Source organism: Phodopus roborovskii, unplaced genomic scaffold (genome assembly GCF_943737965.1).
Source record: "Phodopus roborovskii unplaced genomic scaffold, PHOROB, whole genome shotgun sequence".
In the NCBI taxonomy this organism is placed as follows: domain Eukaryota; kingdom Metazoa; phylum Chordata; class Mammalia; order Rodentia; family Cricetidae; genus Phodopus; species Phodopus roborovskii.
The window spans coordinates 20,515,405-20,659,583 of record NW_026125444.1 but is presented as its reverse complement, the minus strand read 5'-3'; the positions used below and the strand labels follow the sequence as shown (position 1 = coordinate 20,659,583).

Genomic DNA, 144,179 nt, shown 5'->3' with positions numbered 1-144,179 from the left:
GGTGGGTGACTTCTGACGATCACTACACCAGCCTCGCTTGCCTTTTGTCTGCCAGATGGGTCAGGGTATTAGGAGGCAAGGGGTGGAAGGTGAAGGGCCTAGAGAGTGACAGCAAGAGAATAGCAAGACCTAAGGTGGCCCAGCCTCAGAGCAGGGCAGAAAACATCCAGGGATGTTTGCAGATTTACAAAACAAAGTTCTATGAGAAATCAGGGGACCAGAAGCCAGCAAGTATCAGAGCCAGGAGGATTAACTTCTTGAGATGCAATCATGTGATGGGCTAGCTCGCACAAGGTACCCAAGAGCCCACTGTTAGTGTTTCAGAACCTTGCATGCTGCTTTTTAAACCATTTGGTAACTTCGGGTCAGCCTTGGTGGGAGTATTTTCACCAAGAAATAGGCAAGCAAATTAGGGCTTTTTCCCACTACCTGAGAGCTGGCTTACCAATCATACCACTTAAGGGTTCTCAAAACAAAAGGCTGTGAGACAGGCTAGAGGATTAATTTTGCAAGCAGAATCCTATGGCTCAGGCTGAAACCCCAGCTCTCCAACAGGTGATCCTAAGCAGATTCCTCGACCCGTCTGAGCCTGTCTTCAGGGGTACATGGTACCTATGCACTGAATGCTTAGCCCGTAGCAGGCTTTGGTCTCGGCGCTTACATACATTAGTTCATCAATTCCTAAGAACAATCCCTGGAAATCTCACTGTGACTGGCAGTGTAACAGGAGCAAACAGCCTGGCCTGAGACCCTGGCCTGGCTTCCAGCTCTACACTGTCTGATACGGCAGTCGCCAGCCACTTCACACTGCAAAGGACTTCAGTTTGGTAAATTGAAATTGAAGTATGTGATGTGAGACACATGTAAGACATTTCAGAGATTTTTGTTGTGTGTGTGTGTGTGTGTGTGATATGCCTTGTTAATGCTATATTGATTATATGCGGAAATGATACTTTGGTACATTAAATAAGTGGAATTAGATTTAACTACCCCTGTTTCTTTGTCTTTAGAGGGGCTGATGGAGTTTGTAATGACATCTGTGACTCGGATGTCTATGAGGAGTGCTGCCCCAGACTGATCTCATCTCCTGTTGCAAGCACTGAGTCTGGCATGGAACCCCAAACACACTAAACACCTGGGGGCCATTATTCATCTTAGTGACATCAGTGGCATTCACTGTGTAGCTCTAGAAGAAGTAAGGGAGAGCTCATGGTGTCCTCTCTGGCCGCCCACTTATCCTGGTCACTATCTCCACAGGCTAGAAAGCCTGAGGTAGAAGATCCTTCACAGTTCTTCAAGCTTTGGTATTCTCCTCGGGAGGTCAGAGAAGGTGGAGAAATGGTATGTAATTAAAGACATCATTAAGGCATGTCTACAACAGTACTCCCATGTTGGTGAGCCTGTACATGTTTGGGGGGCAAGTGAGCATGCACATGTACATACATGTGCGATCAATGTTAGCTATCTTCCTCAATCACTGTCAGCCTTATTCGTTGAGATATCAAGCCTGGAGCTCACCAATTCAGGTAGACTGGCTGGTGAGTGAGCCCTGGGCATCTCCTGTCCCTGCCTCCACAGCACTGAGGTTATAAACCTGCACTGCTGTTCCTGTTTACTTCGTGAGTTTTGGGGGGACATGTTAAACTCAGGCTTCATGCTTTCATGGCAAGCCCTTTGTCTGCTGAGCGCTGAGCAAAATCCCCAATACTTTTTAAATGGCCATGGGAAAAGCGCTCCTGTTTTGAGAGAAGTGACTTGGTCCCTGATCTGGGTACAACACAGAGAGGTTCAGTGGCCCCAAGGGTCATGTTATAAGCTTGGTCCCCAGTGTAATGGGGTTACAATATAGTAGAACCTTCAAGATGGAGGGAAGGCTTGATGTAAAGTAACTACGTCATTGGGGCATTGCCCTTGGAATGGATTAATGTAGCTCTTTGGGGAGCCTGGTTAGTTACCTTGAAAGGTTTGTGCAAAACAGACAAAGCCTGACCCTGAAGCCCTCTGGCTCCTGGATCACCATGAAATGTCTTCCATTCCCCACTGGGGTGTCTTCTGCCATCAGATCCTAACCAGAACTATGTAGAAGCCAGTGTAATGCTCTTGGCCCTCCAAAGGAATAAGCTAAATGGACTTCTTTTCTTTACTAATTATCTAGCCTTGGGTATTTTTGTCATAGCTATGGAAAGCACCTAACACACGCGTCATGGGTGTGAAACGGGCACTCATCCTTCCTTAGCCTCCTGTGTTATCAACTGTGGAGGCTCGTAAAGCAAGACCTATTTTCCATGGCACCTGTCCATTTATGCTCCTCACAATCTGCCAGCTCCCCACCTACCCAGAACCTAGGAAAGGTGCCAGACCCCAAGATCCACAAGTCTAGCCCCAGGGAAGCCTAGCACAGACACTCCACCCCAGCACTACAATGACCACGCTGTCCTACAGGCAACTCTGAGCTCCACCAGTCCTGCTGTCTGCCAGGCAACCTCCCAGCTCTTCTTCCAGCCCTCAGTCCTGGCTCTGAAATAGTACTGGGCGGGGTGGGGGGGGCTGGGGTGGTGGTGGAGGGATGGACAGCCAACTTCTCGCCGGGCTCTCTAACAAGTTCCGCTGGTCTGTTTGTTAAAGAAAAATTCCAGTGGGCGCATCCAACACATGGAACTCAAGTACAAAAATTATATTTATCCAGCCCACTGCCAGAGAGATCACATGCCCCGTGAGTCACTCCAGATGTGCTTAAAAACAGAGCCTCTGTGTGGAAGCCCAGTCCCCCAATCCCAGAGAGACTTAGGTTAGGAGAGGTACCAACTTCTGTCCCACCCAGGAGGCAGCATCCGCCTCCACCCTGTGGAGCCAGGGAGGGGCCCTTGCTGCCCTTCTAGAAAAAAAAAAAAAAAAAGCAGTGAGAACTCCGTTATCCCACAGAAAAGAACTCAGGGCCCACCTGTAGCTCCCAGGGTCTCACAGGGATAGAAGGTCAGTTTTCCTCCCTTCTGGAAGATGCTCTGGAAGGTCCTGATGCTGCTGTCGCTGTTCTCCAGCACCCAGGCTACCGAGTCCCGCAGATGGAACAGGGGTGAGTTGTTTCTATTCACGTGTTTCTCTGCCGCTCATTCATCTTTCCAGAATAGGATTGTGGCTGAGGAGTGGTGTCAGGGGTTGGGGGGAGGATCAGAAGAAGCCCTGTTGCTGCTTTGTAAACCAACTTTGCCAGTGCTCTCTGCTTGCTGGCATGCTCCTTTTTGGTAAAAGGTGATGGGAAACTGACCCTGGAAAAACATCAAAGCAGATGATTTGGGAGCCCGACGCAGGGCAGGTTGAGAACCCGTAGGATTGCCCCTGCTGGGGAGCTGGAATGCTCTTGACTGCTTCAGAGAATGGGGACAGTGTCTGTGCAGATCCATGCGGGGACTGCTTGGACCCCTGGGAGACAGTCAAGTTCTGTGTGACGCAAGGGTGGCCACTGGGATGCAGGCAGCTGCTACCTGAGGGACTAAACAGAGATGCTTGGCTACACTGGCCAAGAATGAGGCTTCCACACTGCTGTGGATGAGTTTTTGCAGCCAGGTAGAGCTGCTGTAAGAATAAAAGAAGGTGTGTGGGCATCCGTCCAGTGTGTTTAGCTCCTGCCTGCCTGCCTCTTCCATCAACCCATCATGTGCAAAACGCTTTCCTTTCCTGCTGATGTCCCCTCCCTCCCCTCGGGATGTCCAGGGTGGCACCTCCACTCCACTCTGTGCCCTGGCGCTGACTGTGCTTGGCAGGTGATGGGAGCCTATCAAGTCAGCTAGCTTATCGCCATCAGGAAGTGAGTGCTTCCCACCCCATGCCAGCCTGAAGGGAAATCTTTCCACTGCCTCAAGTCAGCTGAGTTCACAGTCTCAGAAAGATCTGGAAAAACCGTGTTCCTCAAGTCAATCCACAAGCTCTTTATAGAGACCCCAACTGGCGTGAGGATTGGCATGGTGACATGGATGTGCCCCTCCTTCTCAGAGACAATGTCAGGGAAGGAAAGAGTGGCCTGTGCTGCAGCTCTGCATGGCAGAGAGGAGGCAAAGGCACCTATCTTTTATGTTGTAATCCTTGTGACTAACCCTGATTATTAAGGACTAGCCATGCCTCTGAATAGAGCTAGGGAGTGAGTGTTGCTGAGATGTAAATAACAGACTTTTCTCTCTCACACACACATACATACATACACACACATACACAGACATACACACATATACATACATACACACATACACAGACATACACACATATAATACACACATATACAAACACACACACACACACACACACACCTGTTCATCGTGTGCACAGTCACACTTGGGGGTGGAAAGCAGAGAGATCTTAGAATTGGATTCTGTCACTTACTCTGGTCACACCAGGAGCACAAATTAATTTGCCTATTCAGAGGAGACAACGGCATATACTCTTCTGAAGGCATAGACTGTCTGGAAGCCAAGAGACGACTGGACATGTGACAAGGCTGATAAACATGGCAGCTGCTTCGGGAGCTGGACTAGGAGAGTTCAGCTCTGCCTCTAACGAGCCAGCTGCTCCATCTCTGGAAGACTCCTAGTTTCCCTGGCTGTTCTTAGCAGGTAGCGTCTTAACAGCTGCAAAACTTTGAAGGCCATATTCAAAGATAATGCTTTGAAAATGATGAAACACTATATAAATGTCAGTGGCTATATCACTTAAAATTATTCATTAATTAAAAGGTTGAGGCTCTCAACAGAGGTTTGATAGCCACACCTGAGGCTCTTTGGGGAAGGCTTTCCCAACAGCCCTCGGGTTCTAGGAAGGATCAAGGCCAACACAAATGACCAAGAGGCCATTATTATGTGAAGGGCTAAATTTATGGTTTTTAAGGCTGTGTTCAGAGGCAACAGATGATATGGAGTCCTTCCAAGTTTCATCAAAACTCTTCTGTGTATCTGTTTTTTATTTTTCCTTTGTCTTAAACATTTTTTGCCAAAGAACACAATTCTTGTGACTTTCAGGTGGGCTCAGTTAATAGAGCTTTCCCATGCAAGCATGAGGCTCTGAGTGACCCCAGAATCTGTATAGAAATGCTGGGTGTGGCTGTCTGTGATTGTAATCCTAGCGTACTGCACTGCGGAGGCTGAGGTAGAAGAATCCCGGAGTTCACCGCCCACCAGCCTAGGCCAATGGTGAGCTCCAGGCCAATGAGACATATTCTGTCTCAAGGAAGATGGGCAGCTCCTGAGGGTGACATTCTCAAGGCTGTCCACACACACAGACACACACACACACACACACACACACACACACATACACACACACACATATACACACACACACACACACTAAAAGGAATAAGGGTTTCTCACAGGTATTGTCCCTTCTATCTTATCTTACTCCACCCTGCTTTCAATGAATTCCCTAAAATGAGTTTGAGGGAATAAGGCTGTCTACCTCCATCTTCCCCCCACATTCCGCAAACCCGACTCCTCTAAATAGAAAGAAACCCAAAAGGAGTCCACCCACCGTCAGGACACCTCTCCCCCCTTCTCCCACCCTCTCCCTAAGAAGTGCTCTCCAGGGCTCCCCCCAGCATAGGAAACTCCACAGCAAGATCCAGGGTGGCCATCCCCACCCTCCCAGCATGATGAAATCCCAATGACACGCCTGTGGCTACTGTGGTTAGCAGGGCCAGCCCGAGGACACTGACCTACACACACGGCCCACATCCTAGCATCTCAGAGCAATATTTGAAGGGAGAAGACTTGCCTGACTTTAAAAAGCTAAATAATAATAATAATAACCAATAAGCAGAGCCATATTGTTAGTAGATGCATATAATTTATTTCTATTTCCTTACATTGATTTACATATGTATACATACATACATACATACATACATACATACATACATACATACATATCCATGTGTATGTGTACCACCTTGTACTTGCAGAGGTCAGAGGACAGCCTGTGGGAACCAGTTCTCTCCATCCACTCAAGGTGTCAGGCTCAATGGCAGACACGGTACCTCAGCCGTCATACCACCCCCTAAATTGTTTATTTGGGAAGCAGTGAGGTAAAGAAGCTAACCCTGAGGGCTAGTGGAATCTCACTTTCAGATGTGTGTCCTTGCTCCTGGATGCTCTGCCAGGGAAGGGCAATGGCCAGCAAGAGTTACCGCTGTCACGCAAGTGTCCCCTAGCCTCCATGCAGATAACCATTTGTAGGCAAGAAAAGTAGAGAGTCAGGCAAGAAGGGACACGCCCAAATCACCCTGCTAGAGGGCCGAGTGGATGTGACCCATGTCCACCTGAGATCAGCCCTGCTAACCCCGCTCATTTGGCATCATTTAATCCCCCTGTTGTGGAGCTTTTTAGTCAACATAGCTCCTCTAACACTGTCCCGTGAGGACCTGGCACAGAGAGTATGATCCAAACAGCACCAGCTTTCCAAAAGGCTGGCCCAGGAGCCAAAGTGAGCGACATCAGAGTCTGGCAGAAGACCTTTCATAAGCAAGGGCATTTCCCTCCCACACCCAGAGTTTCTTCAGGGATTCATTCACAGCGGGGCTGTTCTTTGGCTCAGTGTGGTCTGCAGCCTGAAGCCTTTCTAACAGGTTCTTTGGTGCAAGTGCTGTGCACGGCTGAATGGACTTCAAGGGAGTGCTCCAGGAAGGACAGCAGGAAGGCAGCGAGATTCCTGAACCAGGAGCATGACAAGTCAGAGGTCAGACTGTGACTTGAGCCAGCTTCCTCCTCAGGCGCCTTCTGGCTGAACTCTTATGTCACAAAGTCCACACAGGATAAAGCGTGGGGAGATAGCAACTGCCTTAAACAAAGACAAATGCAAAGCTGTTGCTTCTGAGCTGGAGCAGGGACTCCAAAGAAGAGATAAGAGTGTGCAGACCAAAGCCAACCCTTCTTAGCTAAGACCAGACCCGAAACTCCAGATGATGGTAGAGTCACTCTCTTGCAAAGAGGAAGGGTTTTGTTTGGTTTTACTTTTATTTGTTTGTTTGTTTTTGTCTCTTTTTAAATTAATTTAATTTTCACATTTCAATCCCAGTTCCCCTTCCCTCCTCTCCTCCTGCTCCCCACCCCCCCTGTCTCCCCCAACCCCACCTCCCATCTGAGAGGGTAAGGCCTCCCCTAGGAAGTCAACTAAGTCTGTCCCATCATCTTGTTGAGGCAGGAACAAGAGGAAGATTTTGTAAAGCAGTCTGAAAAGAACCAGCTCAGTGGCAGAGTGCAAAGTGAGCCTCTATGGTATCATTTACCCAGTAAACAAACAGTGATGGGCACAACGCTAACTACCAGGAATACAATGATAAACAACACAGACAGGTTCCATTCCGTCACGGAGCTGGCAGCCTGAATAAAGAAAACATGACTTGCTGGATTTGTTAGCAATAAAGTAAGGACAGAGGTTAGAGTGTGTGCAAGCGCTTATAGTTTTAAATATGAGAATCAGAGAAGGCCCCATTGGGGGGGGGGATCTCTGATGTTGGAGCACTTGGTGCTGTGTGAAGGTTTTTGCTTGTCCTCTGGAAGAAGTAAAACCAGAGATGGCTCTGGGGTGGAGTGACATCTGCAGGCCCTTGTTTCCAGACTTACTGCTCAGAACAGATTAAGGATGAAACCAGGGGGGCTGAGCTAAAGGCATCATTAGCGGAGATGCTCAGGGTTAGAAGACCAGTAGGCTGCTGGGATGTGGCAAGATGTAGGCAAGCATCCTGATGAATCTGGAAAGGACCATCACCAAAATTTGATGATATGGGATGTTAAAGAAAGAGAAAGCTAAAGATGGCGGCTGAGCCACTGAGGGAACAGGGAAAGGCTGGGGATGCTGCAGGAGATGTGTGTGAGTACACATGTGTGAGCATGTGTGAGTGTGCATGTGGTAGTTGAATAATAATGGCCCTGTAGGCTCATAGAGATCGGCACTATTGGATGATGTGGCCTTGTTGGTGTAGGTGTAGCTTTGCTGGAGAAAGTGTGTTGATAGGGGGTGGGCTCTGAGGTCTCAGAAGCTCAAGGTTGGCCTATGTCTTCCTGCTGCCTGATGACCTGGATGTAGAATTCTCAGCTCCTTCTCCAGCACCATGTCTGTCTGCCATCCTTCCCAATATGATGACAATGGACTAAACCTCTGAACTGTAAGCCAGCCCTAATTAAATGTTTTCTTATGTAAGAGCTATTGTGGTCGCCGGGTAGTTACGGTACATTGCTTTAATCCCAGCACTTGGGAGGCAGAGGCAGGTGGGATCTCTGTGAGTTCAAGGCCAGCCTGGTCTACAAATCAAGTTCTAGAATGTGCTCCAAAGCTACACAGAGACATCCTGTCTCAAAAACTAAATAAATAAATAAAATTAAAAGAAATAGTTGCTGTGGTCACGGTGTCTCTTCACAGCAATAGAAACCCTGTGACGGTGTGTGGAGAGTGCATGTGAGAGAGAGTGTGTGGCTGGGAGTGTATGCATGGGTTGGGACTGGAGGGATGTAAGTGGAAAACAGGACATTAGTCCCAAGCTGGAGTTAAGGGAAAAGAGCAATTACAAATCCCCAAAGGAAGCTCCAGGAGGAAAGCCTGGAAACCTAAAAGTTGCAACATCAGTCCAGCACTCAGCGTGGCCAGGAGAAGGCTGAAAACACAAGGCTGAGATCAGCGTATAACTTTGCAAGCAGGCAGGGGAGAAGAATGCATACCCATGTCAAGGGGAAGGTAGAAACACATGGAAGACACAGCCATGTGTTTACGGATCCCGATAAGATCCAGTGCAGAGGAGAAAGTGAATGGTGGAGGAAAGAAAAGCTTGAATCGCTAGATCTGCATCTTCATAGAGGCTTCATGTACGCATGGAGAATGTGGCTCTCAAGACCATAGAAAGTGGTGTGTGTGTGTGTGTGTTCATGTGTGTGTGCTCTCGAGTGCATGTATGTGTGCTTGTGTGTGTGAGTTCATGCGTGTGTGTTTGTGCATGTGTGCATGCGTGTGTGTGCGTGCGTGCATGTGTGTGTGCTTGTGCATGTATGTTCATGTGTGTGCATGTGCCTGTGCATGTGTGCATGCATGCATGCATGCATGCGTGCACGTGTGCCTGTGTGTGTGTTCATGTGTGTGCATGTGCTTGTGTGTGTGTGTGTGTGTGTGTGTGTGTGTGTGTGTGTGTGTGTACCCGTAGCAGGTGACTGGCATGAGAGAGGAGCTGAAGGTGGGAAGAAGTTTTCTGAGAGAGTGTGGACAGCAGTTAAGGGTCTATGTGAGGGGATGACTGAGGCTTTAAAATACAGCTACTTGAAGAGGTAACATTTCCTCCAAACACGGGCAGGTGTGCCCATGACAAGACGGCATGAGTTGAGAGACAGTTCCATGGGTGAAGGTGCTTGCTACTGAGCCTCATGACCTGAGTTCCATCCCTGGGACCCACATGATGGAGAGAGAGAATTGACTCCCAAAACTTGTCTCCTGACCTGCACACATGTGTGATTCATTTAAGGGCATATTGTATATCAAACACATATCTCCCATGATTCTTGAGAAATGAAGACCAACCAGTCATGGAGCGAAAGAGTGTTCGCTGTCTACCTGTATCTGTGAGGTCGGGCTTTGGAGCCTGCAGGATGGTTATCATGCTCTCTGTCCTATCTCAAGCCAATTGGGTGGTCCAGGGCAAGGCCCTTAACTTCTACACAACTTCATCTCTAAAATGGGAAGTGGAGACTTACTTCTCTGTGGATGCATGGAAAAACACAGCCTGGTGGCAGGTACACAGTGAATACTCCAGGGTTATTGTAAATATATGAGTGCCATGCTTTAAAAGCTTCTGTTCGAAGTTCAACCATGTGTCTCAGCAGAAGACACGGACAGGACTTGCTGTGACACATGAATCACGAATTTCTGGATCCAGTTTCTAAAGTAGCTTGATCCACCAGGCATGATCATGGCTGGTGAATCATATGTTCTGTACGGATAGGTACAGATACTCATTTGCCTGTCAAGAAGGGGACAATGCCTGCCCTCATCCCCAAGGCCAGCCTGTCCTGCAGACTTACAAGCCAGAAGACCAGTGAATCCCAGGTGTCCCTGAAACAAGAACACAGAGACCATGAGGATATTCACACCCCAGAGAGATGCTCAGTGCCTGCTCTGGGTGTATAATACTAGGGAGAAAAGCAAGCAAGCAAGTAGGCCAGGTTTACACCCCACAAAATATACACAAAGTCTGTGAGTGTGAGCAAAGCCCTCCAGCAATCCTTTTGTCTGAGACCCAGTGGTCCAGCGGATACGGGGACATTCTCTAGCACTCTTTGCTGTTCCCAAATTCTCTCCCTTGTCTCTCTTCCCTCTGGTGGGAGGAGGATGCAAAGTCTGATAGTGGTCCAGGATCACGTCCTTGACAAGCTAATGCTGCCACACAGTTCATGGATGGCTCACAGTGAACAAGGAGCTAAACGTACAGTAGCATACATACATATATACATACATACATACATACATACATACATACATACATACATACATACATATATATCCCAACCCCTTCACCTAAGGCTCAAGGGACATCTCAGAAGAGGGGATGGAACGGTTCTAAGAGCCAGAGAACCAAGACAGGATACCTGCCGCAAGACACAGTCTTTTTTATGTGATAGGGAAACTGCACCCAGGAAACCCCAACAATATGGTTGCCTAAATATGACCTTAAAAATGACAACACAGGGGCTGGAGAGATGGCTGTGCGGTTAAGAGCACTGGCAGCTCTTCCAGAGGACCCAGGTTCAATTCCCAGCACCCACATAGCAGCTCATAACTGACTGTAACTCCAGTTCCAAGGAATCTGGCATCCTCACACAAACAAATGTGCAGGCAAAACACCAATGCACACGAAATAAAAGTAAATTCTTTTTAATAAAATCAACAAGGCCTTTGTTAAAAAAAATAATAACACCACTGACATGTCAACATGGGTGGGGGAAGCCTCACAAGGCCACACCAGCAGAAGAAGAGCTACACGCAATTGATGGTTGGGGGGAGAGGGAGAATCGGCCTTCTCTAGGGATGAGGCCCCACACTCAGGAGGTTAGCAGACCCCAGGAGGTCAACCCTACAACTTATGAACAACACTAATGAACCCAGCAGCTTGTCTTTACAGATATGTATGTGTGTGTATGTGTGTGTGTGTATGTGTGTGTGTGTCACATGCATATATACATATAAAACTTATAATTAAAGAATAAGAGACCATGAGTTTGAGAAGGAGTCAAGAAGAACATAGGAAGAGTTGGACAGAGGAGGGTAAGAGGTGCTAATGTATATAAGGTGCTCATATGAAATTCTCAAAAACTAAATTAAAAAAAAAAAAACAAAGATGTTCTGGGGGAGTTAGGAGTGAAGTTTCTCTCAGATCCTAGCTTGAGTCAGTCCATCTTTTCACACAGGTATAAAAGAAAGGCTCAGAAAAAGGACAGAGGGAAGATGGTCAGGGGTAAGGTGTTTGTTGTGCAAGCAGGAGGACCTGAGTTCAAATTCTCAGCACCCACGTAAAAGCCAGGCATGGCAAAGCCAGAGCTGTGGTATGAGGACAGTGGGTCCCTGTGGCTCCCTGACCAGCCCATCTAGCTAAAACAGAAGCCCCAGGTGAAGGAGTGAGATATCTGGATGTCAGCCTCTGGTCTCCACCTCACGACCGTACAAGCAAGTCCACCATCACACATATGTGTACACACACGTGCACACACAAACACAGAAACAGCTCACTCCTTGATCTATCCCAGATATCCAAGTTTCAAGAACACAAATCCTGCTGGGCCCCTCCCTTGCTACTTCCAAGCAACAGGCGCATAGAAGGACAAAACTACGTCCACCCCAGGCCTGAGGGACTTGTGACAACGGCCGCAAACGGGCTAAGGCCACCTCAGCAAAGCTGCATTCAGCCACTAAATTTATGTGGGGAGCAGGAGATTTCAAAGGCAGTTTCAGGAGAGCATCTTTTATCATTTCTGATTGACATCATTCTGGAGCTCTTTACAATGCTCCTGCCCTCTTTAGCAAATTTAGCAGAACACAATCTGACACCCATGGCTCGGGGACACCGCCACCATGCAGCAGAGTGACCATCGATGGCTGTGAGAGTATAGCTGCACAATTTCAGAGGGCCACCCACACAGTCTCTGGTTTCCTAAAGGTCACAATCCTTTTGTCAGTCATGTGTGACTGGTGTCTGCTGCATGAAGGGGCTGAGCAGGTGGCAGGGGCTGTTTGACCCAGTCCTGAAAAACTGTGGTTTCCCATAGTCGTCTGTGACAACAGTGTCCTGCTTTTTCCTTCACTCGTGCATCCCACCAGGAACCCACCCATCTCCCCTCAGCTTCCAAATGTGTCCCTGGCCTTGCCTGTGCCAGAAACGCACTGTTAGATAAGCCAGCCCTTGCTGGAGCTCAGCCCCCTGGCCCCGTGCAGCCCAGTGTCAAGGTTCTCCCGGCAGCATGCTTCCTTTCCTTTGTCTTCTGGGTGAAGACCCTTGGCATTTCTACCTCAGATGTCTGGCTTAGCCGAAGTCTCTGCTCACAAGGCCCCAACGCAGCGCTTAGACACTAATTGCTTTAAGCACTCGGGTGTGCAGTGTGTCAGGCAAAGGCTTTAGGGACTCCCTTGTGGGGTTAGGGAACTCTTATTTGCTTGTTTTTGTGTGTTTGTTTGTTTTGTTTTGTTTTTCCATTTTGCCTCGTCTGCTTTGTTTTACCCTAAATTTCACAGTACAAACGTAGCCCAGGCTGATAAATGTTTCCCAGGTTTTTTGGATGCTTTTGATAGCCTGACATGCCTGGGAGCTCTCCCAGACACATGAAGAGAGAGAGCCTGTCGCCTCCCCTCTCCTATGTCCACCCGCTTTCAAGATGCGCTTGAGTGCTTCCCACGAGGTTATGTCTCAAGAGGTGGCCAATGCATGTGCCAATCCCAAAAATCACTGTCTTGCCTCTTCCAGCTGCATTGTTCCCTACAGCCCACCGGCCAAAGAGGTCCTTGTCATTGCCATTGAATCCGGTCCTGCAGACCTCCCTGGAGGATGTGGAACTCCTCTATGAGGTAAGCAGAGGGAAAGCCATCGATCTAAGCCACCCAATGATAGCACCTTCTCTCTTTTTCTGAGGAGTGGTCTGCCTGGGCCCATGGATTTGAATGGTCTCGCTGTAGCAGGAAATAGCCTAGACTCATTGCTGGAGGTGATGAAATCTGACCTATGCCAAAGTAGGGATTCCTGGGACCACCTCATCGTTCCCATGTGTCCTGACAGAAATGGCAGTTCTGTCCAGGCATAAGGAAAGGTGGGATTTGTCCCATAGGGGCCACTACCACACACAGGCATGGAGTGGAAGGTCCCAAGCAAAATCTTCAGACATCACTCATCAGTAGTGTCCTGGCAAAGCCACACTGGGACCCAGGCATTGTCATGTCTCTGAGGCTTTGCCTGTTATAGAGATGGGGTCTGGCTTCCCCACTAACTCCACCCAAGTTTCTAGAAGCCTGTACCACCAGACAGGCTTCCTTCTGCTTACACCTGCTTGCCTGAGAATGCACTCCTCTGAACCATCAGGCTAGTTTCTTGAGATCACTTGGTTCAGGTCAGTGCTAGAAGCTTTAACCTCAAAGTCTGAGCATCTGTCTGTTTGCCAAGAGTTTCTGAGCCTGAGTCTTAACTGCTATGTGGAGTTAAAGTGTGATACCCAAAAGTCCCTTCTGGCTTTGACACCTAGGGCACAGTGAATCCAGGGAGGAGATTTCAAACGCTGTCCTGGCCAGCAAACTGCCATGCACAGCCTCTACCAAGCCTCAGAAAATGGGAGTCACAAATCAATGGTCCAGAAAAACAATAGTGTTGTAGAAGGCAGAGGAGAGCAGAGGGACAGGAAGACACTTAAGATGTGGAGTCTTTCCATTCTTGGAGTATTTACTCGATTCCTCATGGAACAGGGCAGGGATGAGGATGATAGACATCGCCCCTATTCTTGCAAGCCAGTGAGATAGGACATCTCTGTATCCCAATGCCCCCAGCACAACCCTCTGAAGTCTTGAAATTCCCAACTTCTTGTTACAGTTTTATCTGTGATGGTCAGTTTATACTTCAGAAGGTCTTTGGTGGGTGAGAGGGAAAAGAGAAGATGGCATAATTAACTAACTGATGACATTGTAGCTGACGACACCAGACACCATGTCACATGTGCCCATATTTGTCTTGTATGATCCTCATGCTTTCCCAAATGGAGTAGATACTGTATCAGATCGTTTTACAGAAAAGAAAGGTGAGGCTCAGAGATGTCAATGAGGAAGATCAGGGCTGGGGCCCAGTCCCTCAGAGTCTAAGCTCTATGTATGGCTGCCTGCCTCCTTACATGTGGATAGTGACGCTTACTCTGTCCTCAACAATACTTGGCTTTGTGTTTTTCCTTATCCCATCTTTCTCCACAGCTCTTGCTGGCTGAAATCGAGATCAGCCCAGACCTGAAGATCTCCATCAAGGATGAGGAGCTAGCTTCACTGAGGAAGGCTTTGAACTTCCATTCAATCTGCAATAATATAATCCCCAAGCGCATCCCAGATATCCGCAGACTGAGCACCAGCCTGGCCAACTACCCTGGAATCCTCAAGAAAGAAGACTTTGAAAGGACGGCACTGACCCTGGCTTATTCGGCCTACAGAACAGCCTTGTCTGAAGGGCATCAGAAGGACATCTGGGCCCAGTCCCTCATTAGCCTTTTTCAGGCCCTGAGACATGACTTGATGCGGTCCTCAGGCCCTAGAGTGTCTTCCTGAGAGATTGGCCCATGCCAAGACCATGAAGCAGGGACAAGCACACAGTCTTCCAGAGCATTCATTCTCTACTCTGCTTACAGGGACCAAGAAGAAAATATGTACTGCCCGCATAGAATAGCAAAGATAAATGAGTCATCCCCAAAACTCCTTCATTTCTTGTTGTTTTCTGACATACATCTCTGAACTATGATAAAATGTTACCTAAGCAAAAAGAAAGGGCTGGATTGGGTTTTCAAGATATGTCCAGAGGCCAACTGGTCTACCTGGTAATGAGCAGAAGTCTAAGATATACTTACACACACACACACACACACACACACACACACACACACACACACTTAAACACACAAGAGTATGGACTGAGGGTGGAGTCTGGGCATGGCAGGAAGATGGTGAACAGATTCCTTTGGTTCTAAGAGGCATGTGTTGAATGAACATTTTCTGGCAGGTTCTATGATCAATATTAGAAAGGCAGAAATAAATATACTGTTAGCCAAGAAAGATATACGTTATTTTCCTCAAAGCCGTGGAGAAAAATAAGTCAAAAAAAGAAAGAAAGAAAGAAAGAAAGAAAGAAAGAAAGAAAGAAAGAAAGAAAGGGAATTAATGTGGGGATGAAATGACTTGACTCATCTTTTCTGAAGTTACTCTGAGAGAGAAGAACTAGGAAGGGCCATGGAAGTGCTAGCAATCCATCCACACCCTGTCATTTGAACATGGAAGCCAAGCTAAAGCACATGAAAGAGGCACCGCCATGCTTGTCTGTCCTAAAATGCTATAGTATTGTCAGAGATTTTGGTGCTCCTGATAAAAATCGCTTTCAGATGATTTACGGTTTACTTTCAAATGCTGAACATTTCACTTTCAAACTGCTGGTTTGATATCCGTTATTTATATTAAGTAATTACTGGTTGATATTTAAATGGTATGTATGCGATGTCTCCCACCCTTGCTTGATATCTAAATCATTTAGGACAGTCTAATAAAGGAGGCAGACAACTCTCGGGCTTTTTTCTACTCATGAAATGACTGCAGTCATCGAGTAACCATGAGGCTCTACAGGGAGGGCCCTGTGTCTGTGGAGTCCCTGCCCCCTCCAGCTCAAGCACAAGATCCAAGCAAGTCCTGTCCGTCCTGTGTGGGGTCCTGGGTTAACCGCTGTCCCCTCACATCCGGGTCATTAAAGTACACTTTTCACTGTTAACCCTGGCAGCTTATCCTCCTTGTGTGGCCTGGCCCAAAATAAGCCAGGCTTCCTAATATCCTGTGCTGAGGACCTGTGTGGGGACCTGTGTAGGGAGTGAGGCACACGGGTTCTGGAAGGCTCTGCCCCAGCACAAAGATCTAGCTTCTTTCTCCTTCTGGGCTGTATTCTGGGACCTATACTCCAGAGAGTCTGATATTTGAGTGAGGGCATTTGCTGGGCAATATTCTGGAAAATGTATTTTACAATCTCTTCTTAAGCATGATGAGTTTGGACTTCCCCAAAAATCTCCCAGGTGGGCTTTGCCTGCTTGTTCTTGCTGCATGATCTCTCTGCAGAAGGGCTGGGGGTGCAGGAAAAAGGTACCTCACAAGAAGCATGGTGTTTTCAAATTCTCCTGCTCAGAACAGTAACCCAAACCATTTCTAACGCTGCCTTTCTCCATCTCGCCCTCACCCTTTCTCACTTTTGCTCTGTGTGTGTGTGTGGTGTGTGTGGTGTGTGTGTGTGTGTGGTGTGTGTGTGTGTGTGAATGTGTGTGTGTCGTGTGTGTGTGAATGTGTGTGTGTATGTGTGTGTGTGAATGTGTGCGTGGTGTGTGTGTATGTGTGTCGTGTGTGAATGTGTGTCATGTGTGAATGTGTGTGTCATGTGTGTGTGAATGTGTGTGTCATGTGTGTGTGAATGTGTGTGTGTCGCGTGCGTGTGTCGCGTGTGTGTGTCACGTGTGTGTGCAGTGTATGTATGTGCGTGTCAGAGGCCCTGCTTCTCTCACTGTCTGCTTTATTCCCTTGGGACTAAGTCTGTCACTGAACTTAGACTAGGTTGGCTACCAGAAGTGCAAGCGATCCTCCAATATCTGCAACCCTCAGTGCTGGGTTTACTGCTTACATCTCCATTTTCACATAGAGCGTTGGGGATTTGAACTCAGGTCTTCACGCTTGCCCAGCAAATGTTCTTACCCACTGAGCTATCCCCCAGCCCTGATGCTGCTTTTGCTAAATTTCTCGTTTGCTCATTCCATGTTCGAGGACTGTTTGTCGCTCTGCTTGCCTCTTTTTCTATCATAGTTGGGCCCAGCAATGAATATTTTGGGGGGTTTTATGTGTCTCTGGCCTCTTATAATGTCCCCCTCTCCTCCCCTCTCAATATCTCACCCTCCCCATACTTTTCCTTTGCTTGCTTCAGCTGTAACAAAGGTCAGCATGCAGACATGCTTGGGATTTGCAGAAATGAACCCATAGTTCATGGCTGACCTTGTAGTTTCCTGGATGTGAAGTGGGCAGGGGACCAGCAATACCTCAGTTCCTAAATGCTGAGCAAAACCCTCAGAGCAGCTTTGCCCCCACCCAGAGACTACACCAGATCCATTCTTGTACTCAGGTGTCTAATGGAAGACCCACCTTTGGGCTGGCTGCTTACCATGATGTAAGAGCAGCAACTTATGACGAAGGGGAGATGTATAAGGAGGGAAACTACTCCAGAGAACACTGGGATCAATGGTAATTCATTCGCCCAACACACACACACACACACACACACACACACACACAAATTAAAAGCACTTTATATTCATAAATTAGAGCCTGAATTTATGTGCAATCAGCTGTTGAAAAAAAATGCAAAAAGGACATGCCCTTTTCAAGATAAATGAAGACTGCATTTCAAAGTAACTAGATTCTTTTTAATCATTTTATTAAGTTAATTTATTATTTCCAACTTGATCATTGTTCTCCTCCCTCCTCTTCCCCCAGTCCCTCCCCCTAACCTCCACTACCCACCCCCCATTCCTCCTCATTTCTCTTCAGAAAAGGGCGGGCTTCCCTTGTAAATCAGCCAGTCATGACATGTCAAGTTTCAGTAAGACTAGGTACCTCCTCTCCTATTAAGGCTGGACTGCACAAGTGAGCTGGTAGGAGAAGCTGACCCCAAAAGCAGGTGACAGAGTTAGAGACAGCCCCTGCTCCCACTGTTAGGAGTCCCACAAGAAGACCAAACTACATAACTGTAACATGCGTGCAGAGGGACTAGGTCCGTCCAATGGAATCTCTCTGGTTGCAGGGTCAGTCTCTGTGAGCTCCTATAAGCCCAGGTTAGTTGATTCTGTGGGTTTTCTTGTGGTATCCTTGAGCCCTCTGGTTCCTATGATCCTTTCTCCCCCTCTTCAGCAGGATGGTCTGAACTCTGCCTAATGTTTGGATGTGGGTCTCTGTATCGTTCCCATCAGTTACTGGATGAAGCCTCTCTGATGACAAGTGGGCTATGCACCAACCCATGAGTACAGCAGAATATCATTAGGAATCATTTCATCGACTTTGTTCTTGCCAGTCATGTTTGGTTCTATCCTAGGTCTCTGGGCTATCCAGCTTCTGGGTCCTGGCCTTCCAGACAGTGTCATGGTATGGGTCTCAAGTCATCGGTTGGCTACTGCCATAATTCCTATGCCCCCTTCACTCCTGCACATCTTGTAGGCAGGACAAATGGTAGGTCAACAGTTACATGGCTGGGTCAGGGTCCCAACTGCTCCAGCGGAAGTCTTACCTGGAGTAACTAGTTTCTTAAATACCACTCTAGTCTGAATGGAGACAGGCTAATTTTATACACAAAACATATATAACGTTGACTTCATTGATATATAAAATAAAACATTATGTCCCACAAAGTAACCCCTCTCCCAAAATAATAATCCCACACTTGGCTCAGTGAATGACAGAGGAGACAGGTTAGAAACACACCGTCCTGTTTTGCCTCCTTAGTGCCCATCCTACACATGACAATCATATTTGCTCACAGAGTTCTGCGGGGTAAAATTTGCTGGGGAGACTTGCCTATCGTTTCCACACTGTCTGGAAGCTCCCTGTGCAGTTGGGATGCTCACAGCCATCTGCATCTCTGGTGTTACAATGACAAACCTATCACAGCTGATGCTGAAGTCACATCTGGAATCGCTCCATCAAAGGCATGTCACCAGGTGAACTAGTATGAAGCATAATGCCAGCTAAGTGACTTTGTAATGTCCCCTACTTTCCTAGCCTGTCTTAATATATTGCATACCCTCCTTTCTTTGTGGTTAGAGAGACACACAACATGAACTTGCCATCAGAGCTGTGTTGACATCATTAGAGCTGTGTTGACATATCCTAAGTCTCATGTGCACAGTGCTCTTAGTCTTTTTTTTTTTTCTTTTGTTTTGTTTTTTTGGTGGGGGTTGGGTGGAAGGAGGGTGCAAGGCTCAAACCCAGGACCAAGTGCTCTGCCACTGAGCCAGGTTAGCAGCCCTCACATTGATGTGTGACTGCCAAACTCTGAAAGGTGTCATCTTGATGAACTGTGTCTCTGCGACCTTTGAGCAACTCTCTTCTCGTTTCTCCCCACATCTTGGCAACTGTTCTACTTTTCATGAGAGTTTAACTACTTTAGCTGGGGGTGGGGGTTCACACCTGTATTCTCAGCCCTCAGGAGGCTGCTACAGAAGTATCCCTGTCGTGACTTGGAGATCAGCCTGGGCTACATGGTGAGTTCCAAGCCATCCTGGCCTAGAGAGTGAGGCTCTGTCTCAAAAGTACAAAATAAATATTTTGAGAGTTTGGCTACTTTGGATACCTTCTTCATGTGGAATCCACGCTGTACTCCATAGCACTATATTCTGGGAAGTGTTTTCTTCGTGTGGAAACTGATAGGGCCAGCAGAATTGCTGGTCCTCATGTGCAACTGGTCTTGCTTCATTTAATTCAACAAACTTCACCTATGGTGTAATACAAATGGCCCAATCGCGTTACTAAGCTCACTGGGACCTTCGTCACCTCACATTATCTCATGGAAGAATTTGAAGCAGCTCCTGGGTTTGACAGATGCTGATTTCTACAGCTGTTTATCATTATCCAGTCCCTCTCATCTCTGTAAGCAAAACATCACAAGCATGTGGCCTTGTTTATTCTGCATTTCCAAACTTTCACAAAAATGCCGCAAGGGTGGAGTAGATGAACTAGCCTGTATTTGACATGCAGGTAGAGATGACTCATCTCATCTGACATCATACAATAGCTCGATGACTTCAAAGATCTGTCGGTAGTTTCCCTGGCCCTGAAAATCAAGGAGAACTGGTTCTGTGGGGCCATTTCTCTGGGCACTCTACTTTTAGTCCAGGGATCACTTCAACGGGCTTAGGCTACAGAGGTTACAAGGTTCTCAAACCCTATGAATGTTCACAAGCCCCCTGCTCTGCAATCTCCCAGATCAAGGGGATCTGGCCAAGAACCATCTCATAGAAGAGGTTAAGGTCTTTTCTTTCTCTTTCTCTTTTTCATCTTGTTCCAAATCTACAAGTCCTTTCTAAACAATAAAGAAAAAGAAGGAGAAGGAGGAGAAGGAGGAGGAGAAGCTAATCATCTGACCAAATCTGTAAGCAGGAGGAATTCCGGGTCTATTGATGAGCCTTGTCCAATCAACAGATTGGTCCTGCATTCTGTCTCTGTGTTTCCATCAAGAAAGGCTGCCACACCCACTCAGACTGGCATCTGGACTCTCCAGAACAGAGGGGAGCCTCCTCTTGTCCCATGCATGCCAGGGACTTCCTTCCAGGCTCGTTCATCCTGCTGGCTCTGACCTTTCTAACCCCCAAGTGTCCAATAAGCAGACTTTGCCCGAGGGGAAGTCTTAATACTGTTCAGTGCAGAATGAGTGTCCATATTCTCCTGCCACCAAGTGTGTCTTTCTTGCACCCCCCCCCCCGGGTGGTGAGCGAGTGCTTCTCCCGGGAAAGCTGGGTCCTAGGCTTGGAAACAGCACAGCGGGGTTGGGGGAGGTGGGATTATGCTCAGGGTGCTGACCAACATCCAGCCCCTGGGATGTTTGAGACATGGAAAAACAAGCTTCGACAGCCGCCTGGGTTCTGCCAAATCAGCAGGCCCCTGCTGTGACCAATCAAGGGCTGCCGTCAGATGCGACTTTGGCTCATTCTTTTCAACTTGCTGATAGGCTTTGAGGAATGGGCGGAGCCACTGCCCTGCGCCTGCTTTCCATTGGTGCAGGAAAGTTAAAGGTGGTCCTCGGGCAGGTTTTAGTCCTGTAACAAAAAAGGAATGTCCTGGAGATTCTTCACGCCTGCTTTGGAAGTCCAGGCTCCAGAAAAACCCTAAGTAGGAGCCCAATTTGAAGGAAAGAACTCTAAACAGAGTTAAGGTGTGAGGTCCTGGGAGACAACCCCTCCCCCCCCCCAGTCTGAGGTCTACATGTGCCTCAGACTGACACAGGTCCTTGCTTTAAGGGAAGGGGCTACCAGATTTCTACCAACAGTCAGCCAGGTCCCAGGTAAAACAGCAGCTGCCCCCAAACAGGTCACCAGAAAGAAGAAAAGCAACTGTTTTTATTTTTTAAGCCTCCAATGGTTCTTCGAGGCTGACCAGCAGCCGCAAGCACACTGCTTGTGAGGGCTTCTGCTGACACCTAGAATGAAGCCACCCTCTTGTTAACCACGGAGCAAGAGCCCGCCACCCCGGCATATCACCCTTCTCCAGCTCCTTTTCCATGGCCATAACACCTAAGGCGGAAGGCCAGAAGCCCAGCTTTCCGTGGAAACTGGGTACAGCCGCCTTGCTTTGCTGCTCCACAGACCAAAGAGGTTTGACTTCTGGAAGCCAAGGAAGGTGCGAGAAGTCTTCCTGGACTGAGAGCGGAGCATAGCGTGGTGCGTGGAGTGGAGGGAGAACGCCATCGAGGACTCAACCCAGACAAGTCCACCATGGGCTTGCTGCAGGGTCTTCTCCAAGCAAGAAAGCTGCTACTGGTCATCTGTGTGCCGCTGCTGCTGCTGCCCCTGCCAACCATCTACCCCACCAGCGTAAGTAGCAACCTGCCTACCCCTATCAGGGCATCAGAGGGAGTCAGGGAGCAAAGGAGGGAGGTCTGGAGGGATGGGGTGTTTGTGGGGAACCCCAAAACGACTTCACCGTGACTTGGATGAAATTGTCACCGTTTTTCTAGCAGAGACCAAAGTGCTTTCTTTCTTCCTTGAAACTATCGTTTTTATCCCTCTGTCTCAAGAAAGGTCCCCCAGTTCTGCCCTCCACAGAGTGGGAGACCACAGCTGAAATGACTGTTGGAAAAGGGAGGTGCTGTGGTTGACCCCATAGAAAGGACAGGTTGGGGAGGGAGCCCCCACTTCTCAACCCGTGGCTATCATTGTGTAATAGCAATTAGACACACAAAAAAGCCCTTCACTGTCGATCTAGAAGGGGTGGGGCTGGGAAGGAGTCTGTCCAGAGATCATAGTGGCCTCAGACAATCAGAATATGAACCTTCTATACAATCCTCAACCTTCTATACAAACTTTTGGGAAAGGGTTATTGAAGTTGAAAGCACAGGTTAGCCTGTTTCTCTGGTCCTCAGACTCTCTGAATCTTCTATGTTTTCTGCTCAAACAAACAAACAAACAAAAAAAGCAGACCTAAAGCAACAAGAAAATAGAAATGCAAGCTCCAGAACTCTAGGCCATGGCCTGATTTTAAAGCAGGAGTTCCAGAACAAAGGAGCTGAAGCTTCATTCCCGTTCAGGTGGCATCTCGTACCTTCATGGTTTTCCTTCCCCCCCACCCCACGTGTCTGGGGCAGGGGATAGACCCGTCCCAAGCTGGCACTGTCCTTGAGACTTCAGCTAAGGCAGGTAAACTACAGGAATATCCTCCAGCACTGTTCCCCGAGGGACTGGGTAACCAAGATTAAATTTAACAGTTAAACAGAAGGGATTATCATGGTCTTGTTAAACACAAGCTGACTTAAATCTCCAGCAAAATAAACACTTCAGTGTTCCAAGGAGGCACCAACTAACTCTGGTCTGGGATTAGCAGACTGTAATTGCCAATGACATTTTTTTTCCTGGCCTGTATAACAGTTAATTTTCTGCTTTGTCTAAGTAGACCTGATTGCTTTGAGTTTTCTTTACATGGTATTTTTTCTCCCAATGTCAGGTCAGTTTAAGGAAGTTCCCATGACAGACACATTACCCTCTTCTACTGAGCAGTATTAGGAAGCCCAGCCTGCCCACCCCGTTACCCCCCACACTGTCAGCCTTCATCTGCAGGGACCCTAACTAGTGTCCACAGGAGGCACAAACTGGGTGCCCAGTGCTGGTTATGTCTCTCGGCTACCTTCCACCCCTTCATCCAACTCTGAGTTCTCATAGTAAAATCCTTAGAATTCCTAAACAGAATTGCTTGTTCTAGGCTACCCTCAAGAGAGGCAGCTGAGCATCTGGGCAGGAGCACTTGGCTAGCAGTCTGACGATTCTTCCAATTGATGAGCCACAGCCGCACCTTGAGAGGTGTCAAAATGACTTTTCCTCTCTCCTTGCCCAATCTGTAAACCATGATGTTACAGAAGAAGAAGGTAGGGGTGGGAATGTGGCTGTGTGATGCAGCAATTGCTTAGCATACAGAAGAGAATTACCAAAGAGGGCATTTATCTGAACACTTCAGTGTCCCTACTGGAAGCTGCACCCCAGTCTTCCAGAAGAGATTTATCAAAGTGCCCCTCAGTCACGGCAGAGGAACAGACTTCAGGCCCCCTCTAGTAAGGTTTGAGTGAGGTTTGACTCTGAAGGAGGTTGAAGGGTGGAACTCCTAGAAAGGGAACCTAAGTGAAGGCAGGAAACCGTCTCCACAGGGAAAAGCCACCTTGAACACCCCCCCCCCTTTATAGATTGATTGTCCTGTTTTCTTTGCTGGGTTTTAGTTCTGTTCCGTTGTCAGGGTCTTTCCGTGTAGCCCAGGCTGGCCCCAAATTCACAACCTTGCGTTCTAATTCTAGGAAATTCTAGTGAAAAGAAATAATCACTGCCCATTAAAGGCTTTCCTGACCTGGGTGTTCCAGAGCACCCAACACACCCAGTGAGAAGAGAGACCTGTTAGTCAACATACATTTATCCGTGTGCCAGACTCAGGTCGGACACAAGGGACTCTATGGAGTCCCAGGGGTATCTGACACCACAGCCGCCTGAAGGCTTTTGGAAAGGAATGGAAAATGGAAGAAGGAAGCCGGTGTGGGTTCTGTGGGCAAACTAAGTGAGAAACAGACAAAAGATCCTCTAAAGATGTCTTTCTTCCTTCTACTCTAAAGGAAGCTAGACAAAAATGGCGGTGGGTTGCTCTCAATACTGCAAGAGACAGGTGACCACTTACGTTTCGTTATGCTATTTACAGCAGGAAAGGTCACCCCTACCTACCTACCTCTGCCCGACTCCAAGCAAATAGTGGCTAGTAGAACGAAACTCAGCCTGTTATTCTCTCTCTCTCTCTCTCCTCTTTCTCTCTCTTTCTCTCTCTCTCCTCTCTCTCTCCCTCTCTCTCTCTCTCTCTCTCTCTCTCTCTCTCTCTCTGTGTGTGTCCGTCTGTCCTTACCTCACCTAAATTGGGGCCCTGTAAAGTAACCAGGACAAAGGTCTCCCAGCAAGGGACAGGCAACATTGTGCCCCGTTATCCTAACCTGGAATTAAAACTTCCTCTTGTCTCTTTGCCATCAAGGAGGCCATCTCTCAAAGGTATCACTTCTGTTATCAGAGATTCCAAAAGGTTTATCTCTTATCTGATCCTTTGTCCTTGGAGGGAGTTTCACTGGGAGCTATCGTCAACAGTGGGGCTCACTTCCAATTTCCTGACCCATCTGGAGGGAGCAAGGTCCCTTCCAGCAAAGCCCATCACTGGTCCAGGAACGGAGCAAGGTTTGTCATCAGATTCCTTGTTGGGCAAGCATACTGGGCCAGGTCACACTTGCACGATATGTGAACCCTGAAAGAGACACAGCCTGCTTGGGTTCTCTGTGTTAATTGTCCTCTGTGTGCAGCTTGGAGTGCTGTGATTATTAAGATCTTGGACAGCGACTTCCCCCTAGAATAAACTTCCTAACCTTCCTCGGGACCACTTCCTAGCACCATTCACACAATCAACTCTGCTGGCAGCCAAGGCTAGGAAGGGCAGGATTTTTATAACGTTGCATTTATTTACCCTCTGCACGCTTTGGTCGCACAGTGTGACTTTTGATGAGCTGAGGAAAATACTAGTAAATTTCCAGATTTCCCACCCTGCCGTCTCCTGCAGATGGATAACATTCTAACCCCTCTGTAGAAGGAGGTCTCTGTGGCATCAGGCCATGGATGTGGCCTCCAAGGACAACGAGTAGTTTTTGGTATTGCTATAACTGGGAATATAGCTATACCCATAGCTAAGTGGGAAGAGGCAAGTGATGCTACCAGGCAGAGTGCACTACATGGAAAGACCCAAGAGCAAAGAAGGAGCCCGTCCCAAGGGTCCTTCTCAAGGCTGAGAAGCGATGAGTCTGTTCTCCCCCCTCCAAAATGAGCCTCTCAGCCTGGGAGTGTCCCCCCACAGTCAGCATCAGACCTCCCCAGGGAAGAGGTCCCCTCTCACTGCTAGTACATGGCACAAACTCAAGCTGACAACCAAAGGGGAAAACAGCCAGCAATTCCTGCCTAGGAATTCCTTGGAATGCCATCTAAGCCAGATGTGTGGCAAGCCTAAGTCCCAGCTTCTCCAGAGGTTGACTAAAGAAAATCTCTTGAGCTCGGGAGCCTGAAAACCAGCCTGGGAACAAGAAATTACAAGGATAACAACAGTATGTGAATTCAATAAGGCTAGAGACAGGGGTGGATTCAGGCTTTGCTCATGTCCCTAGAAGAGTCCTGAGAGAGGAGCTCTCCCTAGAGGCTATGAGAACACAGTATGGAAGCCACCTTGTGGGTTCTTTTTAACCCTCGCTTCTTACCAAACCACTTCCTTTCAGTGGGTACATACCAGATGCCCCAAATCTTCTTACACTGTAGACCTGGGTTGAAGTTTAGGATGGCTGACCACAGACCCCACATGTGAACCAGTCATACACACACCAATCTATCTTCCACTACCCCTGAGAGCCTCCAGTAGCCAAACAGCTTGACCAAATGCGCACCAATTAAAGCTTTGAATTCCACCTTTACAGTTTGTGAACTTGGCCCAAATCACTTATCACCCTCTACAGCTTTAAGACTCATCAGAGCTGGGACTCTATCAAAGTCCAGGGCCCACGGGGATGCATGAGTCAACCACGTGCACAACGTGAGTTCTTCAAGTGAGCAGCCATACTTTCACCCACAAAGGATGGCTGCCACAGTCATCAGCCAGTGTCAGCACGGCATCTCCCAGCACTGTATCCTGGCATCCTCACAGGCTCTATGTGCCTTGACCCAGGGTCTCATTTGGAGTCTCCATGGCAACCACTGTCCCAGTGACTAAATACCTCTTCGCTCCCCTTCCAGGAGGCAGCGTGTGCTTACGTGTTGCTGGTGACCGCTGTGTACTGGGTGTCCGAGGCGGTGCCTCTTGGAGCTGCAGCCCTCGTTCCTGCCTTCCTCTACCCGTTCTTCGGAGTTCTTCGATCCAGTGAGGTTAGACCACTTATGACTCAACCCTGGGCTCGGGTCTGCTGGACCAGTAAAGAAGGTCTTCAGATGACAGACAGGCACTTGATGGGAGGGGCTGTCCTCACCCACAGGAAGAATTCCTGAGCACTAGGCTTTACACCTGCCTATCCAGACACAGAATCCTTCCCCTTCTACCCTTCCCCTTCAGCTCCTTCAGAGTGCTCAAAACTTGCCACTTTGAAGCCTTCCCTGACCAAACACAGCCAACTGTTCCTTAGAGTTGAAAATTTTTGGTTTTGGGTTTTTTGTTTGTTTGTTTGTTTGTATTTAAGACAAGGGTCTCATTATATAGCCCTGGTTGGCTTGGAACCCATTCTGTAGACCAGTCTGACCTTGAACTCATAGAGCTCCATCTGCTTCTGGCTCATAAGTACTGGAATTAAAGGCATGTGCCACCATGGCTTTTAGGAACTGTGTGATCTGTGCCTATAGGAGATGGTGGTTGGTCTTTTTTCAGTGTCTTGTATGTCCCTCAGAGTGCAGTCACACAAACAGGAAGCAGGACCCCCATCTGCTGGGCTTTCCCTCTTACCGCTTAGCTCACAGGATGGAGGGACTCAGTCGCCAGGGATTTACTATGTGTCCCTGCTCCTGGCTTCTTCCTTCTCCCCTTCTTAGACAAAGCCATCCATTTCTGACCCTTCATCCCCTAACCCCAGATCACAGTGTGTCCTCTTCACCCGTAGCCGGCCCTCTCTGTTCACGTCACAGTATTTGGCAAAGCTCAAATCAAAACTGCTGGTAACAACCCCAGGTTGTGACCAAATTTCAGGACAAAGCCTACTTTTAAAAAAATTTTAAAGTAACCTGCAGGATGAGAGCCAGATGAATAGTGTGCCTCCTTTGTTTTCGCCTGCCTCTATCACCACCCCTTTGGAGGTGGAATGGCCTTCCAGAGGGGTCACATGTCAGATATCCTGTATGTCGGATATTTACATTGCAATTCGTAACAGTAGCAAAATTACGCTTCTGAAGTAGCAATGAAAATAATTTGGTGTTTGGGAGGTCACCACAACATGAGTAACTTTATTTTTTTTTCCTTTCATTTTTTTTATTTTATATAACCAAGTCCATTTAAATGAAAACAAACATTTATAGACAATATTTGGGAATTTGGGCGTTGTTCTTTCCAAACTACTTCCTGCTGGCAAGGGGCACTGTCATGGGGAATTCGAAGAAGATGCAGAAATCCTGGCTGTAGTCTGTCAGGCTGCTTTGTCTAGCTGTTTTGAATGTAGGATCACCTGGTACTCTGTTTCACGTGGTCTGGCTTGATCAAGCCCATGAGGAACTTTACTAAAGGGTTGCAGCATTAGGAAGGCTGAGAACCACTAGTCTGGGCTATCTGATGAGGAAAGTGACAAGCAGAGTTAGGCAAGGTAGATGCACAGAAGGAAGCAGGAAGGAGGTGTCTGAGTCTGCCAAGAGTCAGTCACCACGCTAGAAGTCCAAGTTTGTCCTTTAATGGAGAACTCTCACAAACTCTAGGAAAGGGGTGTCAGTGTGGATGACTCCAGTCTACACAGCAGAAAGAGGCTGAAAGAGTAAAACTGACCCCAGTCACTACAGTCGAAATTGGCAGACTGTACCTATTAGATTTCAGAGCCTGTACTCTTGTTCACGCTATCATACAAAGAAAATTCCTAACGTATATGGGCCTTCACAGTGTTATCAATTGCTGGGAACTGTGGAGATCCCTGTCTCTGTGCTGTGAGGAAGAATGACGCTGGCCTACGGGCTGCCTTAACTTTGAACAACAGAACATTCTTGAAAGTTCCCTTGTTGCTTGTACGTGGTCGCCAGTGAACAACTCTTTCCACTGGATGAATTTGACCTTGATGGTTGTATATGTGGTCAACAGCGAACAGCTCTTTCTATGGGAAGAACTCAACTGACCAATTTCTGTTAGTTTGCCTTGGATTTCTCGTACATTTTTTTCTGTGAGTAGTCAGCCGGAGGATAGAATCTTCAAACAGTGAGCGAGCTTTTGTCCCTACAGATATGATGTGTGTAACGTGGGTGTAAGAGGAGGGTACACACAAAAACAAGTCTGTGGGCCACCTGCTCCATCTCCTCCTCCAGCCCTGTCCTTGTTTTGAGGGTGACGAGACAGATATGGATTTCCATGCATGCCTAAAAGCGCGATCGACCGCAAAGACAACTTTTCTCATGAAAGGTGTACACTTGTTCTGCCCATTTCTCCTCAAAATTGTGGAACAAGAACTTCATTAGGGGGTGGGGGTGGCTGGAGGGTAAGCGGGAATCCTCCAGGTGAGTCCAACAGCCCAATATACTATAGAGGTGTTGCTAGGCAACGGCTATCCAAGTCCTTCCCATTATTATAGCCAGGAAGGCCAACCTAATAGAGGGACACTCTTTGGAGGCAACAGTTTGGAGAGGGGTCTTTTAACTTGAAAGGAATGGCCTTCGTGTGTGATTAGGAATTGCTGTTTCTGGGTGGGTGGAACCAAGAAGATGTATTTTATCATTTGAGGAAAAGCAAATCTTAATCCATCTGCGTCTTTAGGTGGTTTTGACAGGTGGTTATAGTTAGCAATTGGGCTACAATGAGCAGGTTAATCCAAATACAGTCTGTTCAGCTGACCTTAGTTCAGATTAAAGAAAAATGCCAGCAGGGTAAAGGACATGGGTGATAGACAGCTCCTTGTGGGCCAGAAGCAGAGCCCATTGCACCCTCTCTAAGTGCTCCCTCACACCAGGCTCCCTGGGGAAAGCTAGGCAGCACTCTCCCGGGGCCTCCAAGTCATCCATGCATTCTGTTCCAAACCCAGCTCCTGCTCTTCCGTCCCCTTGCTGAGACTTAGGCAACCCTCTCTGCTTTGGAAGATTCTTTGAAATGTCTTTACCTTTAAAAATTCTACTACCCGATTATGCTCTGGCGAAACGTTTCTGAAGACCTCGCCTAAGAATAGTTCCCTTCCCTCTGAGCCAACTCGGTGTTTTGGCCTTTTAAGCGGTACGTGCCGAAGGTGACATTCTCTAGGACTTGTGCTGTCTTGTGGCCTGCGTGTGCCCTCAGGGTGTGGTTCTTGGTTTCTGTGCTTTGGGGAGCTCAAAGGACACAACCTCCGTGTGAGGAGGAAAGCATGTGAACAGGGCTGGTGTGGCCCTAGGGCTGGGGCTTTTGTCCCTCATTCACTCAGCGTTCTGACTTCTAGATGTCCCATTCAGGGTGGTACAGCACCCAGAGGTGACAAAAGCAAGCCCACTGGAGTCTTATTTCCCGCTCCCGAGTTCCCACCACCTGGGGCTCTTTATAGTCATCAGCGCTCTGGAGGAAAAAGAGAGTAATCCAATGGGAGAGAGGCACAGCTCTAGCTGTAGGCACAGACATGGAGAGAGAGGGCTTTGTGGTGAGGAGCTGCCTCAGCCATGCTGAGGAGACATTCCACGACCTGCAGCTGCAGCCGGAATCCCAGAGCACAGGGTGTGCGCTGTGAGTCCATCGGCCGGAGAACCAGGGGAATCTGACTGCATCCATCCCAGCCAAGGGGCAGAGAGAAGGATGAGAGGCCCCAGCTCAAGCGGCAGAGCTGGGGAAAGGGACGTCTTCCCACCTCTTTACTTTATACCAGGCTGCATGGGACACCATCTCCAGGCACTGCATTGTTTAATCGTCTATAAGGAACCGTAGTTCTCTTGCTTTGCTTCCACAGAGGAGCAAACTGAAGTTCAGAGAAAGGTTAAGTAACTTACCCGAGGTTGCACAGCTACTAAGCAATAGAACCAGTACTTGAGTCCAGCGGTGTGTGATTCTTGACCCCTGGGCCATCTGTACCAAAGGCGTTGGCTGAGTTAATAGATGATGGGCACAGCACGGTGGTCTGCACAGGGAGCTCTTCCAGAGGTGAGCAGGCCAGAACATCAAAGATCTGGAACCTGAGAAGCCTGGAGAATGAAGAAAGGATTTAGGGATACACGGTCTCTGGCTTCTGGGACTAGTATGAAGGCTCAGTCCAAACTAAACAATCCAAGGGCTAGAAGGAGCTCCCACTGTGGGTACCATGTGTAAAGGAAAGCTCTGGAACAGGTGTCTGTGTGTGGTCCTCATATTCCCATTGCAGGGTTGAGCCAAATGGCCACATCAGGGACACTAGACTAGAGATGGACTCCAGTGCCTTGGCAGGTGATTGGACACTATGGTCTCCTTGACTTTAGGATGCTGCTGCTCATTTTTTGAATGGGTCTTCATACATAGCCTAAGCTGACTCAACACCCAAGCACTCTTCCCTCTACCTGCCTACATAGTTCCCAGAAGCACCGGCAACTTCCCTCTGGGAGTGCGTAGAACCCGGTCCGGGACTTGGGGTTGGTGTTTACATTCTGTTTTGTTTGTCCGGGCCCCACTGTGATTGTTGCTAACATTATATCTGTCTTAAAAAGTCTCCTCACCCCTTACTGATGCATTGCTTGTGGTGCTGGTAGCCTGGGCACAGGAGCAGTGTCTCTCCAGTTAGCTCAGATGCACCGAGCTTAGGAGGACTGGCACACGGTGGGCACCAAGGGACCAGGATGGAGATCAGGAGTAGCGTGAGATGCACGGTGGCAGCATGGGAGGAGCTTGGGTCAGTTTCCTCAGTAGCCCAGGCACATAAATTACTTCTGATGGTATTTACGTGTTCCGTCTGAACACAACCCCTCTCCCTCTCCATCCTCTGCCCTTGAACTGCAAGCCATCAGGCCAGCCTCACTCAGATTCAAGCTCCTGCCAGGGCAAGAGAGATTGGAGGCAGCCCCCACTGGGATTGCAGCCCTGTCTTGCTGGAGTCGGATGTCATGAATCTGCTTCCCTGCTGGCTCACAGTCCTTCTGACCCTCTCTCTGCCTGCTGTACAAACCCTGGCTTTCTCTGTTTGTTCAGCCCTGGAGCCATTCCCCAGCCCACTCTCAAGGTCAGAGAGGGCTGCCCCTCCTCCTGCACGCAGGCGCTCCGGGGATGTGGGCTACACATCAGGTGTGCTGTCTGCCCTCAGCCCTACCATCCACCTCAGCTGAACTTCATATCAGACCCGATATAGGAAGCTCTAGACCCTGTAGCCTTTGAGGGTAAGTTCTCATTTCTGTGGGAGGAGCAACTTCCTCTGAGCCATTACCAGGCCAGTCTTCTTGCCTGGCCTCGAGCCCAGCCCCTGCCTTAGCCTCCCCTCTCTACACTTCACACAGTCCCAAGTCAGAAACTGGAACTGTGGAGAAGAAGGTCAAGATGTCCAGCCATACGGGAGCTAGGCCAGGTTTGGGTCCCCCTGGATGTCCATCTAGGACTCCTTGCTAGGGTAGAATGTTAACATAATTTTAAATTTTTTATTATTTATTTTTTATGTGTATGTATGTAAGCCTGGGTGAGTTTGTATGCACTGCATCCATGCAGGCATCCTTGAGGCCGAGACTGTCAGATCCTCCGGAACTGGAATTACAGCAGGCAGTCGTGAGCCACCCGATGTGGTGCTAGGGACCAAACCCAGGTCCTCTGGGAAAGCAGCAAATGCTCTTTACCGTTGAGCCATCTCCCCACCCCACCCCCACAAAAGGATATGTTTTTATGAGCAACAATACCTTTTCTCTCCTTTCTGTGGTTCTTCATTTATTTGTTGAGGAGCAGGAGTCTTACTGCGTAGCTCAGGCTGGAGTCAAATGTTCAATCCTCCTGCCTCGGTTGGCATTACAGATGTGTGCCGCCGGACCTGACTCAGCATCTTTTCCTTAAAGCCCAGTCCTAAGAGACTCGATGTACAAAACAGGGAAAGGGCAAGGCCTGCTCTGATAGGGATGGGAGCCAGCTTTCCGGGACTTCCCTGTGCCTATCACAGCACCAGCTTACGGGCAAGAACAAGGAGTCGGTCGACTGTCTGTCTTCCTCCCATGAGGATGGCACCCAAAGAGGTTCAAGCCCATATCCCTCGAGAGGAAAACAGCGAGATGAAGTTGATATCTGGGTTTCCATTCTCAAACTTCTTGGAACAGAGCTACAATCTCCTTCCTCCCATTAAAAAAAAAAAAAAGTTTAAAAAATTAAATACTTCAGAGTCCACTACACCCCCCCACACACACACACACACTTATACATTATACATAGGGGCTATGTTCCAAATCTGTCGATGGTTGCCTAGAAACATGGAGCATCAATCACTAGATGCATTATGTTGCTAGGTGCCCTGCAGTTTTGCCACTGAGGACCAGAGTTCAAACGTCCTTCTGGAGCTTAAGCTCACTGCCATCTCTGCGTCGCCCACTCTTTGCTTTAGGGTCATCATTAAATGCAATGAGTTACTTGAACACGGGAACCACAATACAACAGTGATCCTAACGACTAACACCGCTGATGGATGACTAGCAGAAGGATAGCATATACAGAGTGTGGGCCTGGGGATAACTCATGTCCCAGGCAGGAGATTTCATACTGCTCCTGGGAAGAGTACCGGTTAAAACTTAGGGATTGTTGTTTATTTCTGGAATTTTCCATTTAATGTTTTCCAACCGCTGTTAGCCTCGGTTCACTAAAACCACAGAAAAGTCAATGCAGATAAAGGGAGGTGGGTGTGTCCAGGGTGCGTTTGTGTCCAGGGAAAGTAAAGTTTAAAGCTCTTAGCTAAAGTCACCTGCAATTCCCTAACAAGGGACTAGTTAGTTAACAGGCGTCCTGTGGCTTTTGTCCCCCAAACCAAGGCCATGCCAGTAGCTCTTTCAAAGCTGCCCAGTCCCTCTCGCTGAGGAAACCTGGATAGAAGGGTCTCTGTCTTTTGGGTCTGCCCTGCCCCTCCTGTGTCTTCTCGTCCCTTTCACTTGCTGGCTGACCTACTCATTCCCCAGCCCCTGGCATTGATTTCGGTTCCTTTTTTGATAAGTACTTCCTGCTGAGCGCTTCTTAGGGCCCAGCTGTCCTGCCTCACTCAAGGCTGCCAAGGCCATGACTAGTCCTTAGTGAGTTGTGTAGCTCTGCTGTTGCCACGTCACAGGCTGGAGTGCCCTGGAGCCTCCAGCTCATGGTGGGTATTCGGTAGGGGTAACAGCCACTGGCTGATCTCCAGAGCCCAGGCTCCTCACCATCTCTCTGTGTGATGATATCTTTTCAAGGGGACCCATCCCTTCTCAAAAAAAAAAAAAAATCTCCAAATGCTCCAAGGTCAAGGGTGGCACCCAAGGAAAGCCAGAGAGCTGAAAGGTGGAGAAGGCGATGAATGCCCACACTCGTTACAAATATCCACAAATACCCACACACTATCTTCCTGGGAGGAGTGCCCTGCTAGAACCTAGCGCTTCTTATAGATAACTCTAACAGGTCTGCTGGTAGGGCTTCCAAGCCAACAAGTATTAGAACTCGGGGAAAGGGCAGCTAAGGACCTTTGTCCTGATTAGAGGACTCTGCGCGGCCTGAGAACAAGATAGAAAAAGTATAAGATGTGGACAAGGGAAGGAAGGCTCATTGCTGGCCTGGGGTGTTCGTGTCCCTGTGTGGGCACTGCTGGGCCTCGAGTAGGACGCAGGACAGCTGTCTATGTTGGAAAGAGGCTGCGACAGAGTGAGAGCCCTCTCTGAGAGAGTCAGGAAGCAGGTAGCACACTTGAGGAATCTGAAGACCTGGGGATCCCCTGGAAGGGTTCTACAGAAGCAGGTCTTACTGTGGAAGAAAAGTCAGTGGACTGAAAAGTCACAGAAGCTGCCACTGAGTGGGGCTTTCATTTACCTATGGGACATAGCAGCCAGCCCTGTGCTTAGCTTTGCATGAGCCTGTTCAGTGTGCTGATGGCCCCAGACCGGATCCGGCTTTGAGCAAAGTTCCTAGGAACAGGAAGAGAGAGTCACCAGAAAAATGGTTGATGATGTGGCAGGCCATGCTAGCTAGGTTTGCAATTTGGCGTTTAATCGTGGCAAGAACTTTACCAGGTAGGGATTTATGTAACCCTGCGTTTCATCTAGATGAGAAGAATAAGGGCTAAGAGGGGTTGTGTAATCTTCCTAGGGTGGCTGACTCTGGAGTTCCCACCCCTCCCACCTTACTATGCTAACTACCCCGGAGGGTGGTATGGTGTTCACCGCCCCTAGCTCACATACAAGAGTTGAGGGAAGGCACTTGAACTGATCTAATTCCATCAAACACTCAATGAGAAAACATCACAGAGCCAATAACACACCGGATTAGAGTCTTCGGCCGACGCTAGGCCTCAGCAGCTACAGCCAGAGTCATCTGGTCTGCTCCCGGCTGGCTTCCGGTTGGCTGGTCCACCTCGTACCGCATGTTACCTTGTGGGTTTTGGCTTCAGTTATGCTTGGATACCCCGCCTTTGCCCTTGCGCCGTGACTTCATACAGGTTCCTCAACCTCTCTGAGTCCACTCGCCTTAAAGTTAAACACAACTAGTGTGTATGTCCAACAGGACTTGTGCAGGGCTCAGAGGAGAACGCCAATGCAAACTGCACAGCACCTGGAGCGTAGAAGGTGCTCCAGGCCACCTGACGTTCCTCCTCCTACCTCTGTGTGGCACTGAGCCTTCTAAGAGTCATCACAGACAAACTGGGGTTAAGGGATGACACATGCCAAAGAAACATGTGTTGTTACCGGCTCCTGCAAGAATGACCTCATCAACTTTCCAGTGTCGGGAGTCAGGGGTCAACATCCGTGTCTCATATTTGCTGTGTGATGTCCTCTCCATAGACACAGGGAAACACAAGCCTGTCCCCAAGCTAACAGAAGCCTAGGAAGGAAACTAGAGAGGTTCTAGCCTCCACAGCAGAGCCTGCCAGCAACATAGTCATGCTCACTCCTCCTAGGGAACTGCCTTTCCCAGAAAAGTTTCAGACCACTCATAGCAGGAGACCTTCTATCTATGGCCTCCGGGAGCATTGTTGACCATGATCAGCTGAGGAGTAAGCTTGGGGACAAGAGCTACGTCAACCAGAAGCACAGGGCTCTTCCTCCCTGGAGGTGGTCACAGACGTGAACGACGCTGTGAAAAACACTGGTGAAATTTTCATGGGACAAAAAAGAAAAAAAATAGTGGAGAGAAATGGAGCAGGGTGGAATGAAAAAGCCTCTGTGAAGAGCTTCACATGGTAGATGTCCCAGGTCAGCTGGTGCTTAGGAGTAACTGTTTTTAAATAACCAGCTCTTTTAGCTAATGGCGGAGGTTAGTGGGAAAGCGTCTGACCAGCATGGGGAAAGCCCAGAACTGAAGGAAGCTAAGGGAAGGAAATAACCAGCTATCTGAGCAAGCCTCGCCTCCCTGTTTCTCCTTCTCCAGCCTCTGGATCTCAGAACGCACTGTACTGGCCTTGACCCTCTCCCTGGTGGGTGGCTAACCATCCTGACCTCCCTACAGGTGGCGGCCGAGTACTTCAAGAACACCACCCTGCTGCTGGTGGGTGTCATCTGTGTGGCGGCGGCCGTGGAGAAGTGGAATTTGCACAAGCGTATCGCATTACGTTTGGTCTTGATGGCGGGAGCCAAGCCGGGCATGTGAGTCCCGTGTGGGGTGTGGGGTGGGGACGGTGGCCTGAGTCACAGCAGGCTGTGTACCTGAGTTCCTCTGCTAACGGGGAGATGACATCAGAAGGTGGGGCCCTTACCTCCCGCATCCGTGAAAGAGATCCGATAACCATGGAACACAGATTTGAACAGCAGCCCTGATACAACTATCACCTGAATCTAAGGCATTCTCCTCACAACCTGGACTGGAGGGACAGCAGGTTTGCAACACAAGCCCCCGGGGGGCCTTGTTAGAGCGAGGCCAAGAGAAATAGTTTCCCAACTTTTGTCCTGTAGGTTGTTAGGGTGCACACTTGACAAAGAACTGGGTGGCTTTTCCACTGTCCCTTAAGAAATAATGGGCCTCTCTCTCCATCTGCCTGAGTTGCTTCGGACCACAGATCCCTCGGGTGTGCCGAGCCTGACCGTGTCCGCATGCTCTTTCTCCTTCCCCTCTGCCATCAAAAAGCTAATGAAGGAGAGATTCTCGCCCTCAAAGAATGCCATCAAGGTGGACAGTTTTGCGGTGTTCCCCTTCTCCACGCCTAGCTCGTAACTTTTCACTACGTCTTATGTAAGCTGCCTCACCGGCAGGAGGCCCAAACTGGAAATAATGGAACATTAGTTCTCAGCATTAGTCTGTTAAGCATGCTCCTGTCTCCCAGGTTGCCAAAGGGAGTTGCTAACTACAGCTTAATCCATGTAGGCCCAGCAACCGGCTGCCCACTCAGCTTCCCAGGCACACAGGGGCATTCCTTGCATCGTGTTGGGACCTTGTGGCTCCTTTGCTTTAGTTAAGTTTTGTTTTGTTTCTTTTGCGGTACTGAGTAAGGCGCTAGACGGAGTGAGGGAAGCAAACCCAGGTCCTCACCCTAGGCAAGCACTCTAGCCCTGAGCCACATCTCCAGCCCCTGCACCCGTTTGTGTGTCCCTTCTCCCCCCCCCCCCCCCCCCGTTTACCACACTACGCAAGCAAGTTTACCCCCCCGTATGGCATGCTACCAGTGGGTGTGCAAAACATTCCAACTATGTTGCTGTCAGCTCAAACAAAACACCGGCAGGGCTCTGCCCTACTTGGGCGCAATCCATGTATGAGCTGCCCCCAGATTGTGCAAAGCCATCTAAAATGTAAACAAAATCATCTTTGTTTCGGCTTATCTAATGACAGCTAGCACCGGCTCTGTACTGGCACAGCGTGCGCCGAGCTTCAAAGTCAAAGGAAAAGAATTTGAAGGTTACTTTTGTTCTGTGTTCCTCCAAGCTAGATTCTTTTGGAGACCAGCTGGAGACGTGCACACAAGCAGTGACAGGGACCGCTTCTGTGGCTTTGTGGCCACCCTTGCAGCTAGCTGATGCTCAGACAAGTAGTAGGGAGAACTGAGTGCCAGACATTCATCTGTTTGCTCCCAAATCACTATGGTGACTTGCACAGACCTGCGGGGAGTGGCGAAAGAACCCCCTCGTCCCTAAGAGGCGCATCACAGGGCTCCGCCTAATGTCCACAGAGCAAGAAGAGCAACCAGCGAGTCCGTACCCTGGGACCTTCCCACCAAAGCTGTCCTTTCCGTCTTTAAAGGCTTTTCTCCTGGCCAAGGTTACTAGCCATGAAATGCAAATCATTGGCTGGACCAGTGCTGAAATCAAGGCGTTGGGAGTTGGCACCCAGTGGGTCACAAGGGTGGGACTCAGCAGGCTAACGCTCCGCCCACCTGTCCCTGTCCCCAGGCTCCTGCTATGTTTCATGTGCTGTACCACCATGCTGTCCATGTGGCTCTCCAACACCTCCACCACCGCCATGGTGATGCCCATCGTGGAGGCCGTGCTGCAGGAGCTGATCAATGCTGAGGAGGAGCCGCTGGTGGCTGGCAACTCCAGCACGGAGGAGGCTGAGCTCATGGGTACAGTTCACTGGGGCTCATCTCCCCTTTGATTCTCCGCCCTCCTCCCTGGATTCCCTGCCAGTCTCTACTGTGGCACTGCCCAAGCCGGTGCCCCTCATCTTCATCCCCCCCTTTAATCATGCCAGCTGTCATAACCCAAGGACCCTTTGCCCATGTGCATGCTTCCTTCCTACCTTGTTTACAGGTACCCCTGCCCTTCTCTTTGTCCCTGGCGCTCAAGCATTATTGGAAAACTCTGGGGTCTGCCTGCTTCTACAGCCCCAGTGTACCTTCAGACCAGAGAGAAAGGGAGGAGGTCGTCTACTACACCTCTGCCCCTGCCCGGAGCCTCTGGTCTTCCATGTAGTGTCCAGCCTAGCCTCGGCGTTTACTTCCTGTGTTTCTTTACCACTGTAGGTGTTGATGTAAGCAAAAGGCAAACTTCTGTGGAACTCATCTTTGTCAATGAAGAGTGAGTATGACTGCCTTCCTCCCAGGCAGAGCCTCTTGGGTCCATTGGAGGGGCCGGGAAAGATAGGACCAAATGCATCTCCTTTACATGTGGTACCAAGCTCACCATCTTGTCCCCATCCATGAGCTCTACTTCTCAAGATCTTGATGGGGCCTCCCTCAATCTCAGAACGCTTGGGGATGAGGAGGGATAAAAAGACAAGAAATGTTAAATCTGAGTAAATGTTGGGGCTGCTCTATGGCTACCAAGCACGATTTCACCTGCACAGATGCACTTAGAATACCAGGAGACAGCTAGCAGTGGGCTGTATGATGCTCTAGAAAGGCAAAGCTAGGAAAGGAGACACATGTTCTTGAGCATTCGTGTGTTGTGGAGTCTATCAACAGCTGACTTCCTTGCAGAGTCTCTACACAAATGTGGCCTTTAAGGATGGTGTTCCACACTTAAAAGTTGTATTTGCAACGGGTCTTTGTAATTTGCATTTTTTTAAATTAAAAACAAAATGGAGCGCTCACACTGAGTGAGCTGGACAGACAGAGGGGACGGGGCAGAAATGTCATCTTTGTCTTACCGCTGCCTTCCATCATGACCCGTAGCTTTGTTGACTTTGTTCATATCTCAGGCAGACGCCTCGGCTTTTCTGGCCCTTTCAGAGAGGCAGAAGGATCTCACTTCCGGACCCTCAGCAGCCTAGCCCAGGCTCTTGCCAAAGTTTCTGTCCTCTTCCCGAGCCCACACCTGTTTCCTCTGGGCCTAAGCCTACAGAAGACAGAGATGAAAGAGAGGGATGAGACTGACCTTCCGTTGTCCCTGTCCCCTCCCCTACTGTCCCCTCGCTCTGCTGCTTCTACAGCCTCCAGAGTGGGACACAGGAAAGGCCACAGAGCAAACAGGCTCCAGGCTAGTGTTCAGTCTGAGATCCAGTGCCTGGCTCTGGAACTTGTGGTCACAGAGCCTCAGGGACCACGGTCTCCCCCCTTGAGGTCTTCACCACCCAGGCCTGATGGTCTCCCCCCCCCCGTCAGTGGTGATGGTTCAGCCCTGTTTCTAGGCCCGTGTCCCCTCCCTGAGAGGATGGTGTCATGCCCAGGGGCGCACAGGCTACTCCTGTAACCACACTCACTCTCCTCCCTGGCCTGACTACACTGTACCAGTACCAAGAGTCTAGAACAGAAGCACAATTGTCCCTAGACCTCCAGAATCCTCTGTGCTGGTGGAAACAAGGGTACTTGGCGATCTTCCATGTCGCCAGACCTCCCCCGCCTTCTGAAGCGATCCTAGCTTCCCTCTTCAGCCAGTCTAGGAAGGAAGCGGAACACACACGGCAGCAATTCTCCAGACCCTTTACTGTAACCCTTCTTCTGCTCCTACCGACGCAGCCTTGACGTTCTGATGGCCACAGGACTCTCGTCCTGTGTGTGAGTGCCACCACTGTCATCCGCCTTCATAGTAGGAGAGCTGGTAGGGCCACGGTCCAGTCCGCACAACTGAGACAGACCATAAACAGCTACCAAGAACTCAGTGTGCCAGGACTCCCCATTGTTCCCAGCCTCCTCTGGATAAGACAGGGGAAGCCATAATACGGGGGACTCGGCAGGTACAGACAACCGTCTCCGCCCTGAGATGCAGCCACTGATGCAAAAGTCTTCCCGGCCTTGTTTTTGCCCTTGCCTACCCTTCCTGCAGTCGCACCTCAGATGAGCATGTCGCACATTGCGGTTCTAGACCATGACCTTCTTGAGTAATAAGGGTACCATCAGGGCACAGATTCTCCAGTGAAACAGTAAGAGACCCATGTGCACCCATCTCTGACATCCTAGTACGAGGTGGTGATGTAAATAGATGCTGGAGGCCTGGATCTGATGAGGGTTGGTGGTGTCATAAAGAAGGAAGCCTAAATTTAAGTGCCTGCACCCAATCAGAACTTCCCAATAATGTCTGCTATTATTGGGAAGTACAGGTGTCACTTCAAATGAAGCTGCTGCCCGTCCTTGGGAGGAAGCAAGCCCCTGGACTCTCAGAGTCTCTCAGGAGTCAGCAAAGGCTAGGGAAAGATGGGTCCTCTTTGTAGGCTAGACAACTTGAGTCTAACGTTGAGACCCTTATGCCAAACACGCACCACGAGGAAGAGCATCCTCCTCAAACCTGCTCCACTCTGGTTCCCTGATCTGGTGCTTTTTTTTTTTTTTTTTTTTTTTTTTTTTTTTTTTCCAGCACATCAACGGCAGACTTCACTTCCCTGATGCAGAACAAGGTATGACTTTCATTCCCCGCTCTGGGCTTTGACGTCACCCGGAATTTCCTCAAGATAACTCAGGCACCAAGATGCCTGGTAGCTTTTCCTATAAGCCAGCAGCCTCGGTGGATTAAGGCTAGAGAGGTGCTTGCCCAGGCTGGACACAAGAAGGGTCAGTGGGGCTTCTGACAAGGGTGTGAGTGGTTCTGAACCCCAGCTCTGGGTCCTGGGTAGCTAAACAAGACAATACAAGTTAAGTAAGTAAGATACAGGTTAACCTTTGAATGGAAACCAAACTCCAGACCAAAGCCACATGCTCAAGCTCAGGATTTTATTCTCCCTGGGTTTCCATTTGCAAAATCTCAATACTAAGGATAGGAGGTTTGCCTGTATGCTGTTGCTCAGACTCACCCTCTCTCCATAAAGGTTTTACACCTCTTCACAAGAATAACTGGCCAATTAAACTATGCATGTTTTAACATTTATTTTAATTATGTATATGAGTGTATGTGTCCATGCATGTGTGTATGTGTGCATGTAAGCACAGAGGCCTGCAAAGTCCAGAAGAAGGATCCAGATCCCCTAGAGTTGAAATCATAAGTGGTTGTGAGCCACCCGACATGGGTGCTGGGAACTGAACTCACGACTTCTGCAAGAGCAGTACATACTCTTAACTGCTGAGCCATCTCTCCAGCCCCTAAATGGTGGATTATTCACTGTGGCAGATTATTGATAATGATTTGGTTTTTAAAAAGTGATAGAGCTCTTCACCCACTACTGAACTCCCCGAAAGCCAGTCTTGGCTGTAAAGACAAAGTGATGATTCCCAGGTTTCAAAGTCCCTGAGTCCCGTAGTGGCAATCCTAGGGTAGCCCTGGGACAAGTGGTACCTCTCCAGACACTTGGACTATATCTTCTTCCTAACAGTGTGATGGTTTTGTCCCAGCAGAACCTGAATGGTGTGCCCATGGTCACCAAACCTGTCAAAACAGCAAACCAACAACAACATAAGAGCCAACATTTGTCACAGGTAACTGAACCCTATATGAAGCATCTCAGGCCTCCGAAAGGTATTGCCCTGATGTCATTGGTACTGAGCTGCCATTAGCATATGTGTCAGGTATGTGTGCTAAGAAATGAAAGTATCTGGGCTCACTGGACCAGGCAGCACCAAGAGGCAGGATGAGCCACTTCTTAGGTCACAGGCTTTTCAACTCTAAATGCTTAAGGTTGGCAGAATAAGGTTCAAATGATTCTTCAGGGGCACTATAAATATTTTTTCATTTTTAAAATTACATTTATTGTATGTGTGCAGGTACAAATGTAAATGGGGGTTTCTCTCCTGCCAGCCAGTTCTAAACAAACACTCAGAGGCTTAATATTAATTCTCATTGTTTGGCCAATGGCTCAGGCATATTACTGACTGGCTCTCGCAATTAAATTAACCCATTTTTACTAATCTATGTGCCACCACTTGGCTGTGGCTTATTGGTAATGTTATGACATCTCAGTCCTTCGGCAGCTACATGGCATCTCCCTGACTCTGCCTTCTCTCACTCTATGTCTCTGTTTGGATATCCCACCTAGTTATATTCTGCCCTGCCATAGGCCAAAACTGCTTTCTTCATCACCCAATAAAAGCAACACATATTCGCAGCATACAGGAGGACATCCCACATCATACAAATGTGGGAGTCAGAGGACTTTTGTGAGTGAGTTCTGTCCATTGGAGACAAGTGCCTTAACCCAGTGAGTTGTCTTACCAGTTCCTGCCGTAAGTCTTTGCTCTTACTGTCCTACGGCGATATGCACAGTTGCTCCCCTGCACAAATGAGTCTTTCCTGTTGCTGTGACACTAAAACAAAATGCAGAAATTCAACTGATGCTGAGGATGGCCTAAAAGGCATCGGTCACCTATATGTAGCCCTTGATCTCAGACTTTTTTTCTATCCATCATCAGTCTCTGTTGTTTTACATCCTTCACTGTCACCATTAATAAATGCCACCGCTTATGCCAGGCTTACTCCATGAACATGCTCTAACACAGTGCTAAGCGTTTTCTCCACAGTCCTGGCTCAGTGGGGTAATGGTTTTGAACTTGGTTCTTGCAAATGAAGTAGAGCGATGGAATCAGGAGTCAGGAGCAGGGTGCTGGGAAGCACAGCATCTTCATTCCAAGCCAGTCTCCTTGAGCACCCATGGTTAAACCCCTGGTAGACTTACTGCTACGAAACAGAAGCCAGGTTAAAGTGGCTGTTAGTTCATGCACTCGGGTTCAGTATAAATTCCATTAGAAGAAAAGGCCATGGGAAACCCTTGGGTCAGAGAATCAAAGTGGTCCTTTCCGACTCAAGCCAGCAGTGGATCTTTCAGTGGCTGGGAGTATCCAAGCCTTACTCTGGCCTTCAGAAGATGGACAATAGTTAACAGCCATGAGAAACATGGTCCTTAGCATGCCCTCTTCTAAAATTCAGTTTTCTTATTATTTGACCTGCTGATGTTTGCACCAGGCTTCTCCAAGTCTGTACAGCCAGGCATGGTAGTACCCGCCCGTAGTTCCAGCACTTGGGAGGTAGAGGCAACGAGATGAGGCATTTAAGACCAAGTTTAGCTGCACAATGATTTTTGAGGCCACACTGGACTAATCGAGACCATGGGTCAAAAAAAAAAATCTTTAAAAATGAAAAGAATTAGTGAGAGAGTGAGAAGACCCAGCCTAGAAGGAATGGGGGGGGAGGACCTGCTTCTTTAGTCCATACTCGAACTGGGCCAAGTAAGCCTGAGAAGGCCATGCCAAGGAAAGGCAAACATGCCAGAGAGAGCAAAGAGTGAGTCAGGGAGGGGGAGCATGTGTGTCATGTTCTCCTCATGAAGGCTAGGCTCTTCTTTAACTGGAAGGTCATTTGACTTCGTTGTGCAGTATTAGGTGGCAAACCCAAGGCCTTGCTCGTAGTAAGTAAGTGTCTGCCACTGAACCGCACCCCCATCCCAAGCTTAATTCCAGTACTTCTCCCCACTGGGACTGTCATGCCACCTCCACATAACAATAACCATCCTGGGGCTGGAGAGATGGCTCAGCAATGAAAAACACTTCCTGCTTTGCAGAGGACCTGGGTTCATTTCCCAACAACCACATGTTGGCTCACAACTGCCTCTAACAACTCCAGGGGATCTGATTACCTCTTCTTGCTTCCCCGGGTACTGCACACCCATGGTGCACATATATACATTCAAACACATTAAATAAATAAACATATTAAATAAACATTTTTAATCAAAATAATAACCGTCTACTGTTGACTTAAGTGCAAAGTGGAGTGTTACTGGAGTTCAAGTGAAAAATAAACTGTGCTATCCATATTAATAACATCAATAACACCAAAAATCATAATAAGCCAGGAGTGGTGGGTGCCACATACCTATGTAAATGGGTGTTTCAGGTCCCAACTGCCCGGTCCCAAATAACTGACTCAGAGGCTGAATATGAATTATGACTGCTCGGTCAATAGCTCAAGCTTGTTACTAGCTAACACTTACACTTAAATTAACCCATATTTCTATTTATGATTTGCCACATGGTTCATGGCTTGTTCCCTCACTTTTTACCCATCCTGCTTGATCAGCGCTTGGCTGGCTGGCATCTCTTCTGTCTCCCTGACTCTGCCTTTACCCTTCCCATCATCTCTCTGCATCTTGTCCAATCTCTTCTTGCCCTGCTATTGGCCAATCAGGTTATTTTTTAATTTTTTTTTTATTAACAATGAGTACAATCCACAGTGTACCTATAATGCTAGCACTTGGGAGGTAGAGGGAGGAGGATGAGATGTTCAAGATAACCTCAGCAACATAAGTTTGAAGCCAACAGGGGTTTGTTCAGAACCTGTAACCAAAAGAGGGGGGGGGAAATCATAATAGTTTATCATCTTTACAAGATTTAGTTTCATGTGTATGTGTGAGTGTCTACATGTATAGATGTGGACCGTACGCATGTTTGTTGCCCTCAGGGGCTGGAAGAGGGCATCAGATCTCCTTAAACCAGAGTTACTGGTGGTTGTGAGCCACCAATGTGTGTGCTGGGAACCAAACCCAGGTCCTCTGGAAAAGCAGGAAGTGCCACCTGTCCATCCCCAGTGCCACCCATTCTTAAGTGAAGGACAGGAAGTAATCCACATGTCTTGCATATATTAGCTCCTTCACCTTCACAGTCATGTGGCAGAGGATATGATTTTGCAGAAGAAACTGAAACTCAGAAGCAGGGCTGAGCCAGCACAGGAGAAACAGGTTTATCTATCTGATGCTAAAACTCGACACCTGTCTGCTCAACCACTGTGTCTCCTGCCTCTCTGGCCTTGCATCCTGCACAGCCCAAGCTGACTGTGGAGATTCATTGATTTTCCTTTGGTAGGAAAAGCCGGGAGTCCTGACCCCCAGCTCCAAGAACCAGGAACCGAACAGGAGGAAGTACAGATCCCATCACGACCAAATGATCTGCAAGTGCCTTTCTCTGAGCATATCCTACGCCGCTACCATTGGCGGCCTGACCACCATTATTGGCACATCCACCAGCCTTATTTTCCTAGAGCATTTCAACAAGTAAGTAATTGATCTACTCCGTCAGCAAGTTCTAAGCAAGCGCCCTCTATCGGTGGCTGGGCCAGAGCGGGACTAGGTGCCAGGGGCGTAGCAGGAGTCAGAGCAGAGTAGCTGCTGTGGCAGTTGAGGATTCTGCTCAGGGAGCTCTTCCGCCCTCAGAGAGGACGGCGCAATGAGGCCCCCTGCAGGGAGGTTGGTGGCGCTGGGAGCCTCTGGATGATGAGGCAGGGGAACTAAGGAGGAAACTTTCCAAAAACCTTGGAAGGGGTGTGAGGGCTCCAAGGCGGGAGAGAAATGACAGGGCCAGGGGGCCAGGGAGGGAAAGGGACAGATGCCAAAGATCTGGCAAGACCCGTGGAGAGGAGAGCTTGGACTGCACCAGGAAGGCCATGAGAAGCCCTCAAGGAATTTGAAGTAAGGGTGAGGAGGTCAGGGTTACAGTTTTGAAAACTCATTCTGAATGAGCAACCTGGAATGGGGGACCTGGGGACGGAAGTCCTTGTGGTCTCGGGAGGGAGAAGAGGAGTGAAATTGAGTCTGTAGAGGTCTAGATAATGTCTGATCAAACGTTACTGTAGCTTCCCCTGCCCTTGGCCCTGCTGTGTGTCTCTGAAGGAGCTCTTGGCTATCACTCCCAAATACCATGTGGAAATAGCATCCCTTCTTTACCCCTGCCCTGCTCTTTACCCTCCAGCCAGTATCCAGCAGCAGAGGTGGTGAACTTCGGAACCTGGTTCCTCTTCAGCTTCCCCATCTCACTCATCATGCTGGTGGTCAGCTGGTTCTGGATGCACTGGCTCTTCCTGGGCTGCAAGTGAGTGCCAGGACCCTGCTGGCAAGTACCAAGGTTCTCCCAAAGCCTGTGATTCAAGCAGGAAGGTTCTGCTCCAAGTGGGCAGGCTCAGGCACGGCAGCCTGTGTTCTGGGGATGTAGGGGGTGTGACTAGGAGCTGAACATTGTGTCTTCCAGAGACTCGAAGATTTCATGAACTCTGCACTTCTCTCTCTCTGAGATGTTCTTAATTCCAACCAGTTGGCTTTCAGACTGGTGTGGTCTTCAGAAAGCCTGGAAAGTGATATAGTTCCATTGCCCTCAAATCAGACTGTAACCTCGACCACTCTTAGAAACATGCTTCTAAGTAAAGCTGCCCTGGCTTTAATTCTATAGACAGGGGAGATTTCTGTTTAGAAGTTTGTTTGGAATGTGCTCAGATCTCTCAAAATGACAAGTTGGCCATGACCCTTGTGTTATTATTTCTAAAAATAAGCTGCTTAGTAAGGCTTTTCTTAATAACCATCAGTCTACTCTAAATTTGATCAACCTCAAGTGCAAAAGAGGAAAATGCATGTGGTGTTTTGTTAGTAAATCACCTATGGAACCCAACACTCTTTTGGCCAAGGAATGTTTTTTTACTCAACTTACTGTCAATCCAACGAAGGCTGTATACAACAAGACAATGTTGTCATATAAAGCTAGCACCTACTCTTACCCCAGGCAAACCTTGTCTCTAGACAAATAAGCATGTGTGCACACACACTTGCATGCATGTGAACACCCCCCCCCAACACTCTGACTCTACTCATTCGCAAGACGGTTGTGTGGAAGCAACTAGACATACGTACCCAGCTGTAAGACGTAATCCCACACTGATACACCCCAACCACATCCAGATGGAAATAGACAAGGCCTGGGGAAGGTCTGAGAGGGGCTGGGGAAATAGGCAGACAGAAGCTGTGCAGACAGAAGCAGGGTGCCACAATGTGTGCGTGGAGAGGATCACAGCAGGAGAACAGCGGTATTTCTGACCTCACAAGCGTATGTTACTTTTGCGCTCGCTCTCCCTTCCTAGCTTTAAAGAGACCTGTTCTCTGAGCAAGAAGAAGAAGACCAAAAGGGAAGAGCTGTCAGAGAAGAGGATCCGGGAGGAGTACGAAAAGCTGGGAGACATTAGGTAAGAGCCCCAGTGCAACAGTGAAGGGAGCCAGCAGCCTTGCTCCTGACAGTCCCCCACATTAGCAGAATTTTCTAGAATTCCAAACCCAAGCATTCAGAAGGTGCTATTTAACATCAGAGCCATGCTGGCCCAGATTTCAGTGGCTACCCTCTTCTGTCTTCAGAGTCCAAGGTATGCGAGGGAGTATCTAGTAGAACAGATGGAGAAAAACCAACGGAAAGAAAGCACAGCCACTCACAGAACATGCTAGACTCCTTGAAAAGCCAGGGATCTTTACATTTGTCAAATATGGGAACACCTTTGATCCCAGCACTCAGGAGGCCGAGGCAGTGGCAGGAGGATCTCTGTGAGTTCGAGGCCAGCCTGGTCTATAGAGCGAGTTCCAGAACAGCCAGAGCTGTTACACAGAGAAACCCTGTCTTGAATGAATGAATAAATGAATGAATGAATGAATGAATGAATAAATAAATAAATAAAATGGGCTTGTACCCTAGTGTTAACTGTTAGCATAATATATTCCTTTCCATTGTGTGTGTGTGTGTGTGTAAATTACATGATTAAGCTAAGTTTATGGTCCCAATTAACTACAGAGGCTGAGGCAGGAAGATAAGTTCAAGACCAGGGTGGACAACTTAGATTATTTCAAATTAAAGTCAGAGGAAGCTGGGGAGGTTAACTCAGCACCTTCTGAGCACACAAAGAGCCCTGGGCTCAAGCGTCAGTACCACAGGATATGCATGTACATACGTGTGTGTATATATACACTTCTAATGTATATATCTGTATAAGATTCACACTGAGCACGGTAGTACACACTATTTTCATTTTTGCGCTCTGATCATGTCCCTCTGTCATTCATTCTGACATGGCAACGTGACTGTTACTAGATGGATCTCATTTGAACAATAATACCAAAGTGAACACATTGTCACTGAAACCCTGTCTTCCCTTTGCCATGGTTAATAACTCGCTGCGCATTGCCAGTTATTGTCTCGGGTGAACCAAAACTAAAGCTCCTAAGGTATATGGTAAACTGCCCTAAAACACTGGTAGGTAGGTAGCAGTTCATGCTCACTCACTCCAGCAGGGCCTAAAGGCAGTCGCTGTAGGGAGCTCTGCTGAGAGGCTAAGATTAAGCTGTTTTATTGGTAACACTGCTACCCGCCTACATTTCTCCAGGAAGCTTGGCTTCTGTCGTCTCTACTATCCCCAGCAGTTCTTTCCCTAAGTCACTACCAGCCATTCTAGCATTTATGTGGCGACTGTGCTTTATGCCTTCGGTGTTGGGGCTCTGAATAGGAGCTTCCAGAAGCCGTGGGAAAAGGCTCTTAAGTTCCCAGCTCCTGAGGGCGGTCTTGCTGCTTTCTTTGACAGCTACCCTGAAATGGTGACTGCATTTTTCTTCATCCTGATGACAGTGCTGTGGTTTACCCGTGAGCCCGGCTTCGTCCCTGGCTGGGATTCTTTCTTTGAAAAGTAAGCGACACTGTTTCCTCCTGAACCCCATCCCCTCTCATCCCTCAAGCTGCAACCATGTATCACACAAACTCTGGCAGCAAGTAGCCCTTGAGAAAGCCATTCTTTCTAGGAACGTGGCAGTATGGAGCCCGGAAGGAAGCACAGTGTTAGGAGGCCCTGTCTGGGGTTGGAACCAGGGGCCACCATTTGCCTGCTGTGTGACCTTAGTCACCTCACAGAAGCACTTAGAGCCTTGCCTATCTCCTAGGATGCTAAGAGCGTTGAAGGGGAAAGCATCTATAGAGGAGTAGCTATAATGAGACTGACCTCAGAGTCCTGTGAAGGAAGAAGCCATCAGGCAAGGTACACACAGGTTCCCAGGCCACCACTGTGGATTCACAAGCTCTCCCGGCACCAGCATTGAGGTGTGGGCCTCACAGGAGAGAGGCTCCTCCGATCATGCCTAAACCTAAGGACTCCCTGGCTGTCACTTGGCACTGAGACACCTCCCTTAGGGACACTGTCTCCAGGCGTTAACCCTGCCCATGAATCCACCACAGCACAGCCCAACAACTGGCAGAAGTCAGGCTTGTGTCACTGCTGGATGATGTCCTGCGAGGAGGTGCTGTGTTCCCACAGCCTGTCCTGAGACTTGTGCTGCTCTCCAGAGTTCCTGACTCTCCCCTTCTTCCTGTCCATGTATCTCTTTGCTAGGAAAGGCTACCGCACTGATGCCACGGTCTCTGTGTTCCTTGGCTTCCTGCTTTTCCTCATTCCAGCGAAGAAGCCCTGCTTTGTCAAGAAGAGTGATGGTGAGGAAGACCAAGGGACACAGTCGGGGGTGGCTTTGGTCAGAGACTATCAAGTCACAATTTTCAGTGACTTTCCAAGGGCCTTCTGACTCCAACCCAGCTAGCTAGCCCCCAACCCCTGCCATTTATGCATTAGGTAGGCCCTTCATCACAATTCATCCCTCCAGGGTCTCACCTGCCTCCCTTTCTTCCTATCTGTGATCCAGAAGCAAGCCAGGAGCCCACCCAGGGGATAGAGCCCATCATCACATGGAAGGACTTCCAGAAAACTATGCCCTGGGAGATTGTCATCCTCGTGGGAGGAGGCTATGCCCTGGCTTCTGGCAGCAAGGTAACAATTCAGTTTTCTTCTTGGTCAAATATTGGTCCAGAAGCTTCCCAAGGAGTCCATTACAACCCTGAAGGAGAGATTAGAAGTTACCGAAGAAGAGCATGATGGTCACTGATGGCAACCCAACAGAACAGATGCTGTTTCCTCCCGGGCCATTTTAGTTGGTGCCACAAGTCAGCACAGACATAGACACCTTCTTTTGCAGGCCCCATGCTGTTACAAGCAAAAGAATTGGGAATTGTATAGGCATCTCCTTTCTGGGTCTCATACCGCTGACATGAGGTGGGTTGCGAAGACCCCCACATGACAACTCAGTAGGTTGTCCTTCTGTCCATCTATACACCTAGACTGAGCGTCCCAGGGAATCTTAGCTGACGCTGATATAAGTCTGTTTGGCTTGCTGGTTGGGAACACTCAGCATGGGATCTTTTAAGTGAGGCTGGTGAGAAATAATTGAGGCTCTCCCTATGAAGAAAAGAACCCTGTGAATAAATCAGACTGAGGTTCGGACTGCTTATCCCTCCACCATGGCTACATACTCTAACCTGCCCCAAACTTAATATACTTTCAGTCTTAAAATTGATTTAATGTGTTTGAGTGTTTCTGCGTTGTGTGTGTGTGTGTGTGTGTGTGTGTGTGCACGTTGTATGTGTGCCCGAGTTCAGAAGACACTAGATCCCCAGGAACTGGAGTAAGGGTCAGTTGTGAGCTACCCTGTGGATGCTGGGAACAGACAGGTCCTCTGTAAGAACTAGTGTGCTTTACTGCTGAGCCTTTTCTCCAGCCCCAACCTGGTACACTTCCGCTTGCCTACTCACTCCCTTTGGGCCTCAATATTACCTCACCATTGGCAGCCGGCCAGACTCCTATATGGGGAGGCACCTCAGGGGGCACTACCCAGTGAGTTTTCCCTCCAGAACACACCTCTTTGTACACCTCCACTGATGGGGTCCTCCCTACCCAGAGAATAGTCCCTCATTGCCAGCCAAGCTGTTCTTTATTTATTCTTCGTGTTTCGTCACTGCTGGTTCAGGCCCTGTTTTCCGGAATTCCAGGTAATAGTTACTATTGTAATAAATAGGTTCTCTTGGATGTTTCCGCAGCTAAAACTCCCTAGCTCCGTCAACCACTCTCAGAGGCTGCACTTCCTGGCCTCAGGGCTCACTGGAGGCTTCCTCGGCTGTATTTAAATCAGTCTGTTGGTTAATTATATTAGCTAGCGCTGTTGTTTCCCTGATGCACAGCCTGCAGTTGTCTGTGAGCGTGCCATGATGTGCTGAGAGCTCCCAGGAGACCCATGAGCTCTTGATGACGTCAGCCACCATGTGGTGCACGGTTTTTAAGCCTGATGCCCCTTGCTTCCTGCCCACTCTCCATTTCTTTAAGATTTATTTTTATTTTTTATGTGTGTCGGTGTCTCCCTTACCTGTGTGAGGGTGTCAGATCCTGTGGAACTGGAGTTACAGACAGTTGTGAGTTGCCACGTGGGTGCTGGGAATTGAACCTGCATCCTCTAGAAGAGCAGCCAGTGCTCTTAACCATTAAGCCGTGTCTCCAGCCCTACTCTCCATTTCTGTATCACCTTTGCAGTCTCTAGCATACTCTAAGCAGTTTAAGCATGTAACCACAGAAAAGAGAAAGAAGAAAATGCATATGGCGACCTAGGGTGTTTTAATACAGAAACTCAATGCCGCCAGCTGTTTTTCAGGAGAGGAGGGATAGCCCTCTCCATGCAAGGGAGCTGCACAGAGTGAGGTTGTCAGAGGGTGGAAAAGGTTGAGAGTAACCTTAACGTGCAAAGCTGGGGGGGGGGCGGGGTAGAGACCCGTAACTCTGCTTAGAAGAGGATCTTGTGGCTAAGGTGGGCAGCTCTAATGCCCCATGACCAGGAAACCCAAAGACAGAATGTTGTCCAATCTTGACACATGCCTGAGCTATAAAATTAACCTACTCATAAACTCATTGTGGGCTCTGGTGAGGGCAGACAGATGGAATGAGGCCTGGTACCCCTCGCGGGCAGCAGTAGACCCCTCAGTCTACAAGCTCCCTCTGGAGAATGCTTTAACTCCTTTCCTCCCTCCTCCCACAGAGCTCTGGCCTCTCCACGTGGATTGGACACCAGATGTTGTCCCTGAGCAGCTTCCCACCATGGGCTATCACTCTGCTGGCATGTGTCCTGGTGTCCATCGTCACAGAGTTTGTCAGCAATCCAGCTACCATCACCATCTTCCTGCCCATCCTGTGTACCCTGGTGAGTAGATGAGACTCCTAGATGGCCAGACATGTGCCCCAGGGCTTCAGTGTCCAGCCTGGCCCAGGGGACAGTTTCCATAGTCATTCCTCTCTCAGTACCCACCACTTCAGTAGTTGGTGTTCAATACATAGTTTAAGCAGTGATTTTTTTTTCAAATGGCAATTAGTAAAATAAAATTATACATTAATGTATCAATTGTTTAGAAACGCTTTTCAAAAAATAAAGCAGAATTAATTTGAGATTAGCATGGGCTGCATAATAAAGCCATCTCAGGAAAACAAACATACAAGACCATAGCTTGAACAGGCACTGCCTCCAATAACTCCATGGCCTCAGACCAGTTTGTCATGAGTGGAACAAGTTCTGAAGTCCCCTGAGTAATGCACCCGATGGAATGCTGCACCAGGAAATGCCGGGCATGTTCCTTCCATGGGATGCCAGCTCTCATGGCTACTCTGCTCTCTGCTCAGATGTCCGTATCTGCCTCTGCCTTCCAGTACTGGAGGAGTGCCGGAACTAAATACATGTGCCACAATGCCCTTCAAGACCAATTCTTAAAACACCAATATATTGAAAGCAAGGCCATGGGTTCAAATCCCAAACAGAGAGCGACTAAACTATCTTCCAGGATGGGAGAGTCCCAAGGGTGAGGGATTCTTGATTCAATTAAAGCCTTTTATTTGTAGGATTTTTTTTTTTTTAAAGAAGGGATTTCTTAGTAAAGAGTGAATTTCAAGAACCTCTTCACTAAGATGTCCCCTCCCCCTCAAAGCTCAGACATCCATCCTTGGAACTGCCTCAGAGTTTCAGCCCTGTGGGCAGAGGCACCGCATGCCCAGAGGGAGGGGGACTAACATGGCATCCAACACCAAGCCATCATTAGAGCACGTTCCATGCCACCCTCTCCTCAGGGTTAACATCACTGTGGCTTTCCTATTCTAGTCTGAGACGCTGCACATCAACCCACTATACACGCTGGTCCCAGTCACCATGTCCATCTCCTTTGCTGTGATGTTGCCGGTGGGCAACCCCCCCAATGCCATCGTCTTCAGCTACGGACACTGCCAGATCAAAGACATGGTGAGCTGTGGGTGCCCTCTGCCAGGCCCTGTCCCATCCGGGCAGGGATGGCTCGCTGTGTGGAAAGAATGACTCCTGTAGAAAGGTTCTTGGTTGGTTGGCCTGCAAGCTCCAGAAATAGCAATGGGCTTTCCCTAATACTCATCTGGAAAAATGCTGGCACAGGGAGAGGGCACAGGCTGTGGGCTTGTTCCAGAAGGCGTGAGCTTGCACAAGCCTTCCCTGGACATGTGCTGATTCATGCATGGACCATGGAGTATGAGAAACTGTCTGAACCTTGGTGAGAGGTATCTTGTGAGAACAGCATCCTTCTGTTCAGTTCTCACCCAAGCGAGGAAGCCCTGAAGCAGCCATCCAAAGGAAAAAGCCCCCACTCCAGATTCTGGTTTCTAGCTGTGTCTGCCATTAGTGCTGGGCATGCCCACATTCCACTCTAGGCCTATAATTACAGCTGATCTTAATCGTCAAAGCTGACTGCAGGCAAGGAGATAGTAAACAAACTAATACAAACCACTGAGGCCCAACGGTCTGAAGCAGGGTCCCATCACCCTTGCTGAGGTGAAACTTTTCCTCAGTGGCTACACACAACAGCAGAGGTCTGCTTATGTTTAATGTATTTCCCCATCATTTTGTTACACAAATCACAACATCCTTCAGATCTGGCTTCCCAGGTAGCTCATAGACCTCCTAGGCCTCTACTTCTATAGGCAGGAAGCTGATTCATGTCACTCTCTCCCATCCCCCCTGCAGCCCCCTCCCCGTAGCTTTCCAGTCCTTCCACAGATGGGTGTGACTTGATGAGGTAGAGACCTGGAGTCGCCCAGGCAGCCACTGGGAGGAATCAGAACAGCATGGGATCAAGGCTAAGGCCCAGCCTAGGAAGGGCTGGCCTAGGAAAGGCTCCCCGTGGGGCAATCTGGCTACTGTTGACTCGGAATGACCAGGGTTTTCTGGCTTTTGTCCCACAGGTGAAAGCTGGCCTAGGAGTCAATGTCATCGGCCTGGTGATAGTGATGGTGGCCATCAATACTTGGGGAGTTAGCCTCTTCCACTTGGACACTTTCCCAGCCTGGGCTAAGGTCAGCAACATCACCGATCAGACCTAACGCAGGTGGACAGTTATTAGCAGAGCCAGAGCTGAGCCACGGGCAAACAAAACCACAGGAGCACACAGCCCAGACCCATACGGAGGACATCCCCGCCACCAGACTCCTCCACCTGCCACCAGGAGTGCTGGGTGTGTTCCCTTCCCAGCCTGCCTGCTTCCCTTAGCACCACTCTGATGAAAGCCTACAGCTGCTCTCTCCCTGTGTCCAGCCTTAACTCTTCCTGAAGACCAGAACCCCCCCGCAAGCCTTAGTTCCCCCAGGACAGCCAGCCTCACAAACTGACTGGCCCCACCTGGCTTTATGCTCCCTGTCAAACCTTCCTAGGAAGCGGAAATAGCAGACACTCTGCCTACACAGGACACGGGATCTGTGAGCCCTCTTCTGGGAGAAAGCCTTACCTAGTGTTCTAGAAAAAGGAAACCCCTGGGAGGCCCTCTTTGTGGCAATCCGTACTTTGCTCCTTTTTATTTGCCTTAAGTATCTCTCTCTTTAGTGGTTCCCTTTTACCTTGGCACCAAACTGCTGTAAAGAAATAATATTCTCTTTAGAAAGAGCTGGCCTTATTCCATCCAGAGAAAGAGGTGGTTAAGAGAGAGAGAGAGCGAGCGCACTGTGGGATCCCAATCTCCATGCGCAGTCATTAACTGGGAATGCTATTGCTTTGTGAGGGTGGTGAGGGAGGACAAAGGTTCATACCTGTCTGACTAGGCAGACAGAACTCCAGTTAAGACCACAGTATTACTGATATACACTTGCTTCTCCATTTAATGACCAGCTTGTTTCTGAGAACATCAAGTCTTAAGTAGTGCCCACAGGCCCTGCCAATCCTTCCTATGCATCCCTGAGCCCTTTGAGGGGAAGGTATGTCTTGGATTCTTTACAATGTATTAAACTCTAACTGCTTAATAAACGTTTCTGATGAAAAAAAAAAAAATCACTGCAAAGCAAGGCCTACTCCTCCTCCCGCTGGAGGATAGCGCCATTTCCCCATCAGATGCCCTTGTTGGGTGGCTCGCTGGAGATCTCCATCCCTTCTGCTGCTGACATTCTATGCTTCTGACTTCCCTCTCAGTTGCTTGTTAAGTATCTTAGAAAAGAGGAGGCTCCTGCAGTAACTACTCTGTTGTAACTGATTTAAGTTTACTGCTGATGGCATACAGTTTCTTTTGACAATTTATCTGTTAAAACGCACCTTTAGCTTACCACGAGCCTGAGTTCTGAAGTCCCTGGTGTGCCAGTCAACGCCTCCAGGCTCCATAGAATGTGACCAGCCAGGTTTAACCAGGAATGACCACTTACTCCTGCCTTACTAATTACCACTGCCAATCACAACAGTGACGACTTCACAAGTCCATACTCAATGCCATGTCCCGATGCAATCTGCTTTGAAGTGACTTGAGCTGGGGTGTTTTTCCTATGTCTGGATGGCTTATCACAGTAGGAACTCGTGGGTTAAGTAAAAAAAGTATAGGTAATACACTCAGGGGGAACAAAAGAACAGGCTCAAGTAAATTACTGGCCACCTTCAGTGACCCGAGTCTTCCTGGGGAAAGCAATTGCACCTCCCACAGCAGCAGCCACGGGCATCACCGTCTGATGGGGCTGTGCTCAGAACCCAGACTCGGCCAAACCTGCCCGCCTTCCTTGACAATGGAGCGGCAGGAGCAGGAGACATAGCTGTCTTCCGGTCTCTAAAAGCACTTACTTCACCTCAGCCCTTCTCATGCTAGGGCTTGGTTTTTATTTTCTACTGTCACAGTATTTGTGGAAACACAATCCTCTTCCACCAGCTCATCTTCCAGCTAATGAAACAGCGCTGAGGATATTAAGCATGGCTGCATCTTATTCTTGTAAGCTGCGTACCAAGTTTGCTCAAATGCTGCCTCTGAAGTCCCTTTAAGTCATCCATGTCACAGCTACCTTCGGTGATCGACTTGACACATGTGCGAAGAGGCAACTCCAGCTGACTAACCGTCCCCATCAGATTGGCGGTGGGCATGCCTATGCGCTATTTTCTTAATTGCTAATTGGTGTGGGTGTAGGAGGACCTAACCTCCGTAGCCTGTGCCATCCCTGGACAGGTAGGTCTAGCTGCGCTGTGGAAGGCAGCCGAGCAAGCCACGGGAGGCAAGGCAGTAAGCATCGCTCCTCCTTGGCCTCTGCTTCAGTTTCTGCCTCTGGGTTCCTACCTTGAGCTCCCGGGTCTTCTTGATGATGGGCTGTAACCCATCACAGGCTGCGTTTGGCCAGAGTGTTACTAGAACACAGCAACATTTAGTATTTACATGTCTCAAAGACTTACACCCATCGTCATGGTTTTTAAAAACTGCCGCTTCTCCTCCCATGGACGATATGTGTCAGCTATACACAGATGTACACCACTATACACAAGGGACTAGAGCATCTTAGACCTTGCTGTTTACAGGGGGCCTGGAACCAGTCCCCTGTGAATACCAAAAGCAGCACGGTTAGTTTCACATGCAGACACTCTACTGTTAGTGTCTCTAAACACCAGAACCAGTCAGTGCTGCAGGACGCTTGGCTGAAGCTCTCTAAACGAATACTGTTTCACTGCACTTCCGTCCTACTGCTGTGCATCTGTTCATGAGGCGACACACCACATCTTTCCCACTGCCCTGCCACCGTGGCAGTGATTCAGGAAAGGCTCCACCCTGGGCTCTTTCCATAAAATCCTTCAGGTTTGCTCATACTGCACCTAATTTAAAAAAGAGAGAGAGAAAAAAAAAACCTGCCATCTGTCATGTCCTTTCTTACTTGACAGAGTATGTTGCAACCAGACTCAGGACAAGTATATACTGAACCCCTGAAATCCTAAGCACCACAAACTCCCCGTAAAGAACAAGCAAGGTCTTAAAATATTTTCCATTCACTGCCTTGTTCCCATCCATAAGGCAAGGCTCTAAGAGCAGGGAAAAAGAACTTACTGGCAGGCGCTGGGAGCCAGCCCAAGGCTGGGAGCTGAAGAAAGGCTTCACTGCCACAGTACAGCACAGTGTTGTTTCACAAGGAGAACCAACCTTTAGAGTAATGTTTAAAACGTGGGAGACCTCAACAGAAAGACAGACACCAGCACAGAATCTAGGGCGTGAATAGCCTGGTGGAAATGAAAACATTACATACGTGGACGTGGGCACCACGGCCAGTAGGACAGATAATGAGGAAAGCCACATCTCTTTTCTCTGTAGCTGAGGGAATAAAAATTGAGGAAGTTATAGAAAATGAGATTTCTCCTTTATACCAGCTATCTGCTTAACTCCATAAACCAACTCAGAAGATGCCATCTCGATGGCTCACAAAAGGTCACCCTTTGAGAATATTAAACATTAGGTGGCTTTTTCCCTTAGGTTTATAGTTAAAGATATGTCTTTCAAGTTTAGTGTAGTTATTTAATTTCCAATAATCATGCCAGGAAGTGATGGTACATTTTTTTCTTTTTTCTTTTTTGAGACAGGGTTTCTGTGTGTGTAGTCTTTGCTATACTGGAATGCACTCTGTAGACCAGACTGGCCTCAAACTCAAGAGATCCCCTCTGCCTCTCCCTCCCGAGTGCTGAGATTAAAGGTGTGCACTACTGCCCAGATTAGCTGCCACCACCACCCAGCTTGGCACATACATTTAATTCCAGCACTCAGGAGGCAGATGGATCTCCGAGTCTGAGGCCAGCCTGGTGCAGATCAGTCAGGGCTATACAGAGAAACCCTGTCTCAAGAAACAAAATACATACATACATAAAATAATTCCAATAATCCTGAAGTCTTCTATTTCACGTGTCAGAGGAGCTGTGGTAGTATTTTGAGTAAGTCTCTTACAGTCACTCAAAGCAGTATTTTCTTACAATATAGCCACAGAATTGTCAAGTATGTTTTTAAATGGAGGCCATGTCTTGGTGATGGCTCTTCACAATCACAACCCACACATATCAATTTCTATCCCTGCCCCCAACAACTCACAATAGTTACAGACTCTCCTAAGACTTATGCCATTGGCAAATGTCTTGCCCAAGAGTTGAGCTACCTTTCAGTGCTATGGAGCAGAAAGCCCAGGGCTGGGGATATGACTCTGCAGCAGAATACTTACCCAGCATGTGCAAGGTCATGAGTCTGATCTCCAGGACCAGGAAATAAACAGCAAAAAACCAGGAGACTGTACCTGAATAGCAAACACCACTAGCCTATGTTTACTATGTGCTGATTTCTATGGTAAAGCTGAAAATTAAGGTAGTTGCCCTTATAAAAACAACCCTATCGGTACAGTAAGTGTCACTCTAGAGGGAAGCCCTCAGTCCCCAAGAGTTTGACTACATAATATAATGTACGAAGACCATGGGACTGGAGAGATGGCTCAGCGGTTAAGAGTACTGGCTGCTCGTTCAGAGAAAGGGAGCTCATTTCCCAGCACCACATCAGGCGGCTCACAACCATCTGTAAGTCTAGCTGAATGGGATCGGACCTTCTGGTCTCCTCAGGGTACCTACACTCGCACGAACATACCCACATGCACACACACACACACACACACACACACACACACACACACACACACACTTAAAAATAGTATGACTAGGGACTGGAGAGATGGCCCAGCAGTTAAAAGCACTGGCTGCTCTTCCAGAGGTGAGGAGTTCAATTCCCAGCAACCACATGGTGACTTAGCCATCTATAGTGGGATCTGATGCCTTCTTCTGAAAATAGTCATATATGCAGATAGGGCATTCATAGACATCAAATGAATAAGTCTTTTAAAAAATCAACACGAATAAGTCTTTCTTTACACAAAGACCTAATAATCTATTATTTAAAGGCCCATCACCTCCAAAGCAGCTACCCATACAACAACCTGTCACGACGATCTTCTTTGCCAACAGCTTTCTAAGGAAGCCTTTAGCCAGCATTCTGAACATCCTCAAAGGTGGCGAGCCTTTCTTCTTCGGGCTGTAGTTTATTTTGCTAAGGACCTAGTAATTTACAATCAAATCTTGTGAACTGGGCGTACAAGGACAGTGGGTTCTACAATACTGCATATTTTCAGTGAAATATAGAAGAGTAACCGCAAAATCCCACCACACTCTACACGATTCACCAGCTGGTTTGAAAGTGATTGCAGAAACACAACAGTAGTATGGCCCATGTTTCAACTAATACCTGCTGTTTATTGGACAGTTTGCAAAGCACAGTATAACAGAACACATACATCACCCCAACTGTTCCCCCAGGAAACCCATGACTTGCCCTTTTTGTCTCCCACCGAAGGGTGACTTCTACAGGGATAAAATGTATCCCCAAGTATGAGCGCCATGTTCTGATTGCCAAATGGGACCAGTGCCATCGCTTTCCGAAAACAGGTGTCCCTAGGCAATCCTTGCTGCTGTTGTCCACTAAAATAGCTTCAGAAAGGTCCGACCTGCCCAGCAAGCCCTCTGAAACAAGACACTCTGTCTTTGTGAAGCTAGACCCTATCTTACAGCTATACTCTGGGCAAATATGGACAGCAGGCTCACTGCTGCCGCCACACCAGCAGAAAAGCAACCTAAGCTTTCAGCAGCAGCACATTCAGTTATGAAATACCCATTCAGCAGAATCTTACACAGTGAGCTGAGGGGTAAGGTTCCTTGTTCTTAAGTACTGTCATGGAATACATTCCATTAAGAATAAAAAAGCAGGCTGGGCACGATAGAGCACACGCCTTTAATCCCAGCACTCAGCAGGCAGAGGCAGGCGGACTTCTGTGAGTTCAAGGCCAGCCTGGTCTACAGAGTGAGTTCCAGGACAGGCTCCAAAGCTATAGAGAAACCCTGTCTCAACACCCCCCCCCCAAAAAAAGGGAAGGAAGAGACAAAAAGAAAGAGCACTGTGTGAAACAAACACGCTATGCGTTCAAACACTCTCAAAGGTCCACAGGACGCTGACACGGGATTGGCTGAGGAACTGTATCAGGGAATAAGACAGAAACTGAGAACATTTGTGTGACATCACTTTTGTATCATCTCCTGTGGGAACAGTTACCTTTTAAAATATTTTTTTACTTTAAAAAATCATGGACTAGGCCAGACACCGTGGTGCACACCTGTAGTCCCAGCACCCGGAGGCTAAGGCAGGAGGATTGCTTGAGCCCAGGAGTCCAAAACTACCCTGGGTAACACAGGGAAACTGTCTTAAAAAAAAAAAAAAATAATAATGATGATGTGATCCTTGATGATCCATCCCAACCAATTCCGGGTCAGAAAAAGCTTCAACTGTGGAGAAAAGCGGAACCTTCCTCCATGGTCTCATCTCATCACACATTCAGACATTCCTCTGAGGGGGACACTATAAAGTTAACAAGTAGTGCATACTTTAATGTTAAAAATTAAACATTCTCCTATCAAGAGCTTCCCACTTATCCACCTGTCATATACTGTGGAGTGTAAGCATAAAGAATGGTTCTTTGGATGGCAGAGTCAGAGCAAATACATCATTAAAGAAAAACACTCAGACTAAATAGACGGTGAAATTTCCCAGTTCTTACAGAGTTCAGTTTCTTGGTTAATCCAGCAAATGACTTATTGGTTAAATTATCAATCACGGAGCTCCCTGATAACAAAATAAACGGAAAATTCACTGGGAACTGGCTTGAAAGTACTGATTTTAATTACTCTGGCAACAAAAACTTAGTTAAATGTCTAACAAGCTCCTACTGTAACTGCTAGACAGTGAAATCAGCTATCCAAATCCATTTACTGTTTCCTCTTGACAACAGGTGGTAGAGCTCCCAAGGGACAGGTAAGTAGTGAGTACTGATAAAGGTTGCGTTTGCTAACCTAGCACCATAGTTCCAGCCTCAGGGGACTCATAAGAAGCTGGACGGAAGTTACAGGAGGAAGGGAAGCTGCTGGGAACGTAAGGTAAACTCGACTTCTGGCCCCATGTTGGCTATGAGGCAGCAGGCAGGGTGTGAGGCGGGAGAGGAACACAGCTTTGGGTTGCGGCTATGAAGGAGGCAGGCCCCTGAGGAGGGCACCCGTGGGTGCAGAGAGCAGCACGGGGCAGGCATCAGGAACTAGGGGGCTTCTTCTTGGCTTCCAGATCCTTTTTAATCTCTTCAAGTTTTTTAGAAAGGTTTGGCATCTTTGAAAGAAAAAAAGGAGCATTATAACTTGGCATCTACCTAACCAATATTCCTTCACGTCTCTCCTTTTAATAATGGCTTTGCAAGGTTTTGACTCCTCCTCTGGAGGAGACCGGCTCAATGGTGCTATTTCTACCTGCATACAAAAGCCATCAGTGTGAGGCTTCTGTTCCCTCCCTGAAAGCCAGGCCCAACTCTCCCTAGATACATATTCAGCCCTTCAACCCAATGTCAACTAAAAGGCATATATATTTATGCAACAAATGATAACGCAATAAAGTCCCTGACTAGAAAACTAAGTGCTAGCGATGGCAATCCTTTTGTCCTTAGTACAGAAGGAAGGCTAACCCTTGTCTTTCTAAAACAGCTCTTAGGGTCCCCATCTAGTTGTGACACCCAGTCTTCCACCCCTCAACCCTACAGTGAGGCTGATGTAACTCCTCCACCAAACGGTCTTCCTTACATGAGCCACATCTATAATTCCACATGTACAATTCTCTTGTGATGATGTGGGGACAGACATGCTTCTGTGAGTTCAATTCTTTTTTCAGACAATAGAAAAGCTTTCTATAAAATTAAGAACTCATACTTAATGAACCTTATCTATGCTAGTAGACAAACTTCACCTTGAGAGAGAAAATAACTGTGAAACAGTTACAGGGAGCCAAGAAAAGATGTGAATATGGTCACTTACGTCATAGTTCTGAGCCAGATACATTCCAACCACGTTGCCCAAAGTGAATCCAAGCTGAAACAACAGAACAGGAGAGTTATACTGCAGACAAAATCCATCTTGATCCTGTAACCAAACTGAACACACGTGCTACATCTCCTCAAGACGCATGGCAGGTGAATGCTCAGGTGTTCGGTGTAAGATTGCATGCAACATACAAGTCACGCCTTTCTGCTATGAAACAATCACACACACATATGCCATGTGCCAATGTCAGAAATAAACGGTGGCTATGAGCAAGTTTCCCTTCTCTCTAGAAGCCCCCATAAAATCCTGAAAGGAGGTCCAGAAACCCAGGCAAGGTTCTGATTCTGTTACTGAATGCTACTTGCCCCACCCCATGTTTGTTTTCTTATAGGTGCTGTTACGCCTGTCGACAGCTGATAAAAAGAGCTGGGCATGGTGGCTCACACTCGCAACCCCCTCATTCAGGAGAAGAGATAAGAGGACCCTTGACAGTGAGAGACCAGTCAGAGTCTCAGCTACAGAGCAAGAGTTCCGTCCCACACCTACACAGCAAGACTTGGCCTCAAAACAACAAACAAGCAAAACGCATTTGAATCAAGAAGGGTTAGAAAATAAGGGACTCTTGGAACCCACTCTCCATATTTCAGAGGATCGATAGAAGTTTGTCCAGGGTTATTCACAAAAGCAGCACAGGACAACTTGAGTTACTCACAAAGTTAGATCCACAGGACAGAAGGGACAGGAAACTCTGGCGCATCACTGAGTCTAGCACAATGCCAAGGGCGGGGACTAAAGGGCAGGACACTTAAGGTCTGTGGGGAACATGGCTCCCACTCAATGACAAAAGAAAAAAGAACAACTTTTAGAGAACTGTAAATGTTTATCGTACTGAATGAGTATTTTCCTGAAAATTTAGAGTACTCCCTATACACAAATGGCTCAAGGGTGAAGAGGACCAGAGTTCAGTTCCCATCACCATGTTACCCAGCTCACACTGAGTCTAGCTCCAGGGAACCAACACCTTATTCTGCCTTCTGCAGGCATCCACACTGCATACAGACTGCCACCCCCACTAAAAACAGTCAAAATATACCCTAAAGGGGGGGGGGGAAACACACTGACTCTTCCCTATTCTTAACCTTTAAATGCCAAGAGAAATTTTAAATTGGATTGTTATTAGCAAGAAACATAAACGAGGCTATCTGGTTTCTAATCGCTAACCATTTTCTGATGCTTTTAAAAAATTATTACCGAGGTGGCACCAAGATGCAAAATTACTGTTTTTTCCACTCTCATAGATCCAAACCACAAGTTCTTTAAATCCAGAAAGATAATTAAATTTGAGACAAAATTTAAAAGAGAAACAAAACAAAGCAAAACAAAAAAAAAAAAACCCTTGAGGGTACTAACCCTAATATCTAACAGAAGTAAAATGGGACTGAGATGTCAGAAACAAACAAAACAAAACAAAAAAACCCTTGAGGATACTAACCCTGGTGTCTAACAGAAGGAGAATGGGACTGAGATGTCAGAAACAACAGCACTAGGACACTGGTTGTCTGAGGGCCACCTGTGGGCCCCCAGTGGCACCACTCAACCTGCCCCAGCTCTGCCGAGCTGAGCAGAGCTTCCTGATCTCTTAAAATAGCCTAACGCTGAAATGTTCCAGCTCACACTCGAAATTCCTGATTCTTAGTATATACGTCTCAAAATAAACACAGGCTATCTAGTGTGGCTTTATCTTGGCAACGTCACCAAGCGCTGGTGCACAAGAGAAGGGAACAGTTATTTTAAAACACAAAACAAAACCCATGGGCCTCTACAAATGACACCCTGTTCCAGTTTCAGAATACTACCAGATCTAACAATACGACATTTTAAATATGATAACACAGCAGAATCTGAGAAGTATCACTCACTCAGAGAAATGATGGCGGAGACGCAGGAAGTCAGAGAAGCATACATGGTGCTCAGATGTCAACAGGCAGGAACAGGCAGGAAAAGTAAAATCTAAACCTCACCACTGGCCTCACATCCACGTGCACAGGCAAAGCAGTGTTAGTATTCAGGCATCTGTCCTGGCCTGTCCTTGGGGTTCTGACACGCCCTCAGCTGCAGCCACTGAGAGCATCACCTGTGCACATTCACTGTGCTCCCTTTAAAGGCCCTGCCTGCCTTCTATCCTTCTCTCTCCCTCTCTCTGTCCCCCACTCTCCTCTCTCTCCACCTTTCCTCTCCCTCTCTTTCCTTTCTCCTCTCTTCTGCTGCTCCTGTCTCCAGAAGCTGGTCTTTCCCCTTTTCATGATCCCTTTCCCCAGTAAAAACCCCTCTGCGGACCAGTCACATGGCATCTTTCTCCCAAGTGCCGCTTTTCTTACATTACAAGCAGATCTGCACATATTCATGTGTACATACATACATACATTCACACACACACCATGCAAAATAAAGAACAATTTTAAATGTCTGCCATTCAAATAATACCATCAAAGATAAAGGACAAACCACAGAATAGAATTATTTGCAAATCACATATCTGTTGATATTTGTATCCAGAATAAAGATCTTTCACAATTAAATGACAAAGAAATATAATTCAATTTTAAAAAATGAACAAAAGCTTTGAGTGGATTTCTCCAAAGAAGATACCCAGTCAACAAGCCCGTAAGATGTCTGACATTAGTTAGTTGTTGGGGAAACGCAAATCAAAACCATGAACAACTATGGCACACCCACTAAGATGGCTTTACTGAAAAAAAACAAAACAAGACACTCAGCCCCCGCCCTGCAGCACAGAAAGGCTGGCAGACATCACAGCGATGAGCGCGGGGCGGGGCGGGGTGGGGGTGTATGGGACACTAAGGACAGCGGAGCAGTTTGTGACTAGGGCAGACAGATGTGAGTGGCCTGTGCTGCCACCTGCGGCCATGGTGATATCTGATGGGGGGCGGGGGGGATCCTGGTACCCAGGGCCAAACTGATCTGAGTGGCTTGTGCAGCCACCTGAGGCCATGGTGCTGTCTGGGCCTGTGCTCCCTGCACCAGGGTCACGTCTGGGTCCATGGTCCTATTGCAGCTAGGGTCTATGTTGATGTCTGTGGGCCAGTGTTAACACCAAAGGCCATGCGGATGTCTGTGGTCTGGGCTGCCACCTGAGGCCATGGTGATATCCAGCCCATGCTGCGGCCAGGGGCCATGTCTGGATCTTAGGCCCCAGTTACCACCTAGGACATTCAGATGTCTGTGGTTTGGGCTGCGGCCTGAAGCCATGTGGATGTCCTAGCATGGTGCTGAGCTGGCCTGGGCCTTCACTGGTCATGAAGTGCTAGCCCTACCCCTCACAGGCCAGTGCACGGGAGAGCTGGCCACAGCATCAGTGTGAACAATGGCAGCAGCGTAGGGGAGCTTATTGGGGGAAAAAGGTTCCGCAGAGATCTGGGCTATCCAGCTCAGCTACCGCCCAAGCCCACATCCAGGGCCTTGAGTTGGCCCACTCCAACACCAACCCCATCTGTGAGCAGCTAGAGCACATGAAGCGGCCGGTCCTACAGAACCACAGCTATAGGACAGGATCCCCATGACTGCGGCAACAGCGGGGTATCCGAGAGGACACAGTGATAGGAAATAAACCAGTGGCTGTCTGGGTTGGAGAGAGGATGAGAAAAGAATCCTAACGTTATACAGTTTCTTTTTTATCTAAAACAAGACAGAGTGATGGTTGCACAATCTGAGTACACTAAAACTACCAAATTACAGACATTAGATGGGTGAACTGTCTCAATGCCATACAGAGAGAGTGCAATAAAATTTGATAAAATAATGTCAGCTATCTGGGACGAAATGGAAGAAAGCAAAGACAAGTTCGTGGCTTCCAAACTGGACTTCGTTAGAAAGAAAGCAATGCCAGAGGAACAAAAAAACCAGTCAATAAATGGTACAGGCAGCACAAAAGAAATCTAAAACTATTGCGCAAGTACTTTTTATTTTTAACACATGAACAGATCAGTCAACAATACTTTATTCATTAACATTAAAAACACACTGACTGTAATGAACCAAGACTACTCCAAAACGGAGGCAGCTGGTCATTGCTCAAGCCCTATCCCTTCAGGAAGCTGTTGTGTCTGGGATCAGTAAATACAACTACATTTATCTGGGGATGGCTCCTGGCAAGAACCCAAAGTGGTGACAAGTCCAAAGTATGACTCATCAAATTATATTTTCAAAAATAACATACCCAAGCCCAAGTTACTGCCAAGGGTTTAAGATCTAAAAGGAAGGGTGGAGAGATGGCTCAGTGGTTCAGAACATGTACTATTCTCTTCTTGCACTGGATGAAAGTTCAGCTCCCAGCACCCATATCAGGCAGCTCACAAGTAACTGTAACTCACCAGAGAACTTAACACCTCTGCCTTCCAGGTGTGTGTGTGTGTGTGTGTGTGTGTGCGCGCGCACGCGCGTGCGTGCACTTGTGTACATGAGTGCATGCATGCACACATAACACACACACTTAAAATAATAAAAATAAATCCTTAAAAAGCTAAGCAAATATAATTACATACTAGCACTGAAAAAGAAGCCTAAAAATATTTGGTCTATGGTGAGAACATCTACAACACAAAAGTATACATTAACTAGAATTAATTTTAAAAAACTCTAGGTTGTTAACAGTATTTTAAGTGTTATTTATTTTTATCTGCACGGCTATTTTGCCTACATTTACAATGTACACCACTTTTGTGCAGTACCCACAAAGGCCAAAAGAGGACATTGGATCCCCTAGAATTGGAACTACAGACGTTGTGATGCACTATGTGTGTACAGCAAACCAAACCCACATCCTCTGGAAGGGTGCTCGTAACAGCTGCGGTACCTCTCCAGCCCTGGTAAGAGTATTCTTAAATTTTGGACTCAAAAGAAGAAATCCAAGGAAGCATGTACACACACCAGCATGTCCATGTCTTACGTTTTTTAACTTGGTGTGAATACTCTCATAAGATGCTTAACGGCTGCTTCAAGTAGTAAAAATATTTATATTCTGTGCATTAAAATAAAACCCTGCTAAAGATAAAAACTAAAACCCTTCAGTGCTTTCTAGAAAAGCAGTTGTTAGGAGGTAAGCTATGGCGGGTACACTGGCACTGGCCAGCCTGGTCTACAAAGTGAGTTCCAGTATAGCCAGGGCTACACAGAGAAATCCTGTCTTAAGAAAAAGAAAAAAAAAAAAAAAAAAAAGTAAGCTATGTTTTAAATTCAATAATACTGCTTAGAGTATAAATGAAAAACAAAATAAGAAAAATATTAAGTCTTAACTGTGCCAATATTCAACAGGGGCACATGAAAACCCTTCCGGGAAGGGTCTACTGGTTTGCCCGTTCTCGAAGAAGCTGGTACAAATATTTAGCTATCTTATAACCAAAAGTAGCAATGAAGTGAGAAAGAAGGGCTACCGTTAATGAGGCGACCCATCCCAGGGCACACAACATCTGAAGCTGCGGAGAGGTCACCCACACCCCAGCACACTCTACCCCTCCAGGTAGCACCCAAGGCCAATTGCAATGCAAGCCACAGAGACAAGCCATCCCACTGCACTGTTTAGGAATGTCAAGGAAAACCACACGCAACTGTTTCCTAGTGTTTCCATCCGTGGTTAGTTAAATATGCAGATGGCCCAGCAATATGGAGAATTGCCTGTAAACGAAATCTGTCCCTTGTACGTCCCCAAACTAAAGCCCTTCGTGGTGAAGATAGGCAGCGACATGTCAGCCAGACTGGAGAGGCCTTCTAGCCCACAAGCTGGATTCCACAGCAGAGCGGGCAGCTAGTGCACTGCTCTGAGAGCAGAGTGGAAACAACTCGCCCTGCAACACTGTGAGCACTGCCTGCTTCCGTGGGGCAGCCATGGAGACCTTACGGCCTACGTGACAGGTAGCAGCCTGTCTCTTCCATTAACTCTTGATCCTCACAACCTTACCAAAAACCACGATTATTGCCCAGATTTATGCTGGGAAAACTGAAGCACAGAGCAACGAAAGATCCCAGTCAAGACTACACAGCGAATCTGGCCTGGAAAAACACCCTTGCCACCAAGCCTGGCAACCTGAGTTCAATCCCCAGAACCCATGTGGAGGGAAGAAGAACCAATCCCCAAAAGCCATCCTCTGACCTCTCATGTGCTTGTCCCCACAGCAGACACATGTGCAGAGATGGATGGATGGATGGATGGATGGATGGAAGCATGCATGCTTGCATGGATGGGTGGGTGGATGGATGGATGGGTGGATGGGTGGGTGGGTAGGTAGGTGGATGAATGGAAGATAGTTGTGATTTAACAAAAATTGCTGTATGGAAGATGCACCTACTGTATCACATGATTTCATGAAAAAATTATGTAAACAAGTAAATACAACATGTCAGTCCTATGATATCAACAATGAAGCAGTCTTAAAGAATAAAATGAGGGACTGGAGAGACGGCTCAGTGGTTAAGAGCACAGTGGCTCCTCTCCCAGAGGTCCTCAGTTCAATTCCCAGAAACCATAGGGTGGCTCACGACCATCTGTAATGAGATCTGGTGCCCTCTGCTGGCCGCAGGCACACACACAGGCAGAACACTATACACAGAGTAACCTAGTTAAGTACAAGAAAAAAATAAAATAAAATGAAGACTAAAAGGCAAAATAAAAAATTATGTCAACATTTCAAATGTGGGAGGAGTTAGGTGTGGGCAAAGTAGGAAGGGGCAGCCAACCCCGATGACTTGAGTCTGAGAGAAAGGCAAAGAAGAGATGCCGACAGTTAACAGAGGATCTGGGACACACAGAAAAGAAGTTTTGAAAACTGTCAGTGAAGATGTGAGAGGCGACAGCCTGATAAAGAACACATTCCCTAAGAGCAAATTTAGAGAGTGCAGTGGCTCCAGACCCAGGTTTAATTCATCAACAGTGACTAAGAGCAGAGAAAAGTAGCGGGTAAAAACAGGAAAGGCCTGCTACACCCAGATATGGCCCACATGTGGAGAGCAGTGACCAGTCACCCTCACGATGCAATTCTGAGTGTTACCACGACAGGACCGAGACAGTACAGCACACAGGCCCCAAAGCTGAAAGGAAGCCGTGAGTTGACTTGCTGTGGGCTCAAGGGGAAAGAGGAACAGACACTGTGGCGTACTCACAGCCGACCTCCCATCTCAGGGTTCTTGAAACTACAGCTGAGGGGGGCAAGGTGTGGACGAAGCGTGGAAAGAGGGATGAGGGTGGCCATTTTCAGCCAAAGGGAGAGGGACATACCAGCAATACAATCAAATGCACACATTTTCCATTAGTCCCCTAAGCACCTGAGGGAACATCTCAGAGGGTTACAAAGTGTCATTCCATCACACCCAGCCCTGTCCTGACATCTGTCTGTGGGAGGCTAGTTGCCATTTCTGATACCTTACCAAAGAAAAGGGGCAATATGTCTTCAGTGAGTGCCGATGTGTGAGCGTTTACGTACTGGCTCCTCACAAGTGCAAACTGAAGCTCAGAAATTTTAAATAATCTGCCCAAATGGGATAGGGTACAAATTCCAAGTGTGATTTTGAAGCCTAAACGTTTCTTGTTTGGGGTTTTGTTGTTGTTTTCCAAGACACAGTTCTGTAGACCACCAGGCCAGCCTCTACCTTCTGAGTTTAAACTTTCACAAATTAGGCCATGCTGGCCAGTGTTTTCTAGATGAAACGGCTAACATAAACAGCAAGATCTGCAGACGTTAAAAGTGTCTGACCAAGTCTACACCATGAAAGAAGATGCCGCCTCTGCCCATCTTATCCATTTTGAAGGGGAGGCAGACTCAGGTCAAGAGGACACCAGAGGGTGCCCAATTAACACTGTGCTGAGAATCCAGAGGGCCGAGGGCCGCTTCAGCCTCTCTCCTTAAATGTTGAAAACTTCCAATTCCCAAATCAAAACCCACATTAGTGCAGAGCAGCTTAGTCCTACACCAAATACACTCATTCAGCAAGCACGCAAAATGTTGTGTGAACTGAATTCACATTTCCCCTAGTTATCAGGGAGCATCAGATGCAGAAGGGCCAGTCCTATCGTCTTACACTAGCTGGTAGATAATGCTTTTGAAAGTGACTCCTAACAAGTAAACAACTGTGAATTGCCCCTACCTCCTAAACCAATGCAGTTAGGACACTGAAGAACCCCAGAGGCAAGCAGAGATGCAGGCCTGTCTTTGTGGGGCAGGTGGTTTATGTCAACGATCCTGTTTGGGCTAACTGGATTAAAAGCAACTCCTTCCCGGGGGCACCAGGTGCCCCCTGACCATCTGAAAGAAAGAGGATAACTAACTGACTGCTTTATTGGAATCAGAGGGTGAGACATCAAGTTTGGAAACTCTTCTGAAAACTGGACTGGCAAGTTCTCCTGGAATCCTCAACAGACCATTTTAGAAACTTTTTTTTTTTTTTTTTTTTTTTTTGCCAGAAAACCTGTTAATCCAAAACGGAGAACTGGGTTGTAATTTGCTTTTGATTCTCATTTTACAGGCCTCTCCCATAAGGGGGGGGGGGGGCGTCTATTAAGAGTCCCCTGTAGGGCAGCCTGACTCATTCCCCAAAGCGTGCAAACTCGGAAGGACTGAAGAGGGCTCCGTGAGTCTCTCGCTCCGACCTCATGAGGCGGCTGACTTGACTAATGCATGCCTTGTGAAAGGCACTTTTAAGGTTCTCAAAATGCCAGGTATCAGGCCGATGGGGGTCGGGCGGGGAGCAGGAGGCAAGCAAGTCATTAAGGACCTCTCTGAGCAAACTTGCACTAACTAGGATTTCGCTGCGGGCTCACAGCGAGCGGCCCTGGAAACGCACCGACCTCCCAGACACCTCCAAAGTTTTCAGAACTCTAAGCCCAGGCAAAGGGCCGAAAGGACCTGGCAGAAGGCCGGAGGGAGCCGCGCGAGCCTCCCCAAGGGGCGGCGACCGGCTCGAGCGCCGAGTTCGGAGCTGTGCACCGCCGACCCTGGGCCCCGAGAGCACCAGGCGCCCGATGCGATGCTCCGAGGCTCCACTCACCAGGAACTGGAGCATGACGCCGGTGGGGAGGGCGACGAGGGTGTGAGAGCGGCTTCAGCTCCAGCTCTGCTCCCGGACTCCTGCCCAGCGCGAGGGCGGAACCCCCGCCAGCTTCCGGTTCACGCCCGGCCCCGCCCTCTCCGTCCCCGGAAGCGACTTTGCGGTGCCGCAGCGCCCCCTGGTGGCCATCGCCGGGCGAGGAGCAGGTCCCCGCCTCTTTGCTCAGGCCCAGGAACTCGCCTTAGGCCAGTCATGCAGGCAATTGTGATAACACAGTGGGACCTGGGGCTTCCTGACCTACTCAGTCAGGTTGAGGGTGAGGTGGCGGGTCCCATGCCAGGTGAGCCTTCGCATAAAAGTCCGCGCTAATCGCCCCCACAGCGGACTCAGACCGAAAGGGTGTGTCTCATTGTTTCAAAAGCTCCCAGATAGTGCTGTGCAGCCCAGTTAAGGGCAGTCCTCAGACCTATGATAAAGAGATGCTAGAAGTCTGGCTCAGCTGCATCCATGTAGTGACTGCTGACAAAGAACATGGTCAAGAAGACAAAACAGCCCCCTACAGAATGGGAAAGGTCTTCACCAACCCCACATCTGACGGCTGATTTCCAAAATATACAAAGAACTCGAAAAGCTAGACATCAAACTACCAAATAATCAAATTTAAAAATGGCATAAGAAACCAGGTCAGCAACTCAAGCAGGGCAGGAACCTGGAGGCAGGAGCTGATGCAGAGGCCAAGGAGGGGTGCTTCCTTTTTCAAATTTATATTTTACATTCCAATCCCAGTTCCCCCTCTCTCCTCCTCCCCCACCTCACATCTACTCCTTGGAGAGGGTAAGGCCTCCCCTAGGAAGTCTGTTAAGTTTGTCCCATCATCTAGTTGAGGCAGGACCAAGGCACCTCTCCACCCTACACCCGTGTCTAGGCTGAGCAGGTTATCTCTCCACATAGAATAGGCTTGGTGTCACAGGACACACTGATGTGAACTTCCTGATGAGGTATGCCCAGGGAACAGCATCACCTATCAAGTGGATTCTGGTGGAAATATTCACAAATCTAATCAAAAGACAAGAATGGATGTTCTTTCTAACCGGCTAAAACCTGTCAACTTCTCACCCTCTTAGAAGAAGGGGAGCGGCAAGGTTTGCAAATACAGATGACTAGAGGGGTAAATGTATGTACCATGTGATTCTTTTTTAAAGGGTTTGTTTGAGACAGTTTTCTGGCTGTCCTAGAACTCACCCCTAGCTCTGTGTAATTCTTAATTGAATCTTTTTAAAGTTTTAAAGACAACTGAGGATATGTGGATACAGAGGGCATATTACGAGGCTCCGCATTTTATAGTAAAATGTCTAAAACATGGAAATGTTGTTGGTTAGGAATCATCTGGGCACAGATACCAACTGAAGGAAGAAGCCAGAACGCATGCCCATCAAAAGAGAAAGGAAACGTGCACACTGTTGACAGCTAGTGACTCTAGGCTAAAGGGGTCCCTTGTCTTCTGCTCCCAACTCTTCAGAAGGTCCAATTTTGTCACAGTAACTTGAGGAGAGTTGTATTTGGAAAGAACTAAATTCACACCTTTTACAGCACATAAACCAGTCTGTCAAAGCTACAGCAATAGTGGTAACAACGAGAATATACTTTTTGGAAGTACCAGCTCCAGTATACTGATTAACTCAGTAAAAATGAATTAAAGCCCTCCTTAGTTAACTTAGTCCTTTCTGAGGGATAGTCTTATAAACACTAAAACCATACATCACAATATCTTAACCCTGCTTCTCTCCCCTTTGCTTTGCAGGGGAGCCCTACATAACCTCTCTCTATGGCTCGTGTTAGAGCCTGTCAGGCCTTCCTACCTCTACCCTTTACCCTCTGCTGCATGAAGCAGCAGTTCTGGTCAATTGCCCTGCCGCTGCTACCGGCATCACCCACTCCCACTCCTTCCCACTGCCCTGCTGACCTCTGGGTCAGTCCTCTGCACTTCTGCAAGAACTGATGAGCTAAGAAAGGTAATGCTTTAGAAGATAAAGACAACCTTTAGATCCAGCAGAAGCAGGTGGATCTCTTAAGTTCGAGGCCAGCCAGGTCTACACACAGAGAAACCCTGTCTGGAAAAACCAAAAGAAATAATGATGCTGATGCTGATGCTAGGCCAGTAAGGTGGCTCAGTGGGTAGAGGCACTTGCCACCAAGCTCATCATCCTGAAACCTTCATGGTGAAAAGAAAACTGGCATCCCAAGCTGTCCTCTGGACCCTGTGCAAGCTATCATTTCCTCCGGAAGCGTCTCAGGTTCACATTCAGTTATTTGTACGTGGGTACACTTGTGCCACCATGCACACACGTGTAGAAGTCGGAGGGCAAATGCTAGTTACGTCTGTCTCTACCAAGTAGGCTCCAAAATTCAAATTCGGGCCGTCAGACTGGCAGCAAACATCTTTATACACTGGCCATCTTGCTGCCGGCCCAATGCTGTGTCCTTGGTGACAAGGGGCGGGAGGCAGATGTCAGGGGCAGAGCATTTGCTAGCGAGCGAGGCCCTAGGTCCTCCCAGGATCACAAAAGAGGGCCAGTGCGCGAGCTGATGTTCTGACATACCGGATCCAGTTATATTCTCACTCATGTCCCAGGACTTGCGGCTACTCTCAGGACACTTTCTATTTAAAGGCTGTTCAGCTGGTGGGCAGCCAGTTACTTTCAAAATATAACAATGACCAAGTCACTTAACTAAAATGATTACAAGCTGGAAAAATTTTATTGTGAAATTTAAAACAAAAGCCACCAACTATAATACCGTGGACTGACAGCAGCCCTTCACGTAGCAGGCTAGAGTTGCTGCTGGAAGGGAACGCAACCTCCAACGGTGGACACAGGAGAGTGGTGATTATGTAATGTTTTCCTCAGTGGAAACCACATTAATGAGAACACAGGTAGATGATTAATTTGAGAATTGTCACAATCCTTTCAAAGAAACCACAACGGACTGTGCTGCCATTTGAAATGCAGGAAAGAAAGGCAAAGCTAACTTTAGGAGACGCATAGCTGTAGTTCATTGCCCACTCTGCTACGGAGCACCTCAGCATCAGAAGGCATGCACACAACAACTGAAAACAACCTGTGCTCTAATTGTGTTCAGAATCTCTCCAGGGAAAAAAATCAAGACATCTTTAGATGAGTCTTAATAATTTCAAAAGACTCATCATAAATTGTTTTGTTATTTTTTAAAAAGTATTTTATTGTTCACAAGTGAGGGTGAAATAAGGCAGAGGTTTACATTAAAAGATGTCCATATATCAAGAAAGAAATAGCAAAATATCTTTTGGTCATAATTTAGAAATAAAGTCATCTATAAAAAGGAGATGGTTTTCCTCAGTTCATCTCTTCCACAGGAGAGTAAAAGCACAGTTCTCAACTCCTTGATATCCTCAGCAGGCCACGGATACGCCTGACAAGCGCCTGTATGAAACTATAGCGAGACCGGACTTTTGAATACAACCCTTCAATGTCCAGAAGTTTCTTTTGTAGCGATTCTCCAAAGGCATTGATGGCATCAGACTGCAGCTGGAGGTGACACAGATAACCTTTCATTACTCCATTGTTTTCCCAGCATTCCGACCTTTAACACTGCTACATTACTCTAACGTGGGTACACCGCACATACAGACTGTGCCTAGCATGTGCCAGGCCTTGGGTTGAACCCAGCCCCACCGTTACCCCACACCCACCTCACCCACACATACATTCACAAAAGGCACTTTTCTAATGTAAAACACTATCAGATTTTGCAATGAGGTGCCAAATTAATTAAAAACTTACACTTTTATCTAAGAATGTTTTGTGGTTTTAATTCCTGTACAAATTTGTATAAACTAATTATATATCTTTAATAGCAACAACTGCTTAGGAGGCTAACAGACACACAAAAACAGCTCCTAAAGGCCATACCAAAAGTTGTTAAAGGGCTCGGTGGCTAAGAGCACCAGGTGCTCAACGGGATGATGGAACAGACTTAGACTTCCTAGGGGAGGCCTTACCCAGTTAGAGGGGCAGATGGGAGCTGAAGTGGAAGGGGGTGGGGATGGGAGGGGAGAGGAAGGAGGGGGAATCGGGATTAGAATGTAAAAAAGAAATTAATTTAAAAAAAAAAAAAAAAAGAGCACTGGCTGCTCTTCCAGAGGACCTGAGTTCAATTCCCAGCACTTGCATGGCAGCTCCCAACCATCTGTAATTTCAGGCTCAGGAGACCTGATGCCCTTTCTGACCTCTGTGGGTACCTCATAAACACATAAAAAATTCTTTATTTAAAAAAAAAAAAAGTGTTCACTTTCCACTCTTACGAATAAACTACGTTTCCTTTTAAAGAGAAAAGAACATGAAGACGGAGCCTTACCTGGTCTATATCATGTTGGCTCACTAATGCCAGCCCACTTCTAAAGTCCAGGTTGGGTTCTGAGGAAAAGGAGTGTGGAGATCAGAAACACAGTGAAGTAGCCCTGCCAGCAGCAGCACACGGACACTGTGATTAGGACCTCAACTCAGCTTTGTGTGCTGGAGCCCTGGGACGCACACCCTGTCCAGGGCGACTCTCACCCTTCCCTTAGGAGGCTAACACATCCATTCAACTCCGAACACAAGGCACAAGAACCATGCCTGTATCTATTCTTCTGGAAAAGTAGCTCTGATGTGACTGGGCAGATGGGCAAACCTAACTTTAGGGAAACAAAGGACAACAAATAAACAGGCTCCAGAAAAATTTCCCAGGGGCAGAAAGTAAAATACAAAACAAAACAAAACAGCTCTCTACCATTCAGATTCACTGAGGAATCTGAAACATAAAATTTAAGGTCGCTTGGAGTAGTTTGTGGTGTACAACCACAATCCAGCTACTCAGGGGGCTGGATCAATTGGACCGGAGATGTTAGGGCCTGTCTGGCAAATAAAACAAGATCTTGCTACAAAAAAACAAACACAAAAAGCTGGCTTTCCAGGGCAGTAAAATGCAGACACTTCCCTGGCTCATTTGTTTTGAGAACAGCTTACCTTGTAGCCTTCTGCTTTTAAATAACATCCTACAGGCAAACAAGGAGTCCTGGGAATCCGTTGGAGTGCAATGTAACAAGTAGTACTCCAGATGGCGCCAAAGAATAAACAGGCAGGTCTCTATGATAACTGGAGTTCAGATTAAAGAAGCTCACCATGTATTCGTTTACAAATCAGTTTCCCAGGAGGAGAAAAGAAGAGCCCGTGATTAATTGTGCACCATGAACTTTCTCTAACAGACAAGGATGAAGTTCCACTGAACATGCTTCCAGAAAAAGCTGCAATGTGAGCTATGGGAGGTGAGGCCCACATGGTACTGTGCCACCAGCCTCTTGCCCAGACAGTAAGCATCTGCAGATTTTATAGTATCCCTCGCTACTCCAGGAGGTAAGAATAAAAACAACAAGAAGGAAATACAGTAGGTATTTACTGGGCAAAAAAGATAGGTCACAAAATAATAATTATGTCCCTTCCCATACGGTTTTGGTAGCTGAATGATGTCAGAATTAAGTAAGTACTGCCACACTTTAGGGCCTGCACTCTGGGCTGTGGCTGCTAAAGGATACAGGAACAGAGGGACAGCAGCTTGGCACGGTTATTGATGAGCTTCACCAGACGCCGCCTCGCTAAGACACACTTCTGTGCAGTAGAGATTTTATCCACACCAGCAGGCATCACCGACTGGCACAACTAAGGAAAAGAAAGAGTATAGATTTTCATAATGTACTATGAACAGGTCACTGTAAGTACTGTGACAACACTCAGATGTACTCATACAGCTTTGTGGACAAGAGTTAATTATCAAAAGATGAGATTTAAAGAAGCAGTCAATCCCCACATGAATGTTTATCTACTGCCTTTGAAAGTCTGACAGACACTTCCAACCCACAAGTGGCTCACCAGCCCTTGGTGCCCGATTAAAATAAAATAAATAGCCTTTTAAGCAGTAGGTGAAAAACTGGCATGTGTCTGTCAGGTGTCTCCAGGGCCAAGTGGAATGGTGGTGGGTAGGTGTGAGACATAAGTGATCAGGACTGAGATGTCATCCCATCTGTTTGGGAACTTCAGTACATCATGAAAAGGCTGAGGACAGACAACTGCCCAAGTTCTACTGCAAAAACGTTTGCAACAGGGAGCCCCATTTCTCTGCAGCGTTTGAAGAGAATCCTGGGAGCTCTTTATTGGGGAGGCCACCCTCAGGAGACATTTGGGTGTTTCTGAAGTCAAGAGGTCCACGCTTACAAGGTATGCGCAAAGGAAAATAGGTGCCTTGTACCCAGCCTTTGTTGGTGCAGCAAAGACAGCTCATTTCAAGGTTCATACCTCTTTTATCTCATCCGGGGGAAGTTGTTCTACATTCTGTAGTTTGTTGACACTTCGTCGGTGACTGTCATAATAGCTAAAGAAATCACTGGCACTCTGTTTCAGCAAGTAGACAATAATGCCCAAGCCAGGCAGGCGCCAATAGGGAACCATCGGAACCTGGGCATCTAACAGGTAATAGAAAACAGTGTTCTACTTAGACACATTTTCTATCAATTTTGTTTGTTTGCTTGTTTTAAGAGGGAGAACATGAAAGCAGGGCTCTACAATCACACAAATTACACAATGGAGAATCCTACATTTGGGGAACTCACAGGGGTCAGCTCACCTCCAGTTCCGTGGATGGGTCTCACCCTGGGAAAACAACCTTCTATGAATTTTAAGCCATCTGTAAATACTGGAGATGCTCTATAATTTAGGTCATGTAGGATATGATTAATATCAACTCAAGACTACATTTAAACACCACTGCTGGGGCTGGAGAGATGGTTCAGTGGTTAAGAGCACTGACTGTTCTTCCAGGGGAAGCCAGTTCAATTTCCAGCACCCACATGGTGGCTAACAACTACCTTCTGTGACTCCAGTGCCAGAATATCTGCTACCCTCTCCTGGCCTCCAAAGAACTGCACACAAATGGTGCAAGCATGCATGCAAGACAAAACATTCATGCACATGAAATAAAGCAAAACCTCAAACTAAACAAACACTTGTTAGTGTTTAAGTGCCACTGCAGTCAGGCACATACTTAAAGCTGGAGTCCCTAAGAGAGTAAAGAAATACGGCTAGTGGGCAGCTTTTATTAGCTGAAGATCTAGGCTTTATGAAAAACTATACACCCACCTGTATAACCAAACCGCATGTACTTTATTAAAGATTTAGGATTTGGGTGTTTTGCCTTCATGTATGTATGTACCTCGTGTCATATCTATGATGGTGTGAGCCACCCCTGAACCTGGATCCTCTTCAAGAACAATGTGTTCTTATCTGCTGATCCAGTTACATACATACATACATACATACATACATACATACACACACACACACACACACACACACACACACACTTACTTTGATGGGTTCTTGACCCAAACTGAAACAATTCACACCTTGTCCAATGGTTGCAGTTACATGTATTTACTTCTAATCTGCACTGTTCTGGTTGCTGAACTGACAGCTTTAAGTCATTCTTCCAAAGAAACACTTGAAAAATTAACTGGATTTAATTTTAACCCGTCCCGCTACAACAACTCACTCTGGGAGCAAAACACAGCAACCCACCTTTTATTTGGCTGCATTTCAGAGAGGGTGCAAAGGAACAGTGAGTTCAGGAATAGCCCGAGCTACAAATTTAGTTTAAGAAGAGCCTGGGGTACATAGGAAAACACTGTCTCAAAGAATAGAAATAACAAAGCCACTGGTGGACGACTTTAAATCAAAAGGGCTCTCTGGACAGGGTTACTAATCACTCTATACCCAACCTAGTTAAGCTACCCACACTTTGGAGCAGCAAACTTGGAAGATTCCCTGGAAAGCACCAAGTTCCATTATCACTAAGCCAGTATCCAACAGCTTTGTCTTCTGTGTGTCCCACAGGATGGCAATCTGACCTCCACTATTAACTTTTGAAGACACCAGAGGCTAAGCCAGACTACCTAGTACCTAAAAGGTTACTGTCACGTGACAGAAATGAGGGACTGTGAACACCACGGCCCACTCAGACACCGAATCAGCATGAACTGATTCGCATATGAAGTTAACTCAATGAGTGTCATACATCTCACCCAGCTAGCTCTCTTCAATCCTAAAAGCTTTCTTTGGGATCTCTGCTACTATTTAAAACTACATTCCTCTACATGGCTCTTATGGTTTTAGCCTCAAAAATCCAAAAATCCAATCCTTAACCTCTATGCTCCCAGACTCACATACTTTATTTAAAAAGTCATTTTAAAACAGGCAGTCATGGTGCATGCCTTTAATCCCAGTGGGCAGAAGCAGAAGGATCTCTGAGTTCGAGGCCAGCCTGATCTACAGAGTGAGTTCTAGGGCAGCCAGGGATACACAGAGAAACCCTGTCTTGAAAAACCAGAAAAAAGAAAGAGTCATTTTAAAGTTTCCCATTAGTAATTCATCAAGAATAAACTGCATCTAATTGGGACCAAGAGAAAAGAGCTGCATCCCACTCCTAATGATGCTGTTTCTCAGATACAGTAATCAAACCTGGGCTCACCTTGTCGTGGTCCATCTCTGTTAACGGTCTCTGAAAGGCTAGGGGTGAAGAGACACATGGCATTCTGGAAGGCAGGAGAGCTCTGTAGCATGAGTGACTGGCAATACTCCATTACATTGGCACAAATCTACAATTGAAGAAAAGGAGTAACTAAAATGTTAGCCTAGAAATCCCCAAAGTCACAGAATTCAGACTGCAGAACAAGGTCATATATCAATTTGTAAAATTACACACAACTGCTATTTTTATCAAAATCTCCAGAACCATAAAAACTCCAGGCACGCAGTTTCATCCCTTCTTACCTGCTGCATGGCCAGCTCAATCTCATCTTTCTTGCTCGCCCGATCTCCCTCCACATTATCGTCCTGAAATTTAAACTGGCGCAGTCTGTCGGAGCCACCAAAGCGACTCAGGAGTCCTAAGCACTGGCGCTAAGGAGAAAAGACACGCTGTTTACTTCAGGTTTAAAGAGTTTAACTTTAGTTACCTCATTTTTCTTAAGGCGGAAGGGGGAAAATTCAGCAGGGAGTGGGATTGTTCTTGAAATCACATGATATCTTACTTCCTACTAAGACAACTACCTCTAAGGTATGCTTGTCAAAATTCACCTTTTCTCAAAGGGAAATTTCTTTCTCCACAAAGGATCCCTGATATAACCTAAATGTTTCTGAAGACAATTTATGCCCTATATAAAAATAAGTAACAATCCTCTATGAGATAGTTATAAAAAGAAATACAAGTTAATAAACAAAAGCTACATCTAAGATGGCAATTACAAGACAGTCAGTAACAAATCATGTAGTCTTACCAGGACTCAAACTGAAAGGCTGCTAACTCCAGTTTCTGGGGACTTCCTAGAGGAGTTAGGAACTTATAGACAGCTAACATGCAAATGTTAGGGGCTGTAGGATGGCTCCTCAGCAGGTAGAGAGCAAACCTGACAATCTGGATGTGACCCCTGGGGCCTATATTTAGGAAGACAGACTTCCATAAGTTACCCTCTGACCTCCATGTGTACACAATGTCATATGTGTGGGCACATACGTACACAATAAATGAAGTAATAACTTAAATATTTAATGTAAATGCTGCCAGACTGGCGGCGGGGGTGGGGGGGGGGAGGAGTGGGGTGGGCTGGTGGTAAATGCAAGTCCTTCTGGAAAGAAATTTAATAACATGTCAAAACATACCATATGCATGTACTTGAACCTACCTATATCATATATGTAATTAAACCCAACATTTAATAAAAACTACGAGCCAGTAGTCACCTTCGCCATCTATACAGGACTGGAATTTCAAATTCAGTGCCCTGTACAGGCTAGGAAAGCACGCTTCTATTACCCTGACAATCTTCGTTTGAAACATGGAAACATAGGTTATGAAGAGGTGACTGGTTAAGAAAATTATTATATAAAACAACAGAATATAAAATCCTTTATGTAATTATTTTATAGCTAGTAAGAAGGAAGGGATGTTTAGGTTAAAGCAGACTAGTAGGCTTTTAGGAAGCATCTGACAAAATATCTAATTGATATACTAATATATTTAAATATGCTACAGGATTGTATGCATGAAGAAAAATTTAGGAATAAACTAATAATAATCCACAAAAAAAGCAATTTGTAGAACTTGCGTTCCAGTCCAGCCTAGTGTACAAGAACTAGTTCCAGGACAGGCTCCAAAGCTACACAGATACCCTGTCTGGGGGGGGAGGGGAGAAAAAAAAAAAACAAGGCAAAGTACTTAGTAGATAAAGGCAGGAAGATCAACAGTTCAAATCCAGACTGGCTATGCAAGACCCTGCCTCAGAAAGTCAAGACGGGGCAAGGGGTAGAGACAGTTGTCGACTGTAGGAAAAACAAAATGCTGCATAAACGGTGTCAGCCGCAGGCGATGGTACACACAGGTATAGTTCCAGCACACTGGAAGCAAAGGAATGAGGACTACTGCAGGTTCAAGGCCAGCCTAGTCTGCCCAGGGAGTTCCAGGTCAGCCAGGGATACACTGCAATGTTCCTCTCAAAAACCGAACAAGCTAGTAAAATTAGCAGTTGCTCACAGATGGCTGCCTCATCCGCAACATTTACAGCAGAACAGTAATACAAAACCCCTGTGACACAGTTGTGTTAAAGCTTTAGGGGTACGCTAGGAAACACTGGGAGAGCAGGAATGAAGACACAACATCTTCACCTACAGCACAGTCACAAGGTGATTCTGGGAAAACCAAGCAGTCCCAAAAATGCACATCACTCAGCATCTTCCGGAACCCATGAAACAGCTCAAAGGAACTGCTCCAGTCTAGGGGTGGCACCTTAAAACTGCTATTTCAAGACGGAGTCCGTTACCTGGAATCTTCCAATGTGTCCCTGGAGCTCCATCAAGGATCCTTCATTTACATCAACATCAAGTTCACTTAGCATACCTGTAAGACGTGGGGTGTGTGTGAATGTACTTTAGTGCTAAAATGAGGGCACTGTAATGCACAGAGTGCTTCTGGTATTTCCTGTCCCTTAATACCATAAGCGGACTCCTGCCATCAAAGTTCTGGGACACAGGATTTCCCCAGACTATAAGTCTCTTTCCTACATTAGCAACACTAGCACCAGGGTTTTCCTCACAACCTAAAATACTTTCAAAAGTATTTTTAAAAGTTTAAGAAAAACCTTTACTTAAAACTTTCAGGAGGAGAGAAGGGAGGGGAAACTGATTGATTTGTAAAATAAATGAAAATAAATTTTTAAAAACCCTTAAAACTTCCTAAAATCAGAAATGAAGTAAGTGCATCTGATAAGTAATGAGCGCTTAGATTTAAAAGATGAATGAACTTTAGCCCTCCTCCCCCTCACAAAGAGGAGGAGGAGCTAACTTAGGCCATAAACAATAAGCAGATGACAGAAAGAATAAGCTGAGGGAGCTGTGACTCAGCTCAGGGCTTACCGACTCCCTCGGAAGCAGCATGGAGCAAAGGGGATAAACTCACAGAACCCTGCAGGCCCTAATCCGCCAGAAGCATACTGAGGAGGTAAGGCTTCAGGTCATAGAGGAAGAAGCCGGGTCTGCCCTGGAGTCAAACCTGATACAATACCAACTGAGAAGACCGACCCCGGAGTCTCCTTGGAAGCAGCGAGGCTCCAAGTACTCTGACAGGAACTGCACCCAGCCTCTCCCACTCAGAGGGCTCAGAGACAGACATGCACAAAGAGACAGTAGACCATGGTTGCCTCGTAGACTTAGAGGGAGTGTAGTTAAGTCCAAAGGCCCAGAAGCCACACTGCCTGGGACTCTGTAACAGTTCTGGCTCCAGATCCCTCACTGGTAAACTCGAACACTGACAGTTCGATCTCTTGAGATTCTTGCATGCTCAATTAACATGCTAGGGGGAAAAGCAGTACTTGGCACATGACTAAAGCATGTGCATTATCACTGGGGAGGTGGGGGGAGTCCTATCAGCTGTGCTCATTTAAGATCAGCTGCAGCATCAAGGCAACCTTAAGCAGGAGGGAACCCAGTGATTATATACTTTCTCCTAGAGAGGAGAGACCTGCAGTGCACATTTAAAATGCCAAGAGAGAAACCAAAGCAAAACTCTTGAGGGTTATGGAGGAGACCCGAGACCGCGTGGGAATATTACACAATAATCTGCAGGTGGGGCAGAAGTAAAAAAGGACGCATTGCTTCAGGATTTACATAGTACAGAAATTATACCGAAGAAAAGAAATGACAAAAGCATCCATTATTTCCTAGCATTTTTCTTAATCATGGTAACCTTTTAATAACTAATATTTCTCTATACTATTTCTAGACTTCAGTAATTCCTCTTATTTTTCTTCAATAAGCTTTTAATCTCTAAATCCATGTAAAATTCTTCTAAACCAGCAAGTTGAAAGGTAATGGTCTCGTGTATCACGTCTGCGTGCTGCTACCCCAATACATGCAGCAGTGCAATGTTTGGAGAGCTATTATCAAACACAGGCAATGAGATTCCGATGCTTTTTAATTACCTCCTTGGACATTTTGATTTTTTATGAGTATACTGATTATATAAATATAAACTTATTATGTAATAAAGGCAGTTGAATATCACTAGTTCCAATTTCAAGTCACATGCTAACTGGAGTAATAAAAACCTCTATCAAGCCTGCGTCAGTCTGTAGAGAGTGAATTGCGCTCAACACCATCAACTCACCAGGAAGCGCTGCTTTACTTATGATGCCCGTCAGCAGAGCTAACTCCTGCAAGGAGCCCGCACTCACATCCTGACAACGCAGGATTGCTTGGATGGTGTCAGAGTGTGAGATGAGAAACTGCAGCACCTGAGCAGCCCAGGATGGGGGAGAGGAGGAGAGAACGGCATTAACAATAAGAAGAAGCAGGAGGAGAAGGAGGAGGGGAAGGAAGAGGGGAAGGAGGAGAAGAGAAAAGAAGAAGAAGAATTATTCATCTTGTCAGCAAGCAAGCAACTGCTCTCTCAACTTCAACTGTTTATTTCCTCACAAAGCAAAATATAACCACACCTCACCACAAAGCTAAGCTACTTACAAAGTTGACATTAACACAGTAGAGCGAGCTGTAGGAGACCATGACTTTGGAAACGCTGTTTGAAAACAGCTATTTTCCTTCCTTACTAATTATTCAAAAGGAATCAAGAGATTTCATATGAATGAGTATAAAATGGTCACTAAGTTCAAGAAGTCACTCCATGTAAGCCTGCCTGACTTTGGTGGCAAGCTTCAATCACATGAAAGCTTTTGTTACTTTTTGGTATGGTAAGAACAAAAGACAGAAATCCTTCATCCAAGCCTCGCTCTGCCTTTGGTATTTGTTCTCTGGAGTACTAAGGCACTGGTGAGGGAGTGGGGTGTGGGCGTGTGGGCACGAGTGGGGCAGGAGGACCACTTAATCTAGCAAAGAAGCAGACAAGGAAACCCTGAGTCCAAAGAATTAGCTCAAAGCCATTCTGAGCATGAAAGGATGTCCCTTGGGACGCTGCAGTGCAAATAAGGCATCACTGTAGAAACCACAGCTTCTACTGGTGAGGCAACCCTGACTGCAGTGTAGGAAGAACAAACAAAATATTCAAAAAAAAAAAAAAAAAAAAACAAAGCATCTCATTACCTCACGCTGTTTAAAAAAAAAAAAATTCACATATAAACATGATACTTATTTCATACTTTCTATGTTTGTTGGGAACAGTCTCAGAGTCCAAGAAGGCCTTGGACTAGCCACACAGCCATGGAAGACCTTGAACTCTTAACCCTCCTGCCTCTACTTCCTCAATTCTTGGATAACAGGAATAGACAGCCATGCCCATTTTTAGAGTTTTGTTTTTACTTTTTTGAGAAAGTTTCACTCACTCATGACTGTGTAGCCCCAGCCTCCCTCGTATTGGAATTACAAATATGCACTACTGCATGAGACTCGAGGCTCCCTAAAGGCCCCATAGGCTTGTATGTGTCAATGCTCGGTCCCCACTTCGTGGAAGTGTTTAGCAAGGGGTGGCCTTGAGAATTGAAAAGACTCACCCCATTCCCGCTGTGCTCTCTCTGCCTCCTACAAGTTTGGTGAGCTCTCAGTTCCTATGGCCATGTCTTTGCTCTGCCATCATGGACTCTAACTCCCTGAAACTGTGAGCTCCATTAAACACTCTTTTTAAAGTTGCCTTGGCCTTGGTCATGTTTCTCAAAGCAACAGGAAAGTAACTAAGACATGCCTACTATACCCTCTCTAAATCCCTGGCTAAACCACATCTTAAATGTCAGCTTATTCCTGCCATGGTCAAGTACTGGGGCTGCGCGCTACACTGACAGAAGGGAGGACACGCCCTCACTTGGGCTTTCTGTCTATACAATCTCTGTACTTCTCAATGTGAGCTCTGCACTAGTGACTTCTACAAAGCGGTCGCCTTACCTGCCCTGCCGCCTGCAAGTGCTGAGCCATACTTGATGTGAGGATGGCCTGGCACAGCTGGAGGGCTGGAAGGAGAATCTGCCGGTATCGGTCCACAGGCGTCGGGATGAACACTGGGGGCTCTCTCATGCCAAACATGCTTGATTCATTTCAAACAGCCAAGGAGAAAGCAACACTACATTTAAGATAGGGTCTTAACAATTCATTACCGTTTACCTGCTAAACTATAAACACTGCATTTAAGATTGGATCTTAATAATTCATTATCATTTACATGCCATACTATAAACACTTATATTTTAAAATCTCTAGACAAAATAAGATGGGTGCTGTTGAGTGGGATAGAAGCAGAATGGGAAAGGAAGTAAGAGGCTTTATAGAGACAAGCCAGGATCTCAAAAATGTTTAACTCTACTCTCTTTACAGAAAAAAAACAGTTCACTTTTTCCTGTTTAAAACTTGTAACACGGCATCAAAATAGTCCTTCCCTTCTCTGTAGGCAACAGTTCTGTGTTAAGGCTAAAAAACTCAGACATCAATTTGGCAATGGGTTTTCTTTGAGTTGAAACAGTAACTAAACCCTTCAGTACTTTTATTGCTAGGAAGGTATGCTGACTGCCTAACAATGCTGCCAGCTGTAGAATGAAGAGGGAAAAAACCCAGGGCCCAAGGGAAGGCTCAGCTAGTAAGAGTGCTTGCTTGCCTGCAAACATGACCAACTGATCTCAATCCCTGGACCCCACACTGAAAGGAGAGAAGACCTCCATACACCCTGTAGTGCCTACAAGCCACACACCCCAAAGAAATGAAATTAAATTTAAGAAACCAAGCTGAATGTTCCATATCCAAACTTAACTGACATCTGCTGAAAAACTTGAAACTTGAGGCTGGGCAGTGGTGGTGCACACCTTTAATCCTGGCACTCGGGAGGCAGAGGCAGGCGGATCTCTGTAAGTTCGAAGCCAGAGTGGTCTACAAAGGGAGTACCAAGACATCTATAGCTGTTAAACAGAGAAACCCTGTCTTGGAAAACAAAACAAAAAAGAAAACGGGGGTGGGGGAGGGAGCTCTGACATTCTGTCCAAATTATTGGGATCAGAAATACGTAACAAATTAGTTATTCTTTTTCTTCTCCTTGACCTTGTTTGTTACACAGCCCAGGCTAGCCTCAAATTGCAATCTCCAGCCTCAGTGTCCCAAGTGCTAGAGTAACAAGCACACTTGTGTACTGCCATCCCAACCAACAAGGTTTAACTGTGTTACTATATTACAAAAGACCCTCGACTAAAACGAGTACCCAGGGAACTCATCTAAAATAAGGCTGGCAGGGTCACCCTGACTGCTCTCCCATACTGTGTCCTCTTCTGAAATGGAAAGACGTGGCCCCACCCACCCACTTTCACCACCTCACCAACTTCCGCTTACAGTAAATGGCAAAGGCACACAACACACCCTGCTCCTCGGGAAGACTTTCTTTGAGATTTCCACTATTCCTTCACAATCCCTTGCTAGGAGCCTAAGCAAGCTGGTTCATGTGGACACTTACCCATGTGGGTCCATCTCTGGGCGCATGTCATACACCTGGCACTGTGCTAGCCTCACAACCACCCCAGACCTTAGCAGTTCCAGTGCACCTTGCTGTAACTTAGCCACTCTTGTGAGAAACGCCTGCAAAGTTACAAAAGGAAGCCTCAGTCACGTCCCAGGGCCTCACAGGGACACAAGACACTCATGCACACTCCCAATTAATCACTAATGAGAGGAAATCCTGAGCTGATTACAAAGACACATTGTATACTTCTTTATGGGAACTCAGCAGTAAATACTGTACATTTATAATATTGTACATGTGTTATTATTGCATATTGTACATTATTATTATCATTATATTACTATTGTGAATTATTAAATTCCAATAGTTTCTGTCAACAGGTATACATGCTTGGTATATTAGGTATTAGTAAATACCTATGAAAAAATAAATGAAAAGATGAAGACTTTAAGACTTCCACCATTGTGTCATGTGTGAGAAATTTAACATGGAAACATTGTAACAGATCTGGAGGGAAGGAAATGGCAAAGCAGACACTGCACTTAAGTTGCCGCCCCCTTCCCATGAACCCTGGCTTTTGTGCCTCTCAGCAGCATCCTGAACCTTCTCAAGATGATTCTAGCAATCTTCACACTCAGAAAATGCATTGCCAGCACAAATCCCCAGATGGAAAGCTCTTAAAACAACAGCTTATATAATAGAAATACCCAGGATGCACCAGTGGCCAAGTGGTAAGCACAGCAGCCTTCCAATACACATCTCCATGCCCTAAAGATGACCGCTGCCCTTATGCCAACGCCCACCGAGCCTTACCATTTTGGATTCATAGGTATAAAGGGCTTTTAAGAGAGGAGGCTGAGGGGTCAGTAAGCTCTGCAGAGTCCTGTCATCTTCCACCAAGCTGTCCACAAGGACCTTCAAGTAACCACTGTTGGAAAGGTACAAGAGCCACTGTTGCTGCTTGTCCACAGAGACAATCCGGTCAAGGAGAGCCAGGGCCAGCATCTAAAGGAACAATGAATCAGAACCAAAGTCCCAGCATGCAGACAGCTACCAAACCAGACAGCCGCTGCCTTTGCTGGGGTACTGAGAAAGTTTTGTTATGAGAACACCTGTAATAAAATTTCACTGTTTGGGGGAAACAAATTTTTTGAAAACATGTATGTGCGTGTCTGTGTGAGATTACATGCATCATGAAGGCCAGAAAAGGCACCGGAATCCGTGGAACTGGAGTTAGACACTGTGAGCTAGCTGCCCGATGCAGGTGTGCTGGGAGGGAACTGAACTCAGACCCTCTCTGAGAACAGGAAGCACTCTTATACTGCTGAGCCATGTCTCCAACTCCATGGTTTCTTTTAACTATTACTTTTAATTCTAAACTACTAGGTGTTATTTAAAGGAATCTTATTAGAGTATTAAAAATAGATATAATAGACACGGTTAAGCCCATTTTGGTCTACTTCCTCCCAGGGATTGTTCTATGTATAAAAGTACATTAAAATTTTAAGCGTAATTGAGGGATTGCACTCTAGTTTGTATTTTTATCCTATTTCTTAATTTTATTTTCTCCCATGGCCTTGAAATAAATCATCTTCCACTGGGAGGAACTTCTCAACGTGTCCACAGGATGCCACAATGTTTTACTAAAGGGAAAATGCAACCCTCCCCCAACCATAAGGTATCATACAAAACAGAACACATTCAGTAAGGAGTAACTGCCCACCAGCAGACAGAGCAAAGATCTACTAGGCAGGGTTTCTATCCATGTTGTTCTACCTGCAAACATCAAACTTAGCAAAGGCAATTTTAAGGAGAAATTTTGAGTTAAGATTCCACAAAACAAAACACAGAGTATCAAAACAGATTGTTATGTTAATAGCAGATGAACAAATTCACTTTAAATTAATATAGAAATTAGTTCTCTACATGCAACATGCATTTTAAAAGTTAATTCAGTATAGGCCTTCATAAATACACAATACTTATTCAGTAGCAGTTATAAACAACTGTTATTTTATTTACCCTTCCAATCTCATGACCATCACAAGCATCTCGACAGACCACTTCCATGAGGGCAGCCCCGTAACTTTCAATGATAGCCATGTTTTCTCGTTGTAATTTACTAAACACATCTTCAGGGGCTGTAAGCCTCTCCCACATAGTTTTCTTAGCTACAAGGGTTAAAAAGGGGGGAAATCCAATAAAAAGCAGTTTAGCAACTAATAATATCTCATATCCAACAACAAAAGGAATCCATTACTATATACATACAAAAGACCAGATCAATGAGTCCAGACAAATGAACTTTAAGAAAAGCATACGTCATGCATGTACACTAATAACACTCATAACGTGTGACTCAGCAGATTAGTTTAATTATGGACCCTACAAGAACTGATAAGTTGTATTTGCCCTGCTAATCAATTTGCTTTTATAGTTTTCTGCCATCTCTGAGAATTTGGCTAAGAGACAGATACAAATAGAAAAAAATCTTCCTCAAAAAGGAAAACCAGAAAGTTTTAATCTTTGGGGTTTAAGAATTGAAGTATTAAAATAAAAAAACCTTATCATTTATGGATAATTTAAATATATTATCATTAGTAATGTGAACGTACATTTCATTAAGTCGTGCAAACCTTATAAAACTTTCATAACCAAATAAATCAACAGTTTTTACTTCCAACTAATTTCATGATTTTCCTTAGTTTCTGAACTACCATCCTTTTTGTTGTTGCTGTTTTTCAGGCAGTTTCTGTGTCCCAGTACTCCCTTTGTATACCAGGTGGGCCTCTAATTCATATTCACCAGCCTCCAGAGCACTGGGATTACCAGCATATGCCACCAAGCCCAGCCATGAACTACCATCCTGAGCCAGGCACACAACATACACTTGTGATCACAGCACAAAATGCAACCAGTCCGGGCTATACAGAGATCCAATCCGCATAGAAACAAACTGTTGTCTTGATGACTGCTCTAAGTGTCCTGGAGACCTCCACCTAGTGGTTAACTAGTGTTTGCCACTTTGGTGAAAAGAATATAAAAATACTTTTAAGAGAAAAATATGGGAGTTATTGGGAATGAATGATCCCAATTATTATTATCTTTTTAAAAATTAGTTTGTTCAAAAAGATTCTTTAAACAATTTTTCTTGACCTTAAAAATACCTGCACACAGGGCTCTAAAGATGGCTCAGGGGTTAAGATCACTGACTGCTCTTCCAGAGGACCTGGATTGACTCCCAGCACCTATACCATAGCTCACAACAGTATGTAACTCTCCTTCCAAGGGCTCTGACATCTTGTTCTGGCCTAAGACACACCTCACACAGATATACGTCCAGGCAAAACACCCAGACACGTAAAATAAAAAATAAAGATAATATTTATGTGATGGGGAATGTCCTTCTGTATGCTGTGAATGTTGTTTCTCTTATTGGTTGTTCAATAAAGCTGTTTCGGCCAATGGACAGGCAGAATGCAGCCAGGCAGGAAGTACAGGTGGGTTACCAGACTAGAAGAAGGCTGGGAAGAGGAACACAAGAGAGTGAGTGGCCAAGGAGACGCCATGTAGCTATGGGAAGGTGGGATGTCTGGGCATTCTCCGGTAAGCCAAAGCCATAGACATAGACATGGGTTAATAATTTAGAGAGAGCTAGCCAAAAGAAACCTGAGCCATTGGCCAGTTCATAATTAATATTAGCCGGTGTGTTTATTTGAGACTAAACTGTTATGGGACCGCGCAGGACAGAAACTTCTGTCTACATATATGCACACATTAAGTAGGTGTATAGCTCTATAAAATTACCATTGGCTTGGCTGTTGTTATCTTCTAAGATACCATGCATGAATGACAGCCACCATGAGGATGGTAATGAAAGAAATCATTCTCAAAATACACTCACAAGGAAGAATACACAGAAAGTCCATTATCAGATGGTGCTGCTGAAAAAGTCTTAGTATATTTTAGTTAAAATACTTATTACTAAACAAAATTAACCCTGGAAAACATATCCAGTATAAAGGTAATATAAACCTACAACTTGGCTAAGAAGGATCAGATACATTATAGATAAAAATCTTCCTCAAGGAAAAAAAATTAGTTGATGGGCACTGGTGGTGCACACCTTTAATCCCAGTACACAGGCAGAGGCAGGTGAATCTCTGCGAGTTCGAGGCCAGCCTGGTCTACAGAGCAAGCTCCAGGCCAATCAAGGATACACAGAGAAACCTTGCCTTGATAAACCAACCAAACAAACAAACCAAAAAAAAAAAAAAAAGCAAGTTTTACATAACGTCTTTTAAATGCTTCATAAATATACCCAACAAAACAGTCATTTTTATTTGAAAGTAATTTCATAGTCATTTCCCAGAGCAGGATTTCAGATGTGCCACTGTGCCTAGCTCAGTATTTTAAATATATCCTTTAGATATATTTTTATTTATGTACACTTGTGTGCAGATGCCCATGAAAAATGTATTCCCCCAGAGCTGGAGTTATGGGTTTAGGCTACCACGTGGGTGCTAGGACATGAACTCACATACTCTGAAAGAGCACAAGTGTTCTTCGCTGCTGAGCTACCACTCTGGCCCTACTGCCTTCCTTTAAATCAGCGGCTCTCAGCCTGAGTCACACCCCTCTGGCAAACCTATCTCCAAAATATATCCATACTTGATTCATAGGAGTGGCAAAATTAGTTACGAAGTAGCACTGAAAATAATTTTATGGTTGAGGGGTCCCCACAACATAAAGAATATAATAGAGTGGAGGCATTAGGAAGCTTGAGAACCACTGCTTTAAATGAAGAAACCCTACCTTGAATTTATCCAAAACAAACTAGTGTCAAGTACGCGTATATTATAGATTAGCATTTGCACTAGGTAAGACCATTTTTAGATGGTCATTTAAAAAAAAAAAAAAAGTCTATTAAAATAAAACCGCATACTGCTTCATATGGGAAATCTACCACAAATCTTCCTCTAGGAAAGTAAGCATGAGACTTTTGGTACCACATTTTTGTTATATTAGAATTTCTAAACCTATAAATAAGGAACTGTTTAACTGTTACACCCTTACTACGGAATAACAGTCATTTTCTATTACTACAGTAGATATGCACTGTGGTCTAAGGGAAAGTGTCATCTAACTTCAGACAGTGCAGTACACCTGAGGGTTATTTCCTTAGAAACTAAACACGCGCCCTCACTTTACAGCACTCTGATGATTATGCCAAGACATACTAACTAACTGTGGTTGTGGGGAGTCCGAAGATAGAGAAGTGACTGGGGTTTCAGAAGTTACCATCGTCAAAAGTAGAGAAGACTAGTCTTTACCAGCGTCTAATGTGTCTGGCTCATCTGGCCTCTGGGCAATCTGTAAGTAATAAAGCAGAGAACCGTACAGGTGTGTCCTTACACGCTGGAAACCTCCACCTAGGAAGACAAAAACATGCTGTGAAGCGAGAACTTTCCCAATCAAAAGGAGAACAAAGTGGTAACGTAGAGAAAACGAAGATGGAAAACCTGTCTTCAGAATGAAGTCAAGCAGTTTCTTCAATATGATGTGAAGTGAAGAATCTCCGATGGACGCAAAGCCCACTGGCCGGCTCTCTGCTGCAGGGGGCGAGGGGAAAGAGCTATCGAGCATGAAAGCGTAGTGGGCCTCGCCAGGTCCCGAGGCCAGCGGCTGCTTCTGTTCTGTGCGTACAGCCTGGCTTAGGTGAGCGGTCAGGGTGAACACAGCTCCAGCAACCACTGGCATTAACTCCTGCGCTGCTTCATCATCCAGTACCTTAAAGTACAAAGGGTTAGAGTGAGGTCCAGCTTCCTTCAAAACTGAGCAAGTCTCATACACACTACGCCTTTCAATCTTGAGACTGTGAGAACTAAGCCAGGCGGTGGTGATACATGCCTTTAACCCCAGCACGGGGGAGACAGGGATGGGTTTGAGGCCAGCCTGGTCTACAGAGCAAGTTCCAGGACAGCCGAAACTATACCATGAAACCCTGTCTCAAAAAACAAGGCAAAACAAAACCAAACAAAATCAAACCCCAAAAACCAAAATCCAAAACAAAACAAAAAGAATGTTAAAACTATTGAAAAGAAAAATATTAAACAAGTGAGTGTAACTAATTTTTACAGAAATTCCATTTGTTTTTTTCATCACTTGGATCATACCCAGTAGTTATGGGGTGGGAATCTACCTATGCCTATTTTTACAAACCTCTCTGGACAATTCTGAAACACTCTAGTTCATAGCTCCTACAGCACAGACTTTAGCTTTCTCAAGAAAAGTTTTCACGTCAGTATTATAAACTCTATTTTGTTTCTAATCGAAAAGCAGAAAAAAATCACATCTGATTAAAGGCAAATGCATAAACCTATACCATACACTCATATACATGTTTTAGTCACATAAAGTAACTCAGGAAGTAAATCACCTTATCATGTACATCTTGTAGAAGGTCACGAATGATCAGCTGTCGATCTTCTGCCTGAATGAGCTCCTGAGGACAGGCTGTCAGTATAATCTCTACCAGCTGCCTCCACGACTCCAGCGCATGCCGCTTTGCATGAAGACATTGCAGCAGCTTGTTCCTTCCTACAACATACTGAAGAATAGTGCTGATTTCCTAAAACCAGAAGTATTCAGACGAGTTAACACTCAGGGAAACGGTACCTGTACCAAACAATTTCGATTTTTAACACTGTCATTTATTAAGAAAACTCATTAAATTACATTTATTTATTGTATGACTAAAATTCAGTATTAAAAAATTATACAATCACAAAAGTAGTACAAACAGCTGAAAGTGTCAAACTAACTCAGAGCTCACCTCCATCAGCAGAGGCCTCTGTCCAATGGCTGCCATACCCTGAAGAGCATTGACTTCAGCTACGAGGACCCTATGAAGAAGCTAAGCAATTAGTGAAAAAGAGAAAAACAGTTATCATCAATGTCAGTAGGATAATACATAGCAATTATCAAAAACCACCCTAACTGGAAAAGGTCCAGGTATCTCTGCACACAGTGTAACAATGGCAGGTCCAATGTGCCCACAAAAATATCAGCCATCCCCTCCCTCCAGAGAGTAGTACCAAAGGGACTCAGGCAGTAATTTAATGTTGGTGTCTCAGTGTCTTTCTCATTTTGCTGAGGATGTTACCGTTCACCTGGCAGAGAACTAAACAGTGTCTTAGCTAGGTGGGAAAATATCTAAAGGAAAGTTGATGGGAAAAGCTCTTTTTAAAGAGTAAGGATATTTATTGAGTTTTATTGCTTTGCCATTAGACAGAACAGGCCAATAAGCTAATAACAGAAATCAGTAACATGGAAATTATATATGTAAAATGGTCACACTTTTCTGATAGCTTGATGTCTGAAGCATTTTTTTTTTCTTTTTTCTTATTTTTTTTCCCCCCCTTTTTTTGGGGTTGGGGGTATAGGCTGTCCTGGAACTAGCTCTATAGACCAGGCTGGCCTCGAACTCACAGAGACTGTCCGTCTCTGCCTCCCAAGTGCTGGGACTAAAGGCGTGCCACCGCCCCTGCCCCTGCAGGTTCTTTAAAGGAACCCTCACCTTGACGTTGCAGATTGTCTGTCCCCGTAAATTCTTGTGTTCACAGTTGGCAATGACTTGCTCAATCTGAGCACGGTCAAAAAAATCCAGTTGCAAAGGCTCAGGAATCTCCTGACTGAAGTCAATCGAATCAAGAATACTTAGAATTTTTCGACGTACTGGAAACAAGAAACAAGAAGTAAGTAAACTGTATTTGAGGCACTGAAGAAAACAACAAACCACACTACTTAGCTCATTTTGATCATGCTATTCTCTGAAACCAAAGACCTTGCTGAAACCCAAATCTGACTTATTTCTGATATGGCCACTCACTAAGATATTTTCCCTCTGCTCTGTCAGCTACTGACAACAAATAATCCTTTTTGTAGCTTTTCTATGTAGGTCCAGAATCTACAGATATGTGCAAATTACCCCGCAGTTTTAAGCAATGTAACATGTCTATACCATACTACAATTCCAAGGGTTTCACCTTTTGTGGCAGTGTCAAAATGAAGGAATCCAGAGACAGACCTAGTTTCATCTTCTATTCCGCCTTCACCGTCTGTTGGAGCACCAATAACAGCACATCAGAAAAGGAAGACACTCCTGGAAACTACATCTACTTGGAAATGGTAAACAATGAATTTTACTTCTGGGTCAAAAAGTCTTTTGTAAATGGATAATTAAGATGCAAATATGATAAGCAATGTGTAGCTAACTCTTTTCGTCCTATGGGGCTCATTCATAACTCTGAAGAAGATAATGAGAATTTCAAAACTGGCAAAACCTCAACATGCTAAGGAATGATTAAAAAGAAGCTTATGTTTCATTTGCATATACAATACATATTGAAATAGCTCATGTCATACTGGCTCAGTGACACAAGCTTCACTATTTTGTAAAATATGACTACTGCAGATGCATTAAGAGTCAAATAAAATAACATCAAAGGGCAACTTTTGGTTTTTTGTTTTCTTTTTGAAACAGTGTCTCTCAGCATAGTGCTCTCTATCCTGGAACTCACTATATAGAGCAGGCTGGCCTCAATCTCAAAGAGATCCATCCACCTGCCCTTGCCTCCCAAGTGTTGGAAAGTAAAGGCATGAGCCACCACACCCGGCCAAAGGACAATTTTTGTGTTTTAAGGATAACTCTACTAAAGCTGGGAAAAGCAGTTTTGTCTAACGCGTTATCCTACGCCTAAGATGAGCACTCATCAAGGGAGTCAACACACCGTACCCAAGTGTGTGTCAGCACTCACCTGAGTACGGCTTTACTGGCATGTCATCCAGGAGGAGGTGGAGGAGCCGCTGCGTATGTGACCGCTGGCGATTCAGAGAAGTCACTCTTAGTTCTATTGAGGCAGTCTTCATGAGCCACGACATTTGATTCAGCATAGAGATTTCATACTCTAGAAAGTAAGCAAATAAAATTTCATCTCCCACAGCTGTAATGCAAGATCAGAAAGTCCACAAATCACCAGATACTTCCTCATGAAACAGTAATCACCTTAGTAATGCATGGTCAAAACATAAAATTATGAAAGAAAAAGAGGATACAAAGGAAAAAGAAGTTATTCTATATCCATGAAAGATAAAAGAGCAATAACATATCTATTAGTGCCAGATGTTGTATATGCCTTTAATCCAGCACCAGGCCAGCCAAAGATTTATAGTGAGACACTGTTTCCAAAAACAAGTTTTTCCCAGAGTAATTTAACAAAGATCTTGTAAGTATGCCATAATTTAACATTGATGCCACTTTATACTGTCTTTAAAAGAAATTTTCAAATATATAACAATCCATAAAAAACAATCCTAATTTTCACTCCACAAAACATACTTAAGTTCACATTACTATATTTTATGATTTATGATAAGACAGCTGGTAGAGCTCTTGCCTCACATGTAATTAGGGCTATAAATCCCATTCATAAAAGAAATTTAAAGGGGTTGGAGAGACGGCAGAGGACCCTGGTTTAACCCCCAGCACCCACGTGGCAGCTCACAGCTGCCTCTAACTAAAGTTCCAAGGGCTCGGACACTCCTCTTCCGGCCTCCATGGGTCTCTGAAGGCACATGGTGCATGTAAACACGAAGGCAAATGCACAAAATTTCAAAACAAATCCTTCAAAAAGGAAGTTTTCAAATTGAGTATTATTTTGATTTGAGATAGTTTTGCATTCTAACCAAGACAGGTGTCAAACATAGTTCACCTGCCTCAGCCTCCCAACGCTGGGATTACAGGCAAGTGTCATCACTCCTGGCTCAGTATTATTTCTGTTGTTGGTGGGTCCTATGCTGTGAAGCCCTAAATGATGACAATGGAAACATCATTGACCAAATAATAATATTAACAGATGTCAGTCTGTCCTGGTTTATCTTTGTGCCAACTTGACACAGGTAAGAAGAGTTATCCCAGAAGGGACCACAGTTGAGAAAATGCCTCTTTACGATCAGGCTGTAGGCAAGCCCGTGAGGCACTTTCTTAACTAGAGACTGATGTGGGAGGGCCTGGTCCACTGTGGCCGATGCCACCCCTGGGCTCCTGGTCTGGACTGGGTGAGAAAGAAGGATAAGCCAGCCAGGAAGCAGCACTCCTCAAGGTGTCTGCTTTTCCAGAGTGTGACTAACAATAGTAAAACAAAGTGAGCCCTGTCCTTCCCAAGTTGCTTTTGGTCATGGTGTTCATCACAGGAATAGCAGCCATAACTAAGACACACACCAAGCTAGATCTCAATCTCTACAACACATAAGCATAAGCAAGACAGCAACTACTCTTTTGGATTTACCCAAAACAAAATTTTAAAGTTTCTGTAATGTCTTCATATAAGCAAAATCTCATAACTAAAAATGTGAATATTATGAAAACATAGAAGACTGTTTTGTTAATTAGATAATTCCCAAGGATGTTACAGTTTTCTAACTGGTAAATTAGAAACCTGACAATTACTAGTAAGAAACATGTATTATCAGGATGTGTGGACCTCAGTTTCCAAATGATGACATAAGGTAAAGGTTCGTTCAGCCTGAATGACAGTGCAGGCCTATGGGTCCAGTTACTCAGGAGGTTGAGGCAGTGGAGAATAGTCTGAGCTCACAAATTCAAGACACCCTTAGTTTAGATGTAGCATGCCTCAGCAGATAAGGGCGCCTACACCAGGCCCAACTAACTTGAGACTGATTCCTGGGACCCGCGTGGTAAAAGGAGAGAAACACCTCAGGAAAGCTGTCTTTCAATGTGTGCAGGCACGCTGTTGTGCAAAATGTAATAAAAATAGTAAGTTCTACTATATGTGCAAGAGATTAACACAAACCAGTGCAGAAAAAGAATTTGTAAAAAGTTAATCAAAAGAGCTGGGTTCACACATTTAATGCCAGCACTCAGGCGGCAGAGGAAGGTGGATCTCCGAGTTTGAGGCCAGGACAGCCAGGGCTACACAGAGAAACCCTGTGTCTAAACACACATGTGCGCACACGCGCGCACACACACTAAACAAACATCTTTATTTATAATAGAGGCTACGGAGACAGACTTCTGGCCTTGGTGGACACCAAGCACACATATGGTACACAGGTATACACACAGGGAAAAACGCAAACATTTTTAAAATGTATGTTTTTTTTTTTTTCTGAAAAGGGAAAACAATCTTCATAAAACTTAAATTGGGCTAGAACAGCTCTTAGTCATGTCAACAACTAGATTTATGATTTCCTCTAAAATTACTTTTCAAAGCTTTATTTCAAGACTATTTGACTGGCTTCAAATATATATATATGTATAATGCACAAATGTAAATCAGAAATTTTTTAAAGAAATTTTCATTTACAATCAAGCAAGATGTCTCAGCAGGTAAAAGCACTTGCCACACAAGCTTGATGATCTATCTGAGTTCCATCCCTAGAACTAAAAACAAAAAACCCACACATTCCAAACCCAAGAATTTTAAGTGCCCACATAATACTACAAGTATAAAATTCCACATCTGATCTCATATGACAGGTTGCAGATAAAATGAAGGCACACTAAAAATGTGGGATAAAATTAGCTTCAGGCTACTCCTATTATGTTTACATACAGAAATGAACTTTGTGTTCAGAATTGGGTATAGTCCCTAAAAAATACTGGAAAAGCAAAAGGGGTTGGAATGGACATGGTTGTATGAAACCTATAATCCCAGCTGAGGAAGAGCACTTCAAATCCCAAGCGCAGGTCCACAGAAAGACCTATCAACCAATCATTCAAATATTCAAATTCTGAAATACTTCTTATACCAAGCCTTCCACGTAATAGTTCTCATAGTAATAAAGCAGCACAATGTCCTACCTTTGTTAGAGAAAGGAAGATGTTGCAACTGAGAAAACAAGAAATCCTGGCTGGTTCTCAAGTACCTCATAGTAGGACCCGATGTATCAGAGCACGCACATAACTGATATATCACCTAATGAAATATAAGAAAATCTCTCAGTTAATTTTGTACTGATTTTAAGATAACAAAATGTGAGTAAAAATTCAGATGGATCAATAACCCAAGCAAATGGCTAATTATATTCATAAGCTAAATATAAGCTTAGATCTTTTTAAAAAAATAAAGACTTATTTATGTATTTTGTGTTTATGACTGTTCTTTCCGTATGTATTCCCATATGCACACCTGCAAGACAGAACAGGGCATCAGATCCCATTATAGATGGTTATGTGGTTGCTGGGAATTGAACTCAAGACCTCTGGAAGAACAGCCAGTGCTCATAATCACTCACTAGTTCAAGGCCAGCCTAGGTTACATAGCAAGACCCTGCATTCAAAATAAAATAAAGTTTTAGATGACAGGACTAAATCTTGAAATCATTAAACAAATTTATTAATACATATACAAAATTAATTAAGCTTTATTTAATATTTTATTGCCTGGTAGTCACTCTAAAAAAATCATAATTATTTTGTCTCAACTTCAAAAAAAAAAATTAGTAAAACAGTAGAAATGAAACAATAACTAAGAAACTACAAAGATTTGCAAACACCATATGACAAATATAAGTTCTAAATATAGCTTTCACAAAGGCAGTAAATTTGAGAAGGGAGCATTTATATCAATGCAAGAAAAACTGAGATCTGATAATTATGTACATGATTATCATAAATATCTAAACAGACAAAATGGAATAAAAATGAAAATCACTCATAATGAACCAAGAGTCCATCTGTTTTCAATAATAGACAATAATTAAACGAGTTGTGGTGGCCAAGTCCCAATCGCAGCTCTTTGGAAAGCTGGAGAAGACAGAAAGCTTGAGCCTTCTAGTCTGAATCTAGGCTGGCAGACAAAGCAAGAGACAAATATGTCTCTTAAAAATACATAAATGAGTTGGGCAGTGGAGTTCGAGGCCAGCCTGGTCTACAGAGTAAAACCCAGGACAGCTTCCAAAGCTACAAAAAAACCCTGTGTCAAAAAAATAAAATAAAATAAAAAACATAAGAAACGCTGGGTGGTGGTGTCATACGCCTTTAACCCCAGCACTCAGGAGGCAGATCTCTGAGTGTGAGACCAGTCTGGTCTACACAGTTCCTGTCCTGAGTTCCAAGACAGCCAGGGCTACACAGAGAAACCCTATCTTGAAAAACAGGAATAAAAAAAATAATAAAATGAAGCAGCAAAGCAGATGTCATACAACAACTTGTAAGTCAGAGGAATTTCTAACTGCAAAACATAAATTTCAGCCTTTGCAAAGCAACAGTAGTAATTTTCATTCATGAGTCATCCATTTTGTAAGGACTTACTAATGGCTTTTTATGTACTAGGTAGGCTCTTTAAGCATCACTCTCAGTACATTAATATTTGTCATAATTGTTATGATTATTTGAGTGAAAAATCTAGCCATACAACTATTCATCCCTTTGGAGCTGAAATAATCAATACTCTCTACAAATTCCATAGGTGCCAACTTGCCAATGAGGTATAATTGACCATAATCCTTAAATCAGTGCTCAAACTCTTCTGTAGGTGGAAAGATTCAGCTGCCTAACTAATCTACACACACACAAGGCAAGGCCCTGCCTTTGTCTTCCAACTCTCACACTACACACAATGGTCCTTTTCATGGTCTAGCTAGTGTCCTATCACTTTGGTTCTTTTAATTTTGCTTAAATGAGGGCTGGCATCTGTCACAAGCCTGATCGTATGGGTCCATCACCAGGACTCAACACGATGAAAGGAAGAACTGGCTCCCTAATGTCCTCTGACCTCCATCCTAGTGCAGTGGTACGTGTGCACCCACACTCATGCACTCAAACTTGAAATAAACAAAACAGAACCAAGTATAGTTCTGCAGGATCTTTAGTTCTAAAGCCCAAGAAAGCTGTGAGGTAAACTGCCTTTCAGAGAAACTATTTGGTAGTAAACTCTATACAGTCAGATTATAGTGCATCTGCCCCTGAGCAACATTGCTGGAGCATCAATGCACAGTATAAGATCCTTTTAACAGAGATGCATATAAAATAAGGTTTACCATTAACAAGAATGGTGCCAACAAGGAACTGTAGAAGTCTAACTGAATTTCCACTAGTAGCGGCAGAACAGGACTTGCCAGTTCAATATTCAGTGACCTTATAGAACATACTACAGCTAGGGAGAAATAACTGGAAATCCTTGCCTAGAAATGAAGTCTTATTTTTGGTTGTTGACTTGGTAATTCTGTGTGTGGGTATGTGTAGAGGCCAGAGGACAACTGTGCAGCTGCTAACGCCCTTCCGCCACAGGTTTCACAGACTGACCTGAGTTGTCAGGTCTTTGGGAAGCACTTTTACCAGCTAAGCTATCATGCTGGCCCTAGAAATATATATTCCTAACAGATACAAAATAATAACATGCTCACTAGAACAGAGTAAGAAAATATACATGTAAATTATACTTTGACAGCACAGAAAATATACCCACTACAGAAATGTGTACAGAAGGGTTTAAAGCAACAGAAAACACCCGTGTGCTGAACTCAACAAAATAAACAGCAGGCGTTTCTGCTGCAGACAGATGGATGCCCGTCCTCAGACACAAATCAGTTAAATGAGCAGAGCGCCCCTACCTTCTCTTCCTGTCTCTACCCTGGCTTCATTCACCCTCACCTGCCCTGGCCCAGATGACAAAGCTCTTCAACTGCTTCTGCATATGTACCAGATTCTGCAACCCTGGGCTCCCATTACCCAGAGCTCTCATCATATGTACCAGATTCTGCAACCCTGGGCTCCCATTACCCAGAACTCTCATCATATGTACCAGATTCTGCAACCCTGGGCTCCCATTACCCAGAACTCTCATCATATGTACCAGATTCTGCAACCCTGGGCTCCCATTACCCAGAGCTCTCATCATATGTACCAGATTCTGTAACCCTGGGCTCCCATTACCCAGAGCTCTCATTAAGGAAGATTTAATTCAGATTCAGAGACCCATGAATGTTTGGAAAACCCAGAGAACAAAAGTGAGTCCCGAAACGGAAAGTGACAATGATGGGCGTGAAGTGACAGAAACATCTCCATCATGCCAAGAGAACGGCCCTACGCTTCAAGCCACGGACTGTGAATGTCAGTGCTCTTGAGCTCAGGACCCAGTCGCGAATGGTGGTCTAGTTCTCAGAGCTCTTGTAAAATGAGCCAAACGAGACACAGACACAAGGGAAAGTTCAGGGGAGCCTGCCCTGACCCTGCCAGCTCCACAGCGGCAGGGCTTCAGAGTGCTGCTGCTTTTACTGGCACACTGTGCCCCAGCAACCCATCTCACACACGGAAAGAGAAGCCACAAAGCATGCCCAAGCTAGCTCAGCCGGCCAGGGGACACAGAGGGCAACCAGGGATCTTTGGACCCACACCCACTCTAGACCCCCCAAGGAGCTACTCTAAATACAGCACCACGGATAAAATTCATCCATAATGAAGACTGGAGAAACTGGTAAATGAACTTGTTTCTATCCTGATCTATGAGCTCAGCTCCTCAAGGTGCTGTCTAGTACGTACCTGGTAGCACAGCTCAGCCAACTGAGGGTATTCCTGCACAGCCACAGGACCAGTTCTCCCTTCTGTCCCTTTCTCCAGGATATTGAGGATGGCATGCAGGCAGGTCCGAGGGCAGCCTAACACTCCTACAGGAAACCAAAAGGAAATCCAAGTTTTCTCAGGGATTCTGCACCACAAACCTGAGACTCCACTTATCAAAGGCAAACCTTAGAAACTTTAAAAACCTACGCTCAAGTGTGAACATGCTATAAGAAATACAAACTCAATCCTCTACATCTGTTGAGACAGCTTTGATCCTAAAGTCTGGCCCACAATACTTCGCATGTCACTTAGTTTCTAAGTCAATCACACTGTGAACCCAGTAATTAATAAAGGAACACTTACACTAGCAAACATAAGAAACGATATCCGTGTGCAGTATAGCTATACCTGGGTCCTGTAGATTTGTGGTACTGACAGGTTTCTTCAGTTCAAAGCCCAACAAGTAAAGAGCAAGATTGGGTGGATTGCGTTCTAGAGATGTGATGAGAAGATTCAAGATGTGGATTCTCGTTTCGTGGCGGATTGCAGCTACCCTCTTTTCAGATTCTGAACCTGAACACAGAAACCACAAATCAATGTAAGGTAAGCACACCAAACTTTGAACAGATAAAAGCCGGGGTGAGGGGTATGGGAGGGTGTGGTGGTGGCACACTCCTTTAGTCCCAGCACTTGGCAGGCAGAGGTAATTAGATTTCTGTGAGTGAGTTGGAAACCAGCCTGGTCTATAAGAGCTAGTTCCACGACAGGCTCCAAAGCTACACAGAGAAAACCCTATCTCAAAAAACAAACAAACAAACAAAAAACCCATCATGTTTTTGAAACCTCTTATCTACTTAGTTCTTGACTGACCACTACATTGCTTTGATTAAAAAAAATCTTAAATTCTAGCAAATTCTCAATTTCTCTTACATCAGCACCAGACAATTAAGTCATTAGAGCCATACCCTCTTCTACACGTACAAATTCTTCTGTGTCTTCACTATCCAAGCAATCTACGAATCCAGCCATCAGCTTCTGGCTCACACTCTGTAAGGCATGGACAGAAAAATAACAAATTAACAAAAACTTTACATATTAGACAACCAACGACAAACACACATCTACAGACATTCACCTGGGAAAGCAAAGGCAAACCTGGCCGAGTGTTTAGATTTTAGGCTGGCTTTGTTTTCAGGGTTATGTGTGTGGGTATTTTGCCTGCATGTATATTTGTGCACCAAGTGCATGCCTAGTGTTCAAAGAAGCCAAGAGAGTCACCAGATCCCCTGGAACTGCAGTTACAAACAGCTATGAGCCACCATGTGGATCCTGAGACTTAAACCCAGGTCTTCTGGAAGAGCACTCAGTGCACTTAACTACTAAACGTACATCTGTCTGTCTCTCACCCTTACATTTTAGTAGCTTTTAATTAAAAGAAAACTAAGCTATTTAGATTGCTACACATAAGCCCATTCTAGGAATAATCAAAGTCCATGCAGCTGTAATCCAAGCACAAGGAGCTGAGTTAGGATGATCTAAGTTTGAAGTCAGCCCGCTCTGAATAAAGAAAGCGGAACAAGGGTGGTGCACACACCTTCAATCCCAGCCCTTAGTAGGCAGAGGCAAACAGATCTAAGTTCAAGAGTTGCCTGGTATACATACTGAGTTTCAGGCCAACCAAAGTAAGATAGTGAGACACTGACCCAACAAATAAAAAGAAAAGCGAAGGAGAGAAACTAAAAGAAGCCTGTCAGGAAACAGTACGCTCCGATCAGTAATGGTAACTTGTATTTAATTTAAAGGTCAGCATGGCGGCACACACCTGTAACCCAGCAATTGGGAAGGACAGAGAAGGACCATAGCTTCTAACCCAGTGAGGACCCACCCTCAAAAAGAGAAGAAAGGGCAGACTCCAGAAGCCTCTGGAGCATTGACAGTGCTCTCAGACTTGGTGGTGCCATCATTCCAAGGGCCCTTAGGAAGATGTGAGGTCACTCTGATTTGCCAGAAATAGAGTTTACTACTGACACAGTGTCAGGGAACCCTGTAATGTGAATGGGTTTAAAGGAATTACTGCCACTGGTGGCCCACAGGCTCAAAAAAAAAAAAAAAAAAAAAAAAAAAATAATGTGGGACCAGTGAGGTGGCTAAGGGAGCGGAGGTGCTTGCTTGCTGCTGGGCACAGTGAACTGAATTCAAACCCTAGAACCCATATGGTAAGAGAGAAAACGGACATCACAAGTCCACACCCACTTCTACATGTATATTCATTCCTTCTCCCCCCCTCTCAGACACAAAACAAATAAAAACAATAAACAAAACAAAGATCTATTTCATCCAAAGTGACAAGAACGGCTCCTGCTTCAAAACCCTGCCGAGGAGGAGCCAGGAAAGGCCTAGATGTTTACAAAAGAGGCACAAGCCAGTTATGTAGCTGCAGCTATCCACCAAGGACAGCTCAGCAGCTAGACAGCAGCACCCATCATGGGGTCAGACAGGGGACCTCTTCATGGAGCATGAATCAGCCAAGGCAACATAGCACCATTGCAAAGGAGGGAAGGAGAGACAGAAACTATCAGGTACCAAAGAAAAAGGAGCATGTGAGCTGCTAGAGAGCACGGGTCCATAGTGGCAACTTCTCCACAAGGAGGGCCACAGGAGCAACACGGTGAGTCTCAACAAGAAATAATAGTCTATAATAGCCAATACAACACAACTGTGGGCCACCAGAAAACCACAAACCACAAAGCTCAGCAAACAGATATGACTACAAGATCGATCACATCAAATGCTGAGAGTAACAGCCATTTTGTAGACTACATAGTCTCATACTGGGTGTAAACAGAGCACATTGCAGAGGAAAAAAATATTAACTTCCAAGACAAATCGCAGGCAAGTGCATGGCTAATTCCTCACCTATCCCATGAAGGTCATTCCACAAACAAAAATACAATTCACCCAGACATCCTGGCCACTAGAATGCACCAACACCAGAATCAGTTACCTGGTCATGTGTGAAATCGCCAACCAGTTTGATCTGAATGTTGGAATTGCAAGAGATACAGCAGAGGATCTTGGCGCTTTCAAACGCCAATTCAGGATTGGTGTTTCCATGGTACAGATACCTTCAGAGGAAAACAATGAGGGACAAGGTGATCAAGCCTGACTTTTCACTGCTCTCAACACAGAAAATGCAAGAGCATTTGCGGAGGACCTGGTTTGGCTCTCAGCATCCACTTACAACTACCTTCAAACTCCAGTTCTAGAGGACCCAACCTCATCCCTGACCTCCATAGGCACATATATGCATGTGATGCCCACAGAGTCAAGAAGACACACAAAATACATATATCAAGTACTGATAAGGTGATTACAGAGGAGCGTGCTAGATAGTTTTACATCAACCTGACATAAGCTAGAATCATTTTGGAAGAGGAAATGTCAACTAAGAAGATGTCTCCACCAGAATGGGCCACGGGCAAGCCGGTGATTTTTCCTGGTTGATGGTTTATGGGGGAGGGCCCAGCTCACTGTGGGTAGTGCCACCCCAGGGTGCATGGCCCTGGGAGCTATGAGAAGCTGAGCAAGCCATGAGGTGCAGGCCACTAAGCAGCACTCTTCCATGGTCTCTGATTACAGCTCCGCCTCCAGATCTCTGCCTAGGGTCCCTCCCTGACTTCCAAAAGTGATGGGGGTGTGAGCTTTTGTCCCCACTGTTTTTACACAGCAACGGGAAACATAACTAAGACAAGGGTACAACAAGACTGTGTCCCACAAAAGGATACGTGGGCAGAAGTGCTTCCACAGATCACCATATGAAGCTAAGGTGAGGGATTGATTGCACAAGCCATGCAACACCAAACCACCAGAATGTTAGCAAATGTCCATGTGTATACATCCATATATGCATGAAGGACTGGGGTAGCTCTATCCCCACCCCAAAACACTCAGTTTCCCTACAGAAAACAAACGTTCATTTTGGACATAAAACTTACAGGACATAGAATGAACTATGAAGAGAAAGTAGAAAGTCACGGTAAGACTCAGGGTGACTAAAATCAAAGGGGTGAAATTAGATTAAAACAGTCCACTACCAATAATCTATGATGTTTTAAATATGCAACAAAAAAGAGACAGGATCAAAGCCAGAATGGCCCTGTCATTCCCTTGCTTTACTGACCAATGGAACTTACCTGGCAATGTTAACCACATTGTCTGCCTTCTTAGTTCTGGGATTAATTCCCTGCAAGAGCTGCTCCAAAGGAGAGACAATGAGGGCCAGCTGACTCTCTCTCAGAAGGTCCATGAAAAGGTTCTCCTTCTGCAGAGTGAGATTGAGAAGTGCCAGGCAATGCTGAACTGCTTTCTCCAGGTGTTTCTTTCCTGTAAACCCAAATGAAGTTAGGATCTAAATGAATCTTGAGAAACATATAGTACTTAAGAGAAAACAAACTAAAAGGCAAGTTTTAATATAAAAAAGCCCTTGTTTTTACAAACTTTTCAACAGCACCCTTACAATAGCTTTCACCTACATAAAACCAGTTATTTCTGTGGCACAGGCTATTCAGATATTACCTTCTCTGTTGCCTTTCCCTGGGCCCTCTAGAGCAGTGGTTCTCAACCTTCCCAATGCTGCAACCCTTTAACACGGTTCCTCATGTTTTGATGACCCCCAACCATAAGATTATTTACGACTTCATGACCATAATTTTGCTGCTGTTATGATTGCAATGTAAATATCTGATATGCAGGATGTCTACCGTGTGACCCACAGATTGAGAACCACTGCTTTAGCGAGATGACTCTCTTTGTGCCCAATGAACATTTGGGCACACTCTTACTTGTCCTAAACAGGAATGTATAACTGGAATCCAGTACAGCACCCACAACAAAGAACAATCAGCTAAACTGTCAATAGTGATGAGAGTAAGAAACTTACTTCAAGTAAGACATAACCATTGTAAAAATAAAGGCGCTTGCAAGCTAAAGAGATGGCTCAATGGTTAAAAGCACTTGGCTATTGCAGAGAACCTGGGTTCTGTCCCAGCACCTAAATGGTAACTCACAACCAACTGTAACCCCAATTCCAGGGAATCTGATATCCTCCTCTGGCCTCCACAGGCATAAGGCATACACATAGTATATGTAAATACACACAGACAAAACATTCACACACGTAAAATAAAATAACCCTTCCACAAATTTTTAAAGGAAATAAAGAAGCAGAAGATATAGTAAGAATCACTTGCTGGACTAATTATTTCCACAGTTTATTACCTGTCAATTATACAGTTACAAACTATGTTTAGATGCCCAGGCGTTGGTGACACACACCTTTAGTCCCAGCACTTAGAGGAGGCAGAGGCAGGTGAATCTCTGTGAGTTCAAGGCCAGCCTGGCTTCAGAGATAGTTCCAGGCTAGGCTCCAAAACAATACAGAGAAACCCTGTCTCAACAAAACAAAACAAACAGACAACCTATGTTTAGAATCTAACATTTCTATCTCAGATCAAGGCCACAATAGAGAGAACACAGCACAAAGATATGAGGCATGGGCTCTGGACCTAACCGCATAGGACAAATCCCAGCTCTCAATGCAGCTTCCTTGTGTATCATTTTGCTAAATATAAGATCTGCCACATTAAGACTTCTCTGCACAGTAAATGTTATTAAAACATACACTATACTTTTAAGCGCCAACTGCATACAGAGCACTTAATGAAAATAAATAACATTTACTGGGCACTAAGAACCAGACTAGAGTACGTGTTTCTGTAGGTATCATAGGATTCTGATTCACAGACATAAGCATGTTAAAGACGTAAAAACAATAGACGATTGCTTTACCTGCAGAAGACCTGCAATGAGATAGTCATAGTGAGCAAGTCTCTGTAATTCGGTCTATTTTCACATATAAAATGATTCACTGAAAACACCACTGTTAGATTAGACACTCTTTCAATACAAAAGATGAAGGTGTCACCAATTCTGAAGTCACACCTTCAGGCACATACCAGGGAAAGGGGCGTACGTGTCCAGCTGCTTAACTCCTTCTTCCAATAAACTGAGAGCAAGTTCCAACATAGGTGACTCATTCAGAAGATGGTACATCAGACTGAAGCCAGGTGGCTTATAGGCTATGATTTCTTCTCCTAAATAGGACAGTCCAAAAGATGTTAAGTCAGAATTGGATTAAAACATACGTGTGTGTGTGTGTGTGTGTGTGTGTGTGTGCGCGCGTGCGCGCGCACGCGCGCGTGTTCAGAGCACAGCCTGCAGGAATCAGTTCTCTCCCATTGTAAATTCCAGGATTTGAACGGAGGTTGTACAGGTGCTGTTACCTATAAAGAATCAGTCAGTGGCCATCTCACTGGCCGCTCAATTTCAATTTTTGCTAGACCCTCTGCTTTTGTGAAATATATGACACTAACTTAAATCGGATCAACACAGGCAAGCCTCAAGCCCACTATCAACACATGAACTCATGGAAGTTACTATAACCTGAGTACCTAATCTTCCACTCAATAAAATCCTACATTCTCCCTGAAACAGAACATGACTAAAACAGTAAGGCAAACAAGTTCTAATTTAAATCATAAATTTTAACTTACATTTATATACATAATCATTAGACCATAAATACTTTGGCAATTACCTTGTAGCTCCACAAACTGATCTACAAAATCTTCAAGCTGAGGCTCATAATCTCTCAGTAGCTTATAGAACACTTCCAAGACAACCTCAGCAACTTCCCACTACAAGGAAAAAAAAAACAAGTATTTCAGTAATAATGAACAAGCAAAGGTGAGAATTGTTAAACTTTTCATTCCCTCCACTTTGCTCTCCAGAAAAGAGATGAAGTCCCTTGTCTACTTTATTAATCTATGCAAACATTCTTAATTCATGTTGTCATTTGAAAAGGATAAGAGGGTGGCCTTTTTCCAGAAAGAACCTTTTCTAAATATTAAGTGTCTTCAGCTTAAGTCTGAGCTCTCTTACAAGCTTTTTAAGTATTTAACACCTGGTCATGTTCACTTTCTAAGTACACAATACCAGGTTTCTCTACAGTGACATAATACCTCAGACCACATGTTCAGACCAGGGTTCACTCACTCCCCAACAACTGGTCAAAATGCCTCGAATGATCCCAGGACTACCTCACTTTAAAAATGGACTCAAAATACTTTACATGGAAGGACATGTGTGTACAGCTATATCCAGCAGAATTAAACTTTGCTTTAAAATTCATTGCATGGGATACTTTATTACATAATTTATTTTTTCGGTGTTAGAGACTGAACCCAGATTGCACATGCAAGAATATTGCTCTAACACAGTACACCTGCAGCTCGCAGCACAGAGGTCTGGTGATACTGCCTATTGTTAATGATTATTTTAAAGTCATTAAACTATATAATTTCATCAGGGCTGAGTTTTAGAATAGGACTACATTGTGGCCTTTTTGAATTTTCAAAAGAAGGCATTCTCACACCACAGATTTGAAGACTGTTAAACCTACTACCTCTAACAATGTAGTAATAATCTTACCCAAAGCACTGTTATCATTAGAACTCACTGTCTTAAGATATAGCTACTTAAGTTAAACTAAAGAAAGCTTCAAGTAAAAAACATTCTTAAGTCTGACAAAAATTTTTCTGGGAAAATAAGTGGCAGGAAAGAGCAACAAGGTTTGAGGGGTAGTTTCACAAGGCAAAACGTATCTGGAACAAACGTGCCTGACTAGAACTGCAAGTACTGCTGTCATAATGACCTCGTGTCAGAGCGTTTGTTGAAAAGACTGTAATGATCATGCACGCAAGGCACATCTGAAATGACGCTTAATGACGCAGGGCTGCTATTAGTATGTCATCGGAACAGGAAATTTATGTTAACAAGGTAGTTCTAGAGATCAAATAAAATGTATCCCCTTATATTTACCATCACTAAAAAATAAATTATAAGGAAAAGAGAACTTCAGTTTTTGTCACTAAATATTAGGAATGCATGACCCCTGGTGATGAAAATGGAATGAATCAGACTGTGCTAGGTATACATATAAGGAATGGATACCATGCAGCCATCTAAAAGCCATTTTTTAAGTGAACCTTCATAATTACTTAAAATCTCCATGATACTAAATGACAAAGCTAAAAGTAATGTAAGGTATTCTTTCTGGTTTTATTTAAATGTGTGTACAACAAAAAAGGGCGAAAAATTATTATTTTTCTTTTGATAACAGGGCTGGGGGTGATAAAATTTCTTATGTTCTGAATTGTCGAATATTAACATGAACCAAGTTCTTTTTATAATCATTACTATAGCAAAACATCCAACAGGCTATGAAAACAACAAACTAGTAAAGCAGAAACGGTCCTACAAATTATATCCAAGGGCACTCTGTGAGATAATAAAGAGTATTATACACTAAAGGTGAACTACATAAGAACCTGGAAGGGTCTCTTACATAGCTTAGTGGTTATGAGCTTGAATCTGAAGAGAGTCCTATGTTCAAATCCTGGTCCTGGACCTTAGGCAAGTTCCTTAACTTTGCTAAGCCTCCATCTGAAAAATTGGAACATTAATAGTACCTGCCTTGAGATAATACTGGAATTACATAAAATGATATATATGATGAAATCAGCTCGGTGGTGTCTAAGAGCAGAGCCAAGATGTGTGTAAACATCAAGCCCTCAGCATTCACCCACGGTTGTAAGACCACTGGTTCGTAACAGAGCTTCCTTATGGTGAATAGTCCACAACCTAAACTGCTAATAGAACTAACGGGTCAGCTGGAAAAGATACAATTCCTAATCTAAAGCACCCAGGTGTTTCCAGCAAGGGTGGAAAGGTTTTAGTAAATTTTAGTTAAAATCTGCTCAACACATGGTAAAATTTTATCTCAAAAGTGCTCAGCTCAGGACTACTGTGAGCTCCTGTCATAAAACTGTCACTGATCATGAAAATATGTCCATTTTACTGCCCAAATTTATCCGTAAGACACGAATTAATCCAAACACGGCTTACAGAATTAGGGTTATAAATTTGACTAACGACCCTTCCACCACAGATGAGCGAAGTGACAGACAGTAAGTTTGAAAGGAGAGGGGTGGTTTTTACTGTGAACAGACCTTTTCAGCAGCTCTCCGGTAAGCTCTTGTACGGAATCGGAGAAACACAGAATCTCTGAGGAACTGCAAATAAGGGTCAAAGCCAGGGGGGCGCAGGCCAGCACCCAGATTGGAAGGGAATGAGCTCTCCACCAGGGTACTAATCAACTGGCAAAAGGCCCGAGTCAAGGGGTATTCTTCACAACGGGACTCTATTTCATTGAGTTCAACCTTCAAAGAAGAGTATAGAAAATTAGCAATACAAAGTTAGAAACTATGAAATTCAAAGCATCTTCCCGATAACTCATTAACAAACGCCCAGTCACCAAACAAAAAAGCAACAAATAGTATTTCCTAGTTAGCAGAAAAGATACCAAAGTATATCACTCTAATGAGTCAGAAGAATTTCAAATTTTCATGTGTTATCGCAACCATGAATAAAAAAGAATTTTTACATGCTTTAAAAAAAAAAATACAGGAAGAGCACATCAACTGATAATACATACAGGTGACATTATAAAGACAGCACATTATATTTAGGAATATATGTGTACATACATACATGCATGTAATACCACTTAATAAAAAAACAAGCCATGATTTTGAAAAAGAGCGAAGAGGAGTACATGGGAGGGGTTCGGAGGGAGGAAAGGAGACAGAGAAACAACGCAATTTTCATCTCACCAGGGACAGAAAAAGAAAGGGGACAGTGAGACAGCCCAGTGGGTAAGGGTGCGTGCTACCAAGTCTAAGGATGTGTAAGAGAGAACTGACAACTAAAAACTTTCCTCTGGGGGCTGGAGAGATGGCTCAGAGGTTAAGAGCACCAGCTGCTCTTCCAGAGGTCCTGAGTTCAATTCCCAGCAACCACATAGTGCTTCACAACCATCTGTAATGAGACCTGCTGCCCTCTTCTGGCCTGCAGGCATCCATGCAGGCAGAACACTGCATACATAACAAATAAGTTTTGTTTTATTTACGTAATATTATTTAAGTAATAAATAACAGAAAACCCTCCAAAAGCAAGTATATTAAATATAAAAATTACAGAAACTTAATAGTGTACACATAACTTCTCACAATCTTATTTTGGCATTACTGTATGGAATGAGTGTAGTGTTGAAACTAAAAAAGAAAACCTTACCTCAATACCAATAGCTTGCCTTTGGCTTGGAACCCTGACAGTCTGCAGTATCTGGAAGGAAGAAGAAACATATGTCGGGAGCATTCTTGTCCATCAATGAGCAGTAATGGCATCACAGTTACACGCCTCACCCACCACTCCCACAAGCTTCACTCTATCACAAGAGATCACCAAGGAGTCCCTGATCAATCTTAGTAGCAGCTCTGGCAGACAGAATTGTAACATACAGAAGACGGTTAAGCTCTTAAGAGCACACAATCTATTTTTCTCAGCAAATCCCTCTTGGATATTCTGGAATTTGCTCATGAAAAGGATTTTACAGGATAGAACTTGACTCATATTCAAACACTCTGCTCACAAGCAGTCATACGTAACTAAGAAAGAGCATGAGAAGAGGTTAAGTGTTGGTTGGATAAGCTCTTCCTGACTGCCATGCCCTTCAGTGCTCTACAGCAGAATAAGCCACACTTAGTCACGACACTCCACTCTCCTGAAAGTTAAGGGCCGCTACTACTATACGGATTAAAAACAACAACCCACAGTAGTGCTGCCCTAGAGAAAAACGCCCAGTCACACAAGGCAGTAAGCACGCAGGACACTGTTAAGTACTGGACTACTAAGAACCAGGAGGACAGCATCGATCTCAGTTTGCCAGCACACAGCAACTCCACTAATAACTGTTTTAATAGTTCTCATCATCAGGACACATATTTGGAAAGATCTAGAAGCCTCTGCTACTGAAAAGTGGTTGTTTGTGTGAAGAATTAACAAGAATCACAGGCTCCCTTATATTGTATAACCTCTGAGACAGATGTGTGTTCCATCCATCTAAGCATCTCCCTGGAAGGGTTTCTATAAAACTGGTTCTCAACCTGTGGGTCATAACCCCTTTGAGGGTCAAAAGACCTTTTCACAGAGGTCACATATCACAAATATCCTGCGTATCAGATATTGACATTATTAAGCATGAAAATAATTTCAATGTTGGGGGTTACCACAACATAAGGAACTGTATAAAAGAATCACAGCATCGGGGAGGTTGAGAACCACTGCTATAAAAGACATTCTTTCTACTTAGAGAATCACAGGGAAAACATTTATTTATTTATTTATTTATTTTTTTTAAAGTCCAACAGAGCTGGCTTCTGGAAAAAGGAAAATCATTCACTAAGATGTCAAATACCATGCAACCCTTGAACTTATCCTTCTGATATGGTGTAAATGGATAGAAGTCAAAAAAGTTCCTGCTACCACACTTCCACTTATGTCCAATATGAGCCTTTCACCAGTGAAATGTCATCTAGCTGCTCTGAAAATTTCTGTAAAGCTCATCAAACAGCTGAGTGGCCCTTTTATAGCTAAAACAGAAAGCTACTTAAAAACTTAACTCTCTTAGTATGGGGCAGGAAGAGCACAGAGGAAAGCAAACAGTACAGAAATATGAATATCTGCTTCCTGCATTTAATGAGTAGAGCTATGTCTGAAGGCTTACATTAATTAGTCTGGCCTCAAAGACAACTGTGATCTACAACACTGATTATGGGAATCAAGACCTTCAGAGGTACTTGAAGAACCTATCTTTGGTAACCTAGTAAGGTTATGAGCCAGTGGGAAAATAGCCCAGTTTCTAATCAGTATCTAATGCTATGCTTGGCTCCCAGATCCTAACTTCCTACATGGGAATCCCCCAGAATACTTACTCTGTTTCAACCAGACGCTCTTGCTTCTACAGTATATTCATTCTACAAACTGTACAAGGAAGAGAGTGCATGGCATTACCTGAGTGTATTCCAATGACTGCCAGAGTGAAGCAGCAATTTCAGGAGACTTTCCAAAAGCCGCAAGTGTCTTGAGTAGCTCAGCTTTGAGAACTGGGGGAATACTGCACTGCAGGAGCCCCAGAATCACGACGACAGGCGTCCACTGAGGATGCTCACAAAGGGCCAAGCGAGCATTTTCACTCTGAGATTTGAAGACAAAACAACACGGGATTTATTTTATTTATTTACCTAGGACTTTTTACTTTGTTTTATGAGAATGGCTTTCACTACATTATCTATACTGGTCTCCAACTCCATTAACTAAAGCCATTCCCCTGACCTGGCCTTCTCAACATGTGAATACAGGCACCCACTACCAAGTCTGGCTTTCTGTTTTTCACAGCTAAGAAAGTGATCAGCAATACACTGTACCAGCTATATACATTTAATACACACTAAAACAAAGAGTCCATCATTTAGCTTGAGGCCTATTGGTAGGTTAAATCCATTTACTAGTTTGGTTATGGAAGGATTTGGAAGCTAAATTTCAAGGAACTTCCTTGGCAGACCCAGGAACAGAAAATGCTACTGCAAACAGTCTATCTATAGGGTGCCAAACCTCAGGCACTTTGAAGTCCTTTCTACAACAACATAATGTTACTACACTAAAATATATCTAATGAATGAATGAGTCAACAAATACCTTTTCTTTGTGAGGAAAAAAAATGAAAAATATTTTATCAAGGATAACTTCATTTTATTTCAATAAAACATTTTAATAAATTGGATATTTTAATGTATAACACCAAACATGATTAGAAAAATCAAAAACCTAAGAAATACATTTCTATACTCCAGACAAAATGTCAACCTGAGCAGTTCATTTTGCTCTAGTGATCAACTAAGATTTGTAAGTGGTGAAAAACACACACACACACACACACACACACACTTTTGGAGGGGCAGGAGGAAGATGCAAGGGGGCTTGGTATCACAGTAAAGTCTATGGATGGATTCACTTTTCACGATGCAGCAAAACAGACACAGGCTTGATTTCAGCTTCAGGAAACTGAAGAAAGCCATCACATGTGACCCACAAGTTCAAGTGGGTGTAACCAACCCTGACTCCAGAGGATGAAGAGGCATGTCTCACTACTCAGAAAACAGAGACTGGAGTCTGCCTGACTAGAACCCGGTTCTGTGATCCACCAGGACATACACTCTCCAAGGTCACCTGTGTGGGCCCTTGTATCCAAAGGAGGGCTGGGAGAGGAAAGATATGCAAATAGGACCAATGGAGGGACCGCACCAGGTGTCCAGCCCCCACCTCACTTGGCAAAAGTAGCCAAAATGATCTGAAAAGAACTGTAACTTGATGGAAGGGTAGGTGACTGGAGGTGGGAGGAGGGGGAACAAGCATTTAATCCCAGCACTCAGGAGACAGAGGCAGGCAGATCTCTGGGAGTTCGAGGTCAGCCTGGTCTACAGAGGGAGTTCCAGGACAACCAGAGGTGTTATACAGAGAAATGATGTCTGGAAAAGTAAATAAAAAAAAAATAATAATAAAAGAAAACACACTATAACTCTCTTTTAATGAAAACTATCCTTGTTGCACACATATATAACAACGTGTGTCTACCTCAGAACCTCTACTAGAATTACGTTCTAACAATGGTTCTATAGCTCCTCGTGTTGTGGTGACCCCCCCACTATAAAATTATTTGCATCACTACTTCATAATCATAATTTTGCTACTCTTAAATGTAAATATATCTGTGTTTTCCGATAGTCTTGGATGACGCCTGTGAGGTCTCGAGCCACAGTTTGCGAACTGCTGTTCTAGAAGAACGAACCTACAACTCTTACTTTCCTCTCTCCATTTCTGTCTTAGATGTTCTGGGTATAATTTTCAAATTAAGATTGTGCTGGTGGACAGAATTAGCAAAAGATATATCCTCTAGAGGCTAGGAAACAAGCGTGTAAGTATGAAAGCTATGTATGTGCTAAATGCATCCCTCATAAGCATTAATCACTAAAGCAAAATACGTGGCCACTTGAGATGTCCCCACGCTACCACAAGAATCCAGTCATGCTGTGGGTGGGGCTACCTACCCAAGTGATGATAGTAGATGTCAGCTGCAGAAAAGCAATCAGTCCGTCTTGCTCCTTCTGGGTGATGCCACGTGAAGGAAGGTGACGGTACTGGACACTATCTGCACTCGGCAGGTCCTTTCGGAGATGTTCATGGTACAGCAATAAGGAGTGAAAGAAATGCTCCCAGGACACAGGACTGCCGCCCGCTCCCTGAATGTTTTCAACTGAAAAGAAGGGCAATACAGAGTTTTCTCTCGGTAGAATACTGCCTACCACGTGAGAGGCGCTAGGACCAAGCACCAGCTCCACAACAACAAAAGTCCCGCGTTTGCTGGGAGTCCAAGAATAATTTATAATGACGTTAGTTTGCCTTTGTCTCCGCAGTCAATTGGTACTGCTTTGCCCAGGTAAGAAGTATGCTGAACATGGTCAGAATCCCTCTGGGGTCACTCGTGCTCTGACCTAAGAAGGGGTCATGCCGTATAAAGTGACTTTGCAAGCTATTAACCTGCTTCCTATCCAGAAGTTCTCTGTGCTGCCACGTTAACAATGGCTACTTTTTCCCAACAAATAATCCACAAGGGTAGTGCTTGAACTCTCATAAAAGATAGCTATAGTGCAGTGCCACAAATTATAATATTTATCCATTACATAACAATCACTGTGGTGCAGAGCATCACAAATAAGACAAGCAAGCACTGGCAAAGTAGCCAATACGCTGGCTTGGGCGCCAGGCAGATCAATTTTAATTTGTCCAAACCTCATTTTCTTCACATAAAAAAGTGAAAATAAAAATATGCACCCAACGAAGCAGACACTTAAGTTTCTTTTCCCTTTTAGTAATATATCTCTATCTTAATTAGACCTGAGTCTGAAAATTAGTAATAAGATAACCGGTATTATAAGACAAATTACAGAAATCACATTAGCTATGCATAATGGCTTATACCCATAACTCTAGTACTGTAATGGCTGAGGTAGGAGGATGTTACACGTTTAGAGCCATCCTGGGCTTCAGAATGAGTTCTAAGACAGCTTAGGCGATGGAGTGAGACCCCCATCTCAAAACAAAGTAAACCAAAACCAAACCAAACCTCCCTTGCAAGGAAATTCATTTGGTCTTATGAACCAGATGTGTTCTTGGAAAACTACATATATTGCTTTAGACTTGTTACACTTAACTGTAATTAACAAGATAAATGGTAAAATTTCCCAATCTCTGAGACCATAATCAAAGCATTACCATGCATGAAAATCACCAGTGTAACTCTGTCCCTCAATTATAAATACAATACATACCTATGGTACAATCTACACAACAGTACATGAACACAACAGTGTAAAGACAAATTGATGTGCAGACTGCCCTTACCGTGACTACTACCATTGACTTTGAGCAGGCTAAAACAGTAGTGGGCACACTGAGGCCCATTGGCCAAGCCTTGGAGCATTTTTAAATAAGGAATATAAATAGTTGGCGGCAACAGGTCACCCATTTGTCTAACAAATTTTGACAAGACAACCTGAAATTAAGAAAATAAAAAAGTTTAGAAAAAATAAGATAACTTTAAGGCAATTTGGACTAACTAATAAAAACCATATAAAAACTAAACCAAACTCAATACTATGATTTAATTCTTTGCCCTTAAATAAAAAAAAAAAAAAATCAAAAGTGACTGCTATTTTGTTTATGAAAAACTCTTAAACTTGTTATTATCGATGTAAGACATTATAAACATTCAACACATTTTCTTCCAATGTCCAATCTCCACCTCAGCGCCACATGTAAGACTACTAATAATTTTGAAGGTTTACTTTTCCTTTTGTACACATGTGTGTCTGTGTCTGTATATACGTACAGGTGCCCAGAGGCCAGAAGAGACATCGGGTCTGGGTCTGAAGTTGCAGGTTATCTGACACAGGTCAGGGAACTGAACTCTGCTGCTCGGGAGGAGCAGCAAGCGCTCTTCCCTGCCGAGCCATAGCTCCAGCCCCCAACTACTCATATGTAAAACTAAAAACTAAGTCTGTTTTCAGATTCCTGGACATTATTGTAAAGTGTTAGGTATAGAATAGTTTTATAATACTGTAGGAAAAAATATCCTTATTTCTAAGAAAAATATTTAACCATTGAGGGGTAAATGCCTTGCTGTAAATTGTTTACTTTAAAACATCCCTTAAGATACAAGTGTAGGTGTAGATGAAGCAAATATGGCAATATAATTAGGACACTGGAAATACATTATAATTATTCTATTTTTTATATTAGCCTTTGGAAAGCTTTAATATATCCTTCTACAGAATAATTTTTCTGTATGGGGGAAAAAGCCAAAACAATAAGTCTAAGAAACAGTGTAAAAATAAAAGGGAGACAAGCATTCTAGACATCAGGGAGGGGATAATGAATGTACAGCACGCAAGCTTCTAAAAATGAAATCTCAAATGATGACAATCTTTTTATTTATTATTGTACATTAAATTACAGAGACAACAAGACAGAAAAATGGTCCTTGTCTACATATATGAAGACTCCCCGGCGTGATGTCATCAATGATGACCCTAAGTCTATAATGTTTACACCTCATCTTCCCTAACCTGGTTAGAATTATGTGTACTGGTTATTGCCATACCTACAGAGGACAACTATAACAAAAAAAAAAAAATCTCAAAAAGCAATATATGAGGCGAGGAGCTTTTCTATCTCTAACAATCTGTCGCATGTCTAGTATGAAAAAAAGGACTGACTACATAAAATTCAAGATGATCTGAACTTAAATGATGGATTCAAATTTTCTTAAATAAAAGAAAAGTGATGATTTTTAAAAGTTAATTGTCTGTGTTCAAAACTCTTCAATGACAAAACCAGAGAATAAAAATAAAAAGCTGGGGGAAGTGGGGGGGGGGGGGGAGGAGGGGGAGGACTGGGATTGGGATGTAAAAAATAAATAAATACATAAACAGAGAGCTATAAAACTCACCTGGCGCTGAGGGGGTCGCTGATGAGCCACTCCCAGGTAAGAGCCCATGATCGTGGGAGTCTGCAGAGGCTCTGAGGGACACCAGTATTCTAGAGCAAGCTCCAAATGAAAAGGATTTTTTTTATAAAGTTCACCAATCTGCAGAGAATAAGCAAAAACTATGAAGAAATGCTTATAACAAAAAAATTAGAAATTAAAAAGCATTAGTACTGAATTTTTAGCTAAAATTTTCCGAAGTTCAAGAACAAATAATGGAAGAGATTTAAAAACGAAAAACCTCTCCAAGAGAATGACTTACCAGGAGCATTAAGTGTTCCAGGTCCCGTCTAAGTGAAATGGGGGGCTCGTTGCCCATCTGGATACTCATGTGAATCATTCGAGCATCTTCATCTGCCCGATTCTTCAGCTGCTTCACCTTTGTAATGTTAGACAAAGTTTAATGCAAATATCTATCTTATGCACTGGTTAATAACAAAATCAAGAAATTAGATAACTACAAGTAACACTACATAAGAAATCATCACCCTGTTTATTTTAGCAACATGAAAACTACATTAGGAATTCCACTAAAATACTACGATTATAGTATCTTAAGGATCACAGGGAGCCAGGGAGATGGTTCAGTAGGTAAAAACGCCTGCACAAGCCTGCTAGCCTCCAAGATGGGAGGAAGGACCAACTCCTACAGGCTGCCCTGATTTCCATCTATCCTGCCCACCATGACATGCTGTACATATACCCAACACAATAAATAAATATGTAAAACATAAAAAGTAATCACAGTTTTCCACTTCACAGAAGTTGAGATTAGTAAGTGTTTCTAAATGGACATGTTACTAACATTGGGGCAGGCCATCTGTACTTATGGACCATACCAAATACTGCATGAAACGTCACATCCCTCCAATTACTCAGAACACGTTACAGCAGCATTAACAAGCAAAACTCATTGCCCAGCATGCTGTGAAGAACATTACACCTCAACAGAAAAGCAATATGGTAAAGTATGTACTCTGACTACAAAGGAATAGACTAGAAACAGTGGATAGAAATAATTAGGACATCTAAAAATTTAAAAATTAAACAACACACTTCTACATATTTCACTGACCAAAGTCAACTCAGGGAAAATGCAAAAATACATTAAACCAAACAAAAACATGAAAATACACAGCATTAAAATACTTACCCTACACCGGGCAGTGGTGGTACATGCCTTTAATCCCAGCACTGGGAGGCAGAGGCAGGCAGATCTCTGTGAGTTCGAGGCCAGCCTGATCTAAACTGTGAATGCCAGGATAGGCCCCAGAGCTGTTACAGAGAAACCCTGTCTCAAACCTATCTTTCCAGCTGGGTTATAAACTCTTCTATGAGGAAGACAGTGTCTAATTCATTTGGCATTTATTACTTCATTTCTTTGTCCTTTTCTTCTTAGGAAAGAGTGGTTTGGGGGATCTAGCACTGTGATGTACCAGCCCTATCTGTTTCCTTCACGCCTAGCACAGTACCTGGGCCACAGGACAAACACAATGAATAGATGCTCAGATTACAGGCCTGCTCCACCCCACCTGGCTATGTCCATTTCCTAATCCGTATGTCACCTTAAATACATGCTGAGGTTCGTCTGCGTACTACAAATAGAAAGTCTACCCTTTCTGAATACAAAGTCTAAGCTATCTATAAAAGGAGATTTTTCCACCAAGCCTCTTGCAAATCAGGTATCAAAATACAGTCATCCCTTGAAATCCATGAAGAATTGGTTCCAATACCACCTGAGCATACCATACCAAGAAATCTATGGATACTCATGTCCCTTAAGCAAAATAACAAGGTAGTTAAATAGATCCTAAGATAACTTCCCATCTACTCTTTAAGCCAACTCTAGATGACTTACAACAACTAATGTAAATAACACATATAGTTATTCTGTACTGTTTGGGAAATAATGAAAACAAAGCCTATACAGTTTCAGTGCACACACTTTTTTTTTTTTTTTTTTTGATTTTTCAAGACAGAGTTTCTCTGTGTAGCAGCCCTGATTGTCCTGGAACTCGCTCTGTAGACAAAGCTGGCCTCAAAATCAGAGATCTGCCTGTCTCTGGTTCCCTAGTGCTGGGATTAAAGGTGTATGCCACCACACCTGACTCAGACTCAATTTTGTAAGCCTGAATATTTCAAGTCAAAGCTGGCTGATTCTGACAACATAGAACACATGACCACATGAATATACAGAGCCAAGAGCATTAACAAGGCACCCTCAGCACTAGATTACCTGCTGCCCAAGGTAGCAGGAGATTAGCAGTAATCACCTACCCACGGAGAGATTTCCATTAACCCACTACTTTCTGGAAAACCCACTACTTCTGTGTTCTCCATGTCCAATGTTTCTTCTGGAAGACATCTTTTCAATTAGTAAGGTTTATATTATTTCACCTTACCATGCAAACTGTACTTGTAAACTCTCACTGTCAAATCTTAGTCTGTATTGACTTTATTAGTCACTGATCATAAGGCTAGTTAAATTTTCAACTGTCTTACAATACTCATTCTACACTACTACACTTACTTTCATTGGCATAAATGCAAGGAAGTCTGTAATGAGAGTATGGGTTCTTCTGATGTAAAACTCTTCCTGACAGAAGTTTTCAGACAGCACGACAGATTCGGTGAGGAACAGGAAGACGTTATCAGCAATAGCGAGTTCGGCAATTGCTTCATCTGCTTCCGTGAACTCAGCCAGGGCTAGAGAGAATTAAAACATAAAAAAGCAAACTGACAACAAGTCTTTAACTCAAGTTCTAACTCAGGACTGAAGACCAATGGCTCATATTCAGACATTTCTCCAGCCTCCTAACAGGTGATACATGAAGGTGGGTGTGGTGGTGCATGCCTTTAGTACCAACACTCAGGAGGCAGAGGTGGGTGGATCTCTACAAGTTTCAGGTCAGCCTGGTCTACACAGCAAGCTGCAGCCTACACAGCCAGTCAGAACTACATAGTGAGACCTTGTCTCAAAACAAACAAACAACAAACTCTTGCTCTTCCTATGAGTGACCTGTTAACTAAGAGATGGCTAATGCAAACATTAACCTAATGCTAATTTAGCTAATGCTAAAACAATACAAGGGCTTGAATTCCACCAAAATCTCCTGGCTCATACAGGAACAACGTTAAAGCCATGAGTGAAGACCAAAACGTGAACATGACTGCTGAAGTTACTCCACTAATCTGGAACTCTACAAACCATAATTTAAGACACATGCTAGCCTGCCTGGGATTTTTAAACATTTGGAAATTTCCGAGCTGTCCATACACAGACAATGAGCCTCACCACGGCCACCATCTCACTTCTAACGTTGTCACTTAAGCTACACTGCTAATTTTCCACTACTAAGAATTGCAAAAATTCCAATTAACACTCTGCCTTTAAGTGCTTAATATACAACTCAAAAAGTTACTGTAAAAAATTTTCTAAAAATGCCAGGCAGTGGTGATGCACACCTTTAATCCCAGCACTCAGGAGGCAGAGGCAGGGGATCTCTGTGAGTTCGAGGCCAGCCTCATCTACAAAGTTACAGAGAGAAACCCTGTCTTGGGAGGGAAAAAAGCCATTATATACAAAATAAATAAATAAATGAAAAACACAATTAGCCTATCTTTAAAAATAATTCCTCAATTTCAAATATGTGTGATCAAACATAGTTGTGTCATCCGGGCTATGAAATGTCTTGATTTTGTTTGGAGTTACGTGGCTTTGTTTGGGCTTTGTAATCTTTGTAAAGACTTTGAACTGGGAACTACATACAGTCTACAAACTGCCTCCATATGTCCCGCTACTATTTGTTTCGTCCTTTACTTGCTGTATATAGTTTTCTACATTGAGGCCTGTGCTGCACCCAGTGGTACATGTCATCCTGCCCATTCTGGAAATGCTACAACATAGTAGTTTCATTCAGAGATGTTGATCAGATGTCAGAGTTTAAGAATACGTCATGGGTAGTCCTTGCATTCTTCATCAGAAAACACTGCTGGGTTAAGTAGTACTGAGTTGGTAAAGCACTGGCCTTGCAAGTACAAGGACCCATACAAGCCCCAAAATCCACATAAAAAGCCAAGTATATCCCTTACACTCAGTGGTCAGCCAGACTAGCCCTATTAGGCCAATAAGAAGCCTATCTCACTGAATGCACTCCAGCCGGCACATGTATACACTGACATCTGCAGTTATAGAGGACACACGGACACACACACTCCACAGTTCAAAAAACAACAAACTCAAGGCCAGACAGTAATGGTGCATGCACGCCCGTTAACCCCAGCACTCAGGAGGCAGAAGCAGCTGGATCTCTGTGAGTTCAAGGACTGGTCTACAAAGCGAGTTCCAGGACAGCCAGAGCTACATGGTTAAAAAAAAAAAAAAAAAACAAAACCCACACACTGATGATCACTTAGAGACTTCAATATAAAACTGCTAGTATTTGCTAAATACCAAATACATAGTCTGCTGCTGAAAGACTATTTTTGGTGCCTCAGTAAGGTTACAAATATAAGTGAAGAAAGTCTCAGTAAAGAGGAAAATAAATGAGCTGGTTTTCTTTCTTACAAGTTCCTCTAAGTAGCTTAGACAGACTAGATTTAGACATGCAAACCTTCTGCCTCAGCCTCTGCCCAATGAGTTGTATATATAAGGGTAGGTAAAAGAGTAGTTAGGTTTTGGGGGTTTTTTCTTGCTTCCTTTTAAGATTTGTATTTTATTTTCAACTCTGTGTATGGAGGGCTAGTCACCGAGTGCAGGAACTCAGAGGCAGTGAATCCCCAACATGGCAGCTGGAAACTCAAGTCCTCTAGAGGAGCTGCATGACTATTAACCACTGAGCCATCTCTTTAGGCTTCTTATTTGTCTTCTGGTTTCACTTTATGTTTTGAAATAAACTCTTTATCCATAGCATATGAACTAGTAAACAAAGTATATCATTCTTGCACTTTAGCATTAAAAGTCCTGCATTTTCTTGTATGTGTAAATACACTTTGCTCTTATCCATTCCCCATTTAACTACTCCTGTACATTCCCCTGCATCTCTGCTGCTGGTTCTCATCTGCCCTTACTCCATCTCTGCGCATGTCACGTGAACCACTACCTATACCATTGATTGCCCTTAAGAGTTTTCTGCCTTCGCTGTTCCTTCTACTTTCAACACACACACACACCTAAATTTTTTCATGCGAGAAAATAGTATTAACCTGAGTCTGTGGTATTTTACATATCATAATAATGGTTAGTTTTATCCATTTTCCTGCAAATGTCATGACTTTTCCTTATAACTGAAAAATATTCCATGGTCTATGCACCACATTTTAGAAAACAATATTCTTAAATCTTTTCTATAACTAATAGTGGTACTAATATTTAAAAAAATATATTAGTGGTTAAGAGAACTGGCTGTTCTTCAAGAGTACCCAAGTTCAATTTTCAGCACCTACATGGTAGCTCACAACTGTGTGTTAACTGTAGTTTCAAAGGACTGACATCTATACACTCAAATACATGCAGGCAAAACACCAGTGCACATTTAAAAAAAAAGTAATAATAACTCTTATAGTTTAAAAATGCTTAGAACTGGAATGAAGCTGAGTAGAGGAGCACATGCGAAACATGTCCAAAGCCTCAGTGCCGAGCACCAAACAGAAAACCCTAGTAGCATGACTGTTAAAGCTTACAAGGGTATGAACATGAAAAACAAATCAGGTTAAAGCAGACCGAGACCTGGGACTAGAAACTAGGACCACACAGTTCCTAGCCTAGTCTTACAAATTATTCTAGGGCATATTCTACTGTGACTCTTGGGGTCGGGAATGAAAAGCTGGAGAGATGCCTCAGTGGTTAGGAGCACTTGCTGCTCTTTCAGAGGGCTAGAGTTCAATTCCCAGCACCAAGTCAGATAGCACCCAACTGCCTGTAACAAGGGACCCAACACCCTCTTCTGGCCTCTGCATACACATGTACATAGACACACAATATGCATAAATAAAAAAAATAAATATTAGGCATGAAAAATTATAGTATAGATTTGATTATCATAGTTAGCAAGAAGATGGGTCAGCAGGTAAAGTCACCAGCTGCCAAGCCTGATGACCTAAGTTTGATCCCTGAGACTCAAAAAGTAGAGGAATAAAACCCACAAGCTGTCCTTTGGCACTGTGTGCACACACACTCATACACATGCACATGCATGTACACACACAAATAAGTTTTTATAAAAAAATCTAATTATCACACACCTACCTAAATTTGGGTAACTTCATGTCATAAAATATTGAACTAAAGACTTGAAACTAAAAAAGATGAAATGCATAGCTAAGAAAAAAAATTGTACATGAATATAAAAATCTAATTAGCTCTCTACTCACTGTAATTTTTTTAAAAAATAAACTGTACAAAGAAAAGACTCCTAACAGCAAAGACTGTTTCTGCAAACCCCTTGAAAGAGCACAACACGGATGGACAAAATGTAAAACGATGTGAGTGATGGGCACTGACAGATGCTGCAAGGCGGGCTGTGCTCAGGGGAAGAAGAGAAGATGAAATGGCTGGGAAAGTGACAGAAAGTGGCACAGGGTCACTCAACTGTCACCGTCAGGACTAAAATCACTGGCGTGGGTTTTCTTCGTGATGTTTTGATTTGGTTTGGGTTTGGATTCTTCAGACATCGTCTCAACCACAGGCCTGGAACTCACTTTGTAGACTAGGCTGGTCTTGAACTCAAGAGATCGCCTGCCTCTGCTCCCCAAACACTGGCACTGGAGGTATGAGGCACCCTGCCCTGCCTTCCAGAGATTTACCTGAGGAAAGACTGACCTTGAATGTGGTATCGTACCACGGGCTAGGAAGAAAAGAAAGACAAATAGCCAAGTGCCACATTATCTCTGGTTCGACTGCAGACAAGCCGACAGCCCTCCACTCTGCTGCCATGCACTGCCTACCATAACTGTACCCTCACAAGCTGTGATCTTCTTGCCTTAAACTGCATCTTATCCACTAACCAGCACACAAATGGCACCAGTTAGCACAGTTGACAAGACAAACCACTTTAAGGATTCTAATTTCATAAACATAGACAGTAAAACAGGATGTCCTATAAAATAATACAGGTTTTTAAGTCAACTCCCCTATGTTTTGACTGATCCAAATGTCTCCTTTCTAATACAATGAATTTTAAAAAACTAAATCTTTAGTTTTATACAATGTGGAAAAGCTTGTGAACAAAATCAAGAATGAAAATAGAAAAAAAAAGATTTTAAAATAGTAACAATTAGTTGGTTGTGGCGTTACACATTTAATAATCAAAGAATTTGTAGGTAGAGGCAGGAGCATCAGTAGTTCAAGCACACCCTCAGCTACGTGGTTTAGGGCCAGCCTGGGATACATGAGACCCTGTTTAAAAAAGAACTAGGAATGTACCTTGGTGGCAGAACCTTCCCTCACCTAACACATGCAGAAGGTTCGAAATGCAATCATAAGCATCCCCCCACCCAAAAAAAAAAAAAAAAAAAAAAAAAAAAAAAAAAAAAGAAACAAAATCAATGTGACTCTGTCTAACTCTTTCTCTGAAGGTTAAAGGTCTCTGTCACTAGATCCAAGAAAGAAAAATAACCTATAACGTTTTTCTCTGAGACAGTAAAAAAATCGTGCATCTCAGGACTACTTTACAAGGTGTTTTTTTTGTTTTGTTTTGTTTTGTTTTTTGGGGGGCGGAGGGGATTGTTGTTGTTGAGATAGTCTATGTAATCATGGATGGCCTGGAACTCACTCTATAGAACAGGCTGGCCTCGAACTCAGATATCCGCCTGCCTCTGCCTCCTGAGTGCTGGGATTAAAAGTGCTAGCATACAACATTGTTCCTGGCTTACAAATTTTTATCAAACAGAACTTGTCTTTTCTGACTCTTATATTTACACATCCTCTCTCCCTGATTTAAAATCTGATATTTGAATATAAATGCACTTGGGGCTGGAGAGATGGCTCAGTGGTTAAGGACACTAGCTGCTCTTCCAGAAAACCCAGGTTCCTTCCCCAGCTCACATGATAGCTAGGAACCATTCCTAACTCCATGGGATTCTTGAGTCTCAGGGAACACAAAGCACATATGTGGCATACAGACATACAAGCAGGTCAAACATTCATACACATAAAGTAAATCTAAAAAAAAAAAAAAATTAAAGGAAGAATATAAAAATGTTGCAAGGCATGGCAGCACAAGGCAGTTATCTCAACCTTTCATTAGCTGCTGACACACCCTTTCTCATAACAAGATCACCTACACTCTACCTGTTACATCGGGTAGCTGGGATATCCCCCTCAATGCCAGTGCCCAGGCAAGCCTGACAGTGGCCTGCAGCCCAGGAAGCTTCCAAGGCTGGGAGTCCTGGAGACGGGTGTGAATTGTTGCAATGTACTGTCTCTCTGTCAACAGTGGAAGCTGATGAATCATATCTGAAAACACAAGAATAAATCACTTCACCAAAAAGGAACAAAAATAAATTCTCACTTTTGATACACAGGAATATGTTAAAGTAAAAAACAGCATTTTCAAAAGGAATTATGACTAATTAATACTATTGTATGATACACCAAAATTCGTATTACTGTTAAGTATGAGATGTACAAAAACTAAAAGGGAAAGATAACCCTAAATTTTAAGTTAACAACTTTCTATTATTTTCATAAACATAGCAAAAATTAGAAAAGATCTCACTTTTTTCTGTATGTAAGAATTCTAAAATATAAATGCTCTCCAAAGATAAATTATATATTTTTGCACTCAAAAAAGGAAAACTATGTCCAAGATAAAATAGATTAAAAATGTGAAAAACAGTAAAGTTAGGCATGTGTACTCATGAATACATTATTGTTTACCATGTAAGACAGCCACAGGAACAAAGCCAAGCATGATGGCACATACCTAAACCCTTAACCCCCACACTTGGAAGGCAGAAGCAAGAGGATCCCTGTGAATTCTAGGTCAGTATGGCCTACAAAGAGTTCCAGAACAGCCAGGGCTACAGAATGAGCATGCCTCAAAACAAAACAAACAAAAAAAGAAAAAACACAGAACAACTACTACTAACGCTCTTTAGGGAACAAACCCACCGCCTCATGCATGCTAGGCAATCCCTCTTTAACTGAGTTCTGACCTCAGCCTTAAAATGTGCTGTCATATGCCAGGTGGTGGTGGTGGCGCATAAGCCCAGACTTGGAGGACAGAGGCAGACCACTCTCTGAGTTCAAGGCCAGCCTGGTCTACAGAGAGAGTTCCAGGACAGGCTCCAAAGCTACAGAGAAACCCTGTCTCAAAAAACAAAACAACAACTAAATGTATGTCAGGCATTTAAAACATTTCAAAGATACCTGAGTTACACAGACAGAAACAGAGGAAAATTTAAATTGTGGAGGTTAAAATATTGCCCTTCTTGAATGTTCACTTGCCAATTAAAATTTTGGTTTGTGAAAATAGCTGTATTGGTGGGTGTGGTAGAGCATGCCTATAACCCGGGGCACTCAGAAGGCTAGAGCAGGAAGATCAAGAGTTCAAGGCAAGACAGCTCAGTGGTGACTTCTTGCGGCCAAACCTGGCAACCTAAGTACAATTAACTCCTGAAAATGTTTACAGACACAGACACAGACAAACACACACACACACACACACACACACACACACACACACACACACACACACACCCTAAACCACATAGTGAGACTCCAGGAAAAAGGCGGCAGGCATCAAAAGGTATAAATAAAAAACGCAATACCATCTCGCTCCTCTGTGCCCTGTTCTATGAAGCTGGTGTCAAAGCAGTAGAGAAGGGCCATGAGGAGAGCCAGATTCACTGCATCCAGGGAGCCATCAGCCTCCACTGTCACTCTTTCCAGATGTCCAATAAGGAGGAGGGTGTCGTCTTTGCCTAATGGTGACTGGCAAGCCCAGGCAAACAGACTTTCTGCCAGAGACTGCCTGCACTCCTTGATGAGATCAGAGACCTACAAGCAAAAACACGACTGTGATACAAGATAGCAAAGTCTGCTAGAACAAAATGCAGACTATCTTCCATACAGGTTAACAAAATAAGCTAATCCGAATCCGAGAGTGATCGGAAGATTGTTGGAATTCTGAAGAAATTCTAGAGCTCTCTCGTCAATCCCTAAGAAAGTGTGGTGGCCAAGTCCATTCAGAAAGACCCAGATGAGGCAGACAGTAACACAGCAACTGGGACAACTGCAAACCGATTCCACGCGCAGAGCAGCCGATTCAGTTACAGAGCGTTCCTATAGGGTGCTTGCTCATGCCCTCAACCCAAGGCACGTGCATCTCTCAGTTGGAGGCTAGCCTGGGCTGCATAGCACGTTCCAGACCAGTCAAATACTACATAGTGAGAACTTGTCTCCAAAAAGAAAAAACAAAAAACAAAAGCAGGGGCAGGGGAGGCAGTGGTGGCGCCCGCCTTTAGTCCCTGCACTCGGGAGGCCGAGGTGGCGGATCTCAGCGAGTTCCAGGCCAGCCTGGTCTACAGAGTGAGTTCTAGGACAGCCAGAGAAACCCTATTTCAAAAAAAAAAAAAAACAAAATAAGAACCTCTGTTTTAGGGGGCTGGAGAGATGGCTCAGTGGTTAAGAGCACTGACTGCTTTTCCAAAGGACCTGGGTTTGATTGTCACAACCCACACAGAGGCTCACAACTGTCTCTAACTACAGTTCTAGGGGATCCTCTGCCCTTTTGTGATCTCTGCAGGTACTGCATATACATGGTACACAGACGTACATGCAGGCTAAACACCCACAGACAGGCAGACAGACGGACAGACACGAGCACACAAATAAATAAATATGGGAGGGGGCTGGAAAGACAGCTCAGTGGTTTAGAGTACTGGCAACTGTTCCAGAGGACCCAGGTTCAATCCCCAGCACCCACATGGTGGCTCACAACTGTCTGCAACTCCAGTTCCAGGGGATCTGGTACCCTCACAGATGTAGGCAAATGATCAACACACAAAAAATAAAATAGATGAGTCATAAAAAAAAAAAAAAAAAAAAAAAAAGCTAACGAGTATGATGATGATGAGATGCGGTATTTTCTTCTGCCTAAGTGAAACAAATATTCCAACTGTTAGGACTTCTGTTCCAGATCTGACAAGGACTCCCATGAATTTATGCTATAGAACCTTACCTCTTTGCGGTGTTTCTCACTGCCCAAACCTCTCTCTCTCTGTAGTTTCTCAAACTCGTTATTCACATCAATCTGTGACACCAAAGTAAGGACTTTGTAAGTCAGTCCTTGCTCCATCAGCTCATCTGTAAAGCGTGTTGTCATGGAAACCAGCTCTGGACTGTAATGAAAAGAAATAAACATATATGAACTAAAATATTTGTTTTTGACAGCAGCCTATTACTACAAACAACCAGAATGAATTATAGTGTGTTCTTTTTACCCTTTCTCAGTCACTGGAGTTAAGTAAACCTCTAAGTGATTTTTCACTTGCAAACAAGGCAGATTTAAACTAATTTACCATTCTGGAAAGAACAGTGCAGTGTATTCCTGACCTGAGATCACCATTTACTGAAACTGTATACGCTAATGGGAAATTGTGATTTGACATTAACCCCTTAAGTCCCACATGGCAAACAGACCTGAGTTCTAATGTCCATGTCTTCCCTCGTCTAGACTGTATCAGGGTTTTGAGAGAATTTGCAATGCACCGCTTTCCATCCCAGTATAACAGGACAGCTACCAATCCCCTCGTGAGGCCAGGGAAATGTGGCTGCTGGTGTTCTCCTAGAAAAGGAATTGACCGTTCAGTAATAAAGCTCAATTGTATTTGAAATGAGACACAAATCCTTACACCACAATTGATTCAAATAAGCAGTCTCCGGGTTAAGGGGCCTCTGAGGACCTCTGCTCCCTGCATTATTCCCAGCTCAGCAGACTCTCAGGGCCACCCACCATACGCCAGGTCAAACCCCAGCAATAAGGGCAAGGAATCCCCCCTTTCCAAGCTCTCTTGCACCTGAGTTTCTGTGTTGTGCTCACTTGTTTTCACTCACATGAACTCTTGGAAATGCCTGGGTCCCTCCTGTCAATGCCACTCTGCTAACCTGCAATGCCTCCTGCCAAACCCTTCCCGCCTCTTCCCTGAACCATGAGACTGAGCTCCTTTACGATAAACGAGGCTTTATCTGTCGCCTTCATTTTTCACACGTCTTCCCACGGTCCCCAGAACACAGTAGATGGAGGGCACGTGTGTTAAATCAGCCTTCCAGTTCTATCTCCAGCACCAGCAGGAAAAAGCTCAAAATTCTGAAATCAATTTAAAACCCAAGCCTGTCAAGTCAGCATCCCCTATCCCCTCACACAGGAGAAAACTACCTGCCTCGTTTTCATTAATTAATTTTCTTCAGTCAGAAAGGACTTTAGTGGTCACTTGGTATAGTTAAACAACAAGCTAAACTACTGTTAATTTTCTTACATGGCTCTGTGTGATTAATGACCTGCGTATTTTATGGAAATAGTGATCTTCACATAGCAGCCACAAATTGATTTTGAAGTTATTTGAGGTTACATTACATATGCTTGTGCTAATCCTCCAGTAATACCTTACTACTTCGATGAGAATAAAATCTAAACAATCTGCACTTTCCTCCACCCTCAGAAATCTTCTCACCCTAAACACGCATTTCCTCGGACCTCTACCAGCCTTCCCCAACAAGTCTGGGTGGCTGGCATCTACATAAGACTGAGGCCTCAGGTCAAATGTCCTACCTTGGAGGGGCCTTGACTAAGCACACTAATCAGAACTATCTTAAGCAGCCCCGATGTCTCTATGCCCCGATGCCCAGTTTACTTTCTTCCTAGTATTGTTATTAAAATTATATAATTTTTCATCTAGTCATTCATTATCTAAAAAGCCCCTTCCAGAAGACACTCCAAAAAAGCAGTAAATGTTGCCCTCCTACTCACTGCATGATAGGACTTGCCTTGAGCCATGCGATTCTAGAGATACAACTTAATCTTAGCTAGTAAATTACTATGTGGAGACCTAGCTTAAGGCAGTTCATGAACAATTGGGATCACTAAGCTTGCCCTTTAATCCAAGACAAATTAAATATTTTGACTCATTCTGTCAAATAAATGATATCTTTAAAAACAATCTGTTGGGGGCTACACAGACGACTCAGCAGTTACGGGTACTTCCCAGAACTCACAAAGTGGCTCACAATCACAGTAACTCTAGTTCCCAGTTTCTCGTACCCTCTTCTGACCTCCAGAGCTCCTGAATGAGCATGCTGCACACACAGACACTCAGGCACACACGCATGCATGCAATGAACAAACATTTTAAACCCATTTGTTTAATAAAATTCTAAGTTAGCTGTGCATACTACATACATATCAGAGTTTCAGACAAATGTCAACTTACCAGCAAGGAGAAGCTCAACAGCTGACAATTCCCCAATATCAAACAGGTCACTGATGATAAAAGCTTCTTTAATGAGCTGCTCAGGAAGAAGTCTGGTTCCTTGTTGCCCCTGGATGGCGACACCCTCTGTACTGGCTTTCTGAATCTTCTCATGTTGTTGAACGTTTTTTGGCTAGAATGGCAAGATTACAACCAAGCAATGAAAATAGTATATTGGAGACGAGGTCCTACAAGTACTCTTAGCAGAAGACTGGCTTGCCATGCTAGCACATGCCCCTAACTTTAACATTTAGAGCCAGGCAAGCAGAGTCAAGGCCAAGCTGGGTGGAAACAAAAACAATGAAGCCTGGTAACATGACAAACTAAGGGTCTCTTATCTAGAACTGGAGGATACGCGGTAACACTTGGCCACCTTCAACTTTTTAACCCAGTACTACCTTCTCAAAACTTTCTACTAAACTATAAAATCCAGAGAAAACACAAACAATACTGTTCTGTTTTCTACATGTCTAAGTGACTTTTCCAGTCACATACCAGTAAATCAAATGGACATATGAACTGCATTAACAAACAATAGTATGACTTTGGAAAGTGAATCACAGGTTAATATGATTCCATTTTCTATACAGTCTTTTGTGTGTGTGGTGGTAGGGCTGTACCCCAGACAGACAGACACACGGCAGGCAAGTGCTCCACCACACAGCTACCTCATCAGCTCCTCCTAAACACTCCCTGTCTGAAATATTCACACAAGACACAGAGAAGTCTCTGAGAGGTAACAAACTGTCAACGTTTAGATCCTGAAGAACTCCCTGAATCATTTAGTCCCGCTCATCTCCAAGACAGAAATGGCACTGATTAAGTTTGAGATCAAGGGGGAGGGCTAAGACAGGAGATTCAGCTTTGCTGGTTTCCCAGCTCCAAGGCAAGGCTCCTTCTACTAAAGAAAATCACAACAAAGTCAGACCTGGTGCAACAGGCCCCCATTCCAGCTACTTAGGATCACAGGTTCAAGAACAGCCTAGGCAATTTGGCAAGGCTGTTTCAAACATAAAAAGATTTTTAAAAATAAAGTACAAAAAAGGTCTCATAAAACAACTCAACAGTATGTTTTCATAGTATAAACAAGGACATAAGACTTAATCTCTACAAGAATGCACATACACACAAACAAGAAAAAAAGAAAAAGGAACTAAAAAGCAAATTGACGAACTAGCTAGATGGCTTAGTGAATTAAGGAACCTGCTGCCAAGCCTAAGGACCTGAGTTCAATCCCTAGAACCCATAGTGAAAAAAAGCAGAACCTATGACCAGAAGTTGTCTCCTGACCTCACTCATGCACTATGCATACACGCACGCGCGCGCACGCGCGCAAACACACACACACACACACACACACACACACACACACACACACACACGCTGCATTTTTTAAAGCAGTTAAGTCACTTCTTGTAACGCAATACTGCAAATCTTAGATAATCATCCTAGTATATTTATAAAAAAAAAAAAAAAAGAAAGAAAAACTGTCAGACAAACATGACTGCTCATGTCATGTCTATAATCCCTGCATTCCAGAAGCTAAGGCAAGAGGATAAAAGCCAGCCTCAGCCTCAGGTACATAGAATTCCAAATTCCAGGCTGGCCTTAGAAACAGAGAGTGAGATACCACAAACAAAAAAAAAAAAAAAACCCAAAAAAAATGCTCAAGAGCAAGGGGAAGAGCTTGCAAACTTGAATCCCTCTACTGCAGTCCCTTTCTACTTGAGACTAATGGTGTATTCACTAAGAAATATTAGCTCAGCTAATATAATTTACATTACACTATGGAGATTTAAAACTCAGAAGTATATCTGGAAATACATAATCAATGAAGGCTATGTGTACCAGTAGAGGCAGGATTTGTAAGACCACCAGCATTTGTGGGATATATATACTGCATTTACTAAATTATCTTTAGACACTACACTTACCACTTACCTGGAGATAAATTCAATAGTTCAATGAAAAATAAAAAGAAAGCAATGGCTTGGGAAAACAGCATTTTTAAAGAGCTTGAATTACCAGCAGAGTTCAAGGACATGTTTAACACTGCGATTTCTCTTGTCTTTTATTCTTTGTCCCCACATGTGAACCACCGCATGCCATGCCCACACGCCACATAATAAACAAACAAACAAATGTGACTAAAAAGATCTAAAAACCAAAAAGCAAATCTAAGGAGCAAAGAAGAAAATGTCCTACTGGGTTTTTGAACAGTGAGATGAAGTCAGGTTTGTGTTTCTTCAAAATCATGTCAAGAAGGTGGACAGCTTCAGGTTGTCTTCTCCAAAGAGCATTTCCAACTGTGTGCCAAATGTCTTTGTAGGGTCCCCACAGACTGGCAGCTTAAAGAAAAAAAAAAAAAAACAGCATGAGACAGTCCATGTCATCTACATGCTAGTCACACTCCGTCTACTTTTTAGTACACAATTACAAAAGGAGGTATTAATGTCCATTCTTAATATAAAAAGTTACATACATAAAGTATGGTTTATTAGAATTCTTTGGCAACAATATAAACTTGCTTTCTAACCAAAAAAAACAAAAAAAAAAAAAAAAATCACAAACCAAAACTAAAGTGGAAAGCCAGCTGAACTTGGTTTGAGCACTTTGTAACCTTTGTGAGCTAGTTTCCCTTGGTTTTTCCAGACAGGGTTTTCTCTGTAGCTTTTGGAGGCTGTCCTGGAATTCGCTCTGTAGACCAGGCTGGCCTCAAACTCAGAAATCCACTTGCTCCTGCCTCCTAAGTGCACCACCACTACCAAGTTTTAGTTTCCTTTTATACAAAGCAGAACAGGTAGGCATGGCTGTGCACATCCTAATCCCAGCTCTTGGGCACAGGCAAGTGGAGCTCTATAAATTCAAGGCCGGCCTGATCTACACAGCTAGTTCCAGGCCAAACAAGACTACATAGTGAGGTCTCGTCTCAAAAAACAAAAGACAACCTCATGAACTAAAGAGCTGGCTCAGTGGTATATAGCACATGATGCTCTTGCAGAAGGCCAAAGTTCGGTTCCCTACACCAACACGGTGGCTCACAAACATTCTTAACTCCTCTTCTGACCCCGGAAGGCTCCTATATAACATGGTAGATAGCCATACATTCAGGTACACACACACACTCACAATTAAATTAAAACAAACAAACAGGAGGATTACCCACTCGTAAGGCTTATAGTTCTTAGGGTGTGTGTGTTTATTTGTGTACTTTTGGGGGTTTTGTTTTGTTTCTTGAGGTGTCTGTATAGCCCAGGCCAGTTTGAAATACACCCCACATCCCCAAGTGCTGGGATTACAGGCTTGTGCACCACACTCAGCGGTTTACAAGTTTTTAAAAGAAACAACTTAATGAAGCCCACAGCATCATACCTCCACATAACAGGCACCAATAAAAGTGCTTTTCCTTCTCCCTACACCCAGGTGAAAAGCAGACTTTGTGAAAATATGTTTGTTTAGGAAATAGAAAAACATACTATTTGGGCTGGGACATTGGCTACTTTAAAAAGCAAAGAAGCATTAAAGACTCTTATGAAATCATCATAATAGATAATCCTTACTGAGCTTTAATTGTGTACCTAAGTACAGAATGACTGTCTTTTTTTTTTTTTTTTTTTTTTTTTTTGAGGGAGGAGGTTTTCAAGACAGGGTTTCTCTGTATAACAGCCCTGGATGTCTTGGAGCTCACTCTGTGGACCAGGCTGGCCTCGAATTCATAGAGATCTGCCTGACTTTGCCTCAGAAGTGCTGGGATTAAAGGTGTGCACCACCACCAAAATCCGAGTTCAGCACTGTATCTTCCTCTGTTCTACAAATACAAAATCAAGACTGTCCAAACACTTAGCCAGTCACACCACAGTTAAACCTAGCTATTCCCTAGACAGGGCTGGGTTTACACAGCCCTGTACATACTTAGCAAGTTGAGGTTTGTGAAGATGAATTAGGGATGCTAGAAATACGTGGCAAATACCGTAGTAAGTGAGGAAGTTAGGATTGATCTAGCCTACCTGAACCAAACCAGACTGCTTATTCAAACCTCACAGCAAGGGGAACCACAGGCAATAAGACAAACAAGCCAGGACTTTTAAGTGGGTGACACTCAATGCTCAGCACGTGGGGGACCTTGGATTCAACTCAAGGAACACACACAAACACAATCAAGGTTAGGAGACTAACAGAGCTTGTGAACAGGAGCCTGGGGCCACAAGTGTATCTTGGCAGTAGAAAGCAGGTCCACTGTGAAAAAGGCCTGGCTCAATCCCAGGCCAGGGAGCGGTGTGTCAGGTCTTCTGTGTGAGGGTGTGGATGGGGCAATACAATCAGGAAGAGCATCCAACTCTGCCTTGCTTCTGCTTCAATCCCCTATTTGCCAATCTTTAAAAGTATAGCTTTTTGTCAGCCAGATGTGGTGGCACAAACTTGTAACAAATACCAACTAAGTGGTCAGTTTAGCTGGAGATAGCTTAAGTCCTTTACTGAGACATGCCTGGATAAGACGTCAAGATCCCATTTCAAAACAAACTGTAACATGTCATGTGACTCTACTGTGAAGCCTGCTGACAAAGTAACACAAGCACCCATGCACACGTACTGAACCCACGCACACGTACTGCACCCATGCACATGTACTGAACCCACGCACACGTACTGCACCCATGCACATGTACTGCACTCATGCACACACACACTGCACCCACGCATACGTACTGCACCCACACACACATAGTGCACCCATGCACACATACTGCACCCATGCACACATACTGTACCCACACACACATATTGTACCCACGCACACGTACTGAACCCATGCACACATAGTGCACTCATGCACACATACTGAACCCATGCACACATACTGAACCCATGCACACATACTGAATCCATGCACACATACTGAACCCATGCACACATACTGCACCCACACACACATAGTGCACCCACGCACATGTACTGCACCCACGACGTACTGCACCCACACACACATAGTGCACCCACGCACATGTACTGCACCCACGCACACGTACTGAACCCAATGCACACATACTGCTACCACCATCAATACATTAGCATGCATGATTGCCTACGTGTCTTTTTAAATTTTTATTAAAGAAGTCAACTAACCTGGTTACAGCTACACACACTGGCAAAAGTCACTTCTGAGCCTGTCAAGATGACCCCTTGACCCTGGAAACGTCCCCCAGGAACACATTCTTGGCCCTCTCTTTGCAAAGGTAAAGGACAGCACAGGTTTGAGCTTTAGACTGTAGCACATAGGGCTCAAAAAGTTTCATGCTATAGGTCAGGGCTGCTCAACTAGTACATGCCATACAACCACACCCCCACGTACACGAGAGAAAGAGAGAGAGAGAGAGAGAGGGAGGGAGGGAGAGAGAGAGACCTACAAACATTCTTGGTCTCTGCTATTCAAATAAGTGAGGTTCAACCTGTAGTTTGTGACCCAAAAAACAAAATACAAAGTCAAATCACAAACATGCAATTGGCAGGGTGGACAATGGTATTCTAGGGTATGGACAGTAGAATAGGAAGTGTGGGGAAGCCAAGTTAACAGATAGGTAAGGTGGTAATGAAAGCTAAACTAAGTTAAGAACAGTAAACTAGGAAAGGCCTGTAGGAGTAGAAAGAAATTAGAATTGGCAACTAAGTGGGCACAGGATACAAAGGGAAAATCTCAAAACTGACTCAGGGTGGAGCTCAGTATAGAGCTCAAAGGCCTGGGTTCAATCCCTGTTATAGGGAAAAAAGTTGTAGGCAAACTGGGCACAGCCTCATCACAGAGATTGCAGAAACAGCCGTGAAGGAACAAACACATCTGTAATCCCAATCCTCAGAAGCAGGAGAACCCAAACTTTGAGGCCAGATTAGGCCACACAGTTAAGACATACATCCCCCCACACACACACACAAACACACAAATTAGTCTCCTAGCCCTAAAATACTAGACATAGACTAGGAGGCTGGAGAAACAGCCCAGTAGCCAAATACTCAGAGCTCTCCTGAGTAACTGAGTTCCTCCCAGCATCCATCCAGGTAGCTCAGGGGGTACAATGCATTCTTCTGGTCTCCGTGGGCATCTGCACTCCTGTGCAGACATACACATGCATACATGATTGAAAAAGATAAGTGTTTTAAAAGGAATTCTGAAGAACTAATGACTGTCTATGTATTACACCTGATTAGTGTAAAAGATCGGTAGATTACATGGAAAAGTTCTGTTTTCTTCCTGTTAATGAGTCAGCCAATAACAGATCAAAAATATACACACACAAATCAAACACTGTGCTAGTCAGTCCTTGACAAGTATCAACACATCAACATATCTAAGTATACAAGATTTATCCACAGTTTCCCAATTTTAGTAAGTATCCTTTTACCAGTAACAAATGAAAGGTAATATATATAATGTGTATTTTTTTAAAATATAATTTACTCAGCTTGAGAAACAAATTTATGTCTTTTAATGTTTTGGGATACTTGCAGGTTGTCTAGCAGTGCTGGTGGCTGCTTACAAACTTGGGAATGTATCTACTTGGTGGGCATGACAGGTCACAACAGTGTGAGCCACGCAGTTAACACCCAAAACAGGTATAAAAATTCTATAGCCGTCAACCACTCTTTCCTCCTTCCACACTACTTAAGCTGTTGTGGCTACAGAAATAATAGAAAACATGGCAAACAACAGCAACTTAACTATTCTCGTGAACAACAGCATTAAGTGTATTTGCATAGCTGTTACAACATAGTGCTTGCTACTTTTTTTAATCTTGCAAAACTGAAATGCTAAGGCAGGCCTGGCGGTTCATGCCTGTAACTAGTAACCACGCAGCACACAGGAGACCGAGAGAGGGATACTGTGCTTTAAGGCTATTCTAGGATACAGTTAATCCCAGGCCAACCCAGGCTACATCACAAGATTGCCCCCCAACACACACACATTTTTAACTCATGAAATGTTACACTCATTAAATATCACTATCATCTGTCACTTTTCTAGCCCCTGGCAACTGCCATTCTAATTCTACTTTTCTGTTGTTGCTTTCTTTTCACAGAAGCTGCACTTGGTAAGTGTAGTTGTTTTGCTGTTGTTGTGTATGTGGTGTGTTCCACTTAATGTCCTCACAGGTCTGACATGCATCATGTGACAAGACTGTATTCTTTTTAGTACTGAATAATTAGTCCTTCGTGTGCACATCATGTTTTCCCCATTCATTCACTCATCGTCCACTCATTTATGGATGCTTAAGCTCTTCCCGAAGGTGATAAATAAAAAGAAAGTAACTCTCGACTCCTGGCCTTCTTAAATGCTTTCTTTTCTTGCTGTCAATTGAAGTTCTTCTGTACAACGTGTATTCCTGGGAGCTACTGACAACTGCCTCTTTGCCTCAATGGTTTGTGTTTAACCATAGGGATATTATGTGCTAAAAATGTACGTGGCACAGCTACAACATGGAAGCAAGCATGGTATGATGTCACAAATCAATGAAGTTGTGTGTAAAACTACTGGCTGTTTAATCTTGGAGACATAAACCACTGGAAGTCTTTGTTTCAAAATTAAATCTGAGACATTAACTGCATTACTCCATGGGGTATCAAAGGATTAAATGAGATCAAGCAAGTCTAATGCTTGTTCCAGTGCTGAGGCATACATAAAAAATGACGTATTTAATAAACGGGAAATTTCATTTCTACAGAACAATTTACCATACCACTTGTGAGGTGGTTTAATGTACGAAATTCAAATTTGGGCAATTTTCACTACTATGGCCACTTCTAACGTGGCCAGAACCAGTACCAAAACAGTTTAAAAACAAAACACTCAGGAGTCATCCTAAACAACACCGTAAACATTTGCTACACTGACTCTAAACTGTACTCACGAATCAAGTGTCTAACTCTGTTTTCGGGAGTGCCACACCTCGTCCAAAACGTTTTGACATCTGTGTCCTCTGCGCTAACGACCAGCAATGAACTCCAGAGACTGTGACAAGTCAAACTCCATCCGCCTTTTCAAGCATCTCGGGGAGGATCCCACCCACCCCTGCATCAGCACCGCGGTTGGCGGTTACAAAGGTGCGGGCGGGGCCGGGAGGCAGGGCCGGGAGGCGTGCCTCGGCTGAGCCCCCACCCCTCCAGGACAGCCCCCACCCTGTGCCCGGCCCACAGCCCGCTCTGGGACCAGCTTCCTTCCTTCCAGCCTCGGGCTTGGCCGTCAGGCCTGACTGCCAGAGCCCGGAGACTGGAGGGCTGGAGCAACACCCTGGCGAAAGCTGGGCTGCACACGCGCACACAGAGGTACGCACAGAGACACACACATAGATACACACGTACACACACACAGACACACACGCGCGCACACACACATAGATACACACATACACACAGACACACACGCGCGCACACGCAGACACACACATAGATACACACGTACACACACATAGATACACACGTACACACACACAGATACACGCGCGCGCAGACACACATAGATACACACGTACACACACAGACACACGCGCGCACACACGCAGACACACAGATACATACGTACAGACACACGCGTACACGCAGACACACACATAGATACACACGTACACACACAGACACACGCGCGCGCACACGCAGACACACACATAGATACACACGTACACACACAGACACACGCGCGCACACACGCAGACACACAGATACATACGTACACACAGACACACGCGTACACGCAGACACATAGATACACACGTACAGACACACATACACACGTACACAAACACAGACACACGCGCGCACACAGACACGCGCACACACGCACAGACACATACAGATACACACACACACACAGAAACACACGCACACAGATACACACAGAAACACGCACACAGACACACAGGCGCGTACACGCAGACACACACAGATACACACAGAAACACACGCACACAGAAACACACGCACACAGACACACACGCACACAGACACACACGCGCGTACACGCAGATACACATGTACACCCACACAGAAACATGCACACAGAAAAACACGCACACAAACACGCGCGCAGACACACAGATACACGCACACACACAGATACACACACACAGATACACGCACACAGACACACATAGATACACAAGTACACACACACAGACACGCGCACACACGCAGACACACATACAGATACACACGTACACACACAGAAACACACGCACACAGATACACACAGAAACACGCACACAGACACACAGGCGCGTACACGCAGACACACACAGATACACACAGAAACACACGCACAGTCACACACGCACACAGACACACACGCGCGTACACGCAGATACACACGTACACCCACACAGAAACACGCACACAGAAAAACACGCGCGCACAGACACACACAGATACACGCACACAGACACACACAGATACACGCACACACACAGATACACACAGACACACAGATACACGCACACAGACACACACAGATACACGCGCACACGCGCGCGCGCACAACGCGCGCACACGCTCACGCACACGAAGGAGACCAGGCGAGGAGAAGCAAGCAGCAGGCTCCGGGCCGCCCGCCCCACTCACCGCGGGCCCGCCGCCCGGCCTCCACCTCCACCGCACTCCTCCGGGGCCAGGCTGCAGCCCCGCCGCGCGCCATTCAAACCCGGGAGGCGCGGGGCCGCGTCCACGCGGAAGAGCCTCGCCGCGCGGGCGCCCCTCCCCACGCACAGCCAGGCCCCGCCCCGCCCCGTGGGCCCCTGCGGGCGCCCGTGGATCCCCGTGGATTCTCCCCCCCCCACGGCCCTGGCGCGCTCACCAGAATTTACCGCCAACGGCGCCGCCATCTTGCGGGAGGACTGCCGGAGCCCTCCTGCCGCACGGAGGACCCCGGGCCGCAGGGCCTGCCCGCGGGGACGCCTGAACAGAAAGGCGCCCCGAGGTCGCCCGGGAACCGCGCGCGAGGCCCGAGCAGATGCATGCCGGACTCCAGACTCCGCTCCGACCCACAGTCGGAGATTCTCACGGACACCATCCCCATTCCAATAAGGCGAGGGCGACCGGTTCGGAGACCAACCGTGCAGTGCATCCTGGGACCTGTAGTTTATTTCCAGGGAGCCCCGAAGTAGGCAAGTGTGAAAACGTACATCACTGGAATAGTTTTTAAAAAGTCCTTCAAGAGACACCCACAGAGAGTTTTATAAAATTCTTAAAAACAAATCACTACCTTCATTTCCATTTAAATGTTATTTGAATATCTCCCTTGCCTTGAAAGAGTAGAACGAAGTGAGTCTTAAGTTATTATGGCATTTCTATTTACTAAGTATATTGTGTAGACATCGTCACGTCGTATTATGAAATGTTCACACATCTACAAAATTCGAATACTATCTGCCCGGTTTCAAAAATGTCACCTACTTGATTCCTCGTCCCCAACATTATTTTGAAGCAAATTCCAGACACAATTTCATAAACACCAACTGCTTTTCTACCTAAGCAACCAAAATTACTAAACGCGCTTGCTAAATTACATGTTTTCACATTCGTTTATTTTTTTTACAGGACTGGGGATAGGACCCAGGGCCTGGCTCATGTTAATCGAGTACTCTGGCATTGAGAGTTGAGATATATCTGAAACCCTGGTTTTTGTTGTTGTTGCTGGTTTTGTTTTGTTTTGTTGTGTGTGTGTGTGTGTGTGTGTGTGTGTGTGTGTGTGTGTGTGTGTGTGTCTTTGGAGACAAAGTTTCTCTGTGTAGCTTTGTAGACCAGGCTGGCCTCGAACTCCCAAATCCCAGATCTGCCGGCCTCTGGCTCCCAAATGCTGGGATTAAAGGCATGTGCCACCACTGCCTGGCTACAAAGCCTTTTTTAAAGTTTTTTTTTTTTTATTGTCTTATTTTATAAGTACGGTGTTTTGCCTGCATGTAT

General features: G+C 45.0%; 3 protein-coding genes across 6 annotated transcripts; 2 read left to right on the top strand and 1 right to left on the bottom strand.

Moving 5' to 3' along the window:
• The first annotated feature begins 2,997 nt into the window (after window positions 1–2,997).
• On the top strand, window positions 2,998–15,106 carry Fam180a (family with sequence similarity 180 member A). The gene is made up of 3 exons (XM_051175917.1): window positions 2,998–3,073; window positions 12,974–13,074; window positions 14,455–15,106. The coding sequence occupies exons 1-3, from the start codon at window positions 2,998–3,000 to the stop codon at window positions 14,797–14,799; spliced, it is 522 nt and encodes a 173-aa protein (XP_051031874.1). The 3' UTR covers window positions 14,800–15,106.
• Window positions 15,107–21,695: 6,589 nt separating this feature from the next.
• Slc13a4 (solute carrier family 13 member 4) lies at window positions 21,696–54,365 on the top strand. The gene is made up of 16 exons (XM_051175897.1): window positions 21,696–21,842; window positions 26,307–26,435; window positions 35,806–35,942; window positions 37,677–37,849; window positions 38,249–38,303; window positions 40,518–40,557; window positions 41,489–41,569; window positions 44,945–45,132; window positions 45,827–45,946; window positions 46,983–47,084; window positions 48,462–48,563; window positions 49,260–49,357; window positions 49,564–49,688; window positions 51,778–51,939; window positions 52,885–53,022; window positions 53,991–54,365. Exons 1-16 carry the CDS (start codon window positions 21,744–21,746, stop codon window positions 54,126–54,128), a joined length of 1,887 nt encoding a protein of 628 aa, XP_051031854.1. The 5' UTR covers window positions 21,696–21,743; the 3' UTR covers window positions 54,129–54,365.
• Window positions 54,366–74,208: 19,843 nt separating this feature from the next.
• Window positions 74,209–143,257, bottom strand: Nup205 (nucleoporin 205). Of its 4 annotated transcripts, none has more exons than XM_051175896.1 (43): window positions 143,081–143,257; window positions 135,444–135,586; window positions 133,200–133,371; window positions 131,413–131,557; window positions 130,952–131,111; window positions 129,540–129,768; window positions 128,059–128,223; window positions 122,299–122,474; window positions 120,031–120,147; window positions 119,733–119,870; window positions 118,127–118,277; window positions 116,773–116,978; window positions 114,680–114,862; window positions 112,901–112,951; window positions 111,778–111,987; window positions 109,305–109,404; window positions 108,664–108,801; window positions 106,843–107,032; window positions 105,654–105,774; window positions 103,615–103,696; window positions 103,058–103,222; window positions 102,629–102,753; window positions 98,948–99,062; window positions 95,883–96,032; window positions 95,112–95,183; window positions 94,643–94,800; window positions 93,899–93,979; window positions 93,503–93,694; window positions 92,586–92,853; window positions 92,397–92,495; window positions 89,086–89,234; window positions 87,877–88,068; window positions 87,058–87,179; window positions 85,512–85,650; window positions 83,791–83,917; window positions 81,950–82,026; window positions 79,905–80,033; window positions 79,603–79,729; window positions 77,376–77,542; window positions 76,619–76,742; window positions 76,053–76,181; window positions 75,403–75,461; window positions 74,209–74,573 (listed from the first exon to the last, which is right to left on the bottom strand). In XM_051175896.1, exons 2-43 carry the CDS (start codon window positions 135,492–135,494, stop codon window positions 74,421–74,423), a joined length of 5,904 nt encoding a protein of 1,967 aa, XP_051031853.1. In that variant the 5' UTR covers window positions 135,495–135,586; window positions 143,081–143,257; the 3' UTR covers window positions 74,209–74,420. The 4 variants fall into 4 exon arrangements, with proteins under 4 accessions (XP_051031853.1, XP_051031849.1, XP_051031850.1 ...); XM_051175892.1 differs by having other exon boundaries at window positions 143,071–143,230; XM_051175893.1 differs by lacking the exon at window positions 143,081–143,257 and adding an exon at window positions 141,175–141,282.
• Between the last annotated feature and the right edge of the window lie 922 nt (window positions 143,258–144,179).

Excerpts from the sequence above, each read along its gene's own strand:
- Slc13a4 (XM_051175897.1), top strand. The coding sequence starts at position 21,744 with ATGGGCTTGCTGCAGGGTCTTCTCCAAGCAAGAAAGCTGCTACTGGTC. Across the intron at positions 37,850-38,248 it reads GGAGGAGGCTGAGCTCATGG|GTGTTGATGTAAGCAAAAGG; the intron begins GTACAGTTCACT and ends TTACCACTGTAG. Across the intron at positions 48,564-49,259 it reads TGGGATTCTTTCTTTGAAAA|GAAAGGCTACCGCACTGATG; the intron begins GTAAGCGACACT and ends TCTCTTTGCTAG.
- Fam180a (XM_051175917.1), top strand. The coding sequence starts at position 2,998 with ATGCTCTGGAAGGTCCTGATGCTGCTGTCGCTGTTCTCCAGCACCCAG. Across the intron at positions 3,074-12,973 it reads GTCCCGCAGATGGAACAGGG|CTGCATTGTTCCCTACAGCC; the intron begins GTGAGTTGTTTC and ends TGCCTCTTCCAG. Across the intron at positions 13,075-14,454 it reads ATGTGGAACTCCTCTATGAG|CTCTTGCTGGCTGAAATCGA; the intron begins GTAAGCAGAGGG and ends CTTTCTCCACAG.
- Nup205 (XM_051175892.1), bottom strand. The coding sequence starts at position 143,098 with ATGGCGGCGCCGTTGGCGGTAAATTCTG. Across the intron at positions 102,754-103,057 it reads CACAAATCTACAGGACCCAG|GAGTGTTAGGCTGCCCTCGG; the intron begins GTATAGCTATAC and ends GGTTTCCTGTAG. Across the intron at positions 80,034-81,949 it reads GACACATTGGAAGATTCCAG|CGCCAGTGCTTAGGACTCCT; the intron begins GTAACGGACTCC and ends TTTTCTCCTTAG.